Genomic DNA, 144,179 nt, shown 5'->3' with positions numbered 1-144,179 from the left:
TCAGCCCAGTAAGATACTGTTAGTCCATATTAAATAAATGTCACAATTTGAGTTTTTAACACAGTCTTAGCTGATAAAGGAATATGATAACATGCTACACTAAATAACTTTCTAAATAACTTCTCTGCTCTGTGTTTGACCAAATAAAAAGGTCTCACCATTCGCAGCTTTGGAGAGACGAGTTTCACGTTGTCGAAGCAGGCGTAGACACACATGACGATGTAGGGACCCCAGCACATAAGCAACACTCTCAAGGGCAAACTGGTGTTGAACTAAGAATTACATGAATTATGTGAGTGTTGATGCAAAATGGAAAATCATGGAATTTGGAATATTTGTTAAAGAACAAAGGCACAAAAAATCTTGTTATTATTTAAATTATTAGATAAAAAAGGCTAAAGTCTTGTCAAAGTGTTCATAAAATGTACTTCAATCAAAAAGCCATGTTTTAGGAAGTATTGCCAAACATTCACACATTTTCTCTTCAGAAATGTGTGACGGGATCCCACAAGGTTCAATTCTTGGCCAATTAAAAAAAAAATTTATAAATTAATTGTACATATTTAATAAAAATAAAATGCATGAGTGTATAAACAATGTTAAGGTACAAATTTGGTTAAAATTTGCAGCATACTCACCCTGTGATGATGAACCTTCTTGAACTGTCTGTAGATGCCATCATAACATGACATGGCAGTGAAAGCTGGGAACAGCAGGTACAGCAGCACCAGACTCAGCATGTAGGTGATATAGTCCCTGTCGGAATAAAAATTATTCCAACCAGTGAAGCTTCTGTTCATCAGATTCTGCAGGAATTGTGTGTTTCTATAACTCTACCTGTCCCCTCTGGTGTAGTCCAGCGTGCAGCACGTCTTCATGGGTTCAAAGTCGTACACGCCCCATCCCATGAGTGGAAGAGCGGACCAGAAGATGGAGAGAATCCAGATGAGGCTGGTTATCGTCAGGGTTGTGCTCCAGAAAAGCTTTTGTCCTACAGAATTAAAATGTGAAATTAAACACTTTGGATCCAACTCGAATGCCTTAGCCTGATATTAAGGGATACTGAGGATCTAAAATTAGCAGCTGATCACATACCAGAATGTTGTGTTTCACACGTTAAAAACAACATATCAGCTAAATTTGTTTGAATTGTTTATAGCAAAAATAAATAAAACTCACCATCAAAATCTGATGTTTGATCATTTCAGTTAAATGTTTTAAATTCCACAACAGAAAACTAAGTTTATGTTTTTCGATTTCACATTTTAATTATATTACTGTATGTTCAACACAACCTAACAGCTCAGTTTATACATGGACTCAGATTCTAGTCCCTATATCATGCTGATGATTGGTTACATTTTTTCTTTCATCGTTTTCTTTCTTTGTGTGTAGAAAGAGTAAGTGTAGTAGAATAAGGAAAGCCAAAAAGCCCAACTTAAAACCAAATCACCAGTATTGTTTGTTCTTTCCTGATAGCATTGGACGTAATAAAGAGTTTCTATTTTTATGCAGTCTTTAGTAAATCTAGCAGAGAGACCCTAATCCTGTCAGACCTAATGCGCTGCACGATTTACATAAATCCATCTATTTTGATTATGTTGGAATTGGAGTGCCCATTTAAACAGATAAGTCTTCTTTTCAAGCAATGTTTGACAGCAGTGGAAGTTCTTGGCAATCTGCAGCCTTAAAATAGCTTAATGAAGCCACAAATTTACTCTAATGAAGACAAAATAAGTAAAAAGTCAGATTTGTAAACATTAGGTTTGACTAAAATAAATATTGTTAGGAAGAAATTACCAACAACTGTCTTCTCTGCAACATGCGTTTGAACTTTTTGCTCATTTTTTAAGTTTGACCCCACCCTAGATCTGAGATTTATCGAGATTATGGGTCTGTGCTCAATCCTTAAGGACATCGTTTGACGTTTCCAGGAATGAAATAGAAGTATTGGGTCACTCTGTCAAAAAGTCAAAATATGACAGATCCGAGGTTTAGTTTTTGAGATATTTTAGTTCATTTGGCACAACTTGTGAAGTAGATTTTTGTCCTGTGTAGTGAAGGTATGCCGTCCTCACAGCACGTAGCTATGTGTAGCCAGCTGACAACTAAAACAAAAACCAGAATCTTCACCCAAGGCTTGTTCTTCTGATTTGAAGATCGTTATGAATGTTTCATCATCATAGCTGTCATACAGAACAAATACATTTCTAACTAATACAAACATCTTAGCGTCACGCTGAGGAAGAATGAGGTTCAGCTGCTGATGGAGACAAAATAAAAATGGAGCTTTTCTCATCCATCCATCAATCCATTATTGTCGCTTATCCAGTCGGGTGGCGAGGGCAGCAGCCTGAGCAGAGAGGCCCAGACTTCCCTCTCCACAGCCACTTGGGGCCAGCCCCTCCGGGGAAATCCCAACATTCCCTGGCCATCCAAGAGACATAGTCCCTCCAGCGTGTCCTGGGTCTTCCTTAAGGTCTCCTCCCGGTTTGACGTGTCCGGAAAACCTCACCAGAGAGGTGTTCAGAAAGGCATCAGAAAGCCTGAGCCACCTCAACTGGCTCCTCTCGATATGAAGGAGCTCCTACGAGCCCCTCCCGGATGACCGAGCTTCTCTCCCTGAGAGAGAACCCAGCCACCCTGCGGAGAAAACTCATTTCAGCCGCTGATCTGAATCTTGTTACTGGTTTTGCAAATCACATAAATGGTTACACAAAAATAGTAACCAGTAGCAGTAGTGTCTTGAACAAGTAACTTTAAGTGGATTAATGATATGGAAATAGTGACACATTAGCTTAGTCGTTACTGAAAAAAATGGTAATTTTAGAGTAACGCGCTACAAGGTAACACGTTACTGGTGCCACCTCTCCAGAATAATCTAGCTGAAGAAGTAGAAACAGCACTTGAGGAATTAAATGTAGCTGAGGAGTTTGTAAAACACAAAATCCCCTTTGAACAGAGAGACCCTTTATTATCAGCTGAAGTTTGTTCAGTCGGGTCTGGAAAAAAATGCTGCATAAGATTAGAAATACATGTGATGGCTTGTGTTGAACCAAGAAAATAAGCTTTTCTCATGATCTGTCAGGAATTCACCTCTGGTGGGGCAGCAAAGGAAACTTTGTGGTTTATTGTTTACACTTCACTTACTGGTGCAGTACTGGTGATATCGGTCCCAAGCTATGGCAGCCATGAAGCTGATAGAGGCCAGAACTGATATCATCCCCTGGAAAGCATGGTAATCACAACCACTTTGACCAAACGGCCAGTACCTACAGTAGACAAAGAAACTGGTGTTACACTTCATCCTGCTGCAAGATTACAGAAGCATTTCACGGGAGATTAACCAGCTGGGGCCAAATCTGCCAAATAAAACCTAGTTTTAATGTTACACAGTTGAAACTATCAGACTGATAAAAACAGATTACATGAAGTGAAAAGCAAATTGTTGGGCTACCAGTGAAATGTTTAAAGGAGCTTTTGAATAAATGTAGCTTTTGCTTCATAGTTGCTGAACATTTGCTTCTTTTTGAAGCAGAAAAAAACAAATATCAACAAATACCCCAAAATGTTATGAGAAAAGGGCCTGATCTGATATTTTCCAAAAAAAAAAAAATGTTTTAATCAATATACAATAAGCCACATTTAATTTATTGTCAAAATTATAACCAAAAACTTTGCACCTTTATTACCCGAGCTTTGATTTCCAACATTTTATTAAAATACAAGAAAAATCATAACCAGGCAGCCACAATTTATTTGTGTTCTCAAAAATAGAACATATGCATTATTGCAATGTAAATAAAAGAAAATTTACTTGATTTATAGTTTGTAAAATAACTTTTTTTGTTAACTTTCAAGATTGTGTTGTGAAATGTTGTCAGATCTTTTTGTGATGGATTATGAATCACAGGCGCTTTTCTGGTCTGGGCTTAATCAAATCCACCAGATTCAGTAAAACATGAAATACATGATGTCACCTGTGTCTCTGTTACCTGAGATAACTTGCATAAGCAGCTGTGAGTCCATTTAGATTCAAACTGATGTCGGCCAATGCCAGATTGAACACCAGGAAGTTACTGGGATTCCTCATCTCCTTCACTTTGAGGAAGGCCAGGATGCTGATGGCATTGAGGAAGAATCCAAGCAAGCCTGCAGGAACAGTCTGAGTTAACACCAACACAATAAGTCCTACTTTTCCTTTATTTATGGCTGTCAAAGCCTGCAGACTAATATTGGATGCATGTTTTGTTAAAATTGTTGCATTAATTAAAAAGATGATGGGGTTTTGCACGCTGACATTCCTCCTTGTTACAGGCCTCTGTCTCTTTAACAGTGGCTCAACTTACCCCCAACAAGAAGAGCAGAGCCGAATGCAAACATATCAAACTCCGAGAATCCCTCTGGTAATGTGTGTGTCCCCATGTCAGCAAGTTCAGCCCTGCGGCTCCTTTCCTCCCCGGGTGTCAAATCACCTCCTTCCTACAAACTGTCTTATAATAAAGGAGGTCTCACGTGAAAAAGCATAAAGAACCTAATCGCTGCTAACCCCCGGCCACAATCCTCGGAGGAATGTCCCCCCCCCCCCCACACACACACACACATGCACACATGCACACACACACACACACACACACACACACACACACACACACACACACACACAGACACACACAGACACACAGACTCGCAGCTACTCCCTAAACGCAAAAAAAAAAAAAAAGAAAAAAAAAAAAGATTCAGCGCAAGTATTTCAGTTGAGAAACCTCCACACAGGCTTCTGGACTTTGGTTCAACAATCCTTCTCTGATCAGGACAATGGAACTATGGGAAATGTTGTTTTTTAAACAGTGAGGTGGACTTTCACACAGTCCGCCCCTGTCAATGTGATGTTGCGAAATAGTAGAAAGTAGCAGATAAGACTTCTTAAAGGCATAAAGTAAAGAGAACACACATACGTTGTTTTTGCTGACTCATCTTGAATTAAGAACACAATAAAGACAAACCTAAGCAGCAGATTAAAGGACCATGCACTTGTTGTCTCCCTCTATTTAAAAGGAAAGTTCAGATATTTACCAATATGACCGATAAATAATATTTCAACTGCACAACCGATCCCGAATGGCTTTTGTTCAGAGAAATGGCTTTTACCTTCCCCACGATTGATAAGCTAATGGCTAGTCTCAACCAAGACCAAGTATTGCTACCACATCAATGTTCTCACAGTTAATTTAACACAATTTTTTTATAAAACATTTAAAACATTTTCACCATTTCTGTTCAGCTATTTACATGCTGCTCTGGTTATTTAAAAGCAATAGAATAGAATAGAGCTCCGGACGTCACGTGGTTCTCAGAGAGTAGACGCCATGTTGTCAGGCAACAAAGGCAAACAAAATGAATGGGATCGGCTTGGACTTTACTCCGTCGGAGTTTACTTCACACTTTAAAACCAAAGAAAATCGTTTTATATAGTCAGAAATTAAAATAGACTAAACATCTCCGACCCTTACCGTGCCCCTGTGATATTTTTATGAACGCCAGAAGCTGTTGGAGCGGACTTCTTACCAGATTTGAGATGCCCTGACATTTATAATTAATCAAACTGATTAAACAAAAACACAAATAACATAGATTTACATGTAAGAAGTTTAAATAGAGTGCTGTGCTGTTTGAATGTATAAACTGAACGCCAAGAGAAATCACTAGTCTGATTTTTTTCCGTGAATAAAATAAAAATGTCAGGCAGGAGCGTGTCAGGATCTGTCTGAGATCTGTCTCGGTGAGACAGATAATAGCAATCCAAAGTGCGTTTTATGTGCGATCTGACAATTGATCAACCATTGCTTAAAAATTAAATACAGCTTAGCTGGTTGATTGCTGTGATCATAAAACACGTACATGGAAGCACGCAGAAACACAAGGCAACGTTTTACATGATGTTTACTCGTTGCTGTGAGTAATAAGACAGAAAAAGCTACGCCAAAATAAGTTTAGGAAGCCCACTAAGAATCTTAATAAAAGCATTTAAAATAAATACCATACACAGCTGAGGAAACGTTTAAGTACCTGATATGAAGTGGTCGCTGCATAAGTGAAAACCTTTACTCTCGGGATCCCACAGTTTCATTTTAGCCCGGTCACTAGCGCGTTTTATTGCAATGATCCAACGTTTGCGGCGTTCCAGATCTTGGGGAATCCTGTAGATGGCTCATCCCTTATGTCGTCTGCTTCTGTTCTGGCATCTGTTTTGCTCACGTTCGGGTGTTTAATGACATTTTTCTGGCTTTAGATTCAGGTTTCCATGTGGTTCTGGTACTTTTGGATCTATCTGCAGCATTCGACACGATCGATCATGACATTTTGATCACAAGACTTCACACTTGGGCTGGCATTTCAGGCACAGCCCTGGATTGGTTTAGGTCATACTTTTGTAACAGGTCTGCTAGGGTCATGTTGGACGGCTGTTCATCAGAGTCACAGCCTCTACGTTGGGGTGTCCCACAAGGTTCAATTCTCGGCCCGTTACTGTTCAACCTCTATATACTGCCCTTAGGAGCCATTTTCAGAAAGCACGCTGTCGCATACCATCTTTACGCTGACGACTGTCAAATCTACTTTTCATTTAAGCCAACTCAATCAACGAAAGTTCTGTCTGATTGTATCCTTGAGGTCAAGCAATGGCTAGCTGACAACTTCCTCCATCTCAATGACTCCAAAACTGACTTAATCGTTTTCAGTCCTAACAGTACCACGGCGACTCATCAACCTGACCTCAACTATCTCTCACCTAATGTATCCTCTGTAAACTCCAACCTTGGAGTAAAAATGGACCAGGCTCTGAAGATGGATGCCCAGGTCAATAACACAGTTAAATCATGTTTTTACCAACTAAGACGCATCTCAAAACTAAAGCACATCCTGAGTGTCCGTCTTCTGAAATCGGTGGTCCACACTTTTATCACCTCAAGGCTGGATTACTCCAACTCCTGCTTATACGGCATCAGTAAAGCAGCTCTCTCTAGACTTCAGCTGGTCCAGAATTCAGCAGCTAGGTTGCTGACTGGAGCTGACAGAAGACAACACATTTCTCCAATTCTGAAATCTCTCCACTGGTTGCCCGTGCAGTTCAGGATAAACTTCAAAATTATGCTTCTCACTTACAAATCCTTGAACCATCAAGCTCCTCCATATCTGTGTGAACTTGTCCATTACTACAACCCGCCGCGTGCTCTCAGGTCTGAAGATAAGCTCCTCCTAGCTGTTCCGAATGCTCGTTTAAAAAGCCGTGGAGAAAGGGCTTTCTCTGTCTGTGCACCAAAGCTGTGGAACGCATTACCACTGCTAGTGAGGCAAGCACCAACAGCTAGCATTTTTAAATCACGCCTGAAAACTCACTACTTCAACCTAGCTTATACAACATAATTATGGACCTCACTGACATCTGCACTGTTTAAAAATGGACTCCACAATTATCGACTTCCGTATTATTGAGGTTCTGTCAGACTCGAAGACTGGGTTCGGGAGTAAGAGCTTTTATTAGAGACTGCTGGCTGCAAGCGATGCTGAAAAGGCTGACGGGAGGATGAGGTCTGAGTTAGAAAGGTGGAGGTTTAACTGTCTTAGCTTCTGAATACTCTGATCATGGAACACGGTGGAACGATGACTGAGTGAACAGCCGGTGTGGCGTCTTCCATATATAGACATGGATGACGCAGGTGCAACGTGGAGGGAATCCCCGCGAGGGGCATGCTGGGTAATGGTCCGAGACAGAAGCCGGTCAGCTGGGAGACGCCGGCCTGGGGGCTTGGACTCTGACAGGACCCCCCGGTCCAGGGACGGCTCCAGAAGTCCCCGGGCCACCTCGGTGGGCCCAGAAGTCCGAGATGAGGGCAGGGTCCAAGATGGAGCGGGCCGGCTCCCAGGAGCGTTCCTCTGGGCCGTAGTCCGCCCAATCCACAAGGTACTGCCAACCCGACCCCGGCGGCGAGCGTCCAGAATGCGCCGGACGGTGTAGATGGGCTCACCGTCAAGGAAGCGGGCCGGCGGAGGCGCCGGAGCCCGAGGCGGCAGGAGTGAGGATTCCACATAAGGTTTGAGCCGGGAGGTGTGGAAGGTGGGATGGACGCGAAGGCTTGTAGGCAGCCGCAGCCGGTACGTGTCCGGGTTGATTACCTTCTGCACAGGGTAGGGTCCGAGGAACCGGGGAGCGAGCTTCCTGGAACCGGCGCGGACCTGGAGGCCTGCCGTGGACACCCAGACCCTGTCCCCTGGAGCATAGGAGGGGCCCGGGCGGTGCCTGCGGAGGTGTTGGCGGGAGTAACGGGCGTTGGCCCGGGTGATGGAGGCCCGCGCCTTGATCCATGCATTTTTGCAGCGCCTCACCAGGGATTGAGCGGCCGGCACCGCGACTTCGGGTTCCTGGTGGGCAAAGACCAGGGGCTGATAGCCATAGCAGACCTCGAAAGGGGACATCTGAGTGGCCGAGGAGGTGTGGAGATTATGAGACAGCTCCGCCCAGAGGAGGTACTTAGGCCACTGCGAGGGCTGCGCCGAAACAAAGCAGCAGAGGTACCGGCCCAACTGTTGGTTTGCCCGCTCCGTTTGACCATTGGTCTGTGGGTGGTAGCCCGAAGACAGGCTGACAGAGGCTCCCACTAGATGGCAGAAGGCTTTCCAGAAACGGGCCGTGAACTGGGGACCACGATCCGAGACCACGTCTACCGGGAACCCGTGGAGGCGCACCACGTTCTCCAGAAACAGTTCTGCAGTGCGTCGGGCCGAGGGGAGGCCCGGGAGGGCGATGAAGTGAACAGCCTTGGAAAACCGGTCAGGATGGTGTCGAGGTCATTGACCGGCGGGAGACCCGTGACAAAGTCCAGCCCCACATGGGACCAGGGGCGGCTGGGCACCGGAAGAGGTCTGAGGGTGCCAACCGGAGCCTGGGTGGATGCCTTAGAGCGGGCGCAGACGTCACAAGCGCTCGTGTATTCCTTAACATCCCTCTCCATACGTGGCCACCAGAGAGCCCGTTTAAGGAACCTGAGAGTCCGAGAGAAGCCTGCGTGACCAGACAGGCGTGATGAGTGGGCCCAGGACAACGCTTCACTGCGACAGGCCGAGGGGACGTAGAGCCGACCGGCGGGGGTCTCTGGTGGCGCTGGGTCACCCTGGAGGGCGTTTTGGATGGCCTCCTCCAACGGCCACCCAAGGTGGGCCACAAAACGGTGCTCCGGGAGGATGGGCGCCGGCTCGGACGTGGGCGCTGAATGGGTGAACTGGCGGGAGAGGGCGTCCGCCTTCTGGTTCTTTGTCCCGGGGCAATAAGCGAGATGGAACTCGTAGGGTTCGAAGAAGAGGGCCCAGCGTGCCTGGCGAGGATTTAACTGCTTGGCGGACCGTATGTGGGTTAGGTTCTGGTGGTCAGTCCAGATGGTGAACGGCTGAGTGGTGCCCAGAAGCCACTGCCTCCATTCCTCCAACGCCCATTTTATGGCTAGCAGTTCACGATCCCCCACGCCGTACTTCTGCTGGGTGGTGGAGAACTTCCTGGAGAAGTAGGCGCAGGGATGTAGCCTGTCGTCGGGGCCGCCTTGGGACAGGATGGCGCCGGCGCCGACATCCGAGGCGTCGACCTCGACCACAAAAGGGACTGCCTGGTCCGGGTGGCGCAGGATAGGAGCCGATGTGAAACGAGCGACTAGGTAGTGGAAGGCCCGAACGGCGTCTGGGGTGAGCCGGAACGGTTGACCAGGAGGGCTCGGTCGGGTGAGAGAAGTGAGAGGTGCTACAATGGTGCTAAAGTCTTTGATAAATCGACGGTAGAAGTTGCAGAAACCCAGAAAACTCTGCAGTTGCTTTAGGCTGGTAGGTAGGGGCCAGTCCTTAACTGCCTGGACTTTCTGAGGGTCCATGGTTAGACCCTGATCCGAGATCAGGTAGCCCAGGAATGAAACGGACCTCTGGTGGAAGGAGCACTTCTCGGGCTTGCAGAACAGGTTGTTGTCCAGGAGCCGGGTCAGGACCGTGCGAACATGGTGGTGGTGTTCAGCCTCTGACTTGGAGTATATCAGGATGTCGTCCAGGTAGGCAAACACCCACCGTCCCAACATGTCACGGAGGACATCATTGATGAAGCGTTGGCAAACGGCGGGGCTATTGCACAGTCCGAAGGGCATGACCTGGTACTCCCAGTGACCGGTGGGGGTGATGAACGCCGTCTTCCACTCATCTCCAGCTTTGATACGGACCAGGTTGTAGGCGCTCCGGAGGTCCAGCTTGGTGAAAATCCGCGCCTGGGAGATGGCATCCAGGGCGGACGTGAGGAGCGGCAGAGGATGGCGATCTCTGACTGTGATCTTGCTCAGTCCTCTGTAGTCAATACAGGGGCGGAGATCACCCTCCTTCTTCCTCACAAAGAAGAAGCCTGCAGCACCTGGGGACGACGAGGGTTGGATGAAACCCTGCTGGAGGGCCTGGTCGATATAGTCCTCCATAGCTCTGGACTCGGCGGGGGAGAGAGAAAAAAGGCGCCCCCGGGGTGGAATGGTTCCTGGCTGGAGCTTGATCTCCATGTCGTATGGACGGTGAGGCGGCAGTGCGGTGGCTCGCTGCTTATCGAACACCGCGGCCAGATCCCGATAGGGCGGTGGCAGATTGGGTGGCGCTGAACCGGATCCACCTTCCGGGCAGTCAGGTCGAGGTGGAGGAGGAGAGAGGTGGGTCCGGCACTTGGCCCCCCATTCCAGAAGGCGAGCTTGGGACCAGGAGATACGTGGGTCGTGGAGGCGGAGCCAGGGAAACCCCAGGATTGGAGGAGAGGAGGGAGCACGGATAATCAGGAAATGGAGGGTCTCCCGGTGGCCCTGGACTGTCATCTGGAGAGACTGCGTTCGGTTTTGGACAGGGTAAGGCTGGAGGGGCCTGCCGTCCACCGTGGTCACTGGTACAACCCTCTCCAAGGGGGTAGTGGGGATCCGTAGGCGTTCAGCCAGATCCACATCCATAAAATTGTCAGAGGCCCCCGAGTCCACCAGCGCGTGCATCTGGAGCGAGGTCTCGCCATATTGGAGGGTGATGTGCAGAAGGAGCCGATTGGAAAGGGCAGGGGTTGGAGGTGACCCAGGCTGAGCGACCCCGAGACTCAGTGGGTTCCTTCGTTTCCCGAAAGGAGGGGGCAGTTCATGCGTCTGTGGTCGGGGGAACCACAATAGGCGCAGAGGCCCTCGCGCCACCTTCGCTGTCTCTCCTCCGGAGGAAGGTGGCCCAGTTGCATGGGCTCCTCAGTGGCAACGGGTCCGGGAGTAGGCGTGGGGGGACGAGGAAAAAGTCCAGGCGCCCTGGATGGGCGAATGAGAGGCTTGGGCCGAACCAAAACCGCTGATCCATGCGCAACGCCAGATCCACAACTTCATCCAGGGTCTGGGGTAGCTCCTTTCCCGCCATCTCATCCCGGATGTAGGTTGCCAGTCCCTCCAAGAAGACGGCTCGGAGGGCAGAGTCATCCCACAGCAGCTTGGCGGAGATGGTGCGGAACTCCGACGCATATGCGCACACAGAGCGCTCCTTCTGGCGGAGTTTTAAGAGTCGTGTCTCTGCCCCCATTTCGCTGCTGGGTGGAACAAAAGTCTTTCTGAGAGCGGCCACGAATGCAGCGTAGTCGCTGCACTCCGGTGATTTGGAGTTGTAGAGCGCAGCAGCCCACTCTGCCGCGCGTCCGGAGAGCAGGGAGGTGAGCTGTGCTACCCGAGAGCGCGCAGTGGGGAAGCGTCCTGGGTGGCACTCGAACTGCATGTCGAGGGTAGCAAGCAGACCGTCTGGACTCCCCGTCTCTCCGTTCCACTTCTCCGGGAGACTGAAGTGTGGCTCTCCCGTTGGTGGAGTGAGGGCTTGCAACTGGAGCGCATGAACCTGCTGCTGGAGAGCCGTGACGGCAGTAGACATCTGCAGGGAGAGATCGGTCTGGGAGTTCAGCCTGGTGTTAAGCTGGTCGACCAGGGCGTGGAGCTGAACGTTCTCGCTAACAACTTGCTCCAACTTCCTCTTCATCTGCTCGAACTCCGCTGGATTAATGGTCTCAGTCATCCTGTCAGACTCGAAGACTGGGTTCGGGAGTAAGAGCTTTTATTAGAGACTGCTGGCTGCAAGCGATGCTGAAAAGGCTGACGGGAGGATGAGGTCTGAGTTAGAAAGGTGGAGGTTTAACTGTCTTAGCTTCTGAATACTCTGATCATGGAACACGGTGGAACGATGACTGAGTGAACAGCCGGTGTGGCGTCTTCCATATATAGACATGGATGACGCAGGTGCAACGTGGAGGGAATCCCCGCGAGGGGCATGCTGGGTAATGGTCCGAGACAGAAGCCGGTCAGCTGGGAGATGCCGGCCTGGGGGCTTGGACTCTGACAGGTTCTTTGTAAAATGTTTTTTCCTATTTTTATTCACCCTGTGTCTTATTGATTTTTAGCTGTTATTTTTGGGAATTTTGTTGTATTTCCTTTTTATCTTTTATCTGTGTTCGACATGTTTGTATAACGCCGGTTTAATTAACCAACATTTTTAGTGTACAGCGCCTTGTTTGGTTGTAATGCCTTGTGAATGCGCTTTATAAATAAAATTGGATTGGATTGGATTGGATCCTGGAGCACAACAGGAATCTACCATATTTCCCATTTGATTGAGTTTTCTGACAATAACAAAAAGCCTAGCTGAGGCCTACTGCCTGCCAAGATGGCGCCGTTTCGATTTGAACTGTTGCATGCCGGGAGAAGTGACATCAACTCCCGGAGCTCTATAGAATAGAATAGAATAGAATAGACCATTTTGGTGTAGCAGCAAGCAAGATTCACATCAAGAATAAAGAATTAAAGTTTAAAGAAACGATGTGTAAGTGAATAGGGACCAGAGTGTGCGTGCAGGGTGTGTATGGGGAGCATGAGTGGGTATGTGACGTACGTTCTTGTGTGTCTTTAGGTTGTGTTTATGTGTGAGCATGAGGGTGAGAGTCTGTGACTGTGTTCTTGTGTGAGACTTCTCCCCTCTCCGGGGACATGTTGTGGCACTAAAACACCTTGCCCTACCCCTGTCACATTTCCTGCTGGTGGGTGGTGCCTCGTCTGCCTATGTATTTGCAGCTCCCATGACTGGGGCTGGAAGTTTTGGGCATACAGTGGCTGCCTGGTGGGGTCCGGATCCCTGGGCCCTGTTGGTCTTTGTCGGGGTTGGCTCCCTTGGCTCCCAGGCTGCTGAGATCCGAGCTTGGCCTACCCTGGAGTGGACAACTGCAGGCAGGCCTGGGGGATTGTAATTATTATCTCCTGGGCTTCTGGCACGGCTGCTGTTTGGCCACTCCGGGGTAATCCTCTGTGCCTCTTGGGAGGGGAGTTGAGGCTTCTCAGTTGGCAGTCTCCCTGGGGTCTCCAAGCTGCAGGGGAGACCTCAGGATCTCTGGGGCTTGGAACTCCTCCATCTTCCGTGTGTTTTCATTCTCACTATTGAACACTCCTGTAGAGAAACCTTACATGTACAAGCGCATGCACGCACACAGGTGCTCACGTGGTGCTCTCACAAGTATGGACGTGGGCATTTTTGACACATAACCAAGGGCTGTGGTTGGCACTAAATGCACTATAAATTATTATTGTGTGCTTTTCAGCAACAATCATATACTGCTATATATCCTCAGGTTGGCACAGTGATATTTTGGTTCTGTTGTATTTTTGTGTGTCCCCCTTTTTTTGCCGGTCTAGAAACGGATTCTTGTTTTCTGATTGCTTTACAGCCAGACAGGACACAAGTAAAAAAGTGTAAAAGGTACTGAAAAGACGGAACTGAGTACATCATTTTAAAAATACTGTGTAGAAAGCTTCAGCACAATACTTACAGGGAATGAGAACATGAATAGAAAACTGTGGAAATGAGATATGAAAGCATGCAAGAAGAATAACTACAGAAACTCTGCAAATAACATAAAGCAGCAGGGATGCAAAACAGTTTTCATCATGCAAAACATAACTAGCAGCAAAGTGAGCACGTCTATAGCTGCAGGGATAGTTGCCCACAGAAAGATTTCTGCCAAATGTCCAACAGAGAATTGGTGATAGTTTAAAGCCTTGCACTAAAATCTGGGAAACAGGAGATTTGAGTACACCATGTTAGGGAAATTAACTACAGCTCTTGTGATCATATTCAAAAAATTCTTCAAAATGACCAAAAACATCCCATTTATATCGTGATGATTCATTTCCAAGCGTGCTCATGAGAATGATCCACAGACTGCAGAGGTGTAATTATTTATTTCTGCATCATTTTCATCCAAATATGTAATCATTTTTACACCCTCCAGACAAGGTTAGGATTTAAAAAGTGTGACAATGAGCCAAAAGTCACTTTAGTGTAAATGCCTTTTCTCAAAGTAAGGCTTTGATCTCCTTCGACAGGAGAAGCAACGACAGATCTGCAAGAATGTTTTCCGAGCTTGTTTCCTTGCAAACTCCTGCTTAATTGGCAGCAACTACATGTGTGGATTGTACCGGGCAGCTGCTAAGATAAACTCATGAGTCTGGGTTTTTGGCACAAGAAGAGTGAAAGTTGTAATCTCAGGAAAAAGAAAAAAACCTCCCTACAGGTTTTTCCTCACATCAGTCCAATGTGTTTGATTTCTTATATATTACTACAAAGCAAGACAGACTACTGTAGAAAGAAAAGCAGTGCTTGTTAAGATTTGCGAAAATGTCAGGATTTACTTTTTATATCTGTTGACCAAAATAACCCTCACAAAGCAGACCACCAGAAAAGTGTGTGTCATTGCGGCCTGGAATCTTTTAAATGTAACACTGAGTCTGATGGCTCCACTAATCCCACACAGATTACCACAAAATCATTAAGTTCATCATAGCAATGTGTCCCAATGGGTTTGTAATACCCTTTACTCAAACCGCCCATATTGTCCTGGCTGGAGGCTCACATTTCCTGAGATTCAGCTGAGTCTGTGCCTCATCTGCTGCTCGGACTCCGGGGACCACAGAAATGTTTGGATTCCACGTTAGAGCATCTGAATTAGAAAGGATCTCTGCTCTAATCAAAACAAGAGGGGGGAGGGGTGCCATGAAGCAGCAGATTTTGTAAAGCCGGGCGTACACTGTGCGACTTTTTCACTTTTTTGAGCCGATTTTCCAGTCGTGCGAGGATCCATGAGATCGGGGCGAGTTTTGCGCCGAGCCGTCGTGTAGTGTACAGGGGGTTACGAGAGGCGATTAACACCACGTGGCCAGCTGCCGATCAGCAGTCGTGAGGTCGCACGGACTTCTGGCGTGTTTAATATTTTGCTCGTCCCTCGTGAGGGTATCGCACTGTTGAAGCGGCGCTGCGAGCAGCTGCGACCCAAAAAGTACCAGAACCGCTCACGGCGCATGCGCAATCCTGCATCAACACCGGTCCCCGCTATTTCCCTAATAACACATGTTGTTCGTTTTAATTTCTACACGTTTTTTTACTCACAAAGATTGTCAAGAAAGCGTGTTTGTCGTGTTCATGTCAAATTAAACTGATCACAAAACACAGATTTAATTTCTTTATTTCGTTTTCCTCATCCAACCCCCATAAATCCCTGTGTGTCCTGCAGCACTCCCGAAGGACAACAGGCAAAACAAGACAAAAAAGTCTGACGTGTTGTGTAGAAACTGCTATTTTTAGCATATTTTTAGGGCAGACGTGTTGCTACCAGACGTACAGTGTGAGCAGTCAGGTCGCATCCGAGAACTGGGTCGTACAGTGTGAGCACATGACTCGTGAGATCTGCCCTGCGAGGAAGTCGTACAGTTTGAGCTGAAGCTGAGTGCTACGAGTGAAAAAGTCGCACAGTGTACGCCCAGCTTAACTCAAATGGGCCATTCCCATCTGTACCGGGTCGGCCCGGGCCGGGTAGCCCCAGTCGGCCCCAGCCTGGCCCGGTTGATTCCACACATCCTTGTCTTAAGCCCATGTGGGCTGATTCTTCCCACCAATCAGAGGCTTGCTCTAATGGAAGGTGTGAATTTGCTGTCAGCAGTGGGTGTGTTGGCCCTGGTCGGCCTGAAGCAGACCCCCTCGAGAAGAGGGCTGAGAATGAGCCTTGGTTGGCCCGGAAAAATACCAGGCCACCCAGATATGTAAACAACCTACGCTACCCGGCCCGGGCTGACCCGGTATAGATGGGAATGGCCCAAAAGATTCAATCTGTTAAACTACTCCAGCTGAGGGTGGTAGGACTGGAACCAGTATAAACCGGCCTCAAGCCTCATTCACACCGAATGAGGAACTGATGCAGTCCAGTTTCCACATGGAGATCAATCCGACCATTCACACCAGCTGTACAGTGTAACGTTCCGTTTTTTTCTGGACACCACGAGCGGATTGTTATGAAGTTAAAGAAACTTCATGAGCCCAACAGGAAGTGAGATGTGGTTCAGCGAGTTTAATCCAGTATATTTCTAAATAAAGCCAGTGTCGCAGTATTTTTGCAAGCTTTAGCTTAATTATTAATGACAGCAATATGATTTCATTGTGTAATAGTTCATGTTATTTTAACAGGTACATTTATAAATTTATTAGTAGTAATTTGGTGCTCTGGGAGCAGATATCCAGAGACGTTCGGCACACGAACCGCAGTCAGTATGAAACGCCATCCATCCGTACAGAAACCGGACCACCTCAGTGTGAAACCGGCTTTACGGAGAATAAATACTCTGAGCTTTTGGATGTTATAAATTAAAGTTTTGATGTGCTACACTGACATGAGTGAGGACATTTTAGATTTTTTTTGTTTCCTCCTCAACTAAATCCTGTTTCAGCATTAGAAAGTGAATAATTACACACAATTTGATTTAGTTTCCTGAGTTTTATCTTTTTGCAGTTTTATTGTTGTGCTGTACAAATAAAGTAAACAGAAATAAATCAAAACCCACCTTTCTAACAGACCTGTACACTTTGTCTTAGTTTCCTGATGTAGTTGCACATTTGTGGTTATTAGTCCATTGGTAGTTATTATTCCTAGGATAATCTTTTGGTGTTGCAATGAAACAATGGTTCTACTGTTGCAACTGAATGCCCGGGACTACATTAACAAAATCACTTCATTCTTATGAAAGAGTAAAGTTGCAACACTGGAAATGTAGCTCTAGTCAAATTAAGACCAGTCCTGCTTCAGACCACTGACGTTTTTTCACATTTTCCTCAATATTTCACTTAAAAAGAATCAAGGTTTACACATCTCTTTTGCTATATCCTTAGTTTGAAGCTACAGTTTCAGTTGTGATTAAATACCACTCTTTGGCAGAAAAGAGGTCTTGTTAATTCTTTAAACAAATCTTTCTGTCTTCATATATCTTATTCTGTGAGATTCTCATCAGTCCTGCATGTCGTTGGAGAGCTAACCAAAGAATTTCCATGGCGTCTAAGTAAAAAATCAAAATCAGTCATTGTGGTGTCAGAAAACGAGTTTTAAATACAGTTTTTATTCTACTGTATAAAGTACAGCAGCGTTCCTCCTCAAAACACTTGATTATAAGTTAGCTTTAAATGCTTCAGGCTTGTTTAGATGTAAATTAACAAACTTTTGTTAAAGAATTTTGAGGAGGAATAAATAAAAGGTTACAGAAACTCGTGAATATTTTGTTCGGATGAGATTTGAGAAGATTTGGAACTTGTAAAACGTGTCTTCCCTTTCATCGAAGATCATACAACAGCCAATCCTTTTTCCTTGAAGTTTCTAGTACGACTCTAGGAAACATTGTCGTCGTCGTCGCCTTCCTCCGCTTATCTGGGTCCGGGTCACAGGGGCAGCATCCCATCTAGGGAGCTCCAGACCGTCCTCTCCCCGGCCACCTCCACCAGCTCCTCCGGCAGGACCCCAAGGCGTTCCCGGACCAGATTGGAGATGTAACCTCTCCAACGTGTCCTGGGTCGACCCGGGGGCCTCCTGCTGGCAGGACATGCCCGAAACATCTCCCCAGGGAGGCATTCAGGAGGCATCCTGACCAGATGCCCAAACCACCTTAACTGACTCCTTTCGATTTGGAGGAGCAGCGGTTCTACTCCGAGTCCCTCCCGAATGTCCGAGCTCCTCATCCTATCTCTAAGGCTGAGCCCGGACACCCTACGGAGGAAACTCATTTTGGCCGCTTGTATCCGCGATCTTGTGCTTTCGGTCATTACCCAAAGCTCATGACCATAGGTGAGGATTGGGACGTAGATCGACTGGTAAATCGAGAGCCTGGCTTTCTGGCTCAGCTCCCTCTTCACCACGACAGATCGGCTCAGCATCCTTATCACTGCAGACGCCGAACCAATCTGCCTGTCGATCTCCCGATCCCTCCTACCCTCAATCGTGAACAAGACCCCAAGATACTTAAACTCCTCCACTTGAGGTAGGACCTGTCTCCTGACCCGGAGTTGGCAAGCCACCCTTTTCCGGTTAAGAACCATGGTCTCAGATTTGGAGGTGCTGATCCTCATCCCAGCCGCTTCACACTCGGCCGCGAACCTACCCAGCAAGAACTGAAGGTCAGAGCTGGATGAAGCTAGGAGGACCATATCATCAGCAAAAAGCCGAGACGAGATTCTCCTGCCACCAAACTCGACACACGCCACACCACGGCTGCGCCTAGAAATTTTGTCCATAAAGGTAATGAACAGAACCGGTGACAAAGGGCAGCCCTGGTGGAGTCCAACCCTCACCGGGAACAGGTCCAACTTACTACCGGCTATGCGGACCAAACTCACGCTCCTCTGGTAAAGGGACTGAATGGCCCTTAACAGAAAGCCACCCACCCCATTCTCCTGGAGCGTCCCCCACAGGGTGCCCCTGGGGATACAGTCATAAGCCTTCTCCAAATCAGCAAAACACATGTGGATTGGTTGGGCAAACTCCCATGCCCCCTCCATCACCCTTGCAAGGGTATAGAGCTGGTCCACAGTTCCACGGCCAGGACGAAAACCACATTGAGATTCAACTATCGATCGGACCCTCCTCTCCAGTACATTGGAATAGACCTCTCCAGGGAGGCTGAGGAGTGTGATCCCCCATAGTTGGAACACACCCTCAGGTCACCCTTCTTAAAGATGGGGACCACCACCCCGGTCTGCCACTCCACAGGAACTGCCCCCGATGACCACGCAATGTTGCAGAAACGTGTCAACCACAACATCCCTACAACATCCATAGCCTTGAGATACCCAGGACGAATCTCATCCGCCCCCGGTGCTCCACTGCTGTGTAGTTGTTTGACTACCTCAGCAACTTCTGCCCCCGAGATGGGTCAGTCCATCTCCACGTCTCCTGGCTCTGGTTCCTCCTCGGAATGCGCGTCGGTGGGATTGAGGAGCTCCTCAAAGTATTCCTTCCACAGTCTGACTATAGCCCCAGTTGACGTCAGCAGCTCCCCATCCCCACTGTAAACAGTATGAGCGAGTTGCTGCCTCCCTCTCCTGAGGCAACGGACAGTTTGCCAGAACCTCTTTGGAGTCAATCGATAGTCTTTCTCCATGGCCTCACCAAACTCCTCCCACGCCTGGGATTTTGCCTTGGCAACTGCCACTGCTGCACCCTGCTTGGCTATCCGGCACCTGTCTTCTGCCTCCGGAGACCCACAGACCAGCCACGCCCTGTAGGCCTCCTTCTTCAGCCTGATGGCTCCCCGAACCTCTGGTGTCCACTAGCGGGTACGGGGGTTTCCACCACGACTGGCACTGGCCACCTTGCAAAGACAGCTAGCAACAGCCGCCTCAACAATTGCAGAGTGGAACAAGGCCCACTCCGAGTCAATGTCCCCCACTGCTCTCGGCACGCGGTCAAAGCTCTGCCAGAGGTGGGAGTTGAAGACCGTCTTGACAGGTTCTTCTGCCAGGCATTCCCAACAGACCCTCACTATGTGTTTGGGTCTGCCAGGTCGACACGGCACCTTTCCCTGCCATCTGATCCAACTCACCACCAGGTGGTTATCAGTTGACAGCTCTGCTCCCCTCTATCACTCGGGTGTCCAAAACATATGACCGCAGGTCAGATGATATGACTACAAAGTCTATCATCGACCTGCGACCTAGGCTGCCCTGGTACCAAGTGTAACAATGGGCCTCCTTATGTTCGAACATGGTGTTCGTTATGGCCAAACTGCAGCTTGCACAGAAGTTCAATAATGAAACACCACTCGAGTTCCGATCAGGCGGGCCATTCCTCCCAATCACACCCCTCCAGGTCATGCTGTCACTGCCCACGTGAGCATTGAAGTCCCCCAGCAGGAAAATGGAGTCACCTGATGGAGCACTATCTAGCACTCGTCCCAGGGACTCCAAAAAGGGTGGGTACTCTGAACTGATATTTGGCCCATAAACACAAACAACAGTCAGGACCTGTTACCCGACCCGAAGGTGCAGGGAAGTTACCCTCTCATCCCCCTGTAAACCCCAACACACAGGCAGAGAGTCTTGGGGCCGGTACCGCTCTACCTCTGCCACACGGCACCTCTGTCGTGATTTGGCGCTATATAAATAAACTTGACTTGACTTGACTTAACAAGCTCCTGCTCCTTCCCCGCCAGCGAGGTGACGTTCCATGTCCCAAAAACCAGTTTCCTTGTACGGGGATCGGACCGCCAAGGCTCCCGCCTCGGTCTGCCACCCGATCCACACTGCACCGGACCCTTCATGTTCCTCCTGCCAGTGGTGGGTCCACATTTGGATGAGCCCATGTATCCTGTTAGGGCTGGGCCCGGCCGGGCCCCATGGTTGAAAGCCCGGCCACCAGGCGCTCGCTCACGAGCCCCAACCCCAGGCCTGGCTCCAGGGTGGGACCCCGGTAACTTTCCGGGCCGAGTACTCCGACTCCTTGATAGTTCATCCATAAAAGATCCTCTTAACCGTTCTTTGTCTCACCCTTCACCTAAGACCAATTTGTCATGGGATACCCTACCAGGGGCACAAAGTGCCCCAGACAACATAGCTCCTAGGATCATTAGGGCACTCAAACTCCTCCACCAAGATAAGGTGACGGTTCAAGGAGTAGCTCTAGGAAACATGCAGAGACTTTTTCTACTTTTAGGATCACACTTTAGATCTTTGATGTGGCTCAGGAAACATCACAAGTCCTGCAAAAGACACAGAAAGATTGTCCCATGATGCACTGCAGCAAGTTCTCACAAACCTTTCTCTTTTTGCATATTTTGTACATTCTTTCTGTGTGTTAGAACATGATTCTTCTGCCACAATGTCATGGGCTCTATTTTGTTCAGTGTGAAGCCTGGTTTATGCTTCTCCGTCAGCTCCGCAAGGGACAGACATGCACGGATTGACGGAAGCATTTGGCTCTTTTACTTCCCCGTCTCCTGGGTAGTGTTGCAAAGCAAATACCCGGCAGGACCACAGAGGGCGTAGCGCTGTTCTGTGGTATCCTGTCATGTATCGGTTCAAGATAGTGTGTTTATATTGTATTTTTTGTGTATATAAGAGACTTTTAACACTGACATATTTGTCTCTCATTCTCCCACCGCTTCATGCGCTCCCCACCTCTAAACCCTCATTTCCTGTCATTTCCGTCAACAAATAAAACACTTGCTGCGCATCTTTTCACTCCTCCAGTCACGGGAGAATTAAATGTTCATATTATTAGAGTTTTTTCTTGAGATATTCTTCAAGCTTCTCCGTGTCTGCCGCTAGTTATCTTTGGCTCTCTTTGCAATGGCGGCGCTGTAAACATCAGCGGCGTCCTGACCAATCACAAGCTTGCGTAATCCGTCTCGTTCGACGGATGTTTAAAAAAGTGGGCTCGACTCCATACTTACTTGTGTGCCCTACGCAAGGACAGATAATGGCGTTGCGTGTCTCCGCACTGACGCAGACGGAGAAGCATAAATCAGGCTTAAGGTTACACGTGATGTGAGTTCCGCATTATTCAATAAAGGCAGGGCCTCCCCTTTTGCTGAGCTGAGGGGGCATTGGAGCAGTGTTGCTTCTAGAGAGTGCCAAGTATAACTCCTGTGGTTTTGTATAGCTAGCAGATAACACAAGATCAGCATGACCGATACCAGACCAGAGATGGTGGTTTGACTCCCGTGATAGGTGGGCAACCTGAAGCTGCGATGTCAACAAGTTATGGGCCCAGACAAGTCCCGGGTACGGTGGTACATGGATGAGGATTACCGCCGCGGTTTGATGGGGAGGAAGCCTGCTATCACATCTGGGAGGCAAGGTTTTTAGCATATATGAAATCCATCGACCTCAAGGAGGTTATCCTGGGAAGAGAGCTAGCAACAGGAGCTAACGACGCACAAGAAGCCGCAGAATTCGGTAGGAAAAATGAACTGGCATATGCAGAACTGTGTGGTTGCCTGGATGGCAAAATGTTAACTTTAATCATCTATGAGGCACCGGATAATGGTAAGAAGAGCCTAGAAACATTGAGGCGCCATTTCGAGTCAGAAGAAAAACCGCAAATCGTCGGACTGTACACAGAGCTAACCAATGTGCAAATGGCTAACGGCGAAGAGCTAGCTGACTACCTAGCACGTGTGGAAAAGATAGTGGCCACTCTGAACAGATCTAAAAAGACTCTGAGTAACGCACTCGGTAGCGATAGTACTTAAAGGACTTACGGATGAATATGACCCGTTTTCTGTGCATGTTACGCAGACCAGGGAGATGCTAACTTTCACCGAGTTCAAAGCTAGGCTATAATATATAAGTTTCGAGTGCACTCTCCGATACAGAGGAAAACCCTGCTCAGAGTAAGTGATGACAGCAAGTTACAAGACATCCAAACCAAGTTCAAAGTGGAAAAGAGGTACTTTAATGGAGAGTGCTTTATATGTGAGAAGACGGGACATAAAGCCAGAGACTGCAGAGACAAAGACAAGAAGCTTCGGCGAAAAGTGGTCGACCCGCACAGCAGCAACAAGGTGGTCACCGTCATGAACACTGGACACGTCATTCACAACACCAAAGACAAACGAAAGCCCGCGAAGGAGGAGGAGGAGTATGTGCTACGGCTGAGCGAGTGGAAGCCCCACGGAGCGGAGCAGCAAGGCCTACTGGTAGACTGCGGGGCATCGGCCCACATTATAACTGAATATAGCCTTCATCAGATTCGATGAGACGTTTTGGCCCGAGAATAACGTCATGTAGCTGGCAGATGGGACCCGGATCACTGGCAGCATCAAGAGGAAGGGATCCAGCTGACAGACTGCAACGGGAGAGTGGTGAGTGTCAAACTCACAGTTGCCCTGCTGATTCCGGGATATCCACAGAACATTCTATCTGTGGATGCAGCGACTTCGAAAGGAGCAAAATTCAACTTTGAGAATAAGAACAACAAAATGATCCTTCCTGATGGTACTACATGTACAATGAAGGTAAAAGATAGACTGTACTATTTAGACACGGTCATTGAGAAGGATGTAAACATTGAAAATTCATGTAATGTAGCCCGTGATTTGAAAACTTGGCATGCAGTAAAGGGACATTGCAACTATGGACATCTAGTAAAGCTAGAATCTGTTGTAAACGGTATGAAAATCAAAGACAAAACATACAAACCCAGCCAATGTGAAGTGTGTCTTGAGGGCAAATTTTCTCAGAGCAAAAATAGACAGAGTGACGCAAGAGCTAAAGAGCCATTAGAGTTGATCCACACAGACCTGGGTGGCCCTATTGTCCCAGAGTCATCCGAAGGGTACAAATATGCCATGACTTTCATAGATGATTTTTCTGGTGCTTTGTACGTGTATTTCCTTAGGAATAAAAACAAAGCTGTTCAAGCAACAAGTCAGTTTTTAGCAGATTCAGCACCCTACGGTAAAGTGTCTGAGATCAGACAATGGGACAGAGTTTGTTTCAGAGGAGTACCAGGAATTACTGAGAAACAATGCGATCAAACATGAGAGGTCAGCGCCCTACTCCCCGCATCAAAACGGGACGGCGGAGAGAGGCTGGCGTACACTGTTCGACATGGTTAGATGTATGTTGATTGAGACAGGCCTACCCAAAGAGCTGTGGCCGCATGCAGCCAGGACAGCTGTTTTTATCAGGAATAGGTATTACTGTAAGAGAACAGGGTAAACGCCCTATTTCCTTTGAAGAAGTTTGGTTCAGAGTGTGTAGTGTACGAACAAAACAGGAAAAAGCTAGACCTGAAGGGCAGAAAGGGGATTTTTGTTGGTTTTGACCATCACTCACCTGCCTACATGATTTATTTTCCAGAGAAAAACAAGGTTCAGAAACACAGACTGGTTCAATTTGTTGCAAAAGACATGACTGAGAGCCAGACGCAGACCGACATGGACCAACTGGAGGACCACTTTGTAGAGTGGGTAACTATGCCAAGTCAGACTAGTCAGCAACAGAGTGAGCAAACTGTACAAAACTCGGACGAAGACGCAAACAAGGACACTGATAGTAACACACAGACTACACGCACTACTGATAGAATCAGGACGAAATCTAAGTACTTGGAGGACAATGAGTGTGCAGTGCAGAATACTGAGTTAACCATAGACTACTGTTACAGGGCAACAGTTGGACTGCCACAGACCTTAAAGGAGGCTATGGCATCACCAACTTCAGAAAAATGGAAAAAGGCTATGAAGGAGGAAGTAGCCTCTCTTAAAGAGAACAACACCTACTCACTTGTACCATTACCAGAGGGTAGACAGACAGTGAGGGGAAGGTGGGTGTATGCTCTTAAAGAGGATGATAAGGGGAATGAAGTGTATCAGGCCAGATACGTGGCAAAGGGATACAGTCAAGTAGAAGGACTCGACTATTCAGACATTTTCCCCAACAGCTAACCTGACATCACTACATGTACTAATGCAACTTGCTGCACAACATAATCTTACACTAAATCAGATGGATGTCAAGGCAGCATATTTACATGCACCAGTCGACTGTGAGATCTATATGGATCAACCTGAAGGTTTCCAGCTTGATTCAAAGGAGGAGGTGCAACTTGTGTGTGTCATGTTCTGAGGCAAGAGTCTAACCCAGGACATGCAGAATCAGAGACAGAGTCGGGTTGTATGAAAAAAAAAATCTTTATTAAAACAAAGAACTAAGGGCGCACTGGAAATCCAGCGGGTGAGGAAAACGGGAAGCAGCTTCTGAGGGGAGAGTAACAGAGGTGAGTATGGGAGTTGTATTATGACGGGGGAAATGCTGACGGAGGGACTTAGGCTTGGGAAGAGGAGAAGTGTGTGGGCGGAGTGAGCCGGGGTAGAGTCCAGGGAATGAATGGAGAGCGGTAGAGTTGAATGGTGGAATTGGATCCGGACCGGTGTGGTTCTGGAGAGGGAGCGAGAGGTGGAGGAGGTCGGGTCGGCACTTTGGAGGAGGGTGAACCAGGAGGTGAACCGGATAAAAATCCAAAACAGGGTTGAGTAGAATCCTGATGAGAATCCAGACCTGAGGTGAGTAAATCCAAAATACAATTATTCAAAGTCATGAGAGAAAACACACGAGAGAACAAGAACTTGAGACAAGCGAAGGCTAGAGACTACCAGTCAGTAGTAATCATCCGGCGTTGAGTCATGTCCACCTTCCTCCTTATAAGCCGGCCCGCTGATCAGCTGATTTGGAACAGCTGTTGCTCCCTTTCCTGAAACCAAGCACTCAGAGATCGAGAGAAGATGAGGCGAGTACTCACCCCAGCTCATGACAGTGTGTAAGTTAAACAAATCTATTTATGGTCTCAAGCAGTCAGGCAGGAATTGGAATATGGTGCTCCATGAATTCCTGATTGAAAATGATGATGTACAGAGCCAAGCTGACCACTGTATCTATACGAAACTGTCTGACAAAGACAAGGTCATTCTGCTAGTGTGGGTAGATGATATAGTTGTGGCTGCCAGTGATAATGTGTGTTTGAGAGAGATCAAGGAGAGATTGAAAAGTAGGTTTAAATGAAAGACCTTGGAAACTTCACACAGTTCATTGCGATTGATTTCACCCAAAAAGATGAATGTGTAAAAATGAATCAGTCCAGATACATCAGGAAAATACTGAAACGGTTTGGCATGGCAGAGTGTAAAGCTAGAGCTACACCCAGTGAGGTAAAATGTGACCTGTCACCAGAGGACGACAGAACTGATCAAAGAAAGTACAGAGAGATGTTGGGCAGCCTCATCTATATCATGACCTGTACTAGACCAGACATCAGTTGGATTGTAAGTAAACTGTCTCAGTACATGTCAGATCCCAGAGAAAAACACATGACGGCTTTGAAGCATGTGTACAGATACTTACAGGGGACCATGGACTATATATGAACTGTGTGTAACGTGATGAAGGAGCTATTCCTCCAAGGTTATTTAACCTTTTCCACAGTTCCCTTTGACACAGCGCCAGAGTGCGTGAAACAGCCTCAAGGTCATGCATTCGCTTCTAAACTGTTTACTTTCCAGCAATGAAGACAGAAGATGAAGAGACTCTTTTCTTTTATTAAATCAAAGAACTCCATTTTCAATAAAGCTTCAAAAAAAGTTTCAAAACAACTGTTAGTCAATAATACAATGTGACCGATCTGTGAAATCACAATGTTTTGATTAATATGTTTTAATAAGTAATATGACTTAATCTAGTCACTAGACACACTGACACACGTAAGGAAAACAATCACATGGCACATTGCAGTACTGATCCAATCAGAACCTTCCTGGTCTGAAGCGTGGCAGAGTCTCTGTGGTGTTTATGAATCTGTCAGCTTTGATTCGTCCAGAATCAAAAACATCTAGATTAGTAAAATAGTTCCATCGCCATCTTAAGTTCAGTTCTCAAGATCTCGTTCTCAAGATCCCATGAAGTTCACCGCATGTTAAGTGAAGTATTGGACCGGCCATCTGTACTTCTCTTATTAAGCTGAGAACCATTCAAGCTGGGAAAATTCTGTTGTTTTGTTACCAACCAAGCAACGGTACCTTTCAGAATAAAAGCTGAACTCGCTGACCCAAGGAGGGTCCCCTTTTTGACGCTGCGAACCACCTGTCGCTTTTTACCTGGAGACAATCCAAGGACTAGTTTGTCGTGCTGTGATGCTGTACCATTGGCTCCAGTACTGCAAGGAAGGTCAGAGGACCTGGCATTCTGGATCCATCATGGAGGTCTCACTGAGGGTATGTGGATGCGACATAAATGGCGTCTCATGTGTTGATGACTACAAGTCTCAAACTCTGATCAGTTAGGAGCAAAACATCATCTCCCACTCAGACTTTGTTTCTCCGGATGCGAGGGTTCTGAATGACACTCATTCACACACACCAACCATCTCACACCTCATTCAAACAGAGCATCCATCATTAGAGAGTTAGTCTTATTAAAGTGTTTAAAATTATTTAGTGATAATTTTCCTTTAACGTTTGAAGGTCTCTCTCTCTTCTCTTGTCTCTCAGTTAATACAAAGTGTTATTTAAAGTCCCTGCAATAAAAAGATCCAATCTTCTGATTTAAATAACCCAGTGTCCATAAGATGGACTTCATACTCGATATGAAATTTTAATGTCTCATGGTCCTTAATTAAATGTAATTAACACTCATTACATGTGTTACAACCAATGTTCATCGGATTTGGAACTGGTTGGATACTCGGACGCGGACTGGGCAAATTATGTCGAGGGCAGGAAGAGCACTACAGGCTATTGTTTCAGCCTCAGTCAAGAAAGTGCCATTATTTCATGGAAAACAAAGAAACAACAAACAGTGGCACTGTCGACATGTGAAGCAGAGTATGTGGCCTTAGCATCTACTGTTCAGGAAGCGCTCCATCTGACTCAACTGTTAAAGGACATTGGCTGCAGTTCAAAACAGGCAGCAAAAGTCTTTGAAGACAACCAAGGGACTATATGCCTTGCAAAGAACCCTGTGAACCGTCAGAGGAACAAACATGTGGACATTAAATATCACTTCATCAGGTCTAATGTGTTTCAGGGGAAAGTTGTTTGGGTGTATTGTCCAACTGAGTATATGGTCGCAGATGTATTCACAAAGTCTGCTTCTAGAGTCAAGATCGAAAAGTTCAAGCCCAGTATGTTTGGAAAATAAGGACTGAAGTAAATGACAGTGGCATCATCGAGTGGGGGCGTTAGAATACGATGCTTCTGCCACAATGACATGGGCTCTATTTTGTTCAGCGTAAGGTTACACGCGATGCGAGTTCCGCGTTAGTCCATAAAGGCAGGGCCTCCCCTTTTGCTGAGCTGAGCGGGCATTGAGGCAGTGTGGCTTCTAGAGAGCGCCAAGTATGACTCCTGTGGTTTTGTATAACTAGCGGATAACACAAGATCAGCCAACACGTCGGACAAGTTCAGAAGAATAGAACCGGAGATAAAACAAGTTCTGGTTCGGAGCAAGAGTTTATAAAGAAGTTAGCGAGATCCAGCATTTATTTTGGTAACCAACTTCCGCTTATTGGCAAGCGAATCTGCATATTAGCTAAATGTTTCAGTACCAGCTAAATATTTATTTTCCACAATGTTATTTAGCTCCACACTATATTTTATATTTTTGGGTCAGACTTAAATATTTATTTCTCAAATACTGATTTTGCAAACTAAATATTTAGCTCCAAAATAAATATTTAGCTGGGATCTAAATATTGATTTAGGAAAATAAATATTTAATTTACAAATTAAATATTTAGTTCAAAAATAAATATTTAATTTGTAAATTAAATATTTAGATAGTGAATTAAATATTTATTTTACAAACTAAATATTTAGATCAGACCTAAATATTTAGTTTGCAAAATAAATATTTAACTACAAATTAAATATTTAGCTTGGTAGCTAAATATTTATTTGGAAACTTTAACATTTATAAATGTATGAATAACATGGTGAAAATATGACTTCAAAAAAACGAACTCCCAATTTTTTCTCTTATGTTGTGCTAAATAACCAAAAATATTGCTGTTAGATTATGACTGTTTGACTTTACAAATGGCACCCCGTAGCAATTTGCCCATTTTTCTCTCGTTGCACTTTTCAGTACTGGACCGGAGGTCTTCATTGATCTTAGCAGTTCACCCAGTACTGTTCTTCTGTATGACTTCATATCCCTTCACCATTTACAAACATAAAGGATAAAAGATAAATGGCCCACACTTGTATAGCGCCTCTCAGAGTATGGAATCTAAAGCGCTTAACATTACAGTGTATCATTCATCCATTCACACACACATTCACACACTGATGGTGATGAGCTATGATGTAGCCGCAGCTGCCCTGGGACGCACTGACAGAGGTGAGGAACATATGAATGATCAAACTCTTGCATGTTGCACACTGCTGAAGCATATCTTGAATGTAGCCAAATACATTTTTATGTCGCATTAAATGAGCACTTTATACTTCTTCCACCATGCATCCACAACCAGTCTATAGTAACAACATGGTCATACTGGTAACGGCTGATGTGTGGATGATAGACAGGTGCAGTGCAGGTTTCTGTCTGGGACAACCCTCTTAAAAGAAATGGAACAAGGATGTAATAATAAGAGACAGAGAGATGAATGGATTAAAGGATTTGACCCCCCACCCCCCACCCCCAAACCTCTGCACCTGTGACAACACGTCATCCTCAAAGTGTGTCACAATTACACACGTCTACAGACTAGATACATGGTGATATTTCTCTAAATTACACAGTATGCACATATGGCTACAGCAGTGAGATTAAAGATTCTGCCCACATATAGTTAGAGATGGAGTGCGTGTGTGTGTGTGTGTGTGTGTGTGTGTGTGTGTGTGTGTGTGTGTGTGTGTGTGTGTGTGTGTGTGTGTGTGTGAGTGAAGTAATTTGCTAATTCAAAAACCAAAACTTGCACTTATCTGTTTTATCTGTGACTGCATTATTGCTTCTATAAAGCCCAAAGAACAGAAAACCCCAGTGTTTACTCTCTACTGCCATCTAGTGGTCACTGTTTCCTCCAACACCCATCTGTCATTGTTGACAAGATGAAAAATGTAAATGACTGAAACAAGAGCAGAAGATATGCATTGAAATGTGCTTTGATACCAGTTTCAATACTTTTGTTTGACGTTTTTTGTGACAAGGATGAAAATATAAGATAAAGATTTGCTGTAAAACATGTCAGCTTTAAAACAACATGAGGTTTAACATTTCTGAAGCCTACATAAAAAGAAATGCTACAAATATTCATAACTGTTGGATTTAAGGATTTCTTTAAAGCTGGTGCCTGTCTGATCCTGCCAGTTCATTTAGGTTCGGTGTTGTTCAAAACCCTTTATCCTCTCATGTTTAACCAGCTAATACACCATTTTGGAAAATATTTCCCAGAGCATGAAAGTGAAAACTATGCAGCCTATCAGCTTCCAGGAAAGAATAGCCTAATCGTGTGAATGAAAATAACCCAAGTCCTCCACTAATCCCCACATATCCTTTTTTATCTGAGGATTCAGAGCAGTGGCAACAGTTGGAGCTGTGAGCCTGTCAACCACAATGCATCTGATGTTCCCTTAGATCGTGTTGCAGCATCTACTTTTTAAATGAATTGTAGTTTAGAGTTGTAGAGTTTTAGCTGCCTGCTGTGGGGAAACATGATTCAACACTTTTCTGCTGCTTTCTGTCTGGCTTTGGTTTTTCTTCCACTTCTGAGCTCTTCCTGCCCGTCACAATGCAGCTGCTTCTATCATAAATTAAGTGATGGGTCTAAAGCACGGTAAGTGTTTGCATTTAGTGCTTTTACGTTCATTGCAGGCAACAGACATTTTTACCATTTCTTAGCTCTATTCAGTCATGCTAAGGAGAGGCGATTATGTTGAGGTTGCTTTTGAATCTTCTTTACTTGTTACTGAAAAATTAGTTACAACTCTTTTAGTTCGTTGGTTTTAAAATTTGAAATAGAAGTGAAGAGCACATCTATTTTAATGTAACCCCCTTTTTTATTTTTACAATAATGTGAATTTAACAAAATAGCCTTTTTATTTGTTTCAATGTTTGCAGGAGTGTGCTTTGTAATGATCCGGAGATTACCGTGATCCCTTCGAATTTCCCCTCTGACACATCAAAACTACGTATAGAGAAGACAGCAATCACACGGATTGCCAGCAGCAACTTCCACTACCTCAACAATCTGGAGTTTCTCTGGATGTCTTTCAATTCTCTCAACTCACTGAAAGCTGACAGTTTCCGCGGCCTCTACACCCTGAATGAGCTACGGCTGGATGGAAACTCCCTCACCTCCTTCCCCTGGGAAGCGCTCATCGACATGCCCATCCTGAGGCTCCTCGACTTGCACAACAACAAGATCTCCACCATCCCAGTCTCGGCCACCATGTTCATAAAGAACATAACCTATCTGGATTTATCCAGCAACAGCCTCACAACGATTCCTGCAGAAGTTCTCACAATGTGGCTGAGTGTAAAGCCTTCCCAAGACATGGATTCCTCAAAGCTAATTCTGGGTAAGGATCAAGCTCTGACATCCTAGGATATTGGAAAGTTTACCCTTTTAGAACTGCCTTTGTTTATTAGTGGATTAGACTAATTAGAATTATTCCACACTCTACCAAGCTGTTTATTTCACCTCTGAAATACAACTTCTTCATATTAAAGTTTTGCCTAAACTGTAACTTTTGTTGTATTTTTTCTGCAGGTCTTCATGACAACCCATGGCTGTGTGACTGTCGACTCTATGATTTGGTCCAGTTTCAGAAGTCCCCCTCATCGTCTGTGGCTCTCATTGACACCAGGCTGAGATGTGCTGATCCAGAAAGCTTGTCGGGGGTTTTCTTTACCGAGGCTGAGCTGCAGAAGTGTCAGGTCCCCCGGGTGCACACGGCGGTGGCTCGTGTCCAGAGCTCACTGGGTAACAATGTCCTACTTCGCTGTGGCACCGTCGGAGTCCCCATTCCAGATCTTTCCTGGAGCCGTGCTGATGGCAAGAAAATGAACGGCACAAGTATGTTTCTACTAAAATTCATAAATTATTGAAATCTATCGAAGTCCAAACACGGGTGAGGTTGTTTAACTTTTCTGGGTGTATTTGTTTGATTTTTCAGTTCAGGACGAGATTTCAAAGGAGGGCATCATTTGGTCCATTCTGAGTGTGCCAGCAGTCTCCTACAAAGATTCTGGGAAATACGTGTGCAAGGCTACCAACTTTGTTGGCACTGCAGATGCCATAATCTCTTTAGTGATCGCTGATTCGATTCGTTCAGAGGAAGCAGTTGGTGGCGTTTCAAAGAGGGGCAGAGGGAAGAAGACTGGTGGCACTGGAAGAGCAGCATACCAGGAAAAGCTCATAGCCCGATATGTTCCACCTTCAACAAGCACTGCTGCTCAGCCAGTTATCGAGCCTCTTAATGGCAAAACTGTGACTGGGAAGTATGAGGTTGAAAGCTACAGTGTCTCTGATGGCGCTTATAAGGGAGAAGGCAAAGCATCAAACCTCCAGAAGCCAGTGGAGGTGGGTCAAAGTGCTATGGGAAACCTAGCTGCCAACACGTCTTCCTTACAGCAGGTTCCAGAGAAGAGGGTGGTGCGTTCGGTCAAAGTGATTGGAGACACTGATCATACAGTCTCTTTGAACTGGCGAGCCCCCACTGCCACAAACACTACTGAATTCAGTGTCTTATATGCTGTGTTTGGTGAAAGAGACATGCGTCGCATTAATGTTGGGGCTGGAAAGAACAGGATCACCATTGAAGGCCTTGTACCAAAGACAAAGTACATTGCTTGTATTTGCGTCAAAGGCTTGATTCCGAAAAAGGAACAGTGTGTAATCTTCTCAACAGACGAGGCCGCCAGTGCCAGCGGCACTCAGAAGCTCATCAATGTGGTGGTGATAACTGTGGCGTGTGTGATTGCTGTCCCCCTGACATTGATTGTGTGCTGTGGGGCACTAAAGAAACGTTGCCAAAAGATGCTGGGGCGGCAATCTAAAGATTTACAGGACTCCTATGTAACATTTGAGACTCTTGGCCCTGGAGGCAAACCTAAAGTAATGGAGGGTGAGTATCTGACCAGGCTCAACCCTGATGAATCCAACAGGCTACTGTCTGCAAGGTCCAGCGTTGACTCAGAGGCCATAGCAAGGACTGAAGGGCCACCTAATGAGTACTTCTGCTAGAGTCGAACTGAAAACAAAGTGAAATTCACAGGTAAAGTGCTGGTGTGTTCAGAGAGTCAGAAAACATTGATGCCTCTGTTAGAAATGGACATATGAGATTATTCTAAAGCCTTGAGAAGAATAAAGTAAGCCAGGTTGTCAGGTTTAACACAGAAATGGGGAAAATAAAAGAAATTGGATGGTTGGGTTATTGGCGTACATACCTATAAAACAGTTTGTATGTCATACATTTTTTAACCCTTCCACTGTCTTATCGGGTGACCCCACCAGGAAAGTTGACCATTGAGCAGGATTGATGGTTTATCTCTTGAGGTCCATGTGGCAGGGGTGAGGTGGTGGTCACTCCTCACCCCTGCCACATGGACCTCAAGGGATAAACATCAACCCTGCTCAATGGCCAACTTTCCTGCCGGGGTCGCCCAATAAGACAGTGGAAGGGTTAAAGTGATTTTTTGCAGATACATCTTGATGGCCTGAGCTCTCCGAAGTCCTATTGACTCATATAGATATTTATTTTTCCTGAATGCAAGATCTGCTTAGTTGTAAAGTCTTTATTTAGAACAAAAAACTTTGAGGATCAGTAATCATTTTATTCTTTTATATGTCAATGTGCCAGGTTTACTGTTGGCTCAGAAGCCTAAAACAAAATGAATTTCCCAAAATGTAAATATTTGTAACCTGAAATACAGGTGAATTTATGAATATACTGACCTGAAAAAATAAATATTTTTATACTGATTTGCACTGCAAAATTTTATTTCACTGATAAATATTTAAGGGTTTAGGATAAATGACTGGAGGTAATTTGGGGGAAGCACCATGATTTAAAGCAGCTGCAGGAAGATAATAACACAAACAATATGCAGTTTTATCAGTCTCCAGTTTCAAGGGATATTGTGGATCGCAAACAAATATTGGTTGGCCCTAAATTTAAAACTCTGGCAAGTGTTTTTTAAAGTCACTAGCAATGCCCCCATGAACTTTTGCTGTCCTTGGCACTGCTAAGTACAAGCTTGTAGAACAGCCAATGTGGCCAAAGACGTTAGTCCTGTTGGATAAAAATATTGAATTTTATGTCATACCGAAGATTCAAAAACCTAAAATACACATAGTTCTTTTTCATGTTCAGGTTAGTTATCAAATAAAATTAACTTCAAGCTGTTTTCTAAACGGAAAAAAAAATCTGTTACCTTAAGAAAATGAAAACTTTGAAAACCTTTGGTAAATTTGCCAAAACCTGATGAATGAGAAAAGAAGAAGAAGAAGAAGAAGAAGAAGAAGAAGAAGAAGAAGAAGAAGAAGAAGAAGAAGAAGAAGAAGAAGAAGAAGAAGAAGAAGAAGAAGAAGAAGAATTACCCACAATCCATTGCTGTGTGGGAATTTTGAAAAAGTGAAACAAAGGCTCAAGTGCCTTGTTTGAAGACATGTATTTTCAAATGAAAGAAGTTAATTTTAAGACGATTATTGATATTTATTCATGCTCTGAATTTTTACGTATTAAATATATATATATACTATTAAATAATAGAAAACATGAGACTGAAAAATAAATAACTGATTGAAACAGCAACATGAAGAGAAGGTAATCAGGAGATCACACCAAAACCAGCTTGAACAGGTGGGTTTTCAGCTGCTTTTTAAAGGAGACCACTGAGTCCACTGATCTCAGGCTCAGGGGGAGAAAGTTCCAGAGTCTGGTGGCCACAGCAGCAAATTATCTGTCACCTTTGGTCTTTAGCCTGGTGCGCTGCACAACCAGTAGGCTTTGGTCACTGGACATCCTGCTAGGTGTGTAGGGACTGAGAAGATCACCAATGTATGATGGTGTTTGTCCATGTAAGGCCCTATAAAGTCCAGAACCAGTGAAGCCGAAGGAAAAGCAGGGTGACAATTTGGTCAGAAGCCAAGCACACAAGACTACCTTTATAACTTGTAGTTGGATAAATCAATTTTTATGTTAGAATGCATTGTACTTTGCATAAAGCATGGTACTGAAGGATAAATGATTCACAGTAAATTTAAGGTGCTGTTGATTATCTATCTACACTCGTTTCAAATGCTGACTTGACCAACCTGAAAGACGACCAGCACTCTGATTATTGAGGTCAGATTACCGTCCTTCCCAGACATCTGTCTCTGACTCACTCCAGCCCTCCTTTTCAGCACCACTAAGCCTGATGGGCTCTGGCCCACTTAATACAAGTGGACCTCCTATCAACTCTTGCTTTAGTTGGGGAAAAATACAACAATTAGAAAGATTTTAAGTTCACAACTGATACAAATGACTCTTGGCATAACTTTTGATTTATTTGTTCTAGAAAGAAAAAGAAAACTCGTCTGTGTTTTAGCGGACCAGACCATGTTTATTGACATAGTGGACCATTGCTATAAATACACCTTTCTCTTGTGTCATTAAGAGTTGCGTCAAGGAAGATTAGGGTAATAGGCTTTCTTTCATGTAGCCGATGGGCATGTCCTGCCTTCACAGGCCTGTGTCTCATGGTCATCCATGAACATGGACGTGTTTTATGTTGTGTTAAGTATTGCTCTGGTATTAAATATCATCAATGCCGGATTCTCTACTTGTCTACCGGGTTGCTCCTGCACAGATGACAACTTGGGCAGGTAGGCTGTCATTGAATCTAAAAAAAAAACATTTAAAATCCTGTTGCGTGGTAATCATTAACTTACTTTTAACTAAATGTTGCCAGAAATGTAAGTTTCTGACATGTGTGTTCAAATTTTAAATCATAAAGAAACGCTACATCCATCACATTCTCTTGTCAATGTGTGTCTTGTATGCATTTCTAGGTCATTACTATGTATGGAAACTTCCATGGATCACATCCCAGAAGACATCCCGGATGATTTAAAAAAAATACGGATGGAAAACTGTCACTTGACTGAGTTACCTCAAGGCTCTTTTTCTCTAAATAGTGCCCTGGAGTATCTTTGGCTAAATTTCAATGAGATCACACTGATGAACATTAGAAGCTTGGAAGGGCTCGCCAACCTGACTGAGTTGAGGTTACAAGGAAACAAGCTGACCTCAGTACCATGGACCACATTTCAGGACACGCCCAAACTCAAAATTTTGGATCTGAAGCTCAATCGACTTGATGCACTTCCTGAACATGCTTTGAAACACTTACCATCTTTGACCTACTTAGATTTATCCTTCAATCAGCTTACCATCATATCAAAAGAAGTCTTTGTTAATTGGCCTCTTTATCAATCAGCAAAAAAAGCTTGGGGGAAGGAGGGGCTAGTATCCAACGTGGTTTTGGGGTTGCATGACAACCCTTGGTTGTGTGACTGTCGCCTTAAAGGTTTTGTTGAATTCGTTGGGGCGGTCGGCCCTCCCATCATTCTGATGAACTCTTACTTGATGTGTTCAAGCCCAGTCTCCAAGGTTGACAAATTTTTCCATGAGATCCAGTTAAAAACATGCACCAAACCAATGGCTTCTGTCCCAGATTCTAACGTCACTTTACCTCTCGGAGGAAATGCAACACTGAGATGCATCGTCAAAGCTCGACCAGTCCCAACCATCCAGTGGATGTACATTCTGAAAATGATTAGAGGATTTGCATGTAAGTTTATTCATCACCATGCATTATTATTCTCTGAAACTGATCTATCTTAAACACAGTTTTCTGACTGAAAGATGTCTACTTTGATTCTTGTGTCTCCTTGCAGCGACACATACTCAGATAGACGAGGATACAGTCACCTCACAACTGGTGATACCATCAGTGCATTTAGCAGACCGAGGGATATACACCTGCATGGCCAACAACTTCATTGGCAACACCTCTGCCAACATCATGCTCAACATCGATTCCCCTAACTCATCTGCTCCCATTCCGCCACCCGTCCCCATGATATCAGCAGAAGACAATGCTCACGTAGATATCCACATTGCCAAGCAAACAGTGTATGGCATCACCTTAGAGTGGCATGCAGTTACAGACAACCCTGCAGAAACATGGTTCACCATTCACTTTGGCAAACTTGATACACCCAAGAAAGAGATGATTTACATTGGCCCTGGCATTAACAGCTACTCAGTCAGCGATCTGCTTCCTGTCACCAAATATGAGGTGTGTGTCACCCTGAAAAACTACCCACCCAGGAAGGGCCAGTGTATTTTATTTGTCACAGGAAGTGACATTAGTGAGCTAGAGCAGAGAGAGAGACTTATCCACATTGTAGTGGTAGTGTGTGCCATGGTGCTTGCTGTGCCAGCTGGCATGTATGCGTGCACAACAGAGGCCAGGTTCAGTTGTGTAGATCGTTGTGTGGATCTATGTAAGAAGCGCAGGATGCATCAGGAGGACCTTGAAGGAAACGAAAGGCAACACACCTTTGACAGCCTGCAGGCAGCCAGCGATGAAGCTCTGTGTAGGGACTCCAATGAAAAGGCAACAAAGAGACGGAAATCTGAGGACAGATGCAAGGGAGGCAGTGCTGCTTACTTATACTAATATTAAAGTCAGGATGTGTATCTTTAAATAATAACAGTCTTTAGTGTAGTCCAGTTTGTGCCTTCATCACAAATGACTCTAAACATGGTTTATGTTGGAGCAAACAATTCACTCTCTGAACTTTGGGACAGCAATAGATTCTGTGGTTGCTGATGAAAGGCTGGGTCAAGGTTGACATTAGTTCCTCACAGCAAAAAATATGTCTGATGTGAATCTCAACTGATTGCACATTCTCCTTGTGAATGATTTTCTCAGGATACTTTGGGCTTGTTTTACAGTCCAGGAACATCCATACACAAGTCTTACCAGGGTTTGCAAAATGAATGTTTGGTTTGACTGTGCAAATGCAAGGTTGTTTGTCTCATTTGTGTGTTGGCATGGAGAAAACCTAGTGAGATGTGCAGAATGTACCCCATCATGTTGACTAATGGTATAGGCTCTAGCCTCACAGGAACCCCAGAGAGAAGTAAAAGGGGGTACCTACAGAAAACAGGAAACTTGATGTTTTTTATATGACTTGTTGAAAGCTATAGTTTTCAACCAATAGCATTATGCTGGAGTTATTTTGACTGTTACATCACAATGAAATTGCCTTTTTATTGTTATAGGAAATGTTTGCTGTTATTTGTCCAGACATGTTTTTCCTGAGTCACTTTCCTCTTGATATGTATAAATGTAATTATGTGAACAGTGTGTTTTTCTTTATTACAGTCATAAAAAAATGTAAACTGAGCACTTTGGGACACACAGCTTCATATATCTACCCATATTAAACCTTGTATTGAGTTCCATTAATTCTAGTAACTGCATTTATGCCTAACCCTAACTAGTGTATTCCTAAACCCAGCTGTAACAAAACCTTAATTCACACCTAGCCCTCAGGCCTACAAAAGGGGGTTTGAAGTATTAGGACCGGGCTTTGCTCTCCATTAGGCTTGTTGGTCTCTAGAAAGTTAGTGAATATGCCAGAAAAGGTCCTAAATAGAATAGTTAAACAAGTACACACACACACACACACACACACACACACACACACACACACACACACACACACACACACACACACACACACACACACACACACACACACACACACACACACACACACACACACACACACACACACACACACACACACACGTGTCTAGCTTCATTTTAAGCTCAGACACCAACACATTTCTGAAGGCCCTAAACAGCCTGTCCTGTAATGCAAAGCAGTGTTTTGCATGTGGATTAAAAAATTCAAAAACATGCTCAGATGTTTTTGGCTCAATCACTTCGAGGATTTGTTACATAAGCAGTGTTCTCCTGTGAATTTATACACACTAGTAAGCAGATTAGTGATTTTCTATCTGAATCCAAGTCAGCGGGACATGATATTTCCATTTAATGAGAGCAACAAGCTTAGTGTTGTGCATCAGTTTTACAAGCAAAAAGTAAAAAAATAAAAGTTATAATAATAACATTATACACTAGTGCACCTCATGCAACTATAAGTGCACATATGCTCAACCATAGATGCTGTTGTCATTGTGTCTGGCAAATTTACGTCCTTCCAGTCCGAACATGAGCTTCCGTGCAGGTCAACAGTCTACGCTCCCTTACTTCTCCTAAATTAACGTACTAATTATTTCACATTTCTCACTTAGCCTCCCTTTTCTGAGCCAATTAGTCATTGCTCGGCTTCTTTATCATCATATAAAGGGTGAGATCATTCGATCACATGGCTTAGCCGAACCACTGCTATGCAGACGACACCCAGCTCTGTCATTTCCACTGGACAACCACACTGTCTCTGCACGAATATCAAACTGTCTCTCTGACATATCAAAATGGATGAAATCCCACCATCTCCGACTGAACCTCTCTAAAACTGAATTCCTTGTCATCCCAGCAAACCATCCATACAGCACAATATCTCAATCCAAAATGACTTCCTATCTCTGGCTCCTTCAAAGGCAGTTCGAAATCTGGGTGTTGTGATTGATGAATACCTGACCTTTAAAGATCATGTTGCCTCTGTTGCTCGTTCATGCCGCTTTGTGCTGTACAACATACAAAAGATCAGACCATACCTAACACAACATGCCACCCAGCTCCTGGTGCAATCTACTGTCATCTCCCGCCTCGATTACTGCAATGCCCTTCTAACTGGTCTTCCAGCCTGTACTGTGAGACCTCTTCAAATGGTCCAGAACGCAGCGGCGCGTCTGGTCTTCAATCAGCCAAAAAGAGCACACGTCACCCCTCTGTTCATTGAGCTCCACTGGCTACCGCTAGCAGCATGCATCAAATTCAAATTGCTAACACTAGCATACAAAGTCCGAGATGGTACGGCTCCCATCTGTCTGAATCCTCTTGCAAAGGCTTATGTCTCGGCCCGGCCGCTCCGGTCATCACAGGATCGTCAGCTAGCAGTGCCTACACCACTCTCAGGACAATCCAGACTCTTCTCATGCATCGTTCCACAAATGTGGAATGACCTTCCAAGCACTACCAGAACAGGAGCTTCCTTTTCAATTTTCAAGAAACTCCTGAAGACCCTGCTCTTCAGAGAGCATCTTCTTAACTAGCACCTTGCTTGCACCCGTCCCCCTCTCTACTGTCCACTCCTTGTTCCCTACTCTCCATGATTCATCATGCTGCCTGACTGCCACCTACGACTGACAGGAAATTGGTTGTTGTTCTTGTTGTTGTTAGCCTCAAGGGCAACATGCCGGTTATCACTTGTAAGTCGCTTTGGATAAAAGCATCTGCTAAATACATAAACATAAAAGACTAAAATAATAGCTAAATAACAGAATTTCAGCCTCTGAAGAAAGTGAAACACAAGTTAAAATAATTTTCATGTATTTATTTAAAATCAAGACAGTACAAAGACAATACAAATGTTATTTTAAAATACCAGGCATGTGAAATTCATATTGATGGTGTATAGATCATCTCATCTTAAAGTTATGATATAGTCATGTGTTTATAATGAAGTGAGTTATCAACACATCATGAAGTCCGCCCCAACTTTTCAAGCTAAATTTTACCTACAACATCCAACTAGTGGAGCATTTCTTTGCATTTTTTAAAAAGACAACTTAGAATATTTTCATACTCAAAATTATATATATATAAAAAAACAAATAATACAATGTCATACATTTAAAGTGGACCCATGCAAATTTATACAAAAGCATTTTCCTACAAGTACTCAAACTTAAGCAGGCTCGTGTTACTACAGTGGCACATTGTATTCATACGAAGGAGCAGCTTGAAGCGGCTGACAGTAAAAATACTAACACACAGGTCTTTTAGCACTTCATAATGAGCTGATTTTACACCCATGACTTTGTAATTTACCTGCACGCTCCACTGAGCAATACTTTTCATTATTTTGGTGGAAATTTTTCTCTGCGTTGGAAACAGGGTGTTTGAACAGGAAGTTATGCAGCTTTTGTACACTAAGTCTTTGTAATCCTTTCTTTGGGCAATTTACAGTGATGCTTTCTACTGGTAAGTAAAATCCTCCTCAAGATGGCAGTGTGATGAATTATCTGCAACTGCACCTCCAACTCTCTCCTTCACTAAATCTAGGTCAACTGAGGAGGCAGTGCAGCTTACTTCTTTAACATCTTATGATCTAAATATTTGTAACCCCCTTTATTACTTTATTGTTGTTTATTTAAAGGTAGGTCACCTGCCAGTCCTTACATGGACCATTACAGGCAAGGGGGCAGTAGAGCCACCAGGGAAAACCTGAAACCACATGTTTAATAATAACCTTGGTTATTCTCATGTATTTTCTGCTCTAGCTTCATTTTAAGCTCAGACACCAAAGCAGAGCTGATGTTTCCCTCTTTGCGACGGCCAGGCTTTGCTTTCTTGGAACCTTTAGAGGCCAAAGCACCGGATATGGTTGGAACCGCTCGAGGCCTCTCACCAGCTCGAGTGCTACATGGAGGTGGAGGGGGCAGACACGGAGCAATGGGAGGTGGAGGCTTCATCCTTGGGCTGCCGGTCTCCTGCTGTGTGCTGCTTTCTGGGTCAGCAACAAGGAACTTCTCAGCAGGGTTGGTGAACCTGATAATGGGCATCTTGCAGGTCCAGGTCTGCTGCTCCCTGGGTCGCCTCTTGATGATGCGCCTCACTGGCATGATCCTGTTGGACTTTGAGTTGCGCATGTACATGGCCGTAGATATCACAACTGTTGCTCCTACCAATACAATAATGATAAAAGTGACCATGCCTAGAGCTTTCAAAGGATTGTCCCTACTTTTCAGTAAAAAGGCTGCCATAGGCCCCTTGAGAGGAGTCTGCAAAAGAGCACAAATAGAATCATTTGAATCTGAATTCAAGCCTTCTGTTTTTCCTAAGCATGCAAGCATGAGAGAGGAATGCCCAAAGCAATGACAGAGGAGGCTCAGACAGCATGTCTACCAGCCATGAGACATGTTGTCACTTATCCATCCGTCTTCCTCTGTGCTACAGCGTGGGACTGCCAACGCTAAACTTAACATCTAGGCACAATACAAGTTGTTGGGAATGCATCTGGCAGTGCGCCGTGTTATGATTTATCTCTGAGTGATGCAGATCAACCGGGAAGGATGACCAGGACAGTGATACTTATGGGAAAACAATGATTATGGAGTGAAAATTAAAACTAATAAAATAAAACTGCCAGAAAATCTCTGTTCATCACAGTCTGAGTCTGAGTTCAAGTTCTTGTGATTTCGTTTACATATAAATTGTCCAAGAAATAAAACAAACAAAAAAAAAACATACATTTTTAAAAAACACTGCTGTACGCTTTTACTGACAACACCCGTCCAGCCGATGTTTACAGCTGAATGATGAAGAACCAGTAGTGTGTCTCACTTGACTCTCCGGATCACTTTGATATAGTTACTCTCAGGGTTGATTCGGGACTTTTTCACCGCGTTACAGTACAGCGTTGTGGATATGCAGACAGTCAGTAAGAGCAGGGATGTGATAATGCTGGAACAAATTCCAACAACCGCCAGCGGACGCGTGCTAAGGCCAATGAAGTATGAAAAAACTCGGCCTTTGATCTGAAAGAGCACGATCACAACACAGAAACAAAAACTGACAAATAAAAACAATAAAAGTATGAAAGACAATGAATGAATACATGATGGCAACACAAAGGGCCAAACCCCCCACTAATTTGTGTGAATGAGGGAAAACCTCAAAGGATGGTGAAGTAAATTTTAAAGGTATAGCGGAGGATCTGTTTCTTCTGGGTGGATCATCTGAACCATTGGTCCTCATTATTGTCAATCATTCTGGTGAACCATTCATGCAGGGTCGTTGTCGTACGTGCTTGTTTCTGGGCGGTTTCACTTCCTGTGCAAAGTGAAGGTTGGGCTCTGCACTGGTTTTCTGCTCGACAGGTAACCTAAAGTTCAGCGTGCTATTTGGGAGAAATTCATTTTAGATTACTGCTAGAAGAAGTTAGCAGCAGGGCCAGCAGCAGCTTGTAAACAGATTGTGTGCGAAGATAATTGGGCATTCTCTCACATGTGCATTTTTTTAAAGGGTGGTAGGAGCGGTTCTTTCCTGAATTTCAGAAAAATCCTCCGCCATACCTTTAACTCCAAAACAATAGCTTCAAAAAAATTTCTGGAAAAAAATAAGTCTTTGGACACATTTTACATAATTATCCTTTAAAAATTATGAATTTGGGGAAATGAAGCAGGATTAAGCTTACAGTGGTGAAAAATGCTAGCCTGGCCTGCCAGACTCGTCCTCTGTTTAATTCGGCACAGAGAAAGAGTCTGGTAACTCACAGGCAGAGAAGCACATGAGGGGCGGGACTAGGCAGCTCAAAAACGACCAATCAGAAAAAAGACGGAAATCCCGACTGCACCGCACAATGCTGTAATTTTCTAGTTGTAGTAAAAAAAAAATAGCATCTGGCAACGGTGCAAAATCTTTTATTTTTTTTAGAAGAAATGCTTTTAACACTTCTACTTGTGGTTTTAAAGACATTTGAGTCATTTAGAACAGAGGAAAGAGTTGCAGCGAACTCGCCGCTGTCTTCGTTGTTTATGAGAAACTGAGCGTCGCTGTGTGTGACGTCCGCGACGCTGTAGTTTTTTTAAGCTGTAGTAAAAATGGAGGCTGATGACAGCGCAAACATCTTTGTTTAGAAAAAAGGCTTTTAGCGCTTCTACTTGTTGTGGTTTTAAAGACATGTTCAAATCATTTAGAACAAAGGAAAGAGCCGCAGCGAACTCCACTTCAGTCACCATGTTTATGACAAACTCGGCGTTATGGTGGCCTTGTTCGAGTTGAGCAACGCCTCACCTGGAAACCAGACAAGAGCAGACGGAAGCAGCAGGGGGAGTGGCTGAAAGCCATTTCCCTACATGTGTAGCTCGTGGGTGATGATGGATAAAGACATTGCGTTAGCATTCACACTTGTTTAATTTTTAATTTTAATTTTGGTGCCTGTTAGCAGCCGAAACACATCCTCACGTGCTTGTGGATATCATATATTGTATATGGAGATATGACTGTAATAACAAGTAAAGGTTAGCAGCTGTAGATTTAGGCCCTGTCCACACGTAGCCAGGGATCTGCCAAAACGTAGATATTTTTCTACGTTTTGGCCTGTCATCCACACAAAAATTGAGTTTTTTCACACGAAAACGGATCTTTTTAAAAACTCCGGCCAAAGTGAAGATCTGCGTTTTCTCCGTTTTGGGTGACTGCGTGTGGACGGACAAAACCAGAGTTTTAGGGTCCGCAACGTCACTTTCCGCGACAAAAAATGCTGACATCACGTGTGCGACCTGTGTTTACACTAGCCGGCATCATGGAAGCCCTCAGCTGTGCTCTGTCACTACCCGATCCATCAATTGTCCAAGCGCTTTTTGCTTTTTTGTTTTTGCAAGCGGAATTACTGCTCCTTGCGGAAGACCACAGACGAAGGACGAGGTTAAGAACGGGGGAAGTACTGCCGCCTACAGGTCTGGCATGTCCTTAACAACGTATTTATCTGGGTACGTGTGGACAGAGTTTGTTTTTAAAACGAGGTGGTGTGGATGCAAGTTTTTGGAGGGGCGGATATTCGTTTTCAAAAAACGGCTACGTGTGGACTAGGCCTCAGTGTGCTCATAGGAAACGTGACAGAAGAACACAAAACACATTTGTCTTTATGGCCTATATAGTTATCATCATCAATGTAGCATGATTTACAGAATACATGTGAACAACTAACATTTCATGTTCTACCACCGGATGTTTGGATCAGAATGTGAACCAATCAGATCTTACATCAGGTGAGAGCCAGGCGTTTCCCATCATCCCCTAGGTTTTGCAGCCGTTGGAGAGCAACTGCAGCGCCTTGCTCCAAAATCTGCGGCTGCCTTGATCTCACGAGGTTATCGTTGCCTACGTATGCATGACATCAGAGCAAGTCGGCGTCAAGTCGGACACAAATCTAACCGGCATGCACTGAGCGCCGATCACTGGTGATCTAATCTGCGCAGAACTGGCTCATCTCGAACAAGGCCAGTGTGTGATGTACGATACTCAGCACTGATTGGCTCGGTTATAATTCTCACGGGGTGGGGTTATTTGAAGAGAGGTCCAAGACCCTTTCTCCGTGCAGCATTAAACCGAGGAGGAGTCTGGCAGGCCAGGCTAGAAAAATGCAAACATTTTCATAACTGCCCTAACTTCATAACTACAGCTTAGGAATGCAATAGGAAGCACAGCAAGCATGTCAAAAAGTAGAATGAGTCTTACCGCCTCTGTGATATCAATATTGACCACAGCTGTTGTGCTGAAGGATGGAGAGCCTCGGTCTCTGGCCTGGACCACCAGAGACCACTTGCAGTCCTTCTGCTTGGTGATGTTGTGCACAATCTCCATTGACTTGATAAAGGGCTTCAGTTTGATCTCCCCGGTGTCTGAGTTGATGTCAAAAGCATTGTCTGGGTCGGCTGTCATGATGGAGTACTCAATGACGTTGTTTGGGGATTCTGCATCTTCATCCACTGCCTACATCAAGAAATGTATGGAATAAAAGTATCAGTAAACACTTTTGAATTGACAAGAAACAAATTGTTCTTAATTTAGGACTTTTTGTGATAACTGAAGTACAAGTTTTGGGTCTTCACTTGCATTTGACAGCAACAATTTAATATGATCATGGCCAATTTTATCTACGAAGTCCAATCATTTTTAAACATGCATTCAAGAGTCAGAGTAACACCAGGACAGGTAGGAAAATGCAATAATGCTAATTTGCTCAAAATCACGATGCACTTTGTTTACAATTCATAGTTGGAATAAAACTAGCTAAAAAATTTTTTGCCAAAAACTGGTCACAACAGCGTTCTCATATTCATTTTTCCAACTCTACAGATTTATTCAAAACTCACAACATCTTCATTTCGCTGAAAAGAAACAAAATAGTTTGAAACGTTTTGTGTTTCAGAAGGTTAACGGATAGGAGAAGATCCATGATGTACCTGAACTTTGACAGGTGTGCCAATGATCATGGTCTTCTCCAGGAGTTTGTCGTCGAACTCTGGAGGGTGGTCATTCATGTCTAAAACTGTGACAAAGACTTCAGCCAAGCCGTACTTTCCTTCTGAGTCTTCGGCCTTGACGTAAAAGTTGTATTTGGACCTGACCTCAGCATCCAGGCTGGTCCAGGGCTGAGTGGTGATGAGGCCTGATGACAGGTTGATGGCAAACCTGTAGGTAAGATTAGTCATCGTGTGACTCATTGCAGCAACAGCATCATCTAGTCATCACCTCAAGTCGAGTGTTTCTAGTAGGCTTCAGATTTCAGAGCATGTGTGACTTACATCCGTTTTTGTGAATAGCTGGTGAGTCACACTCATTGTTTAAATACATCCATAAATATGTACAGTATAATTATTATAATTCAAGTTTTTTTTTTTCAAAACTTTCTGAAATTTAGTGTTGAACTTTTACATGACTAACATTATAAAGTAAAGCAGAACTGGTAAAAGAAAGTGACTTCATGGTTTTGTTGCATTGAAATCGCAGAGATCAACTTTAAATTCTTCGACTTCATTAAAAGTTACTTTGGTTTAATAATGAAAAATAAAAAAGTAAATAATGTGTTGGTGTCAGTAGCCTAGACAGGCAGTAGCTGAAGCAACATGTTCAAGTCATGCTCCAAAGGAGCCTCAGCAGGTCTACCCATCAGTACTGTGTTATGCCAGAATCAGCACTCATCAGTTTGGTTGATGGGACAATGCAACAGAGTGGAACAACAAAGATGGGGATGGCTCATTTGAAATGGCTTTGGCATCAACTTTGGATTATTTAGACTTGGGTTTTTCTTTGAGTCAAGAACAGATAAAGGTAATTAAGTCCTTTATTTAGAAAAATGATGTATTTGCATCTTCTTCGACAGTTTATGGTGGACTGCCCCGTTGAATGACATCCGTAGGGGTGAGTACATCTCATTGTTTTTTGTCCAATAGCATGCTGAGACAATTTGAAAAACAACCATAGATTCTGCCCCATGACTGAGCTGTCTATGGGTTGTGGCCAGACTATATATTCACATATACAGGATGCCTTGCCAGGCTATTAGTTTTACACCATGGAGACGGAAATCAAAAAATGAGAATGTGGTGCAAAAGTCAATTTATGTCAGTAATTCTACTTAGACTGAGAGACCATTTAAAGGCTCAGGAACCCTTTGCAGGTGTTCTAAATTCATTAGCTGATTATAGTGTGACACTTTGAGTCTAGAAAATAGAACCTTTTCACAATATTTTAACTGTCTGAGATTTTGAATGTGGGATTTTCATAAGCTGTAAGTCATAATTATCACAGTCATAACAAATAAAGGCTTGGCATATAAGCTTCACATTTTAAGTTGAATTACTGATAAATACAACGCTATCTTGGACCGGATACATGACAGGATATCCCAGAACAGCGCTACGCCCTCTGTTGTCCTGGCGGGGAATTGCTTTGTAACACTTGCCAGGAGACGGAGACGTCCGAAAGCAAACGTCTCTGTCAATGCGTGTGCATCTCTCCCTCGTGGAGCTGATGCAGAAGCATAAACTAGGCTTTGTCAAAACAACCATTCCTACACAATAGGGGCTAATGACATCAACAACTTCTCAGAGGGTAGGGAGTAGCAGTATTCATAGGCAGTTTCTGCTCGTTGAGCAACAGTAGACACGGATACACTTTATAAGCTCAGCTCTCCTATATTCCAGTCAGAATTGACAAAACTCCTCAAATGGGAAGCAAACTTTTTTCAAGAAACCAAAACAGCCCAGTTAAATTTATTTGAAGCTCTTTGGATTTCCAACATCTTCTCACATCATATATATTTTTAGTAATAAATTTAACCAGTTCTTTTTTATAGTGGTATAATCAATTGAACACAATGAACCTTTTAACCAACATGAGCACACATTGTTGTCTTTCTAAGTGCTTTCGTTCGACATGGGCTTTCTGCCATTTCATTTAATCAACTGATTCTCAACTGTGAAAAATCACAAGTTGCCTTGAAACTGATAACTTTCACACAATTAAGATTGCTGTCTGCAGACGAGCATAAATTCTCACTTATCCTCGGCTGCACGCTGCCTTGTTTTTCAAAGCTACCGTTTCTGTGGCTCCAGCTGTCACATTGCATGTTAATTGGCTCTGCCTACATGAGACGGGCTAGGTTGGCTATTTTTAATTTTCCAATCCAATTAGAAGATTAGCTTTCATCTTGCAGCCATTTTAGAGCAAGTTGTTGTAGCAAAGGGCAAATAAAACTAGTTTTCCTGTTTTTGTCTTTAAACAAGACAAAAAGCAACAAACTACTGTCGTTGTTTATGAGTTTCCCATATAATTTGTTTTGATTTCAGTAAGCATGTGTTTCAGAAATGAAAGAGTTACATATTCGACACTGACAGATGATAAACTGGAAGAAATGACGGATTTTTACTCACAAATCTGATCCTGATCCATAAATCGTGTATTTGACTTCCCCCCAGGAACCAGAATCTGGATCATTTGCCTGGAAAAAGAACCATTATGGAGATTATAACATTTGCAGTGGTCTCTAGTATAAATACATTCCCTGTGTGTTGATCTCTGTGGGAAAAAAGCTCTTACGCTCCTGTTTCAGGAGCTAGAAGTGAGCCTGAGCAGAGTAGAGCGAAACACAACTTTTTCCTGGTATTCGGACATCTTGCCTCTGATTGGCTAACAGCAACACAACTCCATCACTGACTCCATTCGCTCTACAACATTGATGTGTGATCTCCACAAATAACACAAGCTTGGAGAAGCTTCTGCTTTGTGGTGGATTTGCTAATGCTAACGGTTAGCTTCTACTACCCCAGACAAGCTCTACTATCTCCTGGATGTTAAACTAACAGCCTTCCCTGTCATGAGCCAAGATGGGCGAGTCCACAATTTTTTTATGAATTCGTCTGTTGGCGGCTAACGCAGGAAATGGTGATGACGATTTTCATGTTTAGCTTGCATGTTAAACTCAGAGAGACCGATTACATCTAAAGGAAAACAAAACAATGTCTCAGTGAACTTGGAGTTTAAATGTGCTTTATGTTACTCTAATTATTAATCTGATAAATCATATGTCATTTACTGGCAACAAGACAATTAAATAGTCTATAGCTGCTTATTTATCTTTGTTTTAATAAAGCTGCAGGTAGATAACCAGATTGGGTCTGTTGTGCAGAAGATAAAGTCTAATTTTACTGAGAGATGAAGTAAAAATATATTTATTATTTAATGATCATCTTCAGTTAAGAACAAAATGGCTATGCAGACAATGTTTTTTGCCTACATGATTCAACCTGCTTTCAACTAAGGAACGCCACTGAACCCAGTTCTATCGAAGGAATGGTGGATTATCTAATCACTTTGTTTGGGTTGAAGCAGAGATTAATCACAACCAACTCACAGTAACAGACACAACGCTGGAGCCTCCTGGAGAGTTCTCAGCCACTCGGGCGATGTAATACTCGGATGTGAACGTGGGGATGTTGTCGTTCATATCCAGCAGGTTGATCACAATGTCTGCTGTTGCACTGAAGCGCTCCGGCGTGTCGATCTCCACCGCCAGCAGCTTCGCAAAAAACACAAACAGGTTTAAAAGTTTAGTCGACCACTAAAACAAGAGTCAAACTCTAAATGAGAAGATAAGAGTGTGAGCTTTTTAAATTAGTTTGCTATTTTTGAGGTAGAGAGACATGCCTCAGTTTTATTCAAATACATCCTGCGGTTCATGAGAAATTTAGCTAACGATGCATGAAAACAAAAACAAAAAATGCATTCATACAGACACAGGCAAAAATATTATCACCCATCTGATGGCAGACTGCACTAGTATTAGACCAATTCTACTTTTCACTAATGCATTTCCCTGTACTGGCTGAAGGATAATTCTGCTGGATCTGGACAGAAGTTTATTAGATGCTAGTTCCAGCATTATTATCTTTTTGCATGCTCATAACCCACTAGGAATGCATACACTTAGCTGTAATTTTAACGAATGACGTAGGCACATCATTTACAGCTTCCTCACATGACCATATTTGGAGTTGTTTCACACAAAGGCAAAGGTTTAGGATGAACTATGGAAGGATCCATTCAGAACCGCCTCCAGGGACAGGAGGACTACAAAAGAAGGGCCAGAGGAGGGAAAAGGAAATGTCTTTTGGGAACACCTGCAGCAACCACAGAACCGTTGTATTCTTTGTTTGACTAAATTAGAACTTTTTGTATCAGGGCCTAACTTTCATTAAATATCCTAAAGTACAGTTTTTTACTGTTGTGGTATTTTTCAACATTCTGCCTACCTCAGATTAAAGAATAAGAATAAGAATTCAGAGTTCCATCTTTTCTTTATAAGGGCAGAGATAACTCTTACAGAGCCCGATTTTAATATTTTAAATGATTATTCAAGTTCTAATCTATTGACATCCCACATGTTCGAGCTTTTCAAAGGCTAATAACTCAGACTGTTACCATGTTGAATCTTAATATCTGTTGACATACAAAGTAACATTATATAAGTTCAATGAAACCTGTTTGGAATGTAGTTGGAAAACAATGTTCATAAACCATTTTTTGAGCAGCTATATGTTCCTTTAGCTATTATCTGGATTTGCACAAGAAGCAATGATCCGAAATGACACCGTTTTAAAACATAATTAGATTGCACCATTTACTGTCACCTTTTTTAACTCTTGATTTCAGATGCTGGGTTTTTGAAGTTCACTCCCAGAGAGTCAGTGAGTGATGCTGATTCATGTAAGTGAGGGAATGCTGCAAAAACCTGTGTGAGATTTGACAACTTAAACTCGCTGCAGATGTGGTTCATGGAAATGTGATTAAATTACAGAAGAACTGCAAATGAGAAGGTGACTTATGACTTCTATTTTCTGTGTATCTGCATGTTTAACTACACTAAAGCCTGATTCATGCTTAAGCAAAGGCACATTTGTGCCCTCGCTGCTGCAGCGTCGTATCTCCTCTGTATTCGTACTGGCCCGACCCTGTTGCAAAGAAATTCTCCACCAAAACAGCAGAGGGCGCGCTCCTATGCAGGTGTGCATACTCTTGTAGTGACGTGTCTGCCCTACTACTATTTACTATTTGCGACGCACATACACTCGCAAAAAGATGGACGACACAGAGCGAATTCTTTTATTGAGCAGGAGCTGCTTGAGCTAGAGGAACAACTGTTATTAGAAAGAGCACAGCGAGAACGACGAAGGAAGAGGCGTCGGTAGAGTGTCCGTCCATTGTCAACACTCACGCTGTTTACATTTTCTAAGGGAAGCTACGTTGTGCCGGAAATGACGTTGGGTTGTTTGGCTGACCAATAACAGACGTTCAGCATACAACGCGGCCGTCGGATGTTTAGAAAATAGAGCTCGACTCCAACCGACAATCCATCAGTGTTGGATCGCCCATTCGACGGCGCATCATGGCGATCCAACAGATCCGACATGCTGGAGCAGTGTCAGTATGAATCAGCCTTAAAGTTAAAGTTAGTTTTCCTAACAAGCGAGTTAAAACATTTGTTTGACACTCAGCAACAGTGCATGAGGTTCTACCTTAAATGAGAGGGTTGGTCCCTTTTCATAGTCGATACCAGAGGTGTCCTCTACGATGATGGTCACCTGAGCTTCGTTCAGGACAGTTTGTGGAACCACTCGAAGCACTCGGCTTGGTCCCACAAGTCTAAGCTTGAATTTGGCATTTGCTCCCTGAAAATCATCAGAAAGGCGGAGTTGGTTAGAATGGAGAGAAAGACGGTGAAACAGGTCTATCTGATTCACTGTGTCCTGGAAAAACCTTGGTTGAGATTAGATGGTAACTAATGTTACACGAGGACAGATGGAGAGAATAAACATGATGGCTGACAGATTTGTTGGATAACCAGATGTACTCTAACTGATTGGTGGATTTTAATGAAATGTTGTTCCAAGAGACCTCAATTTCAGGATAATAACAAAACACTATCAAAATGTGACAACACCTGATCTGAGTCGTTGACTGTGATCTTAAAGCCTCGGAGGATCTCCCCAGCAGGTGGGTGCTCAAACATTGTGACCTCAAACTTGCTTTGTGGTCCGTTTTCTCCGTAAAAGGTCGGAGGGTGGTTGTTAAGATCCACCACCCGGACCGTGACTGTGGTGATATCATGGTCCTGTATTTGACTGTTTGGCCCAGCCTCAGATGCCTGAATGAAAGTGTTCAGTAGTTTCAGTTAGAGTCCATTATTACAAACCTTAACACTGAGCAGAGAAAGACAAAAGAAAAAGCATTACCAGAACTTTAATTTCATAAAGCTCCTTTTTCAGCAGAGATGGGAGGGTGTTTAGAGTGATGCATCCACTGGTGCTATTTATATCAAAAACACCTTCACTGCCTGCAACAGGGTGACAGATATGAGTCTGAAACTTAATATAACTGTAGAAACCATAAGCCAGAGAAACAGCACCATCCGGACAAAAACGTTTTACTTATTTCCCATTTTTGCATCCTTACCATTCATAATGGAATAATGTATACTGTTGGGATTGCCTTGATCTCCATCTTTAGCGTACACGGTGTAGATTTCAGAACCCTAGGGTTAGAAAGTAAAGTGTTTTAGTAAATAAAAGTAGCTGAATGGGTGGGATCACTGCAGAAAACAAAACACAGTCGACCTACTGGGACTGAGACTTCATAGATGTAGCCAAAATATGGAGTTCCCACAAAGGTTGGAGGCATGTCCTGGGCATCAAGGACATTGATGGTTACAGTTGCTGTGGAAGTCAATACCTGCTCCTTCCCTTTGTACTTCCCACCTCCATCCTGGGAAAACACAGGGATTAAGGACTTTATAAATGCAATTTAATACAAATCCAAAATGAAACATAACAGGATGATCTTGAGATTGTAAGCAATCATAGTGATGAGAATAGGATTATTTTTTTAGACTTTTAGATCAGTCTCCTGAAGATGCTGCTGGATGATTTTTGCTCAAATCTAATAAATCTCCAATTCACCTACTTTTTATAATCTAGTATTAAAGTTTGAAAATTAATATCAAGAGACAATGAAGATGCTTAAGTGATGAAAAACTGGAAACTTATTTACATTATTTTCATTTAACCTGCAATCTTTCTGTATTTTCATTCCCCTTTAGAGGTTTGTAAAGCTTTCAGCCTCTGATCTATAAAGTATACACAATTATTGCAGGCTGAAGTATACAAATATACCTAATATTCAGATAAAACAAAATTAGAATAAATATATAAAACCTCAAAATAAAATTGGCCCTTTCTACCTGTAGACCCTCTGCCAGAAGGCAGTAGGCAAGCATAGGGCTGCATATGGCTGGTTTTTGATTAAAATACTAATATTCCATCAGGATGCTTTATGTGGTTTGATTCACGTTTGTAAAAATAGTATTTGAGGAATTAAAAGTGAGTGAAGAAACAACAAAATTCCCATTAATTACATGGATCGCTGCTTACAGACATTTAATAAATAACAAAAAATAAATAAAAATAAAACATAAAAAAAGATGAATTTATCAGAATTTTTAAAGTTTTTTTGGGGTTAAAAAGAAAACATCGGATGTCTTGTTAGAAATAAGGTCTAAAGGTCTTAGAACTGTTCTTTAGGAAAATGTGTAAGCAATGCTACAGCAGAAGATGTTAGTACAAATGAAACACTGATAACATGCATGTATTTGTAGAGGATGGGAATAAACATTGAAATTTTATATGGTAAATGGCCTTTAGGGGTCTACAACCCCCCAAGGCACTTTACAACACAACCAGTCATTCACCCACCCACACTCACATTCACACAAATTTCTTATGTGGATTTTGAGGTCCATCGTTTAAACATTTTAACAACTTGTAAAAAATACAGGAAAGTGCGTTTTTAAGCCCATTCCCTATTGTTTCTCTCTCTCTCTCTCTCTCTCTCTCTCTCTCTCTCTCTCTCTCTCTCTCTCTCTCTCTCTCTCTCTCTCTCTCTCTCTCTCTCTCTCTCTCTCTCTCTCTCTCTCTCTCTCTGAGAGGCTGCACTGAAACAATGTGAAAGTGTTAAGGAAAGTACTTTTTTAAACAAACATTTTAATTCAACATTTGGTACTTTCCTGTTTACTCAGAATGAATCCTTGTAGTTAAAATTTGATAAATGTGTGTGTTGATGCTGAACTCTGCTATGGTGATCGAGGGCTTTATTATCAATGTAGAATTTAAACAGTAGATTCTACAAAAAGAACTGTCATTAAAAATGAAAAAATAAAAAATACATAAACACTGTCAAAGTATTCCTATAAGTGAGAGGGTTGGGAAACAAACCTTTCATCACCTCACAGCAGCTAACTTGGCAACTTTCATCAGAGTTTATTTACAGGACTAAACCCATCAAAAACACTGTTCTTCATAGGAAACCTTCAAAAATAGTAACTTAGACTATCTAATGCTGATTTTGCCATCAAGCAATGAAATACAAACATTTCCAAGATGTGGCTTGAATGAGAACCATTATGTTTGTTAATTTGTTCATTCTTCCCCTGAAGACATAACATCTAACAAGCCAGGAGTCTAGGTGTTACTGCACGTTTGTGGTTCTATAAAGCAACCTCTCACCTTTGCAACCACTGTCAGAAAATGTGTTGTTGTGGTTTCGTAGTCCAGCATCTCTCCAGGTTTGACCCTGAGGATCCCACTGTGTCCATCAATTGTGAACTTGGCAAATGAGGAACTCTGAAGACAGAAAGAGTGAAACACTTAGTGGGACAGAACCATCAGCTTCTGATCAGGCCCTCTAGCTGAACCTTTTATTTATAGAAAGTTCGTCTGACAGCTGAACAATGACAACTACTGGGTTGTCAGTGGTTGTCCCCACACCAAACATAAGCCCCTATTGATTCCTCAGTGCTGCACGCAAATGTAATTGAAATTTAATCCACTACAGTAACGCCATTTCCAGACTGCTCTCTGATATGAGATTAATCTATGCCCCTTTTCCACCTTCCACATGGCAGAACAGCTCTAGTGGTGACCTCTGCTCTTGACCCCAAATGTCAGGGTCATATCCAACCAAGAGTGGAAGAATTAGACTGGAAACATCCTACAAAGGGGGAATGGATTTAAAAACTACTGTCAAATGCAAACATAAAGAAGGAAAAAGAGGAACGTGAAGGTCTCATTGCAATCAATCTAAATTCAGCTAAACACGAGAACGTTTTGACCATTTTAGTACAGGTCGAGGTCTGTGCACACATTAGAGCCTCTTTCAGCCCAAATGGAACAAGATAATTTAAGCTGAGCAGATTTGAGGCTTTAATATTTTGTAGGAATATTGATTCTGTGTAATTATCCCTTCATTCATGTTCAGCCGCTTAACCGGAGTTGGGTTGTGGGGGCAGCAGCCTAAGCAGGGAGGCCCAGACTTCCCTCTCCCCAGCCACTTGGGTCAGCTCCTCCGGGGAAATCCTAAAGTGTTCCCTGGCCAGACGAGACACATAGTCTCTCCAGTGAGTCCTGAGTCTTCCTTCAGGTCTCCTCCCGGTTGGACATGCCCGGAAAACCTCACCAGGGAGGTGTCCAGGAGGCATCCTAACTAGACTATAGCTGAGCCACCTCAACTGGCTCCTCTCGATGTGGAGGAGCAGGGGGTATACTCCGAGCCCCTCCCAGAAGACCAAGCTTCTTACCCTATATCTAAGGGAGAGGCCAGGCACCCTGGGGAGAAAACTAATTTTAGCATTTTGTATCCGCGATCTCATTCTTTCGGTCACTACCCAAAGCTCGTGACCATTGGTGCCAGATGGAACGTAGATCGATCGGTAAATCGAGAGCTTTGCCTTCTGGCTCAGCTCTCGCTTCACCACCACAGATTGGCACAACACCCGCATCACTGCAGATGAAGCACCAGTCCACCTGTTGATCTCGTGCTCGATCTTTCCCTCACTCGTAAACAAGACCTCGAGAAACTTGAACTCCTCCACTTGAGGCAGGACCTCATCCCTGACCCGGAGAAGGCATTCTACCCTTTTCCATGGGATCAGATTTAGATGAGCCGATTCGCATCCCAGCTGCTTCATACTCGGCTGCGAACTGCTCCAGTGAGAGCTGGAGATCACGTTCTGATGAAGCCAACAGGACCATATCATCTGCAAAAAGCAGAGACTCAATCCTGAAGGTTGGTTTATGCTTGACGCGTCCGCGAGGTCTGCACGGCTCCGGGCGGCGAAATTGCATCATTTTAACAACCACGCCCCTCCACCGCGCCTCCGCACGGCCCAAAATTTCCGCACCGTGCACCTAGGAAATTTTCTAACCACGCGGACGGTCGGACGCGGAAAAATATGGCAGACCGGCAAGAACTAGGATGACAGAGGTCCGTAAATACAGACATTTGTATGATTCAGCTCTCAAAGATCACGTGATCAACATGTTGTTAATAATTCTTGGAGAGAATTAGCTTGCACTGTCGGAAAAGACGAGGATGCTGTTAAAAAATGCTGGAATGCCATGTTGTAAACAGCAGTAATATTTACTTCTACTATGGTGTAGTGTTGGATGCATGCCGTAGAGCTCCATGCTGCCCCGTTCAGTTTGGGAGAATATTGGCTCACTGTGGAGACAAGCCGCATGAACCATAAACACTGCAAGTTGTGAAGCACTTTCCATCCGCGAGCCGCATCACCAAGCGGAAAGTGAATGTGTCAAGCAGAAACCAAGCTTTAGGCCACCAAAATGTATCCCCTCAACACCTTGGCTGCGCCTAGAAATCCTGTCCGTAAAAGTTATGAACAGAATCTGTGACAAAGGGCAGCCTTCTCAATGGGAACGAGCCCGACTTACTGCCGGCAATGTCAAGCTCTGACACCAGTCATATAGGGACTCAACAGCCCGTATCAGAGGGTCTGGTACCCCATACTCCCGAAGTACCCCTCCAAAGGGCCCCCTGAGGGACACGGCCTTCTCCAAATCCATAAAACATATGTAGATTGGTTGGGCGATCTCCCACACACCCTCCAGGACCCCCTAAGGGTATGGAGTTGGTCTAGTGTTCTATGGCCAGGACCTCTCCACAACCCCTGAATAGACTTTACCAAGGAGGCTCAGGAGTGTGACCTCTCTATAGTTGGAACACATCCTGCAATCCCCCATTTTAAATAGGGGCACCACCACCCTGGTCTGCCAATCAAGTGGAACTCCCACAAATGTCCACGTGATATTGCAGAGCTGCGTCAACCAACACAGCCCTACAACATCCAGAGCTTTCAGGAACTCTGGGGGGATCTCATCCATCCTCTGGAGCCTTGCCCCAGACTCTGCTTCCTCACTGGGAGACGTGCCGTGGGATTGAGGAGGTCCTTGAAGTATTCCGCCCACCAATCCACAACATCCCGAGTTGAGGTCAGCAGCACTCCGTCCCCACTATAAACAGTGTTGGTAACACATTGCTTTCCCTTCCTGGGATGCCGGATGGTGGACCAGAGTCTACTTGAAGCCGTACGGAAGTCTTGCTCCATGGTCTCACCAAACTCCTTCCATGCCAAGGATTTTGCCTCTATGACCACCTGGGCCACATTCCGCTTAGCCTGCCAGTACCCATCAGTTGCCTCTGGAGTCGCACAGACCAAAAAGACCCAATAGGACTCTTTCTTCAGCTTGACGTCATCCCTAACCATCAGTGTCCATCAGCGGGTTAGGGGATTGCCACCACGACAGGCACTAATGACCCTGCGGCCACAGCTCTGCGCCTCGACAATGGAAGCAAGGAACATGACCCACTCTGACTCAATGTCCCCTGCCTCCCCTAGAACATTTTGGAAGTTCTGTCAGAGGTGGGAATCGAAACTTCTTCTGACAGGAGACTCCGCCAGTGTATTATACCACACATAATGAAAAATCTCATTCGTTCAGCTGCTCAGTAATGCACCTGCATACCTGTAGGTAATAGGAAACACTCCCTCCTGAGCCCAGGTCTTTATCCACTGCATGGACTCTGTAGATGCTACTTCCTGGAGCAGTATCCTGATAACGACAAAACCCACTTTAATCCCAGATTTTAATCATTTCTTTGACTGTTTCAGGTGATTTAAAAAGTGTCAATATAAACATGAATTTTTATTTGATAAACCACCTCTGGAACATCAATGATGAAAGGCAGGTTTTCAAACTCAGGTGGCTCATCATTGGCATCCGTCACAAACACTCTCACTGTCTCTACAACCTGAAGAAAAGAATAAATTAAATCCTCAGCTTCTCATTCAAACCCATTCCTTTTAATCATGCATTCTCCAGGCAGAAATTAGTAAAATAACAACACGTTTAAATACATTTAGATGCCTTGTTTTGTCAGAACTGACATGATTTCCTCTGTACTATTTTACTTATTTTGCAGTAAACTAGTACATTTTTCTTAGGTTTTAGGTTATGAAACAAGTGATAAAAAATAAGAACAGCATTGCACAATCAGCAAAAACTTACTTTATTGCGACCATCTGTTATGCTCACGGTGACTGAGATTTCATCTTGTTTCTGTTGGAAAAACACAAATCCTCGTCACGTTGAACTGTTTTGTTTCCGAATGAAGAGTTTTTAATGGTTAGTCTCACCTCTCTGTCGAGCTCCTTAACCAGAGTTACGTTTCCTGATTTGGGGTCTACCCTGAAATATTCTGTTGAGCCCTTTTCAAAAGTGAGGCCGTATCGTACCGGATCCTCCTCTGGGTCGGTACCGTTCAAAATGTAAACCTGTTTTCCTGTGAGGAACCATCCAAGAAGAAAGGAGAACGGTCAGATTCCATATTGATGTCTCCCTTTGAGTCTCGCCATACGTCACAATCCAAAAGGTATTATGCTGATTAGCCTTGTTACATGCATGACCATTTCATTTGAAGGAAATAAAAAATAAATGCCATTCAATTACATTGATCATCATCTTAGACATTAAATCCATAAGTTTTCCCTAAGTTACTGATAAAAGTAGAAGAAAGTTGTTGTTTTTGTTTAAATAACAGGTGAGACCTACCAAGGGGTGTATCCTCAGAGATGCTGAAAAAGGCCATATTCCCATTTGTGCTTCCAGGACCATTGTCGTAAAAATATGGGGCATAATCCGATTGTCCTTTATGAACAAAAATATAAAAAATATTTTGAAAGACATAACAAAATAAAAAAAGACACAAAAATTCCTACAAAATGAACATAAATTCCTGCTTTTCGTTACATTTTATCCTAACTTTAAATAAATTAGAAATGCTAACAGAGGATTGTGCAGTGACCCACAGAAAAGCGAGCAGAAATTAAATTAAATATTAAAATAATAATAATAACAAGAAGAGGAAAAAAGTCACCATCGTAAATATGTGTGAATTTTAAGTTTGCATCAAAAACATGTTTATCCACTGAATTAAATGGGTTACAGACAGCATGAGCAGTCTGCTCTTATAAACATGCCCTCTCTGTGTTAGAGGATTAAGGAGATAAGAGCAAGCCCAGGAGTCTTATCCATGCACACTCAGACTACAGAAAGAGGAGGAAAAAGCCAGAGCCTCACCCGATCCATAGTGAAGCAGCAGGAGAAACAGGATCATGCGTGCTTTCTTGTTTTTCTTCATCCTGGTGCGGAGGTAAGGCTTGGCTGGCTCATGTGGAAGGCTTGGTGGAGGGAAAGCGAGCGGCGAGTGTTGTGCCCTTCTGGAGGCGTCTCAGCAGGCTCAGGAGGAAGAAGAGGCTGGGGCAGGTTCTCAGGCACTAATCCAGTGACGCATCCCTTCTCTTTGCAGACATCTTCTGCCTCACCGCTCACATTCTGATCTATTCTGACACAGAAAGAAATTTCTGAACAAATAGGCTGTTCCCAGAGTGCTGTATCAAGGCACCTCAGTGGGAAGGAAAAAGTGTGGCAGAAAACGCTGCACAACAAGAAGAGGTGACCGGACCCTGAGGAAGATTGTGAAGAAGGACTGATTCCAGACCTTGGGGGACCTGTGGAAGCAGTGGACTGAGTCTGGAGTAGAAACATCTAGAGCCATTGTGTACGGGTGTGTGCAGGAAATGGGCTACAGGTGCCTCATTCCCCAGGTCAAGCCACCTTTGAACCAGAAACAGCAGTAGAAGCGCCTGACCTGGGCTACAGAGAAGCAGCACTGGACTGTTGCTCAGTGGTCCAATGTACTTTTTTTGGATGAAAGCAAATTTTGCATGTCATTCGGAAATCAAGATGCCAGAGTCTGAAGGAAGACTGGGCAGAGGGAAATGCCAAAATGCCTGAAGTCCAGTGTCAAGTACCCACAGTCAGTGATGGTCTGGGGTGTCATGTCAGCTGCTGGTGTTGGTCCACTGTGTTTTATCAAGGGCAGGGTCAATGCAGCTAGCTATCAGGAGATTTTGGAGTACTTCATGCTTCCATCTGCTGAAAAGCTTTATGGAGATGAAGATTTCATTTTTCAGCATGACCTGACACCTGCTCACAGTGCCAAAACCAATGGTAAATGGTTTACTGACCATGGTATTACTGTGCTCAATTGGCCTGCCAACTCTCCTGACCTGAACCCCAGAGAGAATCTGTGGGATATTGTGAAGAGAAAGTTGAGAGACACAAGACCCAACACTCTGGATGAGCTTAAGGCCGCTATCGAAGCATCCTGGGCCTCCATAACACCTCAGCAGTGGCACAGGCTGATTGCCTCCATGCCACGCCGCATTGAAGCAGTCATTTCTGCAAAAGGATTCCTGACCAAGTATTGAGTGCATAACTGAACATAATTATTTGAAGGTTGACTTTTTTGTATTAAAAACACTTTTCTGTTATTGGTTGGATGAAATATGCTAATTTTTTGAGATAGGAATTTTGGGTTTTCATGAGCTGTATGCCAAAATCATCAATATTAGAAACAATAAAAGGCTTGAACCACTTCAGTTGTGTGTAATGCATCTAATATATATGAAAGTCTAATGTTTATCAGTACATTACAGACAACAATGAACTTCATCACAATGTGCTAATTGTTTGAGAAGGACCTGTATATTTTAACAGCATCATAAATGAGAAACTTTACGATGCATGGTGTGAATCACCAGCAGCTGAAACAGGTCAAAATCAAAACACACTATTTCTAATCTCCTTTATGAAAAAGAAAAAGGTGACACTTGAACATGACGCTTTAAACCTGCAAGCTTGATGACAGCTGAGAAATGTCATGCTTGTTTTTATTTCTAAACATAATTTCCACTTTGGCTGGAAGAGAGAATTTGCACCTTTTTAAACTGTGCACAAGCAGGTGTCATGCGAGTGCACATTTGTCTGACGTTTCAGCCGAGTGTGTTAACTGTACTGACTCATGTTGAGGTGCAGAGTGTGTGCCTCCTGTATTCACAGGTTTAAAAATAGTCTGAATATTTGAGCTAGAAAGAAGACAAGAAACAAAGCTATTAGGAGCATAACGTGTCCTGCAGGCAAGTAGTAAAAGTAAAGAATGGATTTGCAGAGTGGACTTTTAAAATGACATGGTTTGCATTAAATAAATACTGTAATTATTTAATAAAATTGGGTGTCTCATAACCTGCAGTCTTCTGCCTCTTCTAACAGTTTTCACCTTACAGTATTCCCACTCCACCTAGAACTCTTAGTCATGTTTTACATTCAAGATAAGATGACTGTTAGATCTAGTAAAAAAAATAAAATGTTTACCTCATGATGCACCTCATGTTCTGTTCCTACCTATCGATCAGGTCTTTCAGTGTTCGTATAGGTGGCTGTACCCCTCCCTGTCTCCCTCTCCTTTGGGGAATGCCACAGGATTCTTTCCTTGAGCCCCTTCATTTTACCATTTATATTCTCCTCTGGGTTCAGTCCTGGAACAGTACGGCCTAAAATACCATATGTATGCTGATGGCAGTCAGATTTATCTGGTCATGGATATATCAAACACTGTCCCCCTTCTTCACAACTGCCTATAAGAGGTGAGGAGCTGGTTAACTGCAAACTTTCTGAAGTTAAATGATCCTAAGACTGAAGCAATTATTTTTTTATCCTCTTAATCCCTCTCACCCACCTTCTGTTCCAAATTTTTCGACCCTCACTCTTAATCAAGCCATTATGAGAAAATGTTTCTTCCAGCTGCCTAGCTCATCTGAAACTGATTTTGAAGCTGTCACATTTGGAGTCTGCCATATACACCTTTATTACCTAATAGCACATGTGAAATAAAACATATAGGTTGGCGATATAAAGACAGACAGCAGTGAGCCTGTTCCAACTTCCTGTTTCAGCTGCAGCCAGGTCCTGCTGCTCCGTGAGAATGGAGGCAACTCTCATCTCTGCCTCCAGAGGGCGCAGCACCACAGACTTGATACAGGGATTTGGCGCATGCGCTCTGCCTAAATAAGTGAGCGCAGGGGCAGGCTTGTCTCCGTTTCCCCTCTTACTTGTGCATGTATATTTGACCAGGGAACAGGTAAATTCAGTGATGTTGACCATAAACATGATGAAATCATATAGAAAATTCATGTATAAACCAGCCGCTGGATACATGGACTTTATATTAAATCCTTTGTATTTTACTTGTCACAGCCTCCTCTGACCGCACGCAGTGATGGTTTTACAATTAGGCACAGGTCGGCGGCCGCCTGGGGCCCCTTTATGTTGAGGGCCCCCCTAGCCCTGACCGCCGGCACCCCTCTGTTAATGCCACAGTGGACCATTCCTTTAAGACTCGATGCACAAACAGGAAGTGATCGGTAGTAATTTCACTCCAATCCAGGTGGTGGCAGTAATGCACCAAATTATTTTTTGCCAATTGCCATAAAACCACAAATAAGAAGACGAAAAAGCAGCAGAAGAAGAAGAGAGGCGGGAGCATTCGTAACAAACTCGAAGCAGTGGTCAAAACGTTAAGCATGTAATGTAGTTATCTTAGTGGCTCCAATAAGAGAAAGAAGCAGCTTGCTTCAAAAAAGATTTTATCTTCACTTCTGAAAGTGATGTCGTTTTTCAAGGTAAACATCAAAAGGAAGCAGAAAGGAAAGACAATGGAACATGTTTAAAGGGAGGAAAACATAGACCAAAATGGAAAATAGAGAAAAAGAAAACAAAGGCAAAAGCACAGGAGCACTGACAGGAAGAAGAAAGCAGAGCAAATATTGAAGGCACTCAAAGAGAGTGAAAGACAGGAAAAAAGAGGAGGACTAATGAAAAGGGAAAATAACTCATGGCAGAAGAGGGGAGAGTTTAGCAAATCCAGTTAAAGGTAAGATAGTCAAAATTTTAGTGTAAGGGGGCCCCATGTCTGTGTTCGCCTTGGGCCCCCAATTAGCTAAATCCGCCACTGACTGCACGTCACTGCTCATGATTGGATTGTGCTAACTCAACCCTGCTCGGTATCCCAACCTGGCTCTTTACAGACTGCAGAATGTTCAGAACAGTGCTGCCAGTTTGTGACAAACACCAAGACGATACTGTATCACTCCTGTTCGGAGTCATCTTCATTGGTTGGTTCCCAATTATTTTTTGGGGGAAGTTCAAGGTCCTGACCATTGTTTTTAAAGCCTGGTCTTGTCCCATCTTACTTATCAGACCCTATTACTTCCAATGTTCCTGCACGCACCCTGAGGTCTGCTGACCTTCTGTTGCTCAGCAAACCCAACCATAAAATACAAATCACAAGCATTTACATCCAGTGACTGTTATTCTTTTGCTCTGTGTGTTGTTTGATTGAATCGGTTTTATTTATTGTATTTTAATCCTGCTTTTATTGCACAGCCCTCGTGCTGTTTGGGATTTAGAAATAAATTGGTATGGTATGATGAAAGCCTCACTTAAAATCAAAACAAGGTCTCATCACCACCGAAGCAACTGTATTACAGCTTGTTTTCTATCCCAAAGCCCCATAACCTTGAACCCTGACCAAATATTAGTCATCAGTCTAAAAATGACTGACAGATGGTGGTTTCTATCCCAGCTGATGGCACGCTGCTCTGATGCTTTGGTTGACCTCATCCATCATTGCTCTCTTCATCCTCCCATCAGGTCGTTTTCACACAGCGTTGGAGACATGCTTGTCCTAATCATTCACATGATCTGAGGTTTAAAACACAGCTTGGCAGCTGCTTGTTCCACGTGCACACGCCTTCACCAAACACCTGCACATTTACAGATGTTAGCATCTGTTGCAAGTGCCCTGGTTAGAGTTTAATTTTAGAGGAGCAGCCAGATGGCGTACAAGAGGATTACTATACTAAGCCTTTGTCATCTGCTGCTTCGCACTGACTTGTTTATAGGGAAATGGACTATAGGACCCCTGCTAGTCCCTCAGTGGGAACTCAACTCTAAGGATGGTGAAAATTAAAACATATAAGTATTACCTATCAGATTTGTGGCTTCAGTGAGGGGTTGAGAAGAAAAGCCTATAAAAAGATCCCAATTTCAAACCTAATTATTAGAACATTAGTTCCCGTTCATAAAAATGTACACATGTAACAAAAATGATTGCTTATTTTAAAATGACATTTAATATATTACACGTTTTTAAAAAGCCTTTATTTTTACTGCTGATTTGGTGCCCCGGAAGCCAGAATCCGCTCCATCATCTCCTGAATGCTAATTCCAGTCAAGCATTTCATTTATTACACCATCTGTGTGTGGATAAAGCCTTCAGGCAAGACTAGACATAGTTTTTGTCTTCCACTGCTTTTTATCATTTACTTAATTATTTTTAATACTTTCTTGTTTATGTAAGTGAAGCAAGCTCGGTTTTAAAGTAAATGTGACAAAACTCTTGTTTCACCCTGGACTTCACTTAAAAATCAATCATAAAATAAATCACAAAAACATTCTACAAATTTTTGAATTTGTTTATTAAATGGTGACACTTTCCAAAACATCTCAGGGATACATTAACAAATATCCTCCTTCATGCTGATACAGATGCACAACTGTGGTTATTTTAAAACAGATCCGTTTCTGCTCTACTAAGAGGTCTGATGTGGACAACGGCATATTCTCTGCTTCATCCTGCATGAAAATAAATATAATAACTCTAGTAGAATACAAAAAACCCTCCCTGCAATGTGACAGACACATTTTCCAGATGTGCAACCTCCAAATGAAACAAAAGCTCAGTTCCAGTCTTATCAAAGTACATCAACTTCCTGACTCAGGCGTGTGTGTTTTCTACCAGTCACATTAGACTTGTCTCTAAAAGATAACATCAGTGTGTGCTGACTGGGATGAACGTTCCACTCTGTGGACCATAGAACCTGGAGAAGAAGTCATCCTCGTGTTTACTTCCTTTTGCTGCCGCCTCCACCAGCCAGAATCATCACCAGCCTCACGAAGATGTTCAGGGTGTCCATGTAAATGCCCATGCAGCTGTAGGGCGAATCCACACATCCCATCATAACGCAGAATAGCAAACAACTCGCTACAGAAGAAAACATAACATTATACTTACGCATTGATGGGGTCAAATTTCTGCACGCCATACATCGGGTGTGTCTCAGCCTTCTTTATGACCTTCTGTGTATCATAGAGGAGGAACATGCTAAACAGAACTAGACCTCCATAGATGGCGACGGAGTAGAGGCCTGCTCCGAATGCTGAGGTGGGTGGAAGGAACATCGACCCTGAAGGGTGAAAGAAAAGACCGCACTGAGGCTCAGATGAGTGTAATAAAATGATTATCGTGGCTAAAAGATGGTTGATATCGGAGAAATGTTTGTCCAAAACAAAAGACAATCTTCATACTGGATTTTACAAATTTGTCTCTGGAGAGGAGTTTACAACACACGTTCTACAAAAACAACTCAATCTCTGCTTGTGTACAGGAACAGAGGCATCTACGTTATAATGTTACCTAAATGAAACTATATGAAGCGACAGACAGACAGCAGTGTTACACAGTGTAGCGTACTCTAAGATGCTGCCTGTGTGATTTTTATTCATGACATAAGAATGTTTCATGAGGAAATTCTGTTGTTTCTCTTTCCACTGTGATGATATACTATTTATTTAGTATGTAATTATATATTATTTAGGATATTCTCACTTCAAAGTTTCTCAGATTGTCAAAACAGATTTAAAAGCCTAAGAAAATAAGTCAATGTATTAGTCAATCTCACTGAGGGTTATCACTGCAGAAATGTTCCATTTTCAGGAAATTGTCATCTTTATCCTGAATCCTAACGCCTGGAACACACCAGCTGAGAAGCACCGTGAAGTGGATCGCTCATGAAATTCGTGCGCTCGCCGCCCCTCCTCTGTTCACATCAGGAGAGAATTTTCAACGAGCGCTTCCGCTTACGCCTACTGTTTTCCAATGCCCCCACCCCCGTGCCTTTGCCGTGTGCGCGTGCATGTGTGTGTGAGTGTGTGTAACCAGTTTGTGCCCTGCTTGTTGATATCAGAACCTGCGCTGATCCTGCTGCTGTTTTGTAGACCAGTTACATTCTAAATGGTTAAGTAAATACAGTAACTAGTGTTTGTGGTAGTTTACATTGAAATCCATCTTTTGCTGTAAAAACTGCCTTTAAAATTATGGAAATGCTGCGTTTCTCTGCAGGAGTGTGTGTGTGCTTGTTCATTTTCATCTCTATAGTCTGTTTAAATACACAAAAATGATCACATTTATCAATCAGTGTTTTATTTTGAATTTTTTCTTTTATTTTGTCAAATATACCAGCCAGCCTCTTCTGCTTTGGTTTGACTTCCTGCCAAAATTGACGGGGCTCACTGACAGCTCACGAAAAAAGAGCTCATGCCGAAACGATTGCTGCACGGCGCGGGCCTTCGTGGCGCTTCGCAGCTGATGTGACCGAGACCGTAGGTTAACAAGGGCGCCGATTAGAACCGCTCGTCGTTCCACTGCGCTTCATTACGCTTCTGCGTTTGGTGTGTTCCGGGCGTAAGGATCCTGTAGTGATAATCCTCACCTGTAATACTATTTAAGAACAAAATGTAACTTAACTAACCAATAGAGGAAGCAAACACTACTCCAAAGCCGACAGCCAATGGTCCTCCCATGTTAAGGAACTTTTCACTTGGCGCACACATGGCCACTGTAGAAAGGCCTCCCACAATGCCTGCTGTGTACCAGGCAGCCCTTATCATCAGAGGTCCTCCCAGGAGAGTCAGTGGAGCAATGACCGCACCCATCACACCTGATGGAAGAATCAAGAAAAAAAATTAAGAATAATGATGATAATAATAATAATAATAATATAATTTTTACAGCCCTTTTATATCAAGCACTGAGCAGACAAGATATTTGCAGATACAATAAGGCAGATAGGGTAAAAAACAGTAATATAACAACTGTACAGAATAAAAAAAGTGTTAATAAAATTTCTGAAATGACAAAAACAAAACTATAAAAACTATATCAAATGTATCACTATCTATGATCACAAACAACAAAACTGATTTGGTAACAAGTGTTACCTGTGTAGATTCACAAGACCATACTTCTGAAAAATGTTTTCTGTGATCCTTTACATTACTGCCCTCTAGTGGCTCTAGTATGAAACGGTGCGGAAAATCTGAGTCACAAAATATGTTGGTCAAAACAAAAGCAGGTTTCCCAGTAATTAGACAGATTCGTGCTGAAACCAAACAATTATAACACCGTTGGAGGTGCTGCGGTTTCAAGCTAAGCCCTTTTAAAGCACATCACAAAAATGCTGAAAGGACTAAATGTTTTTTTCTCGTTCTTAAATATTTAGTATAAGAGGTTTGTTGTCATTTTAGAATAAATACTACTTTGTTTCTAAATGAAGAAATGGTTTCTTCATCCATCTGAAAACAGCGCCTCTTGCTGGAAACCAGAAGTTGCAGAAGAAAAAAAGTTCCCAAAAAATGGATTTGCAGCAGCAACAATTAGCTCCAGATTGTGAATATATGAACATAAATTTATGCCAAATACTGAAGCTGCACAGCCATACAGTTTTAAGCCAGCAGCAAGAGTTAATGGGAACAAGCTAAACAGGGATAATCATTGAAATGGTGAAAGAGGAGCTGCTGAAGAGCATTTTTTATTTAAATATATTTCAACAGAAACTTGTCCGCTGACATATTACATTACATTAAACACGTTTCCATAAAAACAATTTTTGTTCTCTAATTTATGAGTTTTTAAGGTAACTAAATCATAACAGTGGCAACGAGGGGAACTGTAAAATAGTTACAAAGCTTTTGATGTTTGCTTGTTCAAGTTTAATTCAAACAGACATGAAATATATAATAATAATAATAATAATAATAATAATAATAATAATAATAATAATAGTATGTAATTTTAACAGTGATGTTGAGAGCAGAATAAAAGTTTTTACTTGTGTCTTTACTTCATTTTGTGGCATTGGAATTTCATGTTGTGCCTTAAAGTGACAATGTGTGTTTTCTGTGGCGATAGGGGGCGGTACATACCTAAATCATTGCAAGCAAGCGGTATTTTTGTGTTCGAGTAAGACCTTACCAATGGATGGCCATTAGGGTCAAAAATCCCTGAGAGCAGGCCTCCAGCAAAATAACAAGCACATCAGACTCCGTCATCACTGATAACGAGTGAAGAGGTAAATGTGTAAAACACTGTTTATGAATGGTGAAAGTTTTGTTAGAAATCTGTAAATGTGTTTTGTCCTCACGAGCTTCCATAGAAGGAAACAGGATGTAATCCTGATTCTGTGGATAAACTGTAGGTGAAAACTTTCACACCTGTTAATTCTTCCATTTAGGACTGGAAACTGTTTAAAATCTGTAAACTATTTTACTTCTTGTTCCCGCAGCCTCCCTGAATTATTCACCAAAAATGTTCCGGTATTAATTCATTCACAAAGAATCCCCCTCTCACGCCGCCAATATTTTCAACAACTGAGCATCATTTCATTTATTTTCAACAACATTTTGATGGATACATCCAGAGATTGCTTGTAAAAACTACACATTGTCTCTGCACTACATTTGGCAAGTTTGGATCTGGTCACTCTACTGGGAGGACATCCCCCATAAGACTGCCCCCCTCCACCACGCAGATGGAGCGCAGCAACCCCAAACACTGAACAAGAAACTGTACAGAAACTGCAGGTAAAAAATCCTGGTACCGCCCATGCCAAGGGCACAACAGCAGAATTCCCTGGAGGGAGCTAGGATCGATCCCACAACCCTACAGTTACTGGTTAACATGCTCTACCTTCTGAGCGACTGCTGCCCCAGCACTATGCCAACAAATGTTTCAGACACTGAATCACAATCAAACCTGCATGAAGCATCCAAGCGAGATGTTTTGGCACCGGGCTGTGCTCGTATGAGATGGACCGAACCAACATTCCTGCTCCAATCATTGCTGCAAAAGTTGCTCCAATGGCCTGGAATAAATCAGGAAAGTTCATGTGAAATAACCCATCTGAAAAAAATGTGTTTTCCCTAAGCATCTACGCTCCTACAAATATTTAGACTCCTTTAAAATGAACCAAAGCAGCAAAGCTCACCAGCCAGGATCCTCTCATCATCAACCCCATGAGCACCGGTGTTCTGCTCACAGCTACAGCCGACAGAGCAGTCAGTCCAACGCTGCCTGCAAAGTACATGTAGGTGGAGTGGATCCTGTCCTTCACATACTGAGGCCAGATCCTGCACAGGAAGAGATTAATCTTTAGAGGATGTGGAAAACCTTTTGTATGAATGTGGAGCTGCAAGAGTAAAGATTAAGCTCTGACGCTCACATCGATTTCTCAACGGCACCAATTTCATTAGACATGCCGAGTCCATAGTAGCACAAAGCTCCAAGGCCCAATGCTGCACCTCCAGCCAGAATCATTCTTCCCATGCTGTCAACTAGCAACAAAAGCAGATTTTACAGTTGTTTTTATACATTTTCCATAATGCCACAATATTATCCACAGCACTGGAACATTTCCTAAGTTTACGATCTTCTACACATCTAACACTCCTACATTCTTTGAAAGTTGATCTGTTTAAAGTGCTGGTTGTTATTTAACAAGCAATGGAAGAATAATGGGAAACAGCTATGTAAGAAGGCTTAATTAAAGCATCTACTTTTGATGGCTGTATCTGTTGCAGGTTCAAAAGCTGCTTCTTTCAGTTGCTCTCTGGCGGTCTTCACACGGCGGAAACCAAACCTGGCTTTGGAGGCGAAGCCCTACAGAAAGTAGAAGAAATGCCCAATGGTGACTTAGAGCTGGAATTTAGTTAGAAACAACCAGGAAGAACTACTAAGTTTGATCTAGTGGTAAAGATGTAGAATAATCTAGTGACGAGGGTCAGTACGGCTCCTAGTCTGGGATCTACCTCAGTTCTGTACCGTCTCAGAGCAGATATAGAGCTGGTTCTCGGCTTTATCAGCTCTGAAATGGTTGCTAATAATTAGTCCTGTATTGGGAGTAGTCTCAGAGCTGAAAGACACAGTTATTATTTTTGATGCACAGAATTAAAGATGCAAATATAGGAAGAAAGAGTAAGCTATTCTGTTGTGTTTTCTATGTCAAATTCAAACTCCCAACTAGGATGGGGCGATGGTCGAATAATTCGTCCCATTGCCCAACCCTAATCCCAACATCAATCTGTAAAGTGTGCAGAATCACAAACTTTCATGTTCCTAAAGCTAAGCAATCACTTGTTAGGGTTTTGGTCCGATAAACTAACCACTCAATCCTTACAGATTATAGTTCTAAAGTGCCTAAGTATGAGTTCAGGAGAGCCTGGAAGTATATAAAACCACAGCAACACAAAGTAGTGTAATGACATTGTGTGACATTCTTGGTTAAACAAGATTCAGATGAAAATTAAATAAATATAATCATTTTTGTTCTGATTAAAGAGCCACCATGGTCAGCAGAAATAGGTGTGGTAATATAACTTTACCTGCTGGGGTGTGATCAGCGTTGGACAGGCCTTGAGGGTGGGAGCTCTGAGGGCTGAAGAGCCCTGAGACAGAGCAGAGCGGAGCCCGAGGAGCGGGAGCGTCCTGAGACATGTCAGCCTCGCCACTAGCATGTTCGGTGCTGTTCTGGTCTGTCTGCAGGAAAATAAACAGGAAGCCAGGGAAATAATTAGACTGGTAATCCTCCTCCTCAACTGCGGTGTTTTCATTATGAACAGGTATCTCGTTAGGTGAAAGGCACTAAACAACCAACAAATATGCAATATTTACATTTTAATAAAACAAGCCAGTGCAGATTAGCTTATTTACCCTGAGCTAAAGTTCGTAGCAACAGTTAATGACGTAATGGATTAGTTACGACTCTGACGTCCTCACAGATCACAGCAATCAGACAAAACAGGTAATAAAAAACATGTCAATGATCCCAACAAGACTTTAATAAGAAACGATACTCACCGAAGTGTAAGAGCAACACTCTTCCAGTCACCTCTCTACTACAAGAGCGCAAGTTAATGACGCAATCGTTTTGCAACTCACCTTCCGGAAAATTCTAGCAGATGCGTCATGATTAAGCGACAGATATGGTGGGAATTGTAGTTCAAACATAGATACAAATATCTATGTATATCTAGTGCAAGCAGATTGTTGAGCGATGTAAACTGCTAAGAACCAAAAACAGCAGCACATGCATACATTTTTTTTAAAGAAAAACACTTTATATTTTTAACCAAGTCTCACAAGTCTATAGGTGATTATATTGAATGAACAATAATTAGTGTTACATCCTTTTCAAAAAATGTGTTAGCTAACATATTATATTATATTATATTATATTATATTATATTATATTATATTATATTATATTATATTATATTATATTATATATTATATTATATTATATTATATTATATTATATTATATTATATTATATTATATTTTATATTATATTATTCAGACTCCAATATGCTTTATTACCTCCATAGGATAAACATTTTATTTTTTGCTTACAGAAGTTTAAATCAACATGAAAGAGAAATTGATGGATGGAATAATGGAAACCATACAATAGTGTAGAAAAGAACAGAAACAAATATTATTAGGTCTTTTTTTTCTTTTTTTTTTACATTTCTGAAAAAGGACAGTTTTGCTTTTGCTGTGAGTTGCACTATACAGTCTTAAAGCCAGGAATTGTTTTCTGTTGTGTTTAGTGGCGTAACGTGATGCAATGAGCATTTGCTAAACAAAGTTCTGCAGCTGATCAGCATTTTTTATTATTGTTTGTTATTTATTGAGTTGATCTACACACACCCTACCAAACAACAAACGGACAAACGCCTGATGAACACGAGATTCCTGTAAGATTTCCATTCCACTTTCATGATGCAGATTGTGCATCTGTCCACTAGATGGGGGTCAAGGTCTATTGTTGAGATCACAACAGGGATTTTAACCATTAAATTTGCTCTAAAATCGCTACATCTCTTTGGTTATTTAGGGCAACATCTTGGTTTTACCCTGATAATGTATTTAAATTATGTTTGTGTTTCAAACTAATTTTGTCTGCAGTTGTTTGTTGTCTCTCAGCTCTCCGTGAGGGGCGCGCCTCCTGCCTCCAGCTCCGCTCCTCTGGTCCAAAATGTCCTGATCGATTCAGTGAGCTGAGACACTTGGACAGACTTCAGTTCACTGGAAAGATTGACCTTCAACCTGCGTAACATGATTTCGCTTTTCCTGTTCATTTAGTCAAATGAAAGAAGTACAGATGCGTTTTGGGGTAATAATTGTTTTTGGCCACATAACTGAAAGAACATTGGGAAAGTTTGGGATCTCTCTCCGGAGTCGCACTTTCAGGACAGGCTGAACAAGTGGATGAAAAGAAGGACGAATTCATAATGGTTGGTTCATTTCATATGTCATTGTACAAGCTGTTATGAAACACAACTTTTAACTATCTCAGATTATCTGTCAAATATTTATCTGACTAAATTCAGTACGTGCAGGATTATTTTGTTTTATTTTATTCTTCCTTTACCCCAAGTTTTGAATTACATTTATCTGACTTCACAAAAATAAGCATTCTTTTTAAATTGGAAGCTGTATTTAAACAAATTACATAAAAGTACAAAACTGTCAGTTTGTAAAAATGGTTCTAAAACAAGAAACATGGTAAATAATTCAAAAGATCCTTAGATGCTACTATTTTCATTAGGCCAATCAAATCAAAAGTCAGACCATTAAATCTTTCATTTTAGTTATTATAGTAAATTACTCTGATGGGTTTTATTTGCTGATCATTTGCTCCGACCATGTGATTACACACACAAGTGATTACAATAAATAAAAATGTGTACTTTGTATTTTCCTGCTTCTAACAAAAACAATTACACCCATTTCTCCTACTTATTTATCCTCTCACAGATATTTATGTTTGGAGAACAGTCACCATCAAACCAGGCTTTGGCGGCTGCTGTTTAATTTGTCTTCACATAAGATTTACATTAAATAAGAGGCAGCTATTAAAACCATTTGTAACAAGATGATAAATGGTGCACCAGCGGTTTTGTTATGAGCAGATGATCAAACGTGTCACATGCCTCAGTGGTTTGTGAATATTCACCAATGTCAGCTTGTGTGTATTTTTTTCTTCTCTTTTTAACACAGCAGATGCAATAAGCTGGGATAATTGGTGTACATCTAATGTACTATATAAATGACAAAACATCTGACTGCTTATTTACTTGATGAATTGTTGATGTGGAATACCTTTTTTTCAGTCTTCAAATCAGAAATGAAGGATGGTGCAGATGCGGGACCAGTGTTTACAGATTTTAATCAATAATAACCTTTTTTGTGTCATATTTCTCATAGTGTTCTTTTACCAATTAGTTCAGGTAAAGTAACTTTAGAGAGTACAATTAGATTGCATTTACAATTTTCTTCATTTCATGCATTTGACCATCAGACCTGTTCTAGTTGAGCTGTAACATCCAACAGTGTGACGTGTGAATGACCCAGCAGTTTATGTTCTGCCACCTCAGCCCCCCCACCACCACCAGAAGGGTCCGGAGTCACTCCCATGTAAAGGGACCTTTGTGGTTGTGGCATGCAGCAGGGTGGTGCAAGACAGCGTTGGATTTTCCTTCCAATGAAAACACGTCTCAGTACATGGGCTGTTCACCTTTTCATTACACGCCATTCCACATCAACAGTGCTCCACTGGAGCTGCAAACTTCCTGTTCCCACTCAGAGAATTTCACAGGCAGCACTCAACCGTTCCTTCTGTTTAGACTGCAGTCACTCGGACGCGCTCTTTTGCTCACAACTGGCCGGGACAGAGGTCGCAACAGGATGTAGAAACTTTCACACATTCAGGTTCACTCGAAGTAAGAAAATAATGGTCATTTATCAGGACTACATGCAGTTTTCGTGTCTAACACCGAAAAATGATAAGCATGAGGTGTTTGTTAAAGGCGTAGTTCACAAAAAAGTTGTTTTCAATATTATTTCTGATTACCATTGGTCACTTTGAGTTTTTCATGGAGGCTGAACATGATTCTGATAGAAAACCGACAATGAAACGCTAGGATTAGAAAAACCCTGACAGATCTACGTCACACTGTCACTTAATATTCATGGACTCACTCATATTGACTTAGGAGGAGGAAGGCTGTTGTTGGTTTAGCGTCCAGGAAACAGATTGTCTCGGCTAGTAGAAGCTAACCGTTAGCATTAGCAACCCCACCACACAGCAGAACTCCTTCAGGCTTTACTTATTTGTGGAGATAAAACATCAATGTTGAAAAGCAAACACAGTGAGTGGGAAAGTTGCATTGCTATTAGCCAAGTAGAGCAGAGATATGTCAGAACATCAGGAAATAAGACTCTAAGATCGTCTGATGCTACTTTCGCCTCCAGCTGACTTTTACTTCCTGAAACAGGTGCATCTGAGCTTCTTCTCCCCTGAGTATGACTTACAAGGCACGTGTATATGTTCAACAAGTAAACCACACCTTTAAATGAGGCATCAACGTCCTGCTGATGCTTTAGCAAATTTTTCTGTGAAGGGTGTTTCAATTACTCTTATGAGTATTGTTGACTCAAGAAAGGTGGCAGGATTACGTTAAACTCCAGAGATTAGTCAGGGATCTGCATCAAGCTGCTGCTATCTTCAAAGTAAACTACTGGTAATATTAATCTTTCAGAAAAGCGCAACATGTTCTAAACACGTGCCACAGCCCTATTTCTGTTTGAATAGCAGCTGATCGCCGCCTGCAGCATCCTGAGTTGCCCCCGGGTTTGGAGCACCATAATTTATCCTTCTGCAAGCAGGCCACCCCTTCAGTTTCTGCACACTTACACCTCTCAGCATTTAGACATGTGTCAGTTTCACTTTACGCTTTAGAACCACACAAACAGAAGAGGTCAACAAGGGCTTCTGTTGACAAAAAAACGTAGCAGATGGTTGTTTGGACATCGGGCTGCTCGGCTGCCTACATCTGCGGGGGGTTTAGTGAGTATCAGTCAAAGCCAGACAACTTGTGAGTTTTTTGGCTAGCAGCTTTGTAGTTGTGGGATAAGAGTTTAATTGGGAAGATTGTGCTTGATTGCAGCCTGTCGCTCACATTTCACTGTGCTGCCCCGGTTGTTTTTCTGCTCAGTTTTGAAAACATTCTAGACAGACTAACTCCTAAATACAGTGTCTCTGTGCAGCGGCCCTCAGTCTAGCTTGGTGGGTGGGCAAGTTCCTAAAATGCACCGCTGCATTTAAAGATAACAAGGACTTCCTTACAGAGTAGATTCTGTTTTAACTGTTGTTTTCTCTGTTTATCTTCATATGTAGAATAGTTTTGTTTCTAAGATAAGGTTCTCATCTCATTTTTGCAGAATTGAGAGCTGCTCTTGTCGCATGTCTAAACATTTAGGGAAGCTTTGCATTTGACTCAGCATCACAGTGCAGTTTTCTGTATCCAGCAACAGAATCAACTTCTCCTAAAGACCAAGCAAATATTACAAAGAGCTTGAAAGAAACTGAGATCAGACGCAGCTGTCCTCCAATGGGCAAAATGTGCAACTGACAGATGGATGTGTTTTTTTTCCTCTTACAGGATGAAACATCACCTACGACAGGGAATACAAACAACCAGAAGGCTCCTTAAGAAGGCAACTGGAGACTTGCGAGATTGGCAGAACCTATTAGGAGGCAGCGTGCGAAATAATATTCATCCAAGAATGAGGATCAAATACACAATACCCATCGTCTTCTTCATGGCACTGGTGATCATCGAAAAGGAAAACAAGATCATATCAAGGTAAGTCTTTGTGCTGTCGTGAACGTTAGGTTCACCAAAAAGGCTGTGCGTTTAACTTTATCTCCCTCTCTCAGGGTGTCGGATAAAATCACATTGAAGCAGAACGTTCCAGACCCTCTCCAGCCTGGTGGTCTCTCCCACATGCTGCTGAAGCACAATGCTTCCTTCCTCTCACACAGCAAGGACTTTGTGCTGATGAAGCGGCGCCTGGAGAACTACAGCAAAAACCAAGAGGCGATGCAAAAAGGACGGAAGCACGTTCTTCTCTTGGCCACCACCAGGACTGGCTCCTCGTTTGTGGGCGAGTTTTTCAACCAACAGGGTGAGAACATGTTCTACCTGTTTGAGCCACTGTGGCACGTGGAGAAGATGTTGACCCTGGAGACTGGAGGTACCAATGCTACAGCGTCAGCCAAGGCATATCGGGATGTGCTCCAGCAACTCTTCCTATGTGACTTCTCCCAGCTGGAGAGCTTCATCGATCCCCTCCCTGTGAACCACATCACCACGTCTCTCTTTCGCAGGGAGTCCAGCAGTTCTCTGTGTGAAGAGTCTGTCTGCAGCCCGGTCGTTAAAGGGGTCTTTGAGCGCTATCGCTGCAAGACAAGACGCTGTGGACCCCTGAACCTGACTATGGCTTCTGAGTCTTGCCTCAAGAAGGAGCATAGGGTCATCAAGTCTGTAAGGGTACGCCAGCTTGAAAATCTCCGTCCACTAACCAAGGATCCACGTCTCGATATCAAATTCATCCAGCTAGTTCGGGATCCTCGGGCCGTGCTGGCCTCACGCATGGTGGCCTTTGCTGAGAAGTACAAGAACTGGAAGGAATGGGCTATGGGTGGCAATGTGCCACTCGATGATGAGGAGGTGAGGAAGCTGAAAGGTAACTGCGACAACATCAGACTATCTGCAGAGGTTGGCCTAAGGCAGCCCCTGTGGCTGCGCGGTCGTTACATGTTGGTGCGGTACGAGGACATCGCTCGGTTCCCCATGAGGAAAGCATCAGAGATGTACCGGTTCTCTGGTATTCCTTTCACCCCACAGGTGAAATCTTGGATTCTGAAGAACACCCAGGCCTCTAACGAGACCAGCGGAGTTTACTCCACACAGAAAAACTCCTCAGAACAAGTGGAGAAGTGGAGGTTCAGTTTGCCGTTCAAGATTGCACAGGTGGTGCAGAGAGTCTGTGGACCAACACTGAAACTCTTCGGCTACACTTTTGTTCAAAGTGAAAAGATGCTCACAGACAAATCCATAAGCCTGATTCAGGATAAAGTTTTTAAGTCTTGAAAAACTGCTGAAGAAGTTAACATGATGAATATCTTTTTTTATGCAATCAATTCTATTTATTGGGTGCTTTAATTCTGATACAGAGCTATATATTTTCTAGTTTGCTTTTTTTGAACAATTCTGGTAGTATTTAACATTGCTTTTTAAGAAATGTAGATACAAGTATAATTATTGTATTAAATGAGTATTTGAAATCAAACCAGAAACATAGAAAAAACACATTGAAAACAAGACCATGTGCATGTTTACGTTTTGCACTGCTCACGTTTGTCGCTGCTGCATCGTTTTAATTTCTGTAGGTTTAAAGGAGATGCAGCCGTGGCTTTTGAGAGCAATTATTATTTGTTTAAAACCTCTGCAGGAACCTCCTGTAGATTTTATTGTCAACTTGTTCCTGCAATAGCATCAAGTCCTAAACCTTCTCAAAATATGAATGACTTTGTTTAACAATGCTTTTAGCCAGAAGAGGAAATACCAACTTTTACCCAAGTTGTTTTATTTCAAGATTAGGAAGCCATGCCTCATGAAAAAGCAATAACGTAGTATTTTTTTCTTCCAGAAGAGCTGAATGTTCTGTTCGTTTCCTATTTGCTGAAATTGTTCTACTTGTTTGAGATGAGTGTAATTTTGCTGAAAGTGGTTCCTGATGATGCTTGGGACTGTTAGGACACATCACCTTAAACAGATGTTTGTACTGTAAGCTAACATTCCAACTGCAGCTGGTTTGCAGGATTGTGTGAGGTTTGTCGGCAGGTCTCTGTCTGTTGACACAGGTCTCTTGGCTGGTGCTGAAAAGAGGTCTGGATTCTCTGGCTCAACAGGGTATTTGCTAAAGTCCAGTTCTTCTTTTTTGAATTTTGTGTTTCGCAATAAATCTACTTTCACAATTTACGAGAAAGCTCAACTTTGTGGTGACTTTGCACCTGAAATACAGTAACATGATGTAGAAATCAGTTTGTATTACCACAAACAGCTCTTGTCCTGTCTCTTTTTGTTTTTGACATCTCAACAATAATGTGGCAGATCCTTGTGCAGTGCAAATTCAAAACATCTCAAAAAACAAATGCTGCTTGGTCTTATTTGGCATTTGAGTCACTATTTGTAACAATTTTCTCAGAATCGTTTCAGTTGTCAGAAACTTATTCAAAGGGCAAAAAAAAAAATTAATTAAACAGGAGGAGGAGTTAGTCTCTAAAATGCAAATAAAATGTTGATCAACTGCAAACACATGATTTAGAAACTTTGTGACCATAATGGAATTTTAAAAATGTGTGATACTTACAACAGTTTGTAAAACATCTTTCAAGAGTGTGTGAGGGAGTCTGTAACTAGTAGCTAACTGCTGCAGTGAGATCCTGCTTGAGTGAAACACTTCTAACCAATAATATTCTCATTTTAATGAAAACTACATTTCCTGTGTTGTGAAACCAATTGAGGTGATTCTGAGTGAGCGTGATGGGAGCGTTCTGCAGAGGCAGCTGCCCTTGCCACAGAATGCTCAGCTATTTAGGTCCTCCAACCTAGTAATTACCCCAGCTTTACATATAATGTGGTCAAAGTCATTTTAGTCCACCTGACCAACCCGCTTACAGGACAGCAGCGTTTTTATTCAGTTCCTCTCTATTTCTGACCTTTTGCTCTTTCATTTATTTACACAAACCAAGTTTCTCCCCTCTACTGAACTTTTCCACCTCTGCAGCACAATTGTATCCATTCATTTCAACAGATTATTGTCTGGTTCAGTTCTATTTTTGTAATAAAAAAAGTGGTGCCAGGTCTTCGGCATCAGGGACCAAACCTCATGAGGAGAGGTTCAGTATTCATAAACTCTCCTGCCGGGGTGACTTCATGTGGTGTGTGTGTGTGTAGAGGGTGGAGTCACAGTAAGGTTGGAGCAAATATAGAAGAACCACTTTCCACTGAATTAGAGCCTTCTCAGCCCCCCTCCTCACCCAGCAGTAAAATGAGGGCATTTAGGTAGCCACACCCTCCTGCTCTGTTATATGGTGCTTTGCCACATCAACTGTGAGGAAGAATGTTAAACAGCCTGAGCCGAGGATCCAAAAGCTGCAAAGATCTGTGATAAACAGGCACAAAATTGAGGTAATTCCAGTGTGTCTCGGAGATCCACATAAAACTCGTGCTGCTGTAAAAGATAATGATGGCTGAGAGGGAGACATAAATCTAAATACACAGCAAATGATCACATACTGAGGAAGGTAATTCATAAAGCTCAAGTTGTTGCATGAGATAATGGGAGACAATATGAGACACGAGAGCAGAACATCACACAGCTGAGATAAGAGGAGGAAGATTGGGCTGTTTTTTCTGCACTGTAAAACTGAAGCATTGATTTTTAACTCTCTGTGTTTATAGATGAGATCAATGTCGGCAATTTCCCAAGTTTTAAATGACGTGAATGACAGTAAGAAGCTGTTTTTGTGATGTTTTAAATGTGTAAAGTTGGTGCTGCATCAAATACAAACTTTCTTTTTACCCCTCATTCACAGATAACACGTTCAAACACAAACCTTCCTGCATCATTGCAGCATCTTCCAGAAGGAGGTCAGAATCATCCTGAGTTACTGAAGACTTGTGAAATGATTAAAAGTGTTGACATTGCTGTGTTGAAGTCTTTGACAGGAAGGTAATGGATGCTTTTCCTCTCCTTTTAGCGTTTAGATCCTGCAAAAGGTGCCAAAAGCAACTCCAGATGCAGGCAGAGGCTTGAGCTGCCGGACCATCACGGCTAAGAAAAATGACACAAAATAACAATTCTGACTGTGGTGGCATCAGAAATGCAGAAACATGTATTCTAATGTTCAAATATTTCAAGAGGTGGGGGGGGGCTTTAAAGGAGCAGGATAAGGAGTGGCTAATGAGAAACATTATGCATCGGCACAGAATCTCCTCATTTACCAGAAGATGTGGTGCTGATGCATTTACCAATTATAGATTAATCTGCAGCCTCACCGGCTTAATGACAGGCCTTTTCCTCTCTGACATGTGAACACCAACCATGTGATGGTGCTGCACGGCCCCACAGATGAGAAGATTCAATAAAGACCAAATAAAAACAGGTTAGACTGCTGGTGACTATACTGGGTGTCTCTTTTTACATGTATCAAAATAAATACCAAAATGTGGGTGTTAATTTCTGACTTTTTGTCAAGCTGCGTGGCTTTAGATCCAGTGGTGTGGATGACAGACTTGGAACTAGAACAGGAATCCAGATCTTTGGCGTGCGATGTGCAGGTTTTTACATTTATACCATGTTTCCAAAACTATAATGAATGAACTTACTTCACATTTATTTTCATTTAACTTTATAAACATATTTTTAACTTTTGTTCTTTTTGTCCATTCCTTTCCACCTGGGGTAGTTGCTTCAGCAGAGAGGCCCCTTTCCCCAGCAACCTCCACTAGCTCCATCAGCAGGATTCCCAGCTATTTCCTGGCCAACATGGAGAACTAAGTCCTCAAACATGTTCTGGGCTGACCTGGGGACCTCCTGACAGCTGGACCTGCCTGAAACACCTCCTCTCAAAGGCGACCAAGGGGCATTCTCATCAAAATTCCCAACACCTATACTCCTCCTTAACTCCCACCTTACCGTGGTCGAGGAGTTTAAGTGCCCCAATCATCCTATAGGGGCACCTTGCATTTCACTCCTTGGCAGGGTCTCCCATGGCAACTTGGTTTTTGATGAAGGACGAGACAAAATACCCTTCAAAAGATCCTTTATGAGTTTAAAAGCAGAGTACCAGCGCTCCCGGCTCAGGGTTACCTGGGTCCCACCTTGGAGGTAGGCCAGGGGTTGAGGCCAGACCAGATGTGGGCTCATCCACCTGCAGGAGGAACATGAAAAGTCTGGTGCATTGTGGATCAGGTGGTAGACCAAGGTAAAGGCCTCAATGGTCCAATCTCCAAAACCTACAGCATTCTTTTTCTGTTGATTCTCATTCTGTATCCAAGCTGCCATCTGACTGCCTGGAAGAAGAGACATATCTCAAATGCAACTGTAGCACATGACTCCTAACTGATGCAAATAAGGACCATGTGGTCATTTGTTACGCAAATCTTCCTCACAAAAATGCTGGACAGTGAAATGATGAGTTCTGTCATCGTCTCTAATGATAATGTAAAGAAATCAAGCTAAAACCGTCTTGGAATGCAGTCTGGGCATTTCCAAGACAAATCAAAAGCTATAAATATAGGCGTTCAAATAAAACTGTCACTGTGTTCCTCCCCGTTAGCTCTTTTGTTTTGTTCTATCTCAGTGCCCACTAAATATACCCTGCTGGACGTGAGAGAAGTCAGCACTGGGGGAAACAAGCCAGTCCCTTCTGCCGTGGGCACTCACACTGATCGCTGCAGCAGGAAGAGAGCTGTTTCATACCACGTCTTCTACACAAAGCTGCTCTTTTTACAGCACATGAGGCTGTGGCTTTAAATAGCCAGCAGGTGCAGATAAAGAGCAGGTTAAATTCCACACTGGGAGAAAAATAAATCATCAGTGCATCAAGTCAGCCAACATTCACCTTCTTTTATTACCAGATTCTTATCAAAGTTGTTTAGGTTCACCCAGGAAACCAGGACGTGTTCCCACATTGTTGGTATCTTTTGAACCGTTTCTGTGTTTACCTGCTGTGACTCAAGCTGGCTGGAGTTGCTGGAAAAGTTTCATTGTTTCAGCTTTACTGTGGGTCTTTGTTTCATTTAAAAAGCTGCTGAAATGCATACTAAATGATGCAATGAAGTCAAATTGGGATCTTTTATACACAAAAAATACAAGTGAAAATAAATGAAACCATAAATCACCCGAAAAAAAACTGTTTCCTAAAAATAACTGATAAATAAAATGGTTTTGTTTTCTAATGAAAATAGATACTTTAGACAATTTTTGTGTCTTTCAATCTTCATTGTATTCTAACAAGTAACACATGATGAAACAGCTCTCATCAAGATCACTAACCACTTACTCATTGCTGCTGATTCTGGTTTAATCTCTATTCTCATTCTCCTCGATCTGAGTGCGGCCTTTGACACCATTTCTCTTCCCATCCTCCTCAATAGACTCTCTTCCTTAGGCATCACTCACACCCCCCTCCGCTGGTTTCAATCTTACCTTACTGGCCGCACTTAGTTCATCCAGTTAAAATCCTTATCCTCAGAACCCTCCCCAGTCAAGTCAGGTGTGCACCAGGGCTCTGTCCTGGGGCCCCTCCTCTTCGTAGTATATCTCCTCCCTATCGGCAAAATCTTCCGTAAATTCAATATCCAGTTTCACTGCTTCGCGGATGACACCCAGCTCTACATTTCCAGTAAGCCCAACTCAACTCTCCCACCATCCTCCCTTACACTCTGCCTCTCAGAAATCAAATCATGGTTCACCTCTAATTTCCTCAAACTCAACGGCAATAAAACTGAACTTCTTCTAGTTGGCACTAAATCCACCATCTCCAAATCTGACAGCTTTTCCTTAACTATTGACAGTGCCATAGTCTCCCCCTCCCCTCAGGTCAAGAGTCTGGGTGTCATCCTCGACAGCTCACTTTCTTTTCAAGCTCACATCAATGACATAATTCGGTCAGCATACTTCCATCTGCATTCCATAAACTGTCTTGGCCCCTCCCTTACCCCTCACACTGCCGCCATTCTCGTCCCCAGCCTCGTCACCTCCCGTCTCGACTATTGCAATTCACTTCTTTATGGTCTCCCCAACAAACTCCTTCATAAACTGCAACTGGTCCAGAATTCAGCAGCCCGTATTATCACCAGAACCCCTTCCTTTCACCACATCACCCCGGTTCTCCAACAGCTTCACTGGCTCCCAGTTAAATTCAGGTCCATCTTCAAAATTCTCCTCAATACCTTCAAAGCAATCCATAATCTCTCTCCTCCATATATCTCAGACCTTTTAAGTATTCACTCCCCATCCCATTCTCTCAGATCTTCTTCTTCCATCCATCTTGCTGTTCATTCTGCCCGTCTCGCTACCATGGGGAGCAGCGCTTTCAGCCGCTCTGCTCCTCGTCTCTGGAACTCACTTCCCCCAGACATCAGGAACATCGACAGTTTTACCCTTTTCAAAACAAAACTCAAAACACATATGTTTAAATCTGCCTACAACCTCTGATTTTATTGAACTGTTTCTCTCTGTTTTTTCTTGTTTAGGTTTTATTGTATTTTATTAAGTATTTTCTGTCAAGTGACCTTGGGTGTTCTGAAAGGCGCTTTTAAATAAAATGTATTATTATTATTATTATTATGTTTAAGAATGAAAATACCCAAATAAACCTATTTACATTTGTCCTAATGTAAAATACTTGATAGCTGGGATGATTTAGCTCATAATGAGATGACACATGCAGATGTTCAAACATTTTCACAGATGTTCAATTTTCTAATAATCTTGAGATGTTTGCTTTTATAGAACACGGTCGATAATAATAAAGTAAGAAAGCAAAGTTTTCCCAAATTTCAACCAGTTGGACCACATTTGACTGGGCAATTCCTTAGAAGTAACTTAACTTTTGACAGGTTCATTTTGGACTTTAACAGGGTTATTTTTGCTTGTCCGATATAAAGAGTTTAGATAATTCTTGGACTAAATCCTGTTTCATTACCATAAAAAAGTCTTCATCTTCTTCTATAATTAATATTGATGGTGGGAAGGGCGGTGCAATACTAACCACATGGATGACCACTAGGGGCGTAAAAGCAAGCTTTACTTACAGTATGCATCTGTGCAGAACAGCTTGTAAGGCCAGAACCCTTCATTAATGCCCAGATCAGGACCAGTGTGATAGGACGAGAGCTGTTTGCAGCTGATGACAGAGAGTGCCGGGTTTTGGATTCAGGAGCTTCATTTGAGGTTCAAATACACACACGAAGAGGTGGAGGGGTTGTTTGGACCGTGGTGAAGTGTGTGTGCATGCGTGTGTAAGACACAAAAAAGTATCAACAAATGACTTGTTCACAACTTTCCCAGTTTGATGAGTTCACATTTAACAGGATCGATATGCTAATGGCTGGTTTGGGTGAAGCCATTACTAAAGTGTATTGCTGCCATTCTAAAGCAACTCTAATCTTTAAAAACAAAAACATGACATTTTCTGCAAACGGTACCTTATAATTGTTGCAACAAACCAGTATGCATCACATCATTAAAGTTTCCAAGTTGTTAATCATTTGGAAAACTACATGAAAATGTGTTCTAAACATGCAGCATATTTGCCCTAGTGTTTTGGTGATTGACCTTGTCATTGCATTCAGTTAATTTCTCTCAACCCAATCCACAAGGAAATAAATCTAATATTAAAAACACATGGCACATATTAAATGATGCAATAAAAAAGGGTAGTGGCACCAATAGTCTTCCAAATACTTTTCTAACAAAGGATAATCAAAAAATTTATCAGTCTAAAGAAATAGCAAATTAATTCAACAAGTATTTTACCGAAATTGGGCCAACTTTGGTAAGGATATAGCAAATGCTAAATTAGATGCTGATGCTGTAAGTAAAATAACAAATTTAGATAAAACCATATTTATTCAAGGCACAAATGAAAATGAAGTTATAACACTTGTTAAAAATTTTAAAAGTAAAAAGTCAGATTTGCATGGATTTGATATGTCTGTTGTAAAAGAAATCATTGAGATTATAGCCAAACCACTTACACATATTTGTAACCAGTCTCTCCAATCAGGAAGATTTCCTGAATGGATAAAGGTTGCAAAAGTCATTCCTATCTATAAGGCTGGAGACAAACATGACTTTTCTAATTATAGACCAATATCTATTTTCTCTCAGTTCTCCAAAATACTAGAAACAATATTTCATAAAAGATTGTATGACTTTATTGAGCATCATGATATTCTTTCTGAACAGCAATATGGTTTTAGACATGATCGGACAACTTCTCTGGCAATTGTTGATCTAGTGGAGAAAATATCTGATGCAATTGACAACAAACAATATGCTGTTGGGGTGTTCTTAGACCTGACCAAAGCTTTTGATATTGTCAATCATGACTTATTAATCAAAAAATTGTGTAGATATGGCGTCAGGAGTGTGGCCTATGACTGGATTAAGAGTTATTTAGAGAACAGACTTCAGGACGTCCACATTAACAACACTGATTCACAGCTACTGACAGTGACCACCGGTATCCCACAGGGGTCAGTGTTAGGTCCCTTGTTGTTTATTCTTTATATTAATGACATATGTTTAGTTTCTAAAACATTGCATTTCATACTATTTGCAGATGATAATAATGTTCTAAGTTTTGGGAAAGATTTCATAACATTGATGGACAAGGTTGAGAAAGAATTAAATGCATTAAAGTGTTGGTTTACTTTAAATAAATGAACTTTAAATCCAAATAAAACAACATTTATCATATTTACTAATAGAGCAATTACAGTGGATACACATCTCAAAATAAATAATACAGAAATTGAAAGAGTGAATGAAATAAAATTTCTTGGCATAACCATAGAAAAAAAATGAAGTTGGAAACCGCATATTGACTCAATTACAGTTAAGTTATCTAAATCATTAGCAGTTCTCTATAAAGTTAAAGAACTTTTAGATGAAAAAGCTTTATATCTTTTGTATTGTTCTTTAACTCTGCCTTATTTCATGTATTGTGTTGACGTGTGCGGAAACACCTACGAAACCCACTTAAAGCCTTTGTTTATCATTCAGAAGAGAGCAATTCAACTTGTAAATAAAGCAGCTTGTAGAGAGCATACACATTTACTTTTTATTTGTTTAAAAGTATTAAAGCTAAGAGAATTAGTTGCATTTAGAACTGCACAATTTATGTATAAAGTGATGAATAATTTGAAGCCAAAACAAATTCAGGACCTGTTCCAGATCAGAGAGTGTTTTTTATGATCTCAGAGGGTATAAAATGTTTAGAAAGCCTAAAGTGAGAACTAAAATGAAACAAATTTGTATTTCTTGTGTTGCTCAATGGTCAACTTTCCTCGCGGGGTCACCCATAAAGACCGTGGGAGGGTTAAAAAAGCAGGATGGGTAAAATAACAAAAGAGATATAAAAAGCAACAACACAGGAAAAAAAGAATATACTCAATCCCAGACATCCAACCAAGACATCAATAAAAGGCAGAACAAAAACCTATGAGAAAAATGTGTCTTAAGATGGGACTTAATAAGTGGAAGTGACGTGGACCGTCTCACCACTAGGGAAGGTCGTTCCAAAGTTTTGGGTTGGCATCAAGCTGTTTCCAGAAATTGGTCCTGAACATTTTCTTCTTTGTGTGTCTTTTTGTCCATGGGTGTACAATTCTCTTTTCCCTCAAAGAGTGCTGATGGAAGTCAATTGTTTCCGTAAACCAGATTTCACAAATCATCAGAGATCCACTGAATGAACACTTCAGGTTGAGATTTATTAAGACGTGAACTTTCTGTGCAGATCCTTCACTGCATTACTCCACCTGTCCTCCCAGTAGTACTGCTGGAACCACGAGGAAGTCAGAGAGACATTAAATGAATGTTGTCACTGCTTCTACCTGGACTTGTCTCTACGAAAGCTAAGAAGCAAAGTGATTTTGGCCATTTTGAGGCATCATTCACACCTTCCTAGACAGCCTCTGTTCAGAAAGGTAGTTTGCATCCTAGTGCTGGTGGCTAATCTGGGAGGGTTAAGGACCAAAGTGTTGTACGTACACCTAAAGATGTAATATGTAAGAATAAAGTAAGAATGACATCCCATGGTCAAATTTAGGTACTGCAGCCCACTTTTCTAAACAAAAAGTGACTTTATCACTACCGTTCCTTGAGTTTCATGACTGTATTTCAGTGCCAGAAGGTTCTAGATGACAAGCCATAACTTAAAATACAGTCCATTGTATTTTGAGTTGTTGGTGATTGAAAACGTAGCTTGGGATATTTTGTTTTTAATTCACCATTAGCATTGTTAGCGCAATGTTAGCTTCTTTACCCATTAGAGCAAATCAAAATGATGTTGTGGATTCTTGGGGGTACAAGAAGCAACTTCTGGGTTGCTTCTTTTACTGACTTGGATTCTTCAAACAACTCCAGATATTTTTGTCTGCTGGTGTTTAACTACAAATGACGACGCAGCAGCGTTAGCTCGGCTGTAACTCATCAACCCTGTGACCTCACATATTGTAAACAAAGACATTGTTCTTCTTTGGCCTTTTTAAAGGAGCAAACTGACAACCCCTAAACTGGTTGAGAATGAAATTTGTTTCAATGTAACCTTCATTCCAACATGATTGAGACATTAGACTCTTTAGTGATTATTTCACTATAAAATTCTTAAATACTATACTGTTTATTTAGCAGGAACAATAATGTATTGTACACAAAAACGCATGAACGTACAAAATACAATAACATTTATTTTTTAAATCTAAAATCAACATACTGTAATCTTTAAAAGGAGACTAGGCATTTTTAGCTGCTTTTAGCACCTCCTAGTCACAGTTTAGTCGAACCGAAAGCAAACGTAAATCCTCGCTGTGCGTTTGTCTTTTTGACACCTTAATCTGAAAGCTTAAATGTCTCTTCAGCCTTCATTAGTGTGCACAGGAGTGGTTCATCATGAAATGAAACAAATCAGCTGTGTTCACGATCTAAAACATGCAGAAAACATGCTGGAACATGACTGCAGCGCCAGGTACGTCAGCTCCATTTTTTCAGTCCAACAGAAAAGACCGGCACTCTGAAGTTGCAAGTGCGATATTCTGGCCACTGAGGGCGGTGGGGGTCTGAATGATATTTCATTCACCCTGCAAAGGGCCATTTCAGCACATATTGGCTCAAGAAAATTATTTAAAAATATGAAAAATTTGCAAAGTATGTCTTTAAACATCAATTCTTATTTTGCTAAATTCATTTCAGTTACCGTGAACCTTTTTGTCTTAGTTTTAGAAGCCACCAAACTCAGCTCGCAGTTCAAATTATTTGACATTATTCTAATTTTTTAAATGGTAGGAAACATTTCTAAGTAAAATATATAAAAGGAAGAATGACAAAGTGATGTTGTGTTCTTCTCTTGGATAAAGCCATGACAGCACAACTGCATCTTATAAAAACGATAATTCATATGTTTGTGTTTTTGTTCCACGTCAAAGGGAAGCACATAACACCCACTGCAAGCAACTAAATACAACTGTGGCTTTCACAAAATGCTTCAAAACTCTCAGTTTATGTGCAAACTTAAATAAAATCAGGCTCCAACCATCAATTTCAGCTGCTGATGGTTTTTACCAAGTCAGTGATTTGGGAGCAAAAATACAGCAGCAGCTCTGTAAGGGAACAAACCCTCAATGCTGTATACAACTCTGTACGGCTGGCTTGGAAGACACGCTAACAGTTTACCAAAAAGACCACCGATGGAAACCAAAAAGACAGCTGCTGTTCTGTGTGGCCTCTGAACACAAATTGTGTTTTGGAGTTTACTGAAGATGCTCTAAGAAATTATAATCTAATCCACAACTCCTATTTATAAAAAAAAAATCATAATAATAATAACAAATCTTCTTTCCCTGGAAACCAAAGTTATGTGTCACCCGCCCTTTTCACATATGTACAGTTTATATTCGATGCTCCCTCAATATGACCTCATAATGATGTCATCTGCAACAACGTTTATGGTTAATTTAAAGCTTTGCACTCTCAGATACAGATAGAAACTGAACCAGCATTGCTCTGTTAGGAGATTTAAAACAACAAAAACAACAACAAAGAAAAAAGGCATTTAATCGCACTCCTTCTCCTTTTACAGGTCTAAGCATGATTGCATGGCTGACTTGGAGACTTTCCTGCTAATTCTCATGTCCCAAAAACATTTTCTAACATGCTACGTTTGCACAGAGCCTGCTTCTACTCCAAGACTTAATTGTGGGAGAATAAGAAAATAAAAATAAAAATAAATCATGATCTCCAGTGTCTGGACCATGTGCATAGATTGTGTCCTGATTTTCTACCTTTTCAAAGAGATGTGAGCCCCACCAGCACTAATCCTTAGTTAATGGCCAGTGGAAGCAACAGACCCCAACAGCCTCAAAGCCTGCAAAGGTCTCACAGATAAATCTGTCAGAAGCATCTGATTCCCTTCATGGAAAACACATTAAAGGTTTGATTTACAAACATGGTGATAACACAGAGATCCATTAACACCTAAACTTTTACGTTTGGGTTTAAAAGAGACAAAAACCACACCAAAAAGCACTTCTGAGAGAAGGGATGATCAGTTGTGTTTTCATGCTGCTGGATTGTTTCAGTGCCTCTGAGAAACAAGCACAGCTCTCCCTGGTGGCCTTGGGCTGAACCAGCGGAGCGTAATTAAACTCTCAACTCTCCAATTTAAAACTGAATTTAGAGGAGATGTTGGTCCATCTGTAATCTGCACAAACACAAGAAAGACACCAGGACTGGGCCAAAAAGAGGAAATTTAGAGAATCACAAGGTTCACGATTAAATAGCTGCAATCACACATCAGTACACAGATTTCTGTTTATTTCTTCTGAGAGACTTTTCTGCCAAAAGACGTCCCATTACATGTTTCAGCCCTTCAAAGTCAAATATTTGCTCTAATGCAGGCTCAATTAATTGGAATCAGTTTAGTGAAACACGGATGTTTTTGCTGCACACATGTAGAACAGATGCCGCTGAGCCTTGGGGAAGCACAAACACTTCACTTTCACATCACTGATCTCTCAGACTGCTCTGCAATGATTTAGCATTTGTTCAAATTATTCAGATGTCTCAGTTAGCATCATGTGACCTGTCAGCACTCGTTACAGCACGGATCAGGCTGGGGACGTTTCACGTCCTCGGTGAGCATTCTTCATGGAGACATTTGATATTTAAATGCTACAGTTTTGACTAAATCCTGTGTTTAAAGGGAATGTGTGTTTTTACTGACATATGTACGACTCAAAGCTTATTGATTTATTTATGCATGAAGATGAGAACTGTGCTGTTAACGATTGCAAACACTTTGATTAGTGATTTCTGGATTATTTGTTCTCCTTCAATATTGATGTGGTCTGTAATGGAAGCAGCCATGGAGGCCATCTATTGGTCCAACTACAAAACGTTGAATCTTTAATCGTTCAACCTTTTTGACTAATTCATAATTCAGGGAACTGGGAGATGAGCATTTAGCTTGTCCTGGCCATGCTCTGCTAAATGAAATGGGGTGGAAAGTGTGAGGTCATTAACCTGTAGCAGGTATGTTTCCTCCTAATATTGGGGATAATGTATTCCACCCAAGTGTGACAAAAAAGAGGGAGACGTCGCTCTCAGGTAGGAGCCAGCACTTTGCTTCCAGAAAGCTTCATTTAAGGACATTAAGTTATGAAATGTTGATGCAAATTTTAATTAGGAGAAAAATCTGTTTAAATCTGGGGGAGATTTCCACTCTGCTGCCGGTGAGCTGACGGAGCAGCAGCAAGATTATTCCTCCATCCTCCCAGCAGATCACTCTGCTCTGATCTGGTGCAGAATTATTATTTCAGGATTCCTTTTAATATTAAATTCTCTTTCTACCAAGTCTGCTTTTCCCAGGAACCACTGATCACCTTTGCTTATTCATTTTCTCTTTTCCTTTCCTAACATTAATTTAATCCAAATTTGTTATTTTTCAAAAATGTATTGGATATTTTTAAATACATTTTTAATGACTTTACTTTTCTTCTTGTGAAGCGCCGTGTTATTTTGATCATAAGAGGCGCTACAAGAGTTTGTTTCTTCTTCTAAAAAAGAAAACAAATAAAAAGAAAATAAAAGCATTACAAAAGATGAGAAATAGAATGAAAACCTATAAGAATAAGAAATTCCTTTTCTGTCTATTGTGAACTGATCCAGTTCAAAAAGTGACCGTTATCATGAATAATGATTGTATTCTAATACCTTTAATCTTTTCTGTCTCATTAACTTTCTTTTTACAAAAAAGTAATTAAAAAATATTATCGGTCGAGTTTTGCACGTCAGTGACACGATTATCTAATTTTAAAATATATGATCAATAAAATTCTTCAAGCAGAAAACAATTGTTTTATTTTTATTCAATTATCCTTATATTTGATATTTATTTGATAGCATATATGTACGTATTCATGTCCAGTCCATCTTTGCGACAATTAGATAGATTTTCAGACATTTTTAGAATCTAAAGTTTTTAGCCTCCATGCTCATGTTTCTATCATTTGTCTTGTTCTTCCTTTTTTATTCAAAAAAACAAAAACAAAAACAGTTAAACAGCTCAAATAGTTTCAAGCATTTTATTTAGTTTACATTTCTCATCTTTCTGTCATCACTGCCCGTTTCCTGCCTTAACACTAAACTCCTCTTAGTGACAATATTTTTAGTGTTCATGCGTGACGGATGTTTTTATATATTTTACTATAACTTTTACATCTGCATACATCTCTATACACTTCATGCTTTCTTGATGCTTCCTTTCACTCGATGCAGACGAGACCATAATTCCAGACTTTTATTGATCCTTTAGCCCCGGCTAAATTTATTTCTCCAAGTCTATACAAATCTGTTTCTGTGCAGCCTCTCGTACCAGAAGGGTTAATGTATTACACAAAGTGTTCAGATCAGGGATTAGATTTTCCCCCAATTCCATCAGTCAATTCTCGGTGCTCTCCAGGGCATTCATCATTTTGACAGTTGCAGATAAGGCAATTATTTTCCTCAAGCAACTACAAAATGTAGACAAGTGCTTCTGTGACGCTGTCTGTCTGAGAAGGGGAACGCAAATATTATTCCAACAGCGGCTGATGGCGTGTTTTGCATGCTACAAAGCAATACCCTTTGCATCACAAAGAGAACAGATGTTAGGAGCATTTATGCATCCTAGTTTGACATTTTGTTGTTTCACACAGTGCAGAAGCATCATTCTGCAGTTCAGCAAGATTTCTTTACCAATGTCTTGTTGTTGGGGCCTTCTCAGTTTATTTGATTTAGTAACTTTTTAGGCTATGCATTAAGAAAAAAAGCATTGCATTATTTGCCACATCAACATAAATGTTTGTTTTCCCTAAAAGCAGTAAAAATAAATGTTTTATCAACGCAATATTTGTGTCATTTTAACAATTTTCGACATAGAAAACAAACTTTTTATCCAGTGCCTTTAAGTATTTTAGACAAAAAATACTTGCTATTATGTACTTTCATATTTAGTAGTTATATTTTTAAATTAGCATGCATAAAGTTCAGTCAATTGCTCTAAAATGTATTCCCGACCCGCTGACAAAGCTGCATCCCGTCAGTCTCTTTATGCAACACAAAGCAGGCTGTAGTTTCCAAGCATGACCGCTGGGGGGCAGCAGATGACCTTAATGTGCAGACTTCCATCTCTGGCACCTTCTGAGTCTGAAATCAGGCTCCAAACAAATAATAAAGTTCTCTCTACTAACAAAATACTTTAAAGTACAACATTAAATCCAGACTTCAATATTCTAATTGGACAGTTTAAAGTAAATAATCAAACATTTATTCTTAATTTTCTAATTAAAAATAATAAATGTGGTTTGTTTGTTTAAAAAAGTGTTTGATAAAATACAAGTACATACAATGTTTAATTTTCTCTTATTTCCCCAAAATAAAAAAACAGTTTCGAATGCTCATTATTTCCTTATCACTGTATAGTATTAGTACTAATAAAATACACATTCAATACATTTTTTATAACAAACATATGTCAATATATAACTATTTATTCAAATAATGGGCAAAACTTTCAAGACACAGAGGTAAATTATGACCCAGTCTGAATGTTTAATCCCGATTCTGAGACCTTTCCTGAACCTGAGTGTAGGAGGACACAGACGGAGCAGCGGGATGACGTGAGGTTGAGCTCAGATCTGTCATCAGATCAAAGTGGGAACTTGTTCTCCCATCGCTGTCAGCACGTTTTAATGACCTACGTTTTCCTCCCTAAAACTTTCCCATACCAAGAATCTGATAGATTCATAGCTTAATCATTAGCTCACACTTAATTTGTCTGGAGCAAAATGCTGGGTTAAAATTACAAGGAGAATTCAGTTGAGCTTTCTCAACCCTGTCCTAAAACTGCAGAATAACACCAACGCTGAAAGGAAACTAAGGAGGATGCATTTTTTTATTGCACGCTTTTAGAAATGGAAAGGAGGGCTCATGAACTTTTTTAAATATTGTGCGTAGAAAATTAAAGATGGGAAGTTGAAAGAAAGAGCTTTAACAGTGTCAACCTCATGCTTCCCCAAAAATGGATTCACTGCTAATGCATGGAATATGACTTAATTATATCCAGTTTCAAGTCCATCAAAATACAAAAAAGCTGCAGCTTTGGAGACAAAACAAGAAAGTTGTCTTTAGTTGGACAAGTGTTCAAAAATAGAGACAGCAGCATTATTAAAGCCCAGTGACAAAAAGACAAAATTGTTCATGTTTCGAATAGCAAAAACAGTCATTAGAAGGCTGATAAAAGCTTCATGTGAGCGCCCGAGCTGAGCTACTGTGACAATAAATCAAAGGCAGAAAGAAGGCCAAGGCCTTTATGGGGAGTGCCACCCATATATCGACTGCACATCATAGCAGTCCTCGTGTTGCACGCTGGATTATAAATCTCATTCCTCAAAAGATATACGGTGTGTTGTATGTGCAGGTCCTGCTTTTGTTTACCTGGACAGTAACGTTCTGTTTCAAAGTCCAAAATCCCACGCCCCAAAAATCTTTTACATTAGTAATTATAAACTAGTGAAACTCTGAAGAGAGTTAAAAGGTGGAAATCGTCTTACCTGGTGGTGTATGAAAGCGTCCAACAGGATGTGCAGTGCACATAATGAATGAGACGGCCTATGTGGACTTCTGTAGGGCTGAAAAAGGAGTTTCAGTGAGCGAGAGGGGGAGAAAAGGATCAGTTAACAGAAGAGGAGAGGAGAATCCAAGCTGAACCACCGGTCGTCCCCCGCCAAATGCTCACCAACAAGCACGTCTGTGTCTCAGCAGAATCTCTGGTTTACTAGAACCTGGGTGTCCGGCTAAAACCTCAGGGGTGTCTGACTCTGGATCAAATAGTTTCATAACAAAAACCAAAATGTACAAAAGTGCTAAACTTCTGATTTAATGTTCATTAGGAATCATGGCTTTATGAGCTGTATGGGGTTTTCCGGATCCTTTCATCTAAAAAAAAGTGTCTTTTGGAGCGTGTGCCTAGAAAGGCCTGTCCAACAGGACACACGTAGAGACAACTGAGACAGACAACCTGTCCCACCCGATTCAGAGTCTCCACCAACACGTGTGTTTTTGGACCACGGGAGGAAACCGGAGCACCGGAGAAGATCCATGCAAGCATGAGGACAACAAGTCACATTCGGTCGGCATTCTAACCTTCGTGCTGCAAGACAACAGTGTTGCCAACTGTGTCGCCATGCTGACTAAAGGGAAATGTTACAATGACAATGCCAAAAAGGTTAATTATTAAACAACAATTATGGTTTTATTGCAGGTGTTTTAGATCAAATCAATCAGTAAGATCTACTTTGTTGTTTGTAAAATGTTCATAAACAGCGGCAGCAGTAGCTCAGGTGGTAGAGCGGGTTGCCTCATGATCGGAGGGTCATGGGTTCGATTACAGCTCCCGCCAGGGGTATCCTGCTGTTGTGTCCTTGGGCAAGACACTTCACCCAACTTGCCTGTGTTAGTGGTGGTCAGAGGGGCCGGCGGCGCCAAATGGCAGCCTCGCCTCTGTCAGACCTCCCCAGGGCGGCTGTGGCTACAAGTAGCTTACCATCACTAGCAGTGTGTGAAAGTGTCTTTGGGTGTCTAGAAAAGTGCTATATAAGTTCAATGCATTATTATTATAATTTGTATACTTTAGAAGTTTTTAGTTTTACCTTTTTAAAACCTTTGATCTACCCTGAAACCATCCTTACAGGAAGAAAACAACAGGATGCTCTATCCTTGTCTCTTTGCCCCTTTAATTTCTACCATTATACTGCTTGTTTGATCACTTATGATCTCTGTTACTTATTTGCTTGACTTTTTGAAAAAGACTGTCAAAAAGAAATAAATAATAAAAACGAAACCAATGGGATGGTGTATTTTTATTCATATATTTTTTATACTGTTTGAAACATTACACGCTCATGCCTGTGATCTGTTTAACAACCTAAACACGTCTAAATAAACTCAAAACCTTGATCTTTGAGTAGAATTCAATCAAAAGCTTGCCTAAAAGGGAGCCAACAGTAACAGATGGGTCAACAAATAAACAGCAGTCAGAAAAATGAAGTCATTTAGCTACTTTTTATCAGTTAGCTTAATAAATAAAAGTTACACAACTTTAATGTTCAGTGAGGAAAGTGCATCTCAGAGAGTTTTAACAACTCATTAAGAATTCACAAATGATAAATGATTAAATAATTTCACGTGATTGTCACATAGAAGTTGCACCAAAAACAAAACAAACAAGGAACAAAGAAAACTGCTGTTTTTCTTTCATTTCTGGGCTGGCAGGTTCTACCGAGCTTGATTGTTTTAAAGTCCACAACTTTGTCAGAAGATACATGTATCAGATGTGAGTGAAACACCTTCTACCTCAGAATGTAATTCTACATGCGGGTCCTTCACACGAAGGCGCTGCAGAACCATAACAACCATAGCAGCACCATATTGTTGGAGGTGCAAACACGCCTTGTCAACAGATGTAAGCTGCAGTAATGTCTGCAGAAAGCACATCCAACCCCCCAGAACCCCCAAAGACCAGCCAAGGCCCCCAACTCAACTCCGACCCGCATACATACACTAGAAGTGATTCATTGCAAATGTTATGCAGACACACAGCGATATAACTGTTGTACACAGTTATGATGATAGTGATTGGGTATGCTATTATTATTATGTTTTAAATTAGGCTTTTACAGATATAACCTCACAACCTCGCCACAGACGCAACTGTGGGCTCTAGTAAGGAACTACTGACACCTTGGAAAGTTACAGAAAGTAACTAATATTCAGTAATTCCTTTACTGTTTAAAAAAAAAGTAAAATGACTTTGAAAAAAGCTTTTGGAGCGTTTCTTCAACTTACAACAAAAGTGTTTTGAATGAGTAAATAAACAACCATGCATTTTCTTTTAGGTTTAAAAACCTATAAAAATAATCCAGCTCAAATAGAGTAAATGAATAATCTACGCAACAAGGTGACCTTGAAAAAACTTAAAACAAAATGCATTATTCTATTTTGATATATAACTTATAAAATCTCATAAAAATGTCATTTATCAAACCACTTGGAGGTGTTCTGGAATCATAAGCTGATTAGCGTGTGACACTTTGAGACTGGAATATTGAACCTTTTCGCAATATTCTAGTGGATTTTGAATGTGGGGTTTTCATAAGCTGTAAGCCACAATCATCACAATTATAACAAATAAAGACGGAAATATCAGGCTTTTCAGTCCGTCTCATATATTAGCTTCACCTCTTAAGTTGAATTAGTGACATAAATGAACTTTTGCGCCATATTCTTGTTTTTTGAGTTTCATCTGTGGAACTGGAAGAAGTGCGTGTGTGTAGTTGTTGCTACACCAAAAGAACATAACACTGTAGAGTTTATATTTGTAGTTGGTGACACCTGTACACAGCTGTGTTTTGAAACCATTGCATTTTTATTTCTCGGTTGGTAACCTCTATATTATTTGTCAATGAGGAAGCCTCTGTGATAATTAATACTTTTGTATCGACTGTGGTTAAAGAAAAACATTTCCCCTTCATGGATGCTGCAGAAACTATTATTGTGTCGAGGGTGACTTATGGTAAGTTTAGTCAGCGGTTTGGAGCACAAACAGATATGCACTCCAGACGGAGCTGAACACAATACGGAAATGCAGGCAGATGACCATGTACACACACACACACACACACACACACACACACAAACACACACACACACACACATGCACGCGTGCATGCATGCACACACACACACGCATGCATGCAGGCATGCACACACACACACACACGTACATCCATCTGAGCCATTGATTCTGTGTTGAATGGTGCATTTTTTTCTCAGCCTAGATAGTCTTGCAACTGCCTGTGCTGTTAGTGCGCCAGGAGTTTTCAAACCCTTTACATCCATTACATTCCACTAGGTAAATACCTAATGCTAGAAACATTTGTCAATGTACGCGCCTGGCTGAACAGAATAGATTATTGGGGGCTGAGTAAAATACACTGCATTGCCAAGCAGCACCATGCCTGTGACATATTAGGAAAACTTCACACAGGTCCTTCCTGCAACAAAGTTTGTGATATTTCAGGAAACTACAGCTTGTAAACAGAAGCAGAGATACTTGGTAAGGAGTAGTAATGTCAATATTTATAATTTTGTATTAACAGATACGATTTTGCAGCTTTAGACTTTTATGCTTTGATTTTCTTTAATGCTTAAGAAAATCTTTTTTATTCAAATTGATGGTTTTACAAAATACAAGAGAGATGAACAAAAGAGAGAGTTTCCAATAATGTTTGAAAGCGTTTTTCTAACCTTTAACTTTAACTTATGCTGCTGCTTTTCAAATCAAACTGAGTCATACAGTTCTGTCTTCCTATAGTCACAGAGTTTTTACGGGCATCTGGAGCCAGTCTTCTTTCTCAAGTGGGTCAGAAAGGGTAAGAATGGTGATCCAGCTTTACGAAGAGTTTCCGCTAAATTAGCAAACAAAATGAAGGTGACAGGACATTTTTGCTCAATTATTCCAATTTTTCCTCAGTAGCATAATTTACCCTACTTGACCTAACTGGCTGTATTTAAAAAGTACCAGTGTGACTTCTGCTGAAACATTTTTACAATTGTCTCCAATGTGTCCAACCCATTGGCACACCACAGGAATACAGCAAGTTTGTCAAACACATCGATGGTAATGGTGAAAAAAGCCCATTTAGTTGCAGATTAGATTAGCAACTCACCAGTAAATATATATGTATATATATATATGTATATGGGTTAAGATGTGGGATGGGTGCAAAATAGGAGTCATTCATTTAGCTATTATGGGTTCATTTTTAGTGTCTGACTACTAATAGAAAAATATTTTTACACCAAATTCTAAACAAAAATGGAGCTATAATACAATATCATATAATGTAATATAATATAATATAATTATAACATCAATGTTACTATAATATTAATTAAAGTCAGCTGTTCTTTTAAGCATCTTCATACTTTTTAGAATTTTATAAACTTACTTTTCTATTAATTTCTTTATTTACGTCAAGTTCAGTGCATATTTTATTGATTTTATCGTCACGTTTCAAAATGAATTAAAGGTTCTTTTTAACATTTGTACAGCTGGAAATAGACTACAAAAACATAGAGTTGCCACCCACGCAAAATAAAAACTTGTGAGAATTCACGTTATAACATGAAAACGTATCATTTTCCTGTTTGAGCAATATACGCATGTATGATATTTGCAGAATATTGTGAATTTTTACAAAATTTTTACAAAAGCAGAGATACAGGAATAATAATATTCCTGCACAAACATGATTATTGTAAGAATGTGATACTAAAACCATCATGTTATATTGTGATATCGCTCTAAATTTATTTTGCGTGGGTGGCAGCTCTACGTTGTCATAGCAGACCACAAAAAAAATCTAAATAATTCACAAAATAAAACTGCTGAATGTGCATTGTAACATATTTGAATGTCATCAGGAAATTTTTCATAGAATTGTTCCAGATCAGTCAAAAACTCCCAAATTTGGTTTCTTTTTCCCTTTGGTCCTCTGATAATTATTAGAGAATAGGAATCTTGTGACACTGCATTTTCAACAGGCACACAAAAAAGAGCAGGAGCAAAAGGGAGGACAAGACCGAATTTAGGTCCCTTTATTTGGGGCCATTTTCATTCATTCCTTCAATATTCCATTCCTGGTTCTGCTTCACGGGTTTGTCTTTTGTGGAGCTCTGAATGGGGGAGCGCAGGAGCGTCTCTGCTTCCGTTAATTAGAGCTTTATGCAGCTTCCGCTCCTTGAAGAGTCAAAGTTTAAGCAGTGGGAACAAGAAACCCTCTGAGCTGCTTTAATCTGAGTTCTCCATTGTGGCTTCAAAGGCATAAAAAGGTGTAGTTTACCACTTGTTTGGGAGTCGGTGGCTGCAGAGCTGGAGTGGCCAAATGGGTTAAAATGGGTGAAAATCTGGAAATAATTCAAGGCTCACAGTTTTGTTTTGCAACTTCACAAGGAAGCTGAGTGAGTTTCTGCATGGGTTGCTCATATGGAGCTAAACCTGATAGGACATATTCTATTATATATGCACACTGCTTGTGCAGAAACCCTTAATGGTCTTTAAACAGGAAATGGCCAATTGTTTGTGCAAGATTAAAGGATGCACAAAGAAAAGAGCTTTAAAAGAAGTCCCGGGGTTTGTTATGACATGTGGCTTTTATACCTTTAGATTCCCCTTGCCTCATTAGTTAACACACCATCTTAGCTTTGAACAATACCTTAGCTTGAGGTCTCCCAGCAGAAATCACCTCCCCACTCAGTCGATATTTGCAGGGCCTGCAGCAGAGTTTCAGAGAGAGGGCCCTTTCCCCCCCTGTCCAAACAGCTTTAATACTTGTAATTATCTCTTGCTGGGGGAGGCGGGAAATTGGATTAGGGTGGTGAGTCTCAGCTGAATGAATTACCTCCATCTCCCCACTTGGTGGGCCACACACTGATAAAATGCGGGAAAACGGATTTGGATTCAGCCTTAGCATTCATGGCTTCCTTGTGGAAAAATGAAATTTTCCAACAGAAGGGGCCAACATGCCAGCAGTATCTTTCCACAGCATGTTTCATCTGCTCCTGCTCTTCTGGAAATGCAATTACCTGCGTTATCGGGGCCTAAATGGTGACAGTTTGGCAGGGGAGCAGCTCCACCTGCCAAAGGCATCATTCCATGCTGTTTTTGTCTCATTCACTTTTCTTTATGTTTGAAATTAGTCTCCGTTATTTCCACCAGTCAGAAGTAAAAACAATTAGCTAATTTGTTATAAAGTACAAGAACTACGATCCTAACTTGGGTGTTAGATTGTGTTTAATTAAATAAAATTAGCAAATTATCCAAAGTGAAACTAGTAGAAATATGAAGAATCAAACAAATATGACTGTTTAGTGTCTTTACTGCCTTCACTTGAATGAGTGAACATAGATCAGAGATTGACGCTGAATTATTTAACAACAACAACTCAGCAAATGTTCTACATGTGTTGTTTCTCTCAGAGGAGAGAAGGCACGAGCTCTTTCAGAGGCTCTATTAAATCAATATGTGGGGAGGCCTGCCACTGTGTACCTCTAATACGACACGGTGAGTAATTAAACTCCTGGATTTTATGGGGTTTCCTAAAACAGCAACAGCTCTGTACATTTCACACACATTTTATGGTTATGGTTTTTGTATTTGCAAGATAAACAGTTCAAAATTGGAACTTTATCAGACATTATCAAACACGCCCTTAAATTTGGTGCCTAAGTGAATCAAAAATGACTTCAGACTAAGCTGAACTAACGAGATAAGGCTGCTCGTCGGAGAAATTAAACACTTTTGCTTAAACAGAAATGGAGCCAACTTTGTTTTCCTGTTTCTCATTAGGCAGAGGTTTAATAGGCAGAGGTTTAATTTCGGTTTCATATTTAATTTCCCGCTGTGTCATTGTAAGGAGTCAGATCAAACGGAGGACAAAGTAGCCCTACAAACCCGGCACTAGCGAGCAGACCCCCCCCACCCCCACCCCACCCCATCATTTTCCACTTCCCATTCCTTTAACCCCCCACAGAGGACAATCCTTGAAGGTAGATAAAAAGAACAACAAAGGATAATTAAATCTAAAAAAGGAGGAGAAAATCTCTGTTTTCTCTCTCAAACAGTTGGGGATAGATTTCAACACAGTGAGAGTTGGGCTAATGTATGCAATGGTCTGATGGGAGTCCTTCAACGTTTACTCTTTACTTGTGACATGGATGGTTAGAGACAATATTACGCTTCTATGTAATTGTGAAATGTTCCTATCTTTACCGTCTCATCTTATCACGCTTTTCAGCACAAAGAAAAGACAACAAATAAAGAAAAAAGATCAACTTGGCTTAAATTGGCCTGTTGTTATCAGAGGAGTGAAGTCTGCTTTGACGTGCATTGTTGTTCCAACTCAGACCGTCAGTGACAAATTTCAAATTATAATACAGTAATGCCTCACACAGACCCAGTTATTTAACCGGGAATTTAATATTCATTGCTTTTGCAGCTTGGTTGGCTTTAAGGTGCTATCACCCACATCCACCCTCCTCCCAGTCCCACCCACTCCCAGCATCGCTGCCATCTACACCACTACATCCACCAAACAGAGGCAAACGGCGGTCCCTGAGACAGACATCCAAACACACATCTAGCCATTTCTCTGACCCTCCCACTTTCAGTCATTTTCACCTCTTTCTCTGTCTCGGGCTGCCTTTCTCTGTCCCCCATCACTCTCCCTGTCCTTGTTTTTGATCTTCAAACGCTGGTAGGGATAATGACTACAAATCAGGGATGAAGGTGAGTGATCACAATGTGGCCCACCCATCCCAGCTGGCCTTTTTACTCCCCTCATATGATATATCTTCCTGACTCTTTTTGAGGACTCACTGAACTGTGCCAATGAGGGTTTCAAAAGAGGGGAAAAACAGCAGGACTTAACTTGGGTTTAAGACCTCCTAAATTAGTAACTTTCCTTTTTACTGGATGGAAACTGTTCACTTAAAAAGATACTACTTAGAAGAAGAAAATCTTTAGTCTTTCCTAGTCTTGTATTGTACGTTCACAGTTTTGGACTACTTTTATTTCCAATGATGTCGTATTTGGGTATCTAAACAAAAGTGGGTTGAAGGTGGTGGTCTGGCTTAGGAGGACCTTGATTCTCCTAACAGAATATGATCCTGGTCATCATCTTATCATGACGTCCCTGGATCTGTAGCTATTTCAGTGACACTGGCAGTTGTAAGAATGGCAACATTTGGTCAAACAAGGACATTTTATTTGTGATGGAAAAAGTTCACGAGTGCATCAAACCTACCAAAGTGTAACAACAGAGATTAGAAAAAATGGAGAGTTGGTATTTCTTTTAATTACAAAAATCTGGGTTAAAGCAGAGATACCATTACAATCTGCGTTGTTCAGCACTACCACCCAAATCACAAGCATTTAAAGGTGTTCAAGCCCACACATAAATGAAAAGTTACACATCTGACACAAAATGCAGTACAATAAAACAAAAAAGAAATCACAATTTGCTCAAGTTTTTCTCTTGGAGTCCTGCCATAGCTAACCACTAATGCCACATTCTTAGAGTGGGCGCCAAGGTGATTGACACCAGCATTGCATCGCCACAGCAGGTCTACCATTGACCCAAATTATTATAGGTCGGGCCAATCACAGTGCTCTATGTCTGTGGAGACACTGGGCAGGTTTAGCACCAGAGCTACAATGAAAAACAAGAAAAACTACAAAGATGGAGTTTGTTCAGCAACTGCACTATGTTGGCATCAACTTTGGATTATTTAGATACACATCACCCCTATTCTGATGTATCTGCACTGGTTACCCATTAACTTTAGAGTTCATTACACAATACATCGGCATCATTATTGGTATCGGCCAATGTTGGTCATTTTTTAACATATTGGTATCGGTCCTATAAAGAAAACTGAGCCAATATTAACAACCGATATTTTTTTCCATCTTGTTTCTATTCAGTTATTTGTTTCAGAGGGTGAGGGGGGTGATGTGTATTTGTTTAGTCATGTGACAGTGATTGTAAATACCTCAGAAGCGTAAATGTGTGTGGTGTGTGTACATAATAATGTAAATTCGGAGACCTTGTTGACTACAAAATACTTCAGTTAATGCTCAAAATCAATCAATAACAATTACTAGCCAGTATCCAAAGGTTTTTCAAACTCAAAGAAAGTAAATTTGGTTTGAGAGGAACAAGTGTTTTCAAAAAGCCAGCCATACAAACTAATGCTAAACTACATTGTTTTTCAAATAGAGGAGTCCAGTTATGGAACAACTGTAGTGATGATATAAAACAATGTCAAAACATTGGAATTTTTAAAATGAAGATAAAAAACAAAACAAAAAAAAAAAACAAAAAAAAACATATAATTACAACATATAATGAAATTAATTAAATTAATTTCTGTATTAAGTTCATGATAATCTAAGTGTGATGTATTGGTAAACATGTATGTATGTATGTATGTATCTCTGTATGTATGTATCTCTGTATGTACCGTAAATCCTCTAATACAGGCCCGGGCCTGTGTTTGACTCAAGTTCATCAAGCTCCAGGCCTTTATTGGAAGGAGGACAAGAATTAGAGGCAGGCCTCAATTTCTATTTGAGCAAAATGAACTAATGGTTCGCTGGAGTTTTTGACAATTAAAATTGCGCCCACATTTTCAAAGTTAAACACATTTCTTTTAACAACGGTAGTTTCTGCTTCAGCCCTCTCCCCCCTCCCCCTGCGCAGTGGCTGCAAACTCACTGATGCGCCTGCAGCCTCTCGGAGTTCCTGCTGCTTTAAACATTAAAATAATTATTTCATTTTCTGTTCCTCACTTCTGATTACCTTCAATTGTGTCTGTTTGTTGCAACCACCAGGTACAAAAACTAACTTGCTTTTATTTGATTATTTTTCTGTCCTGTCTGTTTATTATCTTCCTGCATCTCCTCTCAATCCTAAAGAAAAACTGCTACCTGGGTTCATATATATTCACCTCATGAGTTACCTTTGAACTACAGTTCTAAAAGATCTACTGACCGCAAAAACAGCGGAGTGCTCGCCGGCCACATCAGTTAGGTGGATCACAGAGGACAAAACAGGTGATGCGCCCCGATCCACAGCAGCGAAACGCATCAGGCACAAATGAAAGAATAAAAGACAGAAAACATAAAAGGAAATGAGCCGATATGAACGATCGCGTGTTAAATTAGTTTTTGAGGTCGTTATACAACCCCTGCTGCATGCATGCATGTATGTATGTATGTATGTATGTATGTATGTATGTATGTATGCATGTATGTATGTATGTATGCATGTATGTGTGTATAACATGGGTAACACTACCTTTTACAGTCCCCTAATTACTAAGTACTAACATGGTAATTACATGGTAAGTTAAAGTGTATTTTTGTGTAATTAAATTGTATAATTGTAACAAAGAGTATGTTTTGTGTAAAGCAGTATTTACTGGGAATGATTAATATAAATAAAAACTGGAACTGAACCCGAGTTACATGGTAATAATTGTTAAAGAACTCAGAAACAATAATACACTTTAACTTACTATGTAACTACCATGTAAGTACTTATTAATTTGGGGACTGTAAAAGGAAGCATTACCATAACATGTTTCAGTTTTGTAGACTGTTGTGAACATTCAGCATTTAATTTAACCTACTTATTGAATTAATGGCCTAAAGAGTGTTGGGCAAGTTAACAAATACATTTTTATTCAAAGACTTTCAAATATTGGAAGCTATTGATATTACTTTATTTTATTTTAAAAATTTTAAAGGGGGCAGAGATTAACAAGATATTTTCTTTTCTTTCTGTTCCTTTTCATTCTTGATTGTTGATTTGCATGTTTGTGTGTGTTATTTTTTCATTTTTAATTGTTTTTGTGTATACTTGAATGAAATAAAGGTTGTGAAAAAAAAAGAATTCTATTTTTATAATTTTCAGTCTATACAAAATCTGCTGATTTTAGAAGCATTAATGTCAGTTTATCGTATCGGCAAATATCGGATATCGGTATTAGGTATTCAATGATCGTGTGCGGGCAAGCAGGCTGGACATTCAGAAATGGCAGAGCCTTTAAACATTTTCTGAAGTCCCTGCTTGCCCAAACCTTTGCATTGAGGTTTCTTTGAAAAGTTATAACACAAATTTCACTTTGACACGTAGATTTGCATAAAATATGGTAAATGGTGGTTTAAAATGTCACTTGTGTGCACTGTTGTGGCGGATCTCAGAAGAAGTAAAGATAATTGAAGATGAAACTTCACAGCGCCCATGCATGCAGGAGGGAAAATCTTTGAAAAAGAAACTTCTTGCCCTGACGACCGCTGCGATGCTACTTTAAGATCTCCTTGCTGTTTAGGCATCAAATCAGATGCTGTCCTATTGCCAGGACTCAAATAATTTCACATCATGAGTTTCTAATGGGCAGTTTAGATGATTCATGCCAATCAAACATCTGTTCTGCATTGCCTTTGTCAAGAGGAGCACCTGTTGACCTTCATCCAACCTCTGAGTAATGTGATGGAAGACAGCAACAACGGTTTCTCCTTTCAAGCAGAAGAACAGAAAAAAGTCAGGAAGAGGCACTTCATGACCACTGTTTACCTTGTCCTGCCTCTTTCCCCCCTCTCTTTCTTCTTTCCCCCCATTCTTAATGTGCCCTCCAAAAAAATGTTTCACTAGGGAGCAGGAGGTGAAATTTTTCTCATCCAAATGGATGGCAATTTCCCACCATTTAGCACCTGAAGGTAATTAGCTTGAAGAGATTGCGGAGTGAGAAACACGTTCATGGAACATTAACTCTCGTGCATTCTCCAGTTGCAGAGAATTAATAGGAAAGATTAAAGTTTAAAGAGAGCAAATGCCATTACCACACAAACCACCTCACTGTGGCACCATCTTGGGCTAACTTTTCCCCCTCTTTATAATAAGTCTGCTTTTCACAACGGCATCAGGATTGGGATTACAATAGCAAGTAATAAATGGTGCAAATGAGACAGTTCTTCTGGTTTGCTTGGTGTTTCAGATAATGGAGAGTCTCAATAGCCTGCAGCATTATTTCCCCATAACGGCTTTCTGCTTGCTTCCACTACATTTGAATGCAGTATACTAACCAATTCAATAATATATCTCTCTTCAGCATGCTAATGCAGAAATTTAATAAGTTGTTGCCTCCAAATGCTTGCGCCTTAATTACAAGACATTTTTAGCTTTGTGTGCAAAAATAATAAAATATATTTTTGTTTATTTTTGAAATTCACCACAGTATTATATGGATGGTGGAAAAACCTGAAATGAATCAAACTGTCACATTTAGAAGCTAAAAGAAATGAAATTGAGACATGGTTGGAATTTATTGCCCAGAAAATCCTGTTCTACTATCTGATTCAAAAAGTCTAGTCCTCCAAGCTCTAGAAAATCTATTTTCCACATTTTAATACCCGGCATAACAGTCCTCATATTTCATCCGAGTGTGTTAAGCACAGTTTTATTAGATCTGAAACAAATTTTGGTGGGGGATCCTATAGGCCATTAACCATGGAGTAATTTTATCCTTGTTTCCTTAATGATGCCATAATGGCGAGTGAATTTCTTAACTAAAGACCAAAGAACATTTTGAAGGTCAGCTTCATCTGCAGACTCCTTCATGCGCTTCTTTGAGAGATTGGAAAAGTCTGAGGGTTCTGAAGAGTCATTAATAATGCTAAAGCTGAAGGCCTATTTGTGTTATAGCTTTCTAACTTTTAACGTTACACTTTCCTTCTTTCCTTGCTCCTTCTTCTCTTTTCCTTCTGTTTCGCTGCTCCCTTCATGCAGAAAGAATGGAGCGCTGATTGGGAGCGCACAAATGGCAGCACGGTGACAAACAGATCCCAGATGTGGTGCCTCAATAATTTAAATGTTATGCCTTTGTTATCACTTTAATCATTTTCTTTATTCGTTTTGTCTCAGTGATCGGAGAAACAGTTGATAGGCCGAAATGCCCTGGGAACAATTTTTATTTGGTGTGTGGTGCAAAGTCTAATTAGAATTAGAATTTTGCTGAGCCTTGAAATGGTTGGTGCTTCATCCCGATCGCCTTAGATATTGTTCGAAGTCAGTCATTTGTCATAGCAGAGCATGCTGGGAAGGCTGCTGCTAATCAAGGCTCTATCTCCTTCACTCTTTTTCTGCTGCCACTGCACCTCTGTCCAATAAAATGCTGTTAGGTAAGGATGAATGCAGCCTTGGCTCTGACACTCACTGTTATAAGAAGCCCTGCAATGCCGCTTCTGAATCATGTTAAACCAAAGTGCAACTTTCAAAGAAATGTTGTTTTAAATTTGGTTTAGTAACATCTCTAACTTTCATTAAAAAGTAATTTGCTAACTTCTTTGCTGAGTCCAACCTTGTATGATAGATGAGAGTGTCACGGTCCAGAGGGTTTTCTGTCTTGGTTTTTTGCTGGATGTGTGTGTTTTCTGTGGTGTCTTGCTGGTTTGTCAGTGTTTACATATATTTTCAATTGATTTAGTTTGGCTTGTGTTCATTTTTACATTTGGTGCTTTTGCTTTCCTGTTATGCATTCTTGTACAATTTCTTCATTTCATTAGTTCTTCTTTCTTTCTACTTTTTCTGCACATAGATGCCAACAGTTTTGTGATACCTACCATGATTTAGCCCATAGCATTACGTTTAAGGCCTACATTATTATTTTGGTTTATTGATTATCTGTCCAGCAATGCTTTTTAGTTTCAGTCGCACAAATGCTTGTTTTGTCCAAATAACTTATTGCCATTTGATGCATTATATGAGAGTTAGCCACTGGCTAATTTACATCTGCAGTCCTGAGAGAATTAAACCACAATACAAAAACAAAAACATCACCCTTGCCCCTCACTGAAATTAAAAGGACCCCATACAATACTTCCTAATATAATCCCCACATATCAACATTAAGTTGGCACCAGTTAATAACCATATATGCATTGAGATGAATAATTGTTTTCTAAAAAGCAGTATGAGCTTTCTACGGCAGCGTTATTGTCATATTGTATTAGTGCAAGGAAAGAAATAAAGGATCAGTATCTTGCATTAATTAGGACGTTTCTCGTTTTAACGTGATATAAATTGTTTTATTGAGAACGTTTCTCGAAAATTGCATTTATGCACTCATAATAATGAGAAAGATTATAACGGTAAAATGATGTTTACACGTTTTGGAGTTCTACTCAGAATGAACGAGGCGGCTATACCTTTAGGAAGCGCAGCAGCGGCAGCGCCACAACAACCAGGTAAAAGCACCAAACGACTGTAGCGGAGGTTCAGGGACGGCCGTTCCCTTTTCTCCGTGGTGTTGGTTCAAGAACTGGCTCTGAAGCTGGTGATGATTAGTTTTACCAAGCTCGCAGGACACTCCCACTCTCTCCAGAAGAAAGCTTTGATCATGCGTCAAAACATGTGTTGCAGTTATTGTTTATCTGGACTCTGTTAGCTGGATAAGGCGAACTGACCTTCTGATATGCTGAACACATCTTTTACTGTCATCAACCATAATCATAATTTTCTTATTATTATTATACCCAAAGCATAAATTCATTTCATGTGATTAAAATACCTTTATGTTAAACAGTAATAAAATCAATGAGTTTTATTCATTATTATCTAATTATTATCATCGTGACTTGAAGTGTCCTCCTCCTGGGATGGAACAGCAGCAGATAGGTGATATGATCTTGAGCAGACATCGTGGCTCCTTGGGTTAATCTGTGGATTTAAAAGTACTGTTTGACCCAGCTTGACCCAGCTGGGTAGATGTGACCTTTGCCACAAATTAGAGAACCTTCATCACGTTACACTATGGTCAATCAACAATTTGCACTCGCTAGATCTCTTCTCTGCTGGCTGTGATCTGCACACCCCGTTGCCAAGGCAACATAATGACAGCTCTTCATAGACAAATAACAACATGAGAGCAGACTTCCTACACAGAAAGAACATGCTAGTGTGATGTCAGCACATACGTTTTATGCATATCCTTTCATGAATGTGAAAAGGTTTCTAAGTTTTTAAATGTGAAAAAGCTCAAACAGGAAGTCAGCTTTTACTTTGAAAGCTGAACCTCGACAACAAAGCAGAAGTGCCGCAATTTTGCTTGGACAAGAAATCTTGATGGCTCAGGCTGTTTTCTCTGTTGTTTTCAAAGTGGAGGACGGCCTGGCCAAAGTGGGAAGTAAAATGTTCTTCTGACTTATTACTGCTTCGACATAAAGAAACTGTCTCTGACTCCATCTTGTTTCTTCTGGACACGATTCAAACGTCCCATGAGAAGTCAGAATTTCACCCTTTAAAGCTTTCTTGTTATTATGAGTTATGAAACATGTTATACTGAGAAAATTTCTCATTCAAATGAGAATTATATAAAGCTTCATATTTTAACAAGAAAGTTTCTCGTTATTACGAGATAATGATCCTTAGTTTTTTCCACACACTGACGGATGGTAAAATGCTTCCATAGTTTCCTGAGCCTCTTTTGAAAGAAAAATGGCCATTATTGTTATTTTTTAATGATTTGCCCCTTCACATCTCTAAAGGAGTTGACTGAGATGACTCAAACATGGTCAGGATGCCTCCAGGGCACTTTTCTTTGCAGCTTATCTATTCAACTCGGTTCGGTTTACTTAGCGCCATCTCAAGGCACTTTACAAAAGTGAACATTTCAACTGAACCCACTTATAAAAGCGATGAGTTCAGTTCATTATTCCAATTAGTTAAAAGGTTTCTATGTAAAGAAACCAAGCTGATTGCATGGAGTCACGGACTGGTGTCAGTGTCTTTACAGCAATCCTCAGATTAAGCAAGCATGTAGCTACAGGGGAGAGGAAAACTCCCCTTTAACAGGAAGAAACCTCCAGTTGAACTTGGCTCAGTAAAAGCACTCAGTCACAATCTGAATGTTGGCGTGATTTCTGAGAACTGTAAAAACATTATGTTTTTTTGTGATTCAAGATTTCTTTTTAATAAATTTAAGCTGAGAACACTCAGCCTTCAACAAAATAGAAGACACTGAAGACCCTAGACCTGTAATATACATTTTTTCTTTTAACTATTTAAAAACAGATTAAAATAAAATGCTTGCAGAATCAGCCACTCTCTTGCCTGAGTCCCACTCCACCCACATTTCCTGTTTAAAAATGTGCCACAAGGAGGCGTTGCCTGGTGGATTGGCAGGGTGGGTCTGCAGCATCGCCCACCCAACTTTCTTTCGAGACTCTAGTTCAGACACTCAGAGAACCACGGCGGCAACAAACACACACGTGCATACACACAAACACCCGCCTGCTCAAACTGAGCTACAAAACAAACACACACTCATGCATGCACTCCACTCAAATGGAGAAAGTGCAGCATTTCCTAGTTCCTGATAGTGAAGCAAGCTCCTTTGCCTCAGAGCAGTCATTTGGGATGGAGAAGTTATCGTTACATCCTTCGCCAGAGGGAAGGCTTGTTTTGGACGCGAGTGGCCCTGAGCCGTATCGTTTTGAATCGATGGATCGTGAGATGCCTTTCTACTCCAACTCCAACTCGCTTTGGGGGAGTGGCCAAACCCAAGACTCGGCTGCTTTTACAGCCCACAGCAGCCGTGCTGCTGTTGTAGTGATGTGCCAGCAACGTCGCGGTGTGCAGTTTTAATTGACTCAAATGGCTGAGTCAAATTCAAATGGAGAGCAAAGTTCTAACCTGAAGAGGGTGCCATACCGATTGTTATATTGTTATTAAATTTTAACAATGATGCACTAAAATACCAAAACGATGCCTACACATGTCTACAGCACCATTAGAACCCTCATTTATACAGTTTATCATGAAAAATAAGTTGATCTGGTGGTGACTCACATTTTAAAGCAGTAAACATACTAATATGCTGAAAGGCAAAGGGCTGACTTTATAGTGTACTTCCTGGAAGCCACGACATCTCAAAGGCTCTTTTTGTTCAGATATTGAGGTGGAAAAAGCCCTAACATGGAAAAGTATCCCTTTAATAGCCAGTGACTATATCTTTTTCAGCAACAAGTTTAATTGGAAAGAAGCAGAATTCTCTTTGAAAGAGCAGAAAAAAAAAAGAAATCAGTGTGACAAGATGATCGATTACCTGTAACTCTACCTGACACAGAAATTAGGGTTTTTTAATGATGGGCTGCCTCTTCTTGGACATGAAATTCAAATGTTCTCCCAAAGTCTACCTTCAGCCATCACTTGTCTCCTGCGCTTGTACGCTCCAAACGCAGGCACTTTGTCTTTGTCACCGGGGAAAGGACATTGTTATTACCGACATGCCTTTGTATTAGCCAATTTCATTCCTCCACGAAGTAACATCTCATTGGTTTCACCTAGGCTGCTGGCTCACACCCGCACAAAAGCTGAATGTTACATTCCCTTTTATTTGTCTTTTATTCCACCACTAATTATCCTGCGATGATCTGAAAAAGAAATGGGTGTGAGTTTTTTTCTCTAAATGAATTAATAACAGTGCTGACGGTGTGGAATCCATGATCAGCTACATCCTTTATTTCTCATGTATTTAATATATTTTGATACTAAAATAACCAACCATGAAGGGACACTCATTTACAGTTCATAAAATTCACATATTTCTCTTTTATGATCTGAAATGTCCATAATGTGACTTTTTTTCTTCTTTTTGTGGTTTAGATTTTAAGATGAAGTGTGCGATAAAGTGTCAGAGAACTTGTGAAGCTTAAAGGGAGCTTGTGAGGCTCAGCAGGCGGGCGTGGATGTGGGGTAAGGCATACGCGACTCGGTCGCCTGTGAGAGCGGTGATGCAGCTCCCGGCCGTCTGTCCACATGGCTGGAGGTATTGATCCAGTTATCATTGCTAGATCATCACTATATAGACTCAGGAGTGCAGAGAGCTGGGGTAAGGCCTGAACTGACAGGAGGAACCCTGACTGAGAGGCTGCCTGAAGGAGAAAAGCTGCTGTATTACAGTTTGAAGTCAGATTTTAAAAAGTAAAGTGACTGTGTTCACCAAATGACTGGTTCCAGACTTTTGAGAGAGTCTAGAGGGTATCTGAATGTGAACATATTCACCTCCTACAGCAACATAACTTACAGTCATTTGCTCAAAGAAACGTCTTGCCCAAGGACACAACAAAAGCATTCTCTGGTCAGAGCCGGAATCAAACCTGCAACCTTCTCATTACTGGACAACACACTCTGGCTCCTGAGCTACTGCTGCCCCAAAAGTAAAGAATGTTCTAGCTTTTCTTTTTCACTCTGAGTTTAGCGATTTTAGTGCTTTGATCTAGAGAAGCTAGGGAATGAAACATCTTAAAGGTGTGGAATAAAAAAATAAAATGTTTAAATCTTTAAATGCAGGCTGGGGAAGGCTGTTAGTTTAGCGTCCAGGAAACAGCAGAGAACATCTTGACTAGTAGAAGCTAACAGTTAGCATTAGCAACTCCACCACACAGCAGAACTCCTTCAGGCTTATGTTATTTGTGGAGATAAAACATCAACGTTACAAAACAAACGGAGGCAGTGGTAGAGCTGTGTTGCTGTTATCCATCCTGAGGTGAAATATCCAGATATCAAGAAACAAGACTCCAGAACATGCCGTGTTAAGCTCAGCTGTGATGTGATTCACTTCTAGTTCCTGGAAATGATGCACTGGTGATATGTCTTCAATGGTTTTACTTTTTCTGGATATAGTATTTAGACTTTTTTTGCTCAACCTTTCTACTTTAGTCTCAACACCCCTTCTCCTGAGTGGCTCTGATCTGCTGTTGTCATTTATTTTCCTAAATCCATACAGTATTTTTCACAAGGCATTTTTATTTTCACCCTAGTGTATTAAGATTTTTCCATTTAGACTGTTTGTACTTTTCTAAAAGCAAACCTGGATTAGCACCATTGCTATAATTTTTCCAGATCTCTAAAGTATATTTTCGATTTTATAAGTAGGATCCTAAAATTAGTAACTTTCTTGATAAAAAAAAATCCCATTTTCATTGATTAATTAATGAGGTATGGGACTTATTTCTAACTGCTGTATGGCAGTCTTGACTTTCCCCAACTACTTCATTGTAATTAAATATTTTATGCTTGGAGGCAAATATTGTGTTTCAAGTATCAGACAGCATGAGTAAGCTCTCAAACATGCAATGCACTCACAAACTCAATAAAAGAAAAGACAGAGCATGCATTAAGAGCAGCCAATCGCCCAGGAAGTGGGGGGAGTGGCTTTCCTAAAGCAAGGGTGATAAAACCCACATCATCTCGCTGAGTATATGCCGAAACCCAGATATTTCATTTGCTTGATCACTTTGCCTCAACAAAAATCACTTTTATGCAGATTTATTGCAGCACGGGTCACAGTGCAGTGGAGGTGCAACATTCTCCAGCTGTTGATGCCTCCTAAGAGCTTTCTGCTCTCCCGCCTCAAACGGTCTTTGTCTTATTTAGAATAGAGAAAATGTGAAATATGACAGGTGATAGTGGCCCCATTTATTGCCTGGCACACACCTCCCCACATGTGAGCACAAGTCTACCAGCATCTTCACTCATGACCATGAAAACCTCACCCACCTCCTCCCAGCCCTGACTTCCACCCCACTACCCCCAACTCTCCAAAGAGTTGTGTTTCTGCTGTGCTTCACCATGAGGAGGTGGGCCCAGGTCTGTGGAGCACAGCCACCAGCGCCAACATTGCCTCTGAAGGATAATGCTGTTTATTGCATTTGTCAGGCGAACGCAGCAATACTTTGTAAGTCTATTGCCCACTTACTGCCTTGTACTTTAAGCTAGCACTGATGTGCCTCATTCTCGTGGTTCTGCTTGTGCTTTTTGGCAAATTGATTCATGGCTGCAGGTTGGAGCAGAAAACAACTGTCACATGTTACTTTTTCCTTTTCTATATAAAATCACGGCTGATATTTTCACCCGTTTTAAACCCGTGTTCTTTTGCTTTTCACATAAAGAGTGGAAGGCTAGATCAGGACTGATGATTCAACATAAGTAATTCCATTAAATGTTTTTTTTAAGCCACACGAGCCCAAGTACGAGTCTCAGTGTAACATTATTGATGAGATCATTATTATGTATAGGATCCCTCAGTGAATAATAACCCATTATCTTTCATTTTTCCTGTTTTTGTCAGTGGATGTTGGAAAGGTTAGGCCATTTATTTTAATGTTAGTACCGTCAGACACTTATGCGGCTATGTCTTTGTTCCTAATACATTTAGCTCTTGGAGCCATGATTGGCTTTAAATTAGCTACATCTCTCAACAAGCTATTGCCACAAATCTCCTTCTGCTTTCTAGTTTTTATTCAGCTGACTTCAGATCCACATTAAAACAAAGTACTGGAATACTAATAGTCCAGTGTTTTTTCTTTTTAATCCAAATTAAACCCATGTTAACACAGAAAGGGCACAGCGTGTTGCCGAAGTCTACATTTTAATCCTGTAGTGTTACACAACGTAAGGCAGCTTGATAGTGATATAAATATACTTCCTGCTGTAGACAAAGGAGGAGAGGAAAAAAATGCTCTGAACGCTCCAGTGCATTTAAATTTATACAAACTCTCTTCTTGACAGTGATGAATGTTACACTGTATTCTACAATATGTTTAATGCATAGGCCTGTTAAGTTTTCTATTCCAGTGCGGCACAGCGGAGTCACCTCCTCTACCGTTTACGAGATACCAGATAATATTACCAGAGTCAAAACAAGAGTACATCAGTCAATATCTGTACAGATGTTTTCATCGTGTACATCATGTGTTTGATCGCTGATGGAAGATTCACAGGATACAACCGTAACTGTTAGAATGAATACAGTGTTGTTTTACAACCTCAAATGTTACTATATCACTCGGAATTTTCTGTCCAATAACAATACTTCTAAAGTACCAGTAATAGATTCAAAATACCAGTATACAACAACAGATATTATTACACACGTATAATGGTGTTAGATTCTCATTAATGATATTGTGATATAACCCAGACTAAAATGAAAACAAATAAAATATAAAGAACTAAAAACTATATGGCATTCCTGCTAATCCACGTGCTATTTTTTAAATAAATGTAACAGATTTTGAAGTCTAGGATTTGTTTGAAAACATTTATGCAAATGAAATTGAATTTCACCCAAACAAAGAAGAGAATAGAGATGATTAAAGGGATAGTATGCAACTTTGTAATTTTTTTTTGTATTTTCATGAGCCAGTATGTGGTAAAATTACCTGTACAGAGTTAATGACAAGCCAGTGAGACCCCCACCACCCTCTGTGGCCAGAATATTGAACCTACAGCTTCAGAGTGTCTGTTCGGTTTATTAGACTTAGAAAAAAATGGAGCTGACATACCTGGAGCTGCAGTCTGGTTCCAGTACGTTTCCTGCATGTTTTAGATCATGAATACAGCTGATATGATTGGTGATGAATCACTCCTGCAGACACTAATGAAGGCTGGGGAGACATTTCAGCATTCAGGTTAAGCATTGGCACTTGGGCATTGAGATAAGTTTAGCTTTTGGTTCTACTAAACTGACACTAGGGGGTGCTAAAAGCAAACTAAAATTACATAGTCTCCCTTTCAGCTGTCGGCAGCTTTGGGACATCTTTTAGTTCTTTTTTAAAACAGAGAAAGGTTTTATTTACCTGCAATATTTTGTTTGCGGCTGCAAACTTCCTCAGATTTTTGTGATTTCAAGATCACAAAAATATCAGACCCCAGATATAAATTCCAAAATACTTGTTACATTTATTTACTTTTCAAATACAATGTCGACATGTTACAAACTGTTATCAGCAGTACGTGTCAAATGTTGAACAATGTGCACATTTTAGTTATAATTGTGTGTTTTCAGCTAACTGGTTGGCAGTTGGTGCGTCAGCTTGACGAAGTTTGCAGCCGCAAACGAAACGTTGCAGGTAAATAAAACCTTTCTGTGTTTTAAAAATAACTAAAAGAATTAGAATTAGAATTTCAACACAGCAAGAACACACCAAAGATGCTTTGGGACAATTTAAGTTGTCCTAATGCTGACCAGGAAACAGTTGAGACTGTAAAAGTTATACATATCAGCAAAAATGTTTTTTCTAACTTTCATACAATACCTAAGAGCACAACATCAGCCTAGATTTTTGAAAAAGCAATGATTTGCCACAGGTTACCCAACAACACTTCAATAGATGTAAAAGGGACAAACAACAAAAACAAATAATCTACAACGCCCATCAGTTTAAACACACAGTTCAGGTTTTGTTCGGTTTGTTTCAAGCACATTAAACAGAAGAAAAGCCAATCATCAGACCAAATATGTTTTTCCTAAGTTTTTCTTAGACAATCTCCAGCGTGCCTTTCAGACTGTTCAAACTTTGTTGTTGAACAAGAAACACTGAAACTAACATACTTTGGTTTAAATTCATTGTTTTATTTTTATATGATGTCATTGTAAAAAAAATAATCAAAGCATGAATCAATTCCTAAATTCTGTTTTAATAATACAAAAAAATAAAAACTGAACAAAGCGCAGTCAAACAACCAGGTGTAGTGCATTAAACAACAGTCATTTTGTTGGTCTTTGGTTCAGACCGGTTGTGGATTTCTCTAACAGAATATTCCATTTGATTTGTTGTTGGTGATGAGAAAACACTAAAACATTTGACCTTTCTATCTCTGTGTGACCACAGACATGGCGAAATGGAAAATTTTTAACACACCTTTGGAATTTTTTTGCACGGCATCTACACTAACTGTTTGTGTAAAGCAAAGGAATAAGGAGCAATCCACTCATACATAGTCACCCATCTAGGGTTTATAGATCCAGGAGATTAAACTATCAGGATATCTCACTTACCAAACCTTTAAAATGTGGCACCTTGTATCCAGTCCTGACTTGACACAAATACTCTCTGGCCCATTTACAATCATCTCCACGGAGAGTGCGTCACACACAACCCATGACAACAACAGAGCATGACAAAGGTCAATTAATTACATCCTGAGTGATAAAGCAGATGAACAGCAGAGCCACAAACAACATCTCTGCAAGTTAACAAGCACATTTTATGACCTTCATACTGATCCAATATAACTCCACATTGATAGAGCAAATACAATCAAGTATGGATGTGTAATTAGCTTAACAAGGGTTCTGATATGGTTACTGTGAAATGACTGGAAATTTATTGCAAAGTCTTACAAACTTGAAGGTGACAGCAATATCAGATGCTTTACAAGTTCTCACCATTCTCATTAGCATCTTTCTAAAAGAGGATATTTTATGTGCAAGAGTTGAGCAGTGACAGAAACAAACAAACATATTCTTCTTTTTTTCTTAGTGTAGTAATTTCCTAAGCTACTGCTTCAAAATGCATTCCAGTAAACAGAATTTTAAATGCTACCCTTTGAGTTTCTTCATGGTAGAATGTAAATCAAAGGTAAGAAATGCTGCTGCTCTCTGCCCACAAGCTTACCTGCTTCATTAAATACAAGAGACTGAAAAAATCCTACTATTGATTCTCATTAACAAGTGCTGATGTACAAAAACATCCGGAAGATATCAAAATAAAAGAGAACGCATTTATAACCTTTAAATTTTATGAAGAACAACAAAAGGTAATGAATCTTTTATAGATCATATTCAATAAGAAACTTTTATCACCTAAAAAAATACTTTTAGCATATTTAAAAATAAAAAAAATATGTTCGCGAAACAATGATTCTTATGTGAATTAAAGGAGTAAGTCAGTGATGTAAAGTAGCTTTTAATAGTAGCCTGATGAGCACACTCAGAAATTAAAGCACAGAATTGTACCTTTAGGTGTACAATGTTTTGTCACTGGGGCGGTACCCTCAAAGGTACCATTTCGTACCATCAATGTCGACATGTTACAAACTGTTATCAGTAGTACGTGTCAAATGTTGAACAATGTGCACATTTTAGTTATAATTGAGTGTTTTCAGCTAACTGGTTGGCAGTTAAAATCCAAATGAGTGTCTCTTCTTCCTTTATTCAAGGGGAACAACTTTTCTGTAGTGGTGGCAGAAAGGGAGAAAGTGTTTTTGTTGTTGAAGATGTTCATGACTGACACCTGAACTGGTCAAAATGTGCCCATGTCATGTTGGCTTGTGCAGCTAAAAATGAAGCTCACGCGAGATCGATTCTATTAATGTTGAATGAAATCAGATAAGTAAATCAGCACTAGAAATGAACGAAAACTGTGGATTAGGGAACAGGAGCACCGATACTGATGCATTTTATTTTGTAATTTCACCCAGTTTGATAAGAATTCCCAACAAGCAAAAATAAAAACAGTGAACCTTTTTGTCACAGGAAGGATGAGACATGGAAGATTTATAAAGATTTTAAAAAGACTTCAAAATGTGATCAATCAAATGAAAAAGCCTAAACTAGCTCTGGTAGTCATTTGCATGAATACAATTCTATTTTTTGATCTGTTGAAAACAACAACACATAGACAAACAATTATAAAAACAAACACATCAGACTTTGTCCTCAGATCCTGTACAGGACTATTATTTGGCCCGTTTAGTGACGATTACCTGACCTAGCCTAGCATCTCCACGTAAAAGCAGCAAACCTCAGCAGTGTTATGTTCTTTAGCTTTATGAGCCGTATGCTGAAACAGGGTGATGTAAAGGCTGCTGAACCCTTCAAACAAGAGTAAAGACTGTAATATGTAAACAAAGCTGCTCAAAGGTGTACAGATTTACAGTCGTCCCTCCCTGTCAATGAGCACGTCTCTTGCTTCCTGTTGAATTAGTAGCAGCACCTCGGTGACAGTACGAGCTCTGATACCCCTCACCAACTTTTATGGCAAGCTTGCAACTTCTGACTCGAGGGGGTTTCGCTGCGGAATATGCCAAAATTCCCCCCCCCCCCCCCCCCCACACACACACACACACACAAACAGCCCCTCCCTCTCCAACAAGAAAATTGCTTCTGTTGTTAGAGATGAAGCATATCTTCAGACTCTTGATATGCCATCTGTATCCTCACCCCTCCTTGAGATTAAGTAAGGTGGGGTAACCAAGGCGCGAAAGGTTTTTAACATCTGCGCCGGGCTGCTGTAAGTGATACTGAGGAGTTATAATTAAAGGTTCCAACCGAGGGAACAGTGTTTAATGTGGAGCACCCCTCTGCTATCCATCTGAAGTAATGGGGTGCAGTGCGAGCACCCGACTGCCACTCCCCAGGCCCCGTCTCACTGTCTCATCTTTACCCCACCTCTGATGGATGGGAGGACCGGGGGCCAACTCCACAACGAGTTCAACAGCCAGCGTACCACGAATCTCTCTTGCTTTCGGCTTTCTTCTCATTTAGCAGGCATCGTGTTGCGTTTTCAGCGACAACCGGAAGGATGACTGATTCCAGATTGCATTAATCGAGAAAGTGCGATGAGGATGATCTAAAACGGTCGAAATGACAAATTTCACTGAAGCTAACTTTCAGCAGATTGACCTTTTTGGAAAAATAAACTTCACGCTGCAGGATAAATCAAGCGCAGATCATTTCATTAACATGAAAACGGGCTCTTTGGGTGAGATGGAGCCTGGAGATGAAGTGTGTGATAAACACAAGCCCCTTTTACAAGCATAATGACCTCCAATGATGCACAGACTAACCTGCAAGCTATGGCAAGAAGGTGATTACAGCAACGGTTTTATAGACCTTACAGGAGATTTAGCATATTTGAGCTTATAGTTAGATGTGTGATAGATATATTTGTTCCTGAACGCCACTTGCTTCTTTTTCTGCTCTTACAGTGTGTCTCACAATAAAAGAAAGCGAGGTAGTTCAATCGCTCCAAACAGAGAGGCTAATTTTTCATTTTCATGCCAGAAAAATCAGTCGTGACAGGTAAATTCTGACAGTAAAGAAAATCTAGCCTTAGCCATTAGAGATAACATTATGTTTCTTTGGCAATCCCTCATCATTTTTGGGGCTCATTGACTATTTTTCCTTATAAGATCTCCAGCATTCAAACCTCATTTACATCCTTATTTTTCAATTTGCTGGCGCAGTAGTTTAATTTATTCCATATAATTTCTTCTTCTGAGGGGGACATTAATCATTGCCTGTTCCTTTTAGTGCCGCTGGGATTTTTTTTTCTAAATCAATAAAATAAAGGCTCTTCCTTTGCTGAATATGATAAAATACTTTGCCAAAGGATATCTGAGTCCTGGCAGGTGCAGTTTCCTCCTTCTTTGTTTATGTATTTGGGGCTTTTCATGGTTGTTTGTGCATATTTGGACCTAATGGTTGTTGTACATAGCAGAGAAGAAGAGGTCAATCTAGCCACAACAAAAAAGTGAAACTACAACTACTAATAACAGAATTCCCAGCGAGAGGCTCTTTTCATTGATCGTCTTCAAAAGACACGTCGTTTTTTTCCCCTCTTTTCATTTTTAATAGCTCATGTGAGATAGTCAAGTGTGAAGAAGGGGGAGGTTGTTATAGAAATTTAACTATCCTTTACAAATTGATTCACACTTCACCAGCGCACAAGGTCCAGTAGGTAAATTACCAGGAGGACACAATCTTAATTCTCTGCCATCACGGCGTTACCGCTCTGTCCAGAGATGATCGCAGCGTGAGTGGAAGTTGTGGAAAAACAGATTTAGACATAAAAGCTTCTCAATTTGTGTAGCTGTACTGGTACAAAACATTATTAGATGAAACGTTTTTAAATACTAGGCAAAAGTTAAGCACAATAAATAAAACCTTCACACAAAAAAGACAGGGTTGTAAAAGAATCAGAAGTTATCAACAGCTAAATGAACAGTGGGGTCTCTGAGTTCCCCCCTTCACAAAGAGCTCATTATTATGGAGCGTTAATCTATATTAAATTATTATAAAAATGGTCGTCCAAAAGAGTTCAAGTCAGCGTTTTCCAAACATCCTCTCCTAATGACATCATTCTTCTGCTGTCATTAAGGATATTAAAAATTCATTAAGATGAAAAGTACTGCTGAGTGGTAACAAATCAGTGAGCATTTCCCCTTCAGAGTAAAGGCAGACAAAGTTTGAGGTGTATTTTTAAGGGACATCATGTGGTTAAAATTTAATGCCACTGCGTTGTCAAAATGGCCATCAAATGGACCATGATTCATTTGTGAGAGCACAAACAAAACTTGGCTGTAATGAGTGGGAACACAATGAGTTTCTGGGGAAATGGGAAAAAAGACAAATAATAATGAAAAAACATTACATAACATTTCTCCAGGCCTGTTTATCTACTGAAAACAATACTAATACCAACAAAATTTAAGTATATAAAAAAGAAAGAGTAATATTGTGCATGTTTCTATATACTTGTCATGTCTACACATTTAAATTTAACACATTGTTTTTCGTAAACCATAATAGTCCAAAGGTTGATTAAAAAAAAAACAAGTTTATGAAGTTTCTTGCATATAATCCTTCTTACATTAACTGATTTCAGCAGTTTTATTCTTGACATTTTCAGTACCTTCCAGAATGAGTCATTTCAGGGCTCTGTCTCTAAGAAAGTTGGAGCTGCCCACACTCACTCATCCCCACTTAGGCTGCTGTAAGCTGAGAAGCTACGACGTCCAGGAGGGGCTCAGAGTAGAGCCGCTGATCATCCAGCAGCAGCTCACTTTTAAACGTGAGTGGTGGTTCTAAGCTAATGTCCCCATTTGTGATGTCACAAACGAGATCTTTTTGAAATGACTTGTTTTATGCACTTTATTCCTAAAACAAGCACTAACATAAAATTGATGGATAGTTTTATTTCATTTTGGAGTGTTTAAAGGCGCAGTGGAGACCCACATGGGAACACAAAAGGTGAGTTTTGGATAATATGTCCCCTTTAAAGCACAAATAAAAAACTGCAGTACGTTTTAAGTTAAAAACATGATTCCTTTAACTCACATTTCCTTTATGTAGTGGATCAAAATTTCTTTAACTCCTGGGAACAGTAATAGCTCAGCAGGTAGAACAGGTAATCCAAGCTTCCTCCAAAGAAATTTGCTGTTTTGTCCTTTGACAAGACACTTCACCCTCCTTGCTTGCTGGTGGTGGTTTTTGGGACCGGTGGCGCCTGTGCTCGGTGGCTTTGCTTCCGTTATTGTGCCCCAGGACAGCTGTGGCTACATTGTAAGCTTATCACCATCAGTGTGTGAATGTGTGTGTGAGTGGGTGAACTTAACATTGTAGTGTAAAGTGCTTGGAGTCCTCTGACTCTGAAAGGTGCTAACAAGTGGAGGTCATATAACATTTATTACTTATAACTAAATGGGCCAACAAATCAATCCAAGAACCACTAATGGCCCCAAGACCACGCTTTAGACGTTCCTGATCTACCTCAGGTAAAATAATCAGGCATTCATGTATTCCTGAACGATCAACCTTTTGCTCCTCGTCCGCTTTGAAATATTCAATCAGGCAGGAACATAAAAACAAAAAAAATAATGGAACATGGCTTCTTGAAAGAAGCCTCTGCTTCCCCTTAAATGTCACTAAACAATATCTATTAATTCATACTTGCACTGAAAAACAATAAACACCTCCATATTAGAACAGCTACCTCTCTGCAAGGATTGCTCACATTCTGTTTTTGCAGCGTTTTATAAGCTAATACCTGCCCATAATGTGTTTGTACCTTACATCTCGCAGTACTTAACATTTGCACTCCATTTTGTCGGTCAGGGCCCAGTGACTATGTACAACAATTTCATTTATGCTATAGGGTTCTCTCAGCGTTTTAATGGTTTCAACTGAATACACATCTCGTCGGATACATACTGTATACACAGTAGGCTGAATTTTATCGATGTAAGTCTGTGTTCAGTGCCACCACGGCCCATTGCTCTATCAAGTTTTCTATCAACATGCGGAGGCTTCTGTGCCTCCAGCAGCTTGTCCAATTCATCTGAGTAAAACAAGTGAAGTCTTCGACCCCTTCAGTGTCTCACACACATTACATCCAACTAAAGAACTCTTACTTTGTACTCTCTAGTCTGTTTTCATCGTTTTAACTTAATAGTATAACATACTGAAGAGTCCAGATAAAAATTCACTAGTCAAATTTTTTATGGATTTTGAGATTTACACACTTGCAAATAATCTTTTAAAATGGAAAAATATTTGTAAAAAAAACACGCGCAAATGTGTTTATGGTATTCAAGCTGCAGCAGTTTCAATGAAATTGCATGCAGACTGATAGAAGTACAATTATTTTAGTCAACAAAGTTTAATCCCCTTTCCTTTATTTGTTTCATGCAAAAAATGGCCACACACATAAAATGTGCAGGACTGAAGGAGGGAGTGGTAAGTGAGAGGACGTTATGGCCGAAGCTTGCTTTGCTCAGTGGGACACACACGGACAGTGGAGAAGCTCTCGAGTCATAACACTGATGAGGTCTTAGCAGGGTGATCTGATTTCAGTGTGAATTAGAGTTAAAGAGAGCTCCCTGCTGGGCTCATACTTAGGACAATCTCCTTCACTACCAGACATTTATTGTTAATATGACATTCCCTGTGATTCTAGCTAATAGCAATCTCAGAAGGAGGGGTCTTTTATGACAGTTTAAAAAAACGGCAAAGCCATTCTGCTTTTTGCTTAATGTTTATCTCTTGGGAATTGCACAGTGGCATGGCACACAATAATACAATCTGTTAAATTCTCTTTCTAGCCTGTTTGCTCTTAGGAGGAATGAGGAAATCAGGAAGGATGGGGTCCCGACTCAGTCGTCTAACTCCAACTGCAACAGTTTCAAATCAGACATTTTCTGACTGCACCTTTCAGACGGGTTGGAAACCAAATTGTGACTTAATAAGGGTTAAAAGACGATATGATTCAGGCACTTTGTGGCTAAAATGCAAGAAGAAAATGTGCTTTTAGAAATTTTGTTTGTTCTTTATTTTGCATACACAGGTCAAGTTTGTCTGAGGCCAAGTTGACCTTTTGACTTCAATACAAACAGCAGAAGATCTAAAGAAATGTCTAAACATTCATGCCTGTGCAACAAATGGAAAGATGACTGATTTTGGTGGTGAACAGCAAAAATCACTAATGTGACTACTTTTCTCCTAAATGAAACCCTAATATCACAGAATGCATGATTACGTTTGTAGATGTTACAGAATCAAAAAATGCAGTGTGAATAGAAGTCAATCAGATGTTTTTACTCCTCAGTAGTCACAAGATGGTAGCTTCTAAATCTTTTGCTACACAAAAATAGTGATACAAAAAATAAAATAAAATAAAAACCGGATATTTCATAACATGACCAAGACAGATTTGTAATAAAAGCCACAGGCAGAAAAAGTTGGTTTTGTTTTGAAAAATAACTCATTTTTTGGTGTTTGTTTTTCATCAATTACAGCCATGACATTGGGTAATCAAACTGGCATTTGAAGGGTTGAAATCCTCTAAATGATTAACGTTTTTATAGATTTGAGCAGGACAGAAGTTGTTTAACAGATCTATGAAAAACAGCAACAAAATAAATAAATCAGTGTGTACATTTTTATAGTCACTTTTACAAGCAGATGTTTTTGTCCTCTAAGGTCACAAGAGTATGGGAAATTAAAGTGACGCCTCAGGGTTAAGTCCTTTATTTAGGAAAAGGATGTGTTTGTGTCTTCTTTGAGAGTGTATGGTGGACTGCCTTGTTGACTGACATCTGTAACTGTGAGTGTGTCTTATTTGTGGTCCAATAGCATGCAGAGACAGTATAAAAGACAACCATAGATTCCACCCCACTCACAAGGGTCGTGGCTAGAGTACATATGTAGATATATAGAATGGCCTGCCAAGCAACGTGGATTTTGTGTCTCCTCTGTTCCTCCAGACTCTGGGACCTTGATTTACAAAGGAAATGCAAAATTTAATCAGAGACCATAACTTTGGACCATCAGCAACAGTCCAGTTCTTTTTGTTTTTAGCACAGGCGAGACGCTTCTGACGCTGTCTCTTGTTCAAGAGTAGCTTGACACAAGGAGTGTGACAACTGAAACCATTACATACGTCTGTGCGTGGCGGTTCTTTAAGCACTGACTGCAGCTGCAGCCCACTTTTTGTGAATCTCCCCTCATTTCTTAATAGGTTTTTTTTCACAATCCTCTTCAGGGTGCGGTTATCGCTATTGCTGTTACACTTTTTTCTCCCACATCTTGTCCTTCCCTTCACCTCTCTATTATTGTGCTTGGACACAGAGCTCTGTGAACAGCCAGCCTCTTTAGCGATGACCTTTTGAGTCTTGTCCTCCTTGTGGAAGGTGTCAATGTTCGTCTTTTGGACAGCTGTCAGGACAGTGGTCTTCCCCATGATTGTGTAGACTACAGAACTAGACTGAGAGACCATTTAAAGGCTTTTGCAGGTGTTTTAAGTTAATTAGCTGATTAGAGTGTAGCACCAGGGGTCTTCAGCATTGAACCTTTTCTCAATACTCTAATATTCTGAGATACTGACTTTGGGATTTCCATCAGAATAAAACAAATAGACATTTGAAATATATCGGCGTGTGAGTAATGAATGAATCTTATATACATGTTTCCCTTTTGAATGGAATTACTGAAATAAATCAACTTTGTCATGATATTCTAATTTTACAGCCAGCACCTGTATACAATAGTAAAACTGCATGCAATGTGTCTGACTTTGCAGTACAATTAGGTTTGTGTCCTCCTTATTTTTGTCCCCAGTGCTAAATCATAATTATGCTCCCATGATTGTGTTTTGATTTAGATTTTAGGTAAATATAATAGCAAAACCAGCATAATCTGGAAGAAAAAGGACTGTCATAATTTTTTCTTCACTCTGTGCTTTGTAAGCATATTCTTCTCATGTAATTTCTTCCTAATGATATGCACTTCCACTCCGTAGTTCAGATGTTTTAAACAGGTAAAATTAACTCAGATCTTTTGAAATAATTTAATGGTCTGGATGATCTCACACTCTTATTTTACCAGGTCACACTGGTGTGTGACAAATACATGTGGAGTGTTTACCATTCGTGTTTTATAAATGGGATTTCAATACTGACCTAAATAAATTGTGATTTGCATATTTCTCACAATTTTGTGTCTCAAACTCGTTTGCCGTCAGCGACAAGTCAGCGAGGGACCAGCTTTACAATTGATATTCACTTTAATCTGCTAACCTCTAATCAAGGTCTTACCCTATAAATTACTCATATTTTTTCATTTATTTTCTGTACAAATTCAAATTGAATCACATTATCTGTTTTTGCCTGAGTCCCATTACTCACAGACAACAATCTGCAATGATCATCAACACTGTGGGTCACGTTGCACCATTGATCATCATTTTCTGAAGTGCTTTTATGCTTATGAGAAATCATCCAAACATGCATTGCATTTCCCCCAGGCTATTTGGTGTAATTAAATCTCTCAGTTTGACTGCAAATAAAAATTCACCATTGATCAAGGTGTGCTGCAGACATAAACTGAGCTGGGTGGCTATCTGCTCCAGTTTCTGTTGTCTGTGGCAGGACAAACAATATGGCAGAGTTGAAAATCCATCAGCACTGACAGGTCCATTACACACCAACATTACTTTTGGTTGTCTGAACCTTTCTGTCCACTATGTCCTAGCTGAAGTATTACAAGAAGCTTGAAATATTGCGCAGATGGATTTTTCCTCTGGGAACAAAGTTCTTTGAGTTTGATTGTGAGAATGAGGAAAGAATAGATTAAAAAGTAGAGGCAAGTTGGGGGATTTCATTTTTTTTATTTTGTAATAATGAGCAGTACTAACCACCCTTCATCACACATACTGTAAAGTCTAAGTGCTGAATTTGAATTTACAATGAGGAATACCCAGGGCGCTCATTATATCTGTTTGTTATTGTTGCATAAGGAGAAAAAAAGAGGCTCTAAATCAGCTCCCAGAGGACAACTGCTCCACCAGGTCTCACACCGCTCCGCTTATCCTTTGATGCGTCTGGCTATAAATTCTGAGTGCTGCTCCTCTGCTCGTCGTGAAGCAGTCTGCTTAAATACAGGATTGGACATTTAAATGATTTCGCTGGTGACAGGCCTGCTGTGACAGAATAACAGATTCTGCTGAACAAATAGGCCGTGGAGGCTGCTGGGGTCCCTGGAGTCAGCCTCCAGCCCTCGGGCTCTGTTTTGTTAAGGACTTGTTTCAGTATGGCAGCACTTCTGGAAACATATTGGCCTTGTTACATTGACTGAAATGCTAATTCTCACAGACTGTCTGGATTGTGGGTCTTTGTGTGCATGCATGCGGTCACACGCTTTGCACATGAGCAAAGGGATGGGCAAAATCAAACACCAAAATCAACCACAACCACAGAGGAAGCACTTACATATAAAATTCAGACAGAATCCAAGAAAATCCAAAAAAGAAGCTTTGTTTTCTTACTGTTCTCATTCAAAGCAGCAATATCATGCATAAGATTAAGATGATGCCTTATTTTAGGAGACCTCCTGTCTTTGGACAGGCTGCATAGGTGGGAGTCCCTGAAGGTATTATAAGTTTATGACGGGGATGATGAGGAGTAGGTCAGCTAGAATGTGCTTTAAAAAGCTAAGCCAAGCTCTTTCTGAACTTACCTTTTTTGTGTGGGGAATTGGACAAAAGCCATAGTTCCCTCTGGTCTGTCCTTCTATTCTATAATCAACCAACCGTGGCCCTCCCTTTAAAGAATAGGAAGACATTATTCAGCTTCCTCCTTCTGATCTTGGGGTCACAACAAACCATGTAAGCCATGGCTGACTGGTTAAAGCAAAAAAAAAAAAAAAAAAAAGACAAACACAATGTCCTCCTGTCAGCAACTGCAGACACAGTGGCCTATGAGCTAGGCACCAAGTGACCCCCCTCCCCCTCCCAAACCACCACCTCGACCATGGTGGCCACGCCAGTGAGCACTGCCACACAGAACCAAAATGCTTTCCGTCTCTTTTAAAGGTCAGATGTCAAACAGATAGTCTTGTTATTTGAAATTAAGAATGCAAGTCGCATATATTTCTCAATCAAAGGCATTACCACATATTTAAGAGTCCGCTGAATGGAGTGACCAAAGTAAATGTCGCCCATGCACGCACCAATGTTTTTAGCCGTTCTGCCTGCCAGTTGTTATTTGGGAAGACATTTGTTCAGCAAGAACCTTGAAAAGACAAAGGGCTTAATTTGGGTCAGCAAACTGAAAATATGTGCAAAAAAAAAACTTGACTAATTTCCATGACTGACTAAACCTTGGACTTTAAACATTCACTGAGAACATTCAAAGCTGTCCAACAGATGCAAAAAAGAATTTTTGGTTCAAAGGAAGGCTTTGAATTACTGATATGAGAATAAATCAGTCTTTTGTAAAATGTCACTGAAGTCTCTGATGAATAATGTGAACTCATTAAGTTGATTCAGTAATAAAAATAATAATTTTATTTACTAAAACAATTTTGAATACTTGTGTTTTTTTACTGAAATTTTATGATTTTTCATAAAAATAATGTTTACATGAAGCCACTTGTATTACTATTTTAAATATTTCTAGTGTGTTCACTTCATTCTCCAAAATTCAAAACAAAATCAACAATTTTTTTATGCAACTGAGGACATTTTCAATTCCTAAAATATTAAATAGCATTTTTTGACACACAAAGAAGGGGAAACTTGTGTGAAGAAAACTAATCAGTGTTTCTGCCAAACTCGAGAGGAAGTTGTCCAAAAATATGAAAATTAATGCAACTGAGAGTTAATCCTGGGCAGAAAACTGCAGTTAAACAGCTTTTCTTTTTCTTTTATGGAGAAAATAAATATTCAAATGCAAATCCACATTTGGACACTTTTATTTAAACTTTGCAAGTAAAAATCAAAATGAGTCATATGAAACGATAAACTTTAAAATCTACAACTAAACTTATTTTTGCTGTCCGAGTGGAACCGGAGCATCTTCAGACGCTGTTATTGTCTGCTGAGCAGCACTGACTTTATAAGTGTAGTGCCAATGATCACAGAGTGATGCTCTGAATGTTAAATAGGTAAAGAGCCCCGTGGCAGTGGCCCCCTGTTACCACTTAGTCCTATTTGGCTGGCCTCACTCACACTCATAATTAAGACCCCCTGCTGTGAATATAAATGGCCGCTCAATCAATAGTGAAAGAGGGAAATAAAGAGAGAGTGAGACATGAAGACTGTGGGCATATCTCAGGGGCAAACATGATAGCATTATGAAAGGAGCAGCTTGAAAGCGGCTTTTATTCTGACAAGGGAGCTAACGTTGTAATTGTCCCTTGGGAGGCCAGGAGCTCTTGTTATTAGAAAACAATTTCTCCCTCTAGGCCACTTCTTCTTTTTCAGCCTGAGGGCACAATTTTTCCGTTTCTCCTGTTATCCCATAATAGTCTCATGTACAGGGACAAGATCATGCAGAAAAGTTAGTTTTTCAAAACATGAAAAAGAACTAAACAAAGCAGAAAGATAGTTTTGTTTATACTTTATGTATTTTACACCTTTCCATGCAAATCATGCATCATTTCAAACAGTTACCTCAGCTCCCGGTTAATTTCAAAGGTTTATTCCCTGAAATGAATCCCCTTTGTCAAATCCATTGATCCTTGCAAATCTAGTGCAATATTGCTGTTTGTTTAATAAATTGACCTGTAATGTAGATTAAGTTAAGGGAGGGGGAGACGAATGAGGGGGGTGGAAATGGAGAAAAAAAATGCCCATTAACATTTTGCCTTGTGAGTTTGTGTGGTTAATTTAAAACATTTAAGGCTGGAAATGAGCTTCTCCATCAAATGTCCCACTTCCATTTACATTTCTTGCATACAAGTCAATTTGTGGCTGCCCCACTCCATAAATCATTGCCACCGGAATGCTGTGTCTGTACCTCTAGACATTACCCTGGCGCATGGTACTTAAAAAAAGCAATTTAGAACTCCATTTACTCAAAAAACACTGTGCTTTCAGCAGACTCACACTCACACAAGCACAATGAAGATTAAACAGCAATGCCTAAAAGAGTTTTATAGTAAAGACATTTCCTGCAATAGTTTTAGTTTATTTTTTCCTTTATCATGTTTATTTATTTATTTTGTTTCTCAGTGACATCATTTTCCACAAAAAAATGAATATATCCAAACACATTTGTGCTAGAAAAAATTTATATATTGTTGTCTTGCTTGTTCTTTGTGTGCAAAACTTCACTGGTCACCCTTGAAGTACAGCAGCACTGTGACAGAGAGGAAGTGGAAATAAACCTACAAGTCTGTTTACTGTGCTTCCATTTACCATCAATAATGGGCTGATAAAAGAGATGCTATCTGGCCAACCAGAAAGCAGCGGTCAGTAAAATAGGTACAAAATTGTGTCACGTATCAGGAAATAATTGATGACCCCCTTCAAAGGGATCTCAAACGGGGCATTGGGAAATCATTTTCAATCTATGGCTTAGCAGATGAAACAAATGCTCCTGGCTTGCTTTGTCAATTCTCACTCCTTAGGGTCGAACAAACAGCTTTTCCAGGGACAGCTCAAAGGCTAGCGTATGGGCAGCCAAGCTGAAAATGTCCCTTGTCCTCCACAAAATGATACAACCGATCATTGTATATACCAACAGTTTGCTATTTGTCATTGAAAAAGTTATAAGAGCAACCCTTATATTAATCGACCAAGTGACTCTTAGATTCCCACATCATTTATGGTTCAAGTCACCCACGTTTGGTGTCAGTAGGATTCTAATAAAACATAAAAGAAGAAATAAAAATGTAATGAGTCTAATATAAACAAATGTATTGATTTGTAGACTTTGAATAAGCAAATACACTCATTTAAGGAGCAATATGTTAGAAATCTAGAGTAAAATAATCACAAATCAGTTTACTGTCGAAATCTCAATGGAAGGAAGGTTATAATGACACAGATTTCATTCTCAGCCAACTGGGGGGCTCTCAGATTTTCTCCTCTCAAATAACAACAAAAAAAACAAAAGAGGGACATAGTTACTGTTTACATCTTCTGTGCATTCATTATGTGTGTTACTTCTAACTGTATTACTTATTTTTTAACAAAAAAAAAAAGAGTTGTTTTACCTTTTTTTATTACCACCACTGCGGTCTTCCTCAGAGCTTGCCACTCACCACAACAGTTCACTATACAAAGGAGAATCATATAATGAAGAAGAAGAAGAAGAAGAAGAAGAAGAAGAAGAAGAAGAAGAAGAAGAAGAAGAAGAAGAAGAAGAAGAAGAAGAAGAAGAAGAAGAAGAAAATATTATTTCTATGGCGCCTCTCAAGATAAAAATCACGAGGCGCTTCACAATAACAAAAAATGTAAAAATAAAAAATAAGAATTTAGAGAATGGTTAAAAATATATTTAAAATTAGCCAAAAAATTGACAATTGTGATTAAAAAATCTTAAGAAAGAGAGAGAGTGAACAGGAAAGAGGGAAATCAGTGGATCCTGAGGAAGGTGGAATAGGTGGGGAGAGCAGAATAAAGAGAGAGTGGTGAAGAAGATCATACAAAAGCCAGCTTGAACAGGTGAGTCTTCAGCTGCTTTTTAAAGGAGACCACTGAGTCCACTGATCTCAGGCTCGGGGGAGAGAGTTCCAGAGTCTGGGGCCACAGCAGCAAATGATCTGTCACCTTTGGTCTTTAGCCTGGTGCTGCACAACCAGTAGGCTTTGATCACTGGACCTCAGGGACCTGCTGTGGGTGTAGGGACTAAGAAGATCACCAATGTAAGATGGTGCTTGTCCATGTAAGTCCCTATAGACCAGAACCAGGATCTTGAAATGAACCCTGAAGTTGACTGGCAGCCAGTGAAGTTGGAGGAGAAGCGGGGTGATGTGGGTGTATTTGGAGGACTTGGTCAGAAGCCGAGCACAGGCATTCTGAACCACCTGTAGACGGTTCAGGGAGGTTCTGCTCAGACACGTGAAAAGAGAGTTACGTAGTCTAAGACCTAGTCCACACGTAGCTGTTTTTTTTTTTAATGAATATCCGCCTCTCCAAAAACTTGCATCCACACCACCTCGTTTTAAAAAAAACTGTCCACACGTACCCGGATAAATACGTTGTTAAAGACATGCCAGACCTGTAGGCGGCAGTACTTCCCTCGTTCTTAACCTCGTCCTTTGTCTGTGGTCTTCTGCAAGGAGCAGTAATTCCGCTTGCAAAAACAAACAAGCAAAAAGTGCTTGGACAATTGATAAAGCGAGCGCAGCTCTGAGGGCATATGAGGGCATCCGTGCTGTCAGCTAGTGTAAACACAGGTCGCACACGTGATGTCAGCATTTTTTGTCGCGGAAAGTGACATTGCGGACCTTAAAACTCCGGTTTTGTCTGTCCACACGCAGACACCCAAAACGTAGAAAACGCAGATCTTCACTTTGGCCGGAGTTTTTAAAAAGATCCGTTTTCGTGTGAAAAAACTCCGTTTTCGTGTGGATGACAGGCCAAAACGTAGAAAAATATCTACGTTTTGGCAGATCCCCGGCTACGTGTGGACAGGGCCTAAGCGTGTGTCATGACTCCCATCCTTCACCCACCTCTGCCTCCTCATTTACTCTTCATTCAGCTCACCTGGTCCCCTCACCAAGCTCCAGCCAAGCCCTGTTTTCCCTAGTAACCTCAGTCAGCATCACAATCAACTTCATTCATCTCACCTGTTCCTGTAATCAGCCTTCATCCACTTCACCTGCTCCTGACTCCTCAGCTCATTACTCACACCTGTTTCCCCTGCTACAAAAGAACCAGCCATCCAGTCATTCACTGCCAGATTATTGAAAACATTTGCCAGTAAATTCTCCAGCCATCCACCCTGCCTGATCTCTGCCTCCAGACCTTGTTTTTTCTCCTGACCCCTGCCTTGAACTCTGCCTGCAATCACGACCCTCGCCTGTCTTCTACCACGTCTCCAGCCTGCTCCCTGTACCTGCTTGTGCCGATCTGGTTTTGACTCACGCCTGCCATCCGACTCTGTCTCCTGCCTCGCCCTCCTCTGGTAACTCCACAAAAAATAAAAGATTGTTTTATATACTTTTACTGTGTTTGGCGTCATTACGGGTCTTCTGAGTTCTGTTCGTGACAGCGTGAGGAGATGAAGGTGTGGATAACTGTCTCAAGTTCAAAGTGGGACAGAATGGGACTCAGCTTTGCAATGTTCCTGAGATGGAAGAAGGAAGAGCAAACAAGAGAACTGACATGAGAATCCAGGGTGAGAGCTAGGTCAAAGGTCACAAAATTCCTGACAGAAGGTTTGGTGTGAGAAGCAAGTTGACCAAGAGAGTCTCTGACTTTGGGAACCAGCTTGTCTGGGGCAAAGATGAGGATCTCAGTTTTATCTTCATTCAGCTGTAGAAAGCTCCCAGCCATCCAGGTTTTGATAGAGTCTAAGCAGGTGTGTAACAGCTGCAGCTTAGACATCTCATGGGGTTTAAAGGAGATGTACAGTCGGATGTCATCTGCATAAAGATGGTAGGAGATTCCTTTGAAGGAGCTCAGGATGTGCTGAAGAGGAAGCAGATAGAGGAGGAAGAGCAGATGCCCCAGCACAGAGCCTTGTGGGACACCAAGGATAAGAGAGGTGGTGGAGGACCTAAACTTGGAGACGGCCACAGAAAAAGAGCGCTCAGAGAGATAAGAGGAGAACCACTCCAAAGCAGATCCTGATAGGCCTACCCAGCCTCTGAGCCTCTCCAGTAGCAGGTGATGGTCAACAGTGTCAAAGGCTGCAGTCAGGTCCAGCAGGACCAGAACAGAACAGTCCCCTGCATCACTGTGAGTCAGAAGGTCATTAGAGACCCTAAGAAGAGCTGTTTCACTAGAATGAGCTCTACGAAAACCTGACTGGATGCTATCATAAATGTTATGTTCATCAAGAGCAGCTGTGAGTTTTTTAGCCACAACCTTTTCCAAGATCTTGGAGAAGAACGGAAGTTTAGAGATGAGTCTGAAGCTGCTATGGAGAGAGGGGTTAAGACTTGGTTTTTTTGCGAAGTGGGTGGATTACAGCATTCTTAAAGTATGCAGGGACCTGCCCAGAAACTAGAGAAGCATTAATAATGCAGAACACGCTGGGACCAATGGACTGAAAAGCACTTTTAAACAAAGATGAGGGTAAGATGTTGAGGGGGCATGCAGATGTCTTCATAGAGTTAACTAGTTTGTTTAACTCAGGCAAAGAAACAGGAGCAAAGCTATCCAGGATGATGGGCCTGGTTGGAGTCGGGAGAGGCAGCGATAAGGCTGAAGGAGAGATGCTAGATCTAACCTTATTGACTTTGTCCACAAATAAAGACAGAAAGTTCTCACAGTTTGTAACAGAGTGGATGGAGGCTGTAGGAGAGGCAGGAGAGACGATGCTGCTGATGGTGTTAAACAGCACCTTGGGGTTCCCTTTGCTCTGGAACACCAGGTTGGAGAAATAGGAAACCCTAGCGTCTCTGACTGCAGAGTTAAAGGATGTCAGAAGATCCTTTAGGTGCAGTAGATGGACGTGGAGATGGGGTTTCTTCCACAAACGCTCAATTTTTCTGCATTGGCGCTTCAGGCTGCGAAGGCAAGGCTGTCAGTAAACCAGGGAGTAGGGTTCACTGCAGGAACTGATCTGGTTCTGACAGGACAGATATTGTCCAGAATGGAGAGGCAGTGCACCTTAAACTGAGAAGTTAAGGAGTCTGGGTCGTTATCAGAAGAACAGGGTGGATCAAAAGCAGCAGAAAAATTTCTAGCTGTGCTCTCATTAAGAAAACAAGAACTAACCATACGACGAGCAGGAGGTGGGGTCGCAGAAACTGACAAGTTAAAGAAAATGCAATGGTGATCTGAAATATAAACGTCCCCAGGACAAACACTGTCAGCATTTAGACCCAGGGTAAAAACAAGGTCTAGAGTGTGTCCCCTGGAGTGTGTGTGGCCAGAAACATGCTGGGTAAAGCTGAAGGAGCCCACAAGGCTGGAGAAATTCATGGCAACGTGATCAGAGGGATCATCAACGTGGATGTTAAAGTCATGGACTAGAAAGTAATGGACTGGGACGTTGAAAGTAATGGACTTGTACAGAACGAGGATCATAAACAACTAAAATACAAAAGATGGATTAAAGAAGCTATAGAAATAAAGAGACATGGACACAACCATGAACAGAGACGACGGGGTCTACTCATTGGATCACGCATTGGCACTGTGTCATCGGTGAGGAGAGCTTGGGCAACAGAAGGCGACACCGTCCTCTGCTGCCGGCGGATGAACGGAGAAGGAAGTGACACCACCAACAGCGGTGAGCGCTGGGGAAGACCGCAGTGGTGGTCAAAACTTCAGCAAGAGGTACAACTTTTTTCCTGTGCTATGAAAAGAACAAAGTAATGCAGTTACTGGCAGGTAAACATTTTCAGAATTGTTTAAAGAAATGAAGCCAGCTGACAGGAGAGACAAAGTTACTTCTTGTACCCCTAAGAAGCTCCGGCCTTTCTTTGTTTTACTCTAATATCGGGTGAAGTAGGCTGAAGGCTAACACTGAGCTAACAAGGCTAACAGTGAACTAGGAACAAATAGTCACATCTAAAAATTTCTCAAGCTACTTTTTAAATTACCAACAAATCCATATTTCAGTGAAATGCATGTGTGAATTGAATAATATCGTGGAGTTTTACTTCCTTCAAGGAGTTGTTCAGAACTACAACAGCAAGCTAACAGCAAGATGGAAAACAACCATACTCCCTTTAATGCCAGAGAGATATTACCGTAATAAGTGTAGTACTGTAGGTGCTCCCTACCATAAGACACCCAAGAGTGAAAGAATGAGATATGGCAATGTGTATATCTACTTATCAATGAAACTAAAGCCTGATTGATGCTTCTCCATCAGCTCCAACAGCACGGACGGAGATGTTTAGCTCTCATAGTTCTCAGTCTCCTGGGGAGTGTTGCAAAGCAATTCCCCACCAGGACAACAGAGGGCGTAGCACTGTTCTGTGGTATCCTGTCATGTATCCGGTCCAAGATAGTGTGTTTATATTGTGTTTTTTGTATATAAGAGACTTTTTAACACGGACAAATTTGTCTCTCATTCTCCTCCACCTCTTCATGGGCTCTCCACCTCTAAACCCACGTTTCCTGTAATTTCCATCCACAAATTAAACACTTGCTGCGCATCTTTTCACTCCTCCAGGGGGAGGGGGGAATAAAAATTTCATATTTTTAGAGTTTTTTCGCGAGGTATTCTTCAAGCTTCTCTGTGTCTGCCGCTAGTTATTCTCGGCTCTCTTTATGTTTTTGAGGACGCAATGGCGGCGGTATAAACGACAGCGGTGCCCTGACCAATCACAAGCTTGCATTCTCCATCTACACAGACGAATGTTTAGAAAAGAGAGCTAGACTCCATCCGTCCTTGCGGGGCTCTCTAGCAGGCTCGCAACGACGGATAATGGCGTTGCATGTCTCCGCACTGATGCAAATGCAGAAGCATGAATCAGGCTTCACGGAATGGCAGTAGGCGCGTGATTACATATTTCACCTTTAAGCTGCTATTTTCACTGGGCTGTAAAAGTTGATTAATTATTGAGACAAAAAAAAGTACAAAAATGTACTTTTTTCTACAAATGGTTGAGTCTTGTAAGACTTTTGAAATAATGGCAAAGAAATGGGAATCATGTATTTTTTTCTGACACAACTTTGTGTCAAGTGTCTTATTTAGGATTGGGTTGCACACAAGCAGTGTGTTTTGTGTACCAAATTTAAGACATGTATACAGTTTCTGTACCAGGATGGTTCTTTGCAGACCAATGCTACGTTGGTATGAATTGTACCATCTATACCCATTTCTCCAGCTGCTCTGAACCACCTAAAGCCTAATTTATACTTCTCCATCAGCTCCACCAGGGAGACACGCACGCATGGACAGAGGCAATTAGCCCTCATACTTCTCCGTCTCCTGGGGAGTGTTGCAAAGCAATTCCCCGCCAGGAAACAGAGGTCATTGCGCTGTTCTGTGGTATCCTGTCACTTATCCGGTCAAAGACAGTGCATTTACTATTGTGTTTATATTGTGTTTTTGTGTATATAAGAGACTTTTTAACATGGACAAAGTTGTCCCTCATTCTCCTCCACCTCTTCATGTGCTCGCCACCTCTAAACCCACGTTTCCTGTCATTTATGTCCACAAATAAAACTTACTTGCTGCACATATTTTCACTCTTCCAGTCACGGGGGTATAAAACTTTCATATTTTTAGAGTTTTTGTGCGATGTATTCAAGCTGCTCCGAGTCTGCCACTAGATATCCTTGGCTCTCTTTATGCTTTTGAGGGCGCAATGGCAGCACTGTAGACAGACTCTTCCTGACCAGTCACAAGCTTGCATTCTCTGTCTCGGTGGACGGATGTTTAGAAAAGAGAGCTCGACTCCGTCAGTCTTTGTGAGGGCTCTCCAGCAGCTTTGCAAGGACAAATAATGGCGTTGCATGCGTCCGTCCCGACGCAGACAGATGGATACATTAGGCTTAAGTGGCAAAATGGACATGCTCACTCCGAGTTCATACTCGATGTACACTGCTCATAACACAGTGAAACTATGGCCAACGTGGCACTTCAAACATTGTATTGTAGTGAACTCCCCTGGCTAATACCATTATATAATATTATAGTTGGCATTATAGAATAATAAAAAATGTAATTTTTTCTTTGATAAACTTTTCTATTTCCTCTCAAAAATTATCCATTTTATGCAGAATCGAAGTTTCCACCAGGATCTAAAAAAAGTGACTGGTAAAAATGGCTCCAGTCTTATTATTATTGTTTTATAATGAAAAAGGTAAGAGTGGGTTCCATGGTAGTGCAAATGGTGGCACTGTCTTGCAGCAACAAGATTGCATGTATAGCAAGCCGAATGAGCATTTATTCTGATATCCGTACATCAGGCAGAATTGTCATGAACATGTATGCCATTTCTGTCCATTAGTTAACTAGTGAGACATGTTTGTGTCAACTAGTTAACTAGTGAGGGTCAAAATGTGCACACTAGTTAACTAGTGAAAGCAGAAATGTACACTAGTTAACATTTAGGCTTCACTAGTCAACTAGTTGACACAAAAACATCTTACTAGTTTACTAGTAAAGGCCAAAATGCATACCAGTCAGCTAGCTGAAGGTATTTGTGTCTCACTAGTTAACTAGTGAGGGTCAAAATGTGCACACTAGTTAACTAGTGGGAGACAGAAATGTTCACTAGTTAACTAGTGAACATATTTTGGCTTCACTAGTTAACTAGATGACACAAAATGGCTTACTAGTTAACTAGAAAAGGCCAACATGCATACCAGTCAGCTAGTTGAAGGTTTTTGTGTCTCACTAGTTAACTAGTGAGGGTCAAAATGTGCACACTAGTTAACCAGTGGGAGCCATAAATGTGCACTAGTTAACTAGTGAACATATTTTGGCTTCACTGGTTAACTAGATGACACAAAATGGCTTACTAGTTAACTAGAAAAGGCCAAAATGCATATCAGTCAGCTATTTGAAGGTTTTTATGTCTCACTAGTTAACTAGTGACAGCCAAAAGTGTCCACATGTTCACTAGTGAAGGCATAACTCCTAACTAGTTAACTACTTGAAGTAGGTCAATGCCATTAGTTAACTAGAGAACCCTAAATGGCTCACTAGCTAGCTACTTGATGGCAGCAGGCTCACTAGTTACCTAGTTGATGCATCCTTTGCCCAAACTAGTTAACTAGAGGACTTAAATGTATACTAGTAAACTAGTTCAAGCCTACATTCACACTAGTTAGCTTGTTCTGCAGAATTCTAATTAGGAGGCAGAGAATTTCTCAAATTGAGGCTTTCTATTGGCTCCCTATGTCCAAATAAAATTTGACAACCAATCACAGCGCAGAATTTCACAAAATCCCACCCTAAACATTTGCATGTGGCACACAAGTTAGCATGCTGGCTAGAGGAACCTCAGCTAGTGAACTAGTGGCTTCAGTGTGACACTTACATGTAAACTTGTGAAGGCGGAACTGCTCACTAGTTAACTAGTGAGGGTATGAATGCCCACTAGTTGACTAATGAGGTGCAAAATAAGTGTCACTAGTCCACTAGTGGGCCCCAAAACGCCCACAAATTAACTAGTGAGGTGCGGATATGCTCACTAGTTAACTAGTGGGGTGCAGATTTGCTCACTAGTTAACTAGTGCACCCCAAAACGCCCACTGGTTAACTAGTGAGGTGCAAAAAAAGCATCACAAGTTAACTAGTGAGGTGCAGATATGCTCACTAGTTAACTAGTTGGCCCCAAAATGCCAGCTCTAATTTGCAGTCGTCTTACTATAAAGTGTGACCGCTACACGTGTATAGCATAATTGTGTCTCAATTTTTTTTTTTTTTTTTTTTGCCAATTCTTCCCTAAATCTTCTCACATTGAGAAGCATTCCAGACAGTTATGTGGCTGCTTTGAGAGAAATATTCATTAGTCATAGAAATATTTTTGGACATTATCCAAATTCCACAAACGTTTTGAGAAAATTTGTCATAAAAACACAGTTTGGTTCCTCTCACCAAGAATCACAGCCCAGTGGTACCGGCTTTAATTATAGATTCACTAGGATGCATACAATAAAATTTATCTCTCACCAAACAGAATACTTACTAAAAAATCACAATGTAACCATAGAAACATTACTTGGTGTATATGTTGCTTGTGTGTGTGTGTGTGTGTGTGTGTGTGTGTGTGTGTGTGTGTGTGTGTGTGTGTGTGTGTGTGTGTGTGTGTGTGTGTGTGTCTGCTCTGTCTTCTCGATCCCCAGTTAAGCTTGGTTTATGCTTGACACATTCACTTTCCGCGCGGTGATGCGGCTCACGGATGGAACGCGCTTCACAACTCGCAGCGTTTATGGTTCGTGCGGCTCGTCTCTGCGGTGAGCCAATATTCTACCAAACTGTAGGGGGCAGCATGGAGCTCTATGGCATGCACCCAACACTACACCATAGTAGAAGTAGAAATTACTGTTTACAACATGGCATTTCAGCATTTTTAACAGCGTTCTCGTCTTTTCCAACAGCGCGAGCTATTTCTCTCCAAGAATTATTTACAACATGTTGATCACGGTGATCTCTGAGAGCTGAATCATACAAATGTTTGTATTTACGAACCTCTGCCATACTAGTTCTTGCCGGTCCGCCATGTTTTTCCGCGTCTGTCCGTCCGCGTGGTTAGAAATTTTCCAAGGTGCGCGTTGCGGAAATTCTGGGCCGTGCGGAGGCGCGGTGGAGGGGCGTGGTTGTTAAAATGACGCAAAATGACGCAACTTTTCTGCGCGGAGCCGTGCGGACCTCGCGGACGTGTCAAGCATAAACCAATCTTAAGTCGTGGCGGATGACTGCTTAAGCTTGGTTTATGCTTCACTCATTCACTTTCCGCTTGGTGATGCGACTCGCGAATGGAACGCGCTCCACAACTTGCAGCGTTTATGTTTCATGCGGCTTGTCTCTGCGGTGAGCCAATATTCTCCCAAACTGTAGGGGGCAGCATGGAGCTCTATGGCATGCACCCAACACTACACCATAGTAGAAGTAAAAATGACTATTGTTTACAACATGACATACCAGCATTTTTAACAGCGTCCTTGTCTTTTCCGACAGTGCGAGCTATTTCTCTCCAAGAATTATTAACAACATGTTGATCACGGTGATCTTTGAGAGCTGAATCATACAAATGTCTGTATTTACAAACCTCTGCCATACTAGTTCTTGCCAGTCCGCCATGTTTTTCCGCGTCCGACCGTCCACGTGGTTAGAAAATTTCCTAGGTGCACAGTGCAGAAAGTTTGGGCCATGTGGAGGCGCGGTGGACGGGCGTGGTTGTTAAAATGACGCAATTTCACCGCGCGAAGCCGTGCGGACCTCGCGGATGCACGCATCAAGCATAAACCAACCTTTATACTGAGCCAGGATCCTCTGGAGGTGTCTTCCTGTTAAAAGGGAGTTTTCCTCTCCACTGTCGCTAAATGCTTTCTTAGTATAAGGATTGCTGTAAAGTCATTGACATTAGTCAGTGACTTGATGCAATTTGCTGGGTTCCTTATATAGGAAACAATTTTCTGATTGGCTTAATGACCTGACCTGTATTGGAATGTTTATTATATGAAGTGCCTTGAGATGACTCTTGTCGGGATTTGGCACTGTATAAATAAACTTGAATTGAATTGAATGGAACTATAAAAACAAGTAAATTATGAATTAATAATATAAATGCAAAAATGCAAAAACTAAACATTTAAGCTGTTCACAGCTTGTTATAACATTAAAACATCTTGAGGACATCTGTTTTATTTCTGTCTGCTAAAAAAGTCAAGCCTTGTGAGACCAATCAGTGTTTTAATGGTGGGTTTTGTGTGCACTTCAGAGTGTGTGTGCAAGTTGTCAACTCAGCAACTTCTCAACTGATTAGTTTAGCCTCAGTGCTGCCAGGTACAAAACAATGGGGACTATGGTGGAAATATTCACACACACACACACACACACACACACACACACACACACACACACACACACACACACACACACACACACACACACACACACACACACATACACACGTGCACACACACACAGAACTCAGTGCTGGAATGCTGCTAATCAATAAATAAATGAAAATATTTGCATTTATTTGCTGATTAAATTTGCTGTAATTATTTGCTGATGAAGTGTGTCTAAATGTACAAATCAAAAGAGATGCTTTAATTTGGTCGGAGTGGATGCCGCTCTGTTGGTTGTCCAGTTTAAATAGCAGTGAGTGGAATACATATGATGGTCATGGTGAACTCACCAACCGGATCTCTAAACGAGCTTTTAAATGTGTGTGTGTGTGTGTGTGTGTGTGTGCGTGCGTGCGTGCGTGCGTGCGTGCGTGCATGCGTGCGTGTGTGTGTGTGTGTGTGTGTGTGTGACAAAAAGTGTGTTTTGAGATCTGGACTATGAAACATCAAAAGTAATTCCTAAAACATCTCCTCTATTTTGGATTATCTTAGACTTTTTCATTATCTAGCGAGAAAAACACATCTTCTCAGTTCTTTGGCATGTTTGTATTTGGGGTGGTGTGTGTGTGTGTGTTGGGGGGGGGGGGGGGGGGGGGGTCCACCGGCTGCACACATGCCGCTGTGTCCACGGGCCTCCTGCTCGCTTCTGTGAAACCAACAGTTTATTCTCTACCAGCAGGGCCAGGGGCATGCTCTGGAGGGGGTGCCTTGCACGGCATTACCAAGACAATGGGGCCATATGGGGAACAGAAGGATCTCCTGCTTGCCTTTTCAGCACTCAACAAACGCTGGAGCATTTTATGCAAAGGGAGCGGTCACTTTGAGGTTACTGTTTTTAGCATAACAATTGACAAGTTAGGGGAAAGTAATTTCATTCCAATTTAGAACTATTATTAGCACAACATCAGGGGACGAGATTTATGACTTTTGCACAAAGAGTCTTTCAGTCAGCACGCCACAAAAGCTACACCGTGTTCATCAAATCAGCATCATGTCAAATGCGGCTGCTCTGTCCATTTGGCCACATAATGTCTGATTATTCTTTTCTTTAAACTTATTCAAATACACATTAGCCCCAAGGCAAAACACCAAATAACACTGCAAAAACAAACCCTACACGTGTTTGTCAGCTCATCTGGCTCTGAGAGCACGTGATGCAATGTCACGTGCAAAATGATGCAATTAGAAATGTCTGAACATCTTGCGTGTTGATTGGAGCATTACAGATTTGGTGTCGCTAGACTTCAGATCCAATCCTCTCCCAGTGTATGGCGTCTTCACACACCGTCAGCAAAGCAGGGAAAATCATATGGTGAAGTGTTGCTTGATCTACGACAAGTGCATCAACGCCAAGAGACCCCCCCCCCCTTTTTTTTTTCTTGGAGGATGCATCACATATCCTTCCCAGCGAGCAGCTGTATTCTCCCTATCTTCTGCAAAGATGGTAATGAATTCAGATAAATAAACTCTGCCGATTGTTTTTTAAAAATTCTTTGAATCAACAAAAATTTACATTTGGAATTATTATTGGTACTGCCAGTCGGGTGTCAATAATTATTGGCCCATCTGCATGTAATGAATTGACTATCCTCATGATGTGGCTCTTAATGACTTTAGGACACCAAAGGGTCCTCTAAAGAGGATGAGAGCCTATTGATCCACAAGATAAATGCTCTTTAGGATGTTAATAGTCTAATTTGCTTTAATGATTTCTCCTAACACTTTCCCAGTCAAGGACAGGATAATATACACTTAAAAAGGCATTCCAAGCAGGAGCGAAGCAAATGGCCGCTTCCTGCATAAAAATGTAGGGCATTTGAGTCATGTGTTTGAAATTGATGATCAACCTCACCATTAGTTTGTCTTTATTTGCTTCCATTCGAGGTAATTATCATGGATTAATGCTGTTCTGAAGTGTTGCACAAAATAACATTAGCTGTATCCTTCCCCTGAAAAACCTGCCCAGGCCTAATAAGCAGAATAATAATGTTCGGGATTTTCCTCTGATGCTGAGTGAAAGTGAACAAATGGACTGTATTGGCTTGTGTTTAAATAATTAGCTGTTAATTATCAAAGACAGATTTATGTCATCTAATTGTTAATTATATGACCTTTATCCCAAAACTGTATTTTTTATGGGGGAATTAACTGTCTGATACAAGCCACGGGTAACTTTTGAGGTTTTTAGCCCACCACC

General features: G+C 41.4%; 6 protein-coding genes across 7 annotated transcripts in view; 3 read left to right on the top strand and 3 right to left on the bottom strand.

Annotated features, from left to right (window-relative positions):
* rgrb (retinal G protein coupled receptor b) overlaps positions 1-4,581 on the bottom strand; it is a 7,635-nt gene extending 3,054 nt beyond the window's left edge. Inside the window, exons 1-6 of the mRNA XM_015963003.3 lie at positions 4,350-4,581; positions 3,996-4,152; positions 3,151-3,272; positions 838-991; positions 639-756; positions 159-272 (exon numbers count right to left, since the gene is read on the bottom strand). Of these exons, the coding sequence (XP_015818489.1) occupies positions 159-272; positions 639-756; positions 838-991; positions 3,151-3,272; positions 3,996-4,152; positions 4,350-4,425 (741 nt within the window). The 5' untranslated portion in view covers positions 4,426-4,581. The remainder of the gene's footprint in view (positions 1-158; positions 273-638; positions 757-837; positions 992-3,150; positions 3,273-3,995; positions 4,153-4,349) is intronic.
* A 25,860-nt stretch (positions 4,582-30,441) lies between these two features.
* On the top strand, positions 30,442-33,831 carry lrit1b (leucine-rich repeat, immunoglobulin-like and transmembrane domains 1b). Its single transcript, XM_015963004.3, has 4 exons — positions 30,442-30,694; positions 30,979-31,439; positions 31,631-31,936; positions 32,037-33,831. Exons 1-4 carry the CDS (start codon positions 30,573-30,575, stop codon positions 33,104-33,106), a joined length of 1,959 nt encoding a protein of 652 aa, XP_015818490.1. The 5' UTR covers positions 30,442-30,572; the 3' UTR covers positions 33,107-33,831.
* A 1,777-nt stretch (positions 33,832-35,608) lies between these two features.
* LOC107387811 (leucine-rich repeat, immunoglobulin-like domain and transmembrane domain-containing protein 2) lies at positions 35,609-38,345 on the top strand. Its single transcript, XM_015963005.3, has 3 exons — positions 35,609-35,731; positions 35,918-36,699; positions 36,806-38,345. Exons 1-3 carry the CDS (start codon positions 35,616-35,618, stop codon positions 37,591-37,593), a joined length of 1,686 nt encoding a protein of 561 aa, XP_015818491.3. The 5' UTR covers positions 35,609-35,615; the 3' UTR covers positions 37,594-38,345.
* Positions 38,346-40,432: 2,087 nt separating this feature from the next.
* Positions 40,433-60,503, bottom strand: LOC107387812 (cadherin-related family member 1a). Of its 2 annotated transcripts, none has more exons than XM_015963006.3 (17): positions 59,670-60,502; positions 59,142-59,237; positions 58,727-58,872; positions 58,599-58,649; positions 58,252-58,341; positions 58,056-58,142; positions 54,741-54,857; positions 52,801-52,944; positions 52,636-52,714; positions 52,416-52,516; positions 52,124-52,327; positions 51,699-51,851; positions 49,538-49,702; positions 48,558-48,625; positions 46,086-46,314; positions 45,358-45,612; positions 40,433-41,897 (listed from the first exon to the last, which is right to left on the bottom strand). In XM_015963006.3, exons 1-17 carry the CDS (start codon positions 59,728-59,730, stop codon positions 41,355-41,357), a joined length of 2,589 nt encoding a protein of 862 aa, XP_015818492.1. In that variant the 5' UTR covers positions 59,731-60,502; the 3' UTR covers positions 40,433-41,354. The 2 variants fall into 2 exon arrangements, with proteins under 2 accessions (XP_015818492.1, XP_015818493.1); XM_015963007.3 differs by lacking the exon at positions 40,433-41,897 and adding an exon at positions 41,904-42,653 and having other exon boundaries at positions 59,670-60,503.
* A 4,449-nt stretch (positions 60,504-64,952) lies between these two features.
* On the bottom strand, positions 64,953-71,571 carry ghitm (growth hormone inducible transmembrane protein). The gene is made up of 9 exons (XM_015963008.3): positions 71,464-71,571; positions 70,989-71,142; positions 70,164-70,266; positions 69,830-69,941; positions 69,596-69,737; positions 69,364-69,472; positions 67,082-67,270; positions 65,566-65,737; positions 64,953-65,483 (listed from the first exon to the last, which is right to left on the bottom strand). Exons 2-9 carry the CDS (start codon positions 71,118-71,120, stop codon positions 65,396-65,398), a joined length of 1,047 nt encoding a protein of 348 aa, XP_015818494.1. The 5' UTR covers positions 71,121-71,142; positions 71,464-71,571; the 3' UTR covers positions 64,953-65,395.
* A 1,178-nt stretch (positions 71,572-72,749) lies between these two features.
* Positions 72,750-77,726, top strand: chst3b (carbohydrate (chondroitin 6) sulfotransferase 3b). Its single transcript, XM_015963010.3, has 3 exons — positions 72,750-72,902; positions 76,113-76,316; positions 76,391-77,726. Exons 2-3 carry the CDS (start codon positions 76,114-76,116, stop codon positions 77,604-77,606), a joined length of 1,419 nt encoding a protein of 472 aa, XP_015818496.3. The 5' UTR covers positions 72,750-72,902; position 76,113; the 3' UTR covers positions 77,607-77,726.
* Positions 77,727-144,179: the final 66,453 nt, after the last annotated feature.

The sequence above is a fragment of the Nothobranchius furzeri genome, chromosome 16 (genome assembly GCF_043380555.1).
Source record: "Nothobranchius furzeri strain GRZ-AD chromosome 16, NfurGRZ-RIMD1, whole genome shotgun sequence".
Taxonomy (NCBI): Eukaryota; Metazoa; Chordata; class Actinopteri; order Cyprinodontiformes; family Nothobranchiidae; genus Nothobranchius; species Nothobranchius furzeri.
Note: the sequence above shows the minus strand (reverse complement) of the source record. Positions and strands in the feature narration are given on the sequence as shown.

Excerpts from the sequence above, each read along its gene's own strand:
- ghitm (XM_015963008.3), bottom strand. The coding sequence starts at position 71,120 with ATGCTAGTGGCGAGGCTGACATGTCTCAGGACGCTCCCGCTCCTCGGG. Across the intron at positions 70,267-70,988 it reads CGCTGATCACACCCCAGCAG|GGCTTCGCCTCCAAAGCCAG; the intron begins GTAAAGTTATAT and ends TACTTTCTGTAG. Across the intron at positions 69,473-69,595 it reads TGATGAGAGGATCCTGGCTG|GCCATTGGAGCAACTTTTGC; the intron begins GTGAGCTTTGCT and ends GATTTATTCCAG.
- LOC107387812 (XM_015963006.3), bottom strand. The coding sequence starts at position 59,730 with ATGAAGAAAAACAAGAAAGCACGCATGATCCTGTTTCTCCTGCTGCTT. Across the intron at positions 52,715-52,800 it reads TCTATGAAGTCTCAGTCCCA|GGTTCTGAAATCTACACCGT; the intron begins GTAGGTCGACTG and ends TTCTAACCCTAG. Across the intron at positions 41,898-45,357 it reads ATATTGATATCACAGAGGCG|ACTCCTCTCAAGGGGCCTAT; the intron begins GTAAGACTCATT and ends GCTCTTTTGCAG.
- LOC107387811 (XM_015963005.3), top strand. The coding sequence starts at position 35,616 with ATGAACATGGACGTGTTTTATGTTGTGTTAAGTATTGCTCTGGTATTA. Across the intron at positions 35,732-35,917 it reads ACAGATGACAACTTGGGCAG|GTCATTACTATGTATGGAAA; the intron begins GTAGGCTGTCAT and ends ATGCATTTCTAG. Across the intron at positions 36,700-36,805 it reads AATGATTAGAGGATTTGCAT|CGACACATACTCAGATAGAC; the intron begins GTAAGTTTATTC and ends GTCTCCTTGCAG.
- lrit1b (XM_015963004.3), top strand. The coding sequence starts at position 30,573 with ATGATTCAACACTTTTCTGCTGCTTTCTGTCTGGCTTTGGTTTTTCTT. Across the intron at positions 31,440-31,630 it reads TTCCTCAAAGCTAATTCTGG|GTCTTCATGACAACCCATGG; the intron begins GTAAGGATCAAG and ends TTTTTTCTGCAG. Across the intron at positions 31,937-32,036 it reads CAAGAAAATGAACGGCACAA|TTCAGGACGAGATTTCAAAG; the intron begins GTATGTTTCTAC and ends TTGATTTTTCAG.
- chst3b (XM_015963010.3), top strand. The coding sequence starts at position 76,114 with ATGAAACATCACCTACGACAGGGAATACAAACAACCAGAAGGCTCCTT. Across the intron at positions 76,317-76,390 it reads GAAAACAAGATCATATCAAG|GGTGTCGGATAAAATCACAT; the intron begins GTAAGTCTTTGT and ends TCCCTCTCTCAG.